This window comes from Rhopilema esculentum, chromosome 6 (genome assembly GCF_057945365.1).
Source record: "Rhopilema esculentum isolate cy_ngs chromosome 6, ASM5794536v1, whole genome shotgun sequence".
NCBI lineage: Eukaryota > Metazoa > Cnidaria > Scyphozoa > Rhizostomeae > Rhizostomatidae > Rhopilema > Rhopilema esculentum.
In genome coordinates this window covers 8,802,093-8,944,444 of record NC_142820.1, presented here as the reverse complement: position 1 = coordinate 8,944,444, position 142,352 = coordinate 8,802,093, and the positions used below count along the sequence as shown (strand labels likewise).

Below are 142,352 nucleotides of genomic sequence, written 5' to 3'. Positions count from 1 at the left end.
TTTTGACTTATTGTGTTGACAGTGTTAGGAGACAGATCTTGTGTCCATAAATAAAAGGATGGAGACCTGTGAACCAGTTCAGCATTAATCTGTCGCACGGTTGACACTGGAGCTAGTGAATCGACGGAGCTCTCTCCAAAATATACGAGAAAGAGAAATGTTTTCATTCACGATATCGTTTTACGTTATTCTAGCAACAATCAGTAATATTGGAGTTGAGGCACATTTTTGGGACCCATGCAAAGCTGGTGAGTTGGTTATATTTCTTCCCGTTTCACGTTTCAAGTTTTCAATTTGAACTCAAGTACAAATCTGTTCTCAGAAAGAAAGCGAGTAAGCAAAGCTTGGATTTTCTAATTGATTGAAGGATTTTAAGCTATGTGAGCCCTTTCTTTCGCGGACCTTCGTGGTTTCAGATTCAGGTTTTGAAATTTGACTTTGTTATCACCGTAGCCGTGAGTGAGTAGAAATAACCTCATTGAGTCAATAACCCATTTTGTACACAGCGGAAAGTAAATTTACAAAAACATGCCCGTCAAATGTTCATCAATTCTACTCGATTTTACGATAAATGTATGTTATCTAATCGGATTTTGTAAAGGGTTCGTTTTCCAGCAATTTAATCACTTATGCTTCGTATTGTCACGATTAAAATGATCCCTTTTATATAACCTTTCCAACGATTTTGAAACACGTGTTTGGGTCTTAAGAATCATTTTCCGTTTCTTGTCAGAAGATGGAAAGTTTATTTGTGCTTCCACTCCCAGTCCGGATATCTACCTATTTGCTTTAGTTTTTTCGCAAATTTTAGGTGGTTACCAGGGAGATGTTGCGTTATCTGACGAGGATTTAAAATACATCACATCAAGAAGGAGCAGGCGAGCAGTAACAAATGAGCTCGAACGGAAGTGGCCAAATGGGATTGTACCATACGAAATTTCGAAAAAGTTCAACGGTGAGTTACTAAAAGTTTTATCAGCCAAGTTATCTCACCAAGCTTTTGTCAATATATTTTCATAATACATGGAAACTTCCGGAATATTTGCAAAGGGGTAAGCGAAATTGTATTGTCGATGTTAAGGTAATAGATCATGTCTTGTTGACAAATAAAACTGGAAGGCAAACAGAGCGAATTCGAACAATCAACCTGCGGTTAGCAAACACATCTCGATAGTAGTGCAAATTAATCCGAAATTCGCACGATTATCATCATTTTAATGTTCTCGTTCATCACTGTCCTGAGCTATTTCGATACATTTTTACACCCTGCTTTGGTTGTTACCTCGTGCTGTGACAAGCGAACAGTTTTCTAGGCAGCACGCGACAGGAAACATTGATAAACCCACATGGACTGGTGTTATTTATTTGTTATTTGCGGTTATGTTCATCTAGGAGAGCGTAAAGAAAATTTCTTTCCTAATTGGGTGAGGATATAGATAATTTTGCCTAAAGTGACGTATTTTCCCCTAACTGTCAAGCAATTTCGTAATATTAAAACGGTTTTGCTTTTCATTGAGTTTCACCAGTCTAGCTAGCCTGAAAAACCATCCGTTTTCATTTTCGTAATAAGCATTCCTTACAATTAGACAATTTCTTGTTTTCTGTAGTCAAGTTTTCTGCAACATTGGGTTGACAGATTCTATCAAATCATAGTATGTCTGTTAATTAACACCATTATCAAATGTGCATATTCATGAAAATATTTGAAAGGACTCACGCAAAATGAATCTTATAAATTATACATATTGATCCCGTCAAAACATCTTTTGCTTATCGGTTTTAAATTGTTTCGAGGCGATATCTTTCGAAAAAATCTAACCTTATTGAACTCTAAACTTCACCAGCCTTGAGAAATCGGACAACAGAGAGAACAACAAGTCTCGGGCTAGCAATGTGTTAAAAATGGTTCCTTCTCGTTAACTTCTCGTTATAACTGTCTTATAACTTCAGATTTGAGAAACTGGATTCTGAGACAGAAAGGTGTGTTTTATTGTGGCCGTTCAAAAATACAGGGTCTCTAAACCTTAACTGCGAACTGGATGGTAAGTTCCGTCAAGAATGAATTGGTGTTTCCCCCGTCCAAATTAGGATATGGTGTCAGGGTTTCCAAGGGTTTACAACCAACGATCTACAGATAAACAATTTGTCAGTCACTGTTGTTGTTTCGCATTTGTCGTTAAATACTCTGGTAAAAATTGATTTTTTTTGCCTGGAGAGTCAGCCTAAATCATAATTTTAGGTCAGACAATTTTTTAGTCTCTCCTGGCTAAATTCTTGCAATCAATTTGCCAAAAGGTTCTTGAGTGTTATGTATCCATTGCTGCAAAGGATAAATTTTGCTTCAATAGTATCAACTTCCAAACGTCGATACGACGTTATCAGAATCAATAGACAGGGCCCACGCCACAGGGGGGGGGGGGAGTATGGACATGCCGCCCAACATTTTTGCGAGGCAAGTAGTTTTAAAGCTGCATTATAAGGAAAAGAAGCCTTGGCCCCCTACTTTTGCTAGCCTTGGTCTCCCCTTCCCCCACTATCAAATTTGTGGCGTGGGTCCTGGTAGAGAGAGGATTTTTTCCGAAAGGTGCAAAATTGAATGTTTTTTGTATTAGACGTGGCTTGTGATATTTTTGACATGTCATTCCTGTCATTGCTTCCAACGAGCTTAAATAAATGAACAAGCAAACAGGGAAAGGGGGAGTAATATAGAGCATTGAGTTATTCTCACAAAATAATATCGTAAAAATGTTACCGGGAGGTGCGACCGCACTCATGCAGCCCATATGCTTTTGCCACTGCAATATGAGCATACGGTACTGTAAACTGATCATTGAATCCGTACCCCAGCTATCATCAAAAGATACACAGTCGTGTAGCAGCAAGCCTTTTTAAATCAAGTCTCCTTTAGAGAGTTCTTGATGTGAGTTAGCCACAATATCAAATTTCCCAACTTTTCTTTTGTTCTCATATTTGTTCTCAAGAAGCTTCTCCATCGTTCTTGTAAGAACAGGAACAACGTTTGATGAGCTATATGGTTTTCATATGTTGGAAAGCTGAAATACACTCATTTTTCATAAGAAACTGGCTATAAGAAACAAGTGCTGGACAGTGAGAAAAAATTAAGAAACTTCAGTACTCGAAGCAAAAACATTAAGAAACTATTAAATTGCGATAAAATTGAGAACAACAAAATTTTGTAAAATCCAAGAACATGATTGGCCCTTTGGCCTAGAAATTAAGACACAAGGGATAAAAATATACTTCCCACATCTAATACAGCATCAGAACGGAAGCGAATCTTATGAGATGATACAAAAGGTCAAGAAACAATGAGTATTGGAATTTCTAGAACATTAAGAAACTGGAGTACTCAACATCGACCTTTGTTTCTTATAAAAAAATAAGTGTAGTCGGGGGAGATCACGGGTTCCTCCAGCAGTTCCTCCAGCCTTTAAAGCTATGTCGTAGTTTTAGATGACATATTTTCTAATAACTGTCACAGGACTCTTGTAGCTAAACCTATCAAGCCCCCTCGCACCAGTCCCATTTTTGATTGCTTGTGTTGCATCAAACAGATGTAAACCTTCAGTTGAAGAAGATATCTGTAACAAAGAATCTCTTTAAATATATTTTCCCAAAACCATAAATCTCTCTGTTACTCAAATTTGATGTTTGATGTTTGCATGGTGCTGCCCCCCTTCCCCTATCCCTTGGATCATTTTCAATTTTCGAGTCACACATTGATTATATTCTGACAAGCTGCTTCCGTTTGAAAACCTTTCTATTTTGTAAGGATTATGACAATTTTTATGGAATCGAAAATGGATAATTTCTCCACAGTTTGTATTGCGTTCATTGTCTTTTGATTCAAGGTCATTACAGGAAAAGTAGGTTCTTAAAAACTCTTCCGTTGAAATCGCTTTGCTATTTGTCTTTTTGTAGTCCAAAAGGCTGAATAGATGTTTTGTAGGTATTCGATAAATATTTGCCATTTTGTAAGATTATTGGTTCAAAACAAATTTCAAAATAAATGTAAAGTAGTCTTTTACCGTTAAAACTGCTGGCAAAATTGTGCATGGAAATATGTGGTAAAATAAAGCCCCCGAAAAGTATGATTAATTAAAATTCAGGGATCATATTTAACAGTTATTGAAGTTTGCATGCCATAATTGAAAAATAAACACATGAAAGCAACATCACAAGGTCTATTATGTTTGACATTGAATTGATCTTACATTGAAAAAGTTTTCATAAACACTAAACCTCAGAGAGAAACAATCCTTTCTATACAAAAATACAGCAAAGACGACTTATTTTTAGCTTAGCTGCACAAGATCCCGAAAGACTACTAATACGTCCCTATCAGATTATGTTAATTTGTGTTCAAAAACAAAAATTAACATTTAGCTAGCCACGAAATTGCGAAATATCAACTGACAAAATACTTTGACCTGGTGTGTAAAAACCTTAGCGAGATCAAAGCAATTTTGTGTCAAAGATTGAACCTCTACCTAGGCCTGAGGATTAAATAAAAGCAGCCTTTCTGACCGAAGGTGACCTCATTTGTTTTTTGTTGGGGGTAGGGTAGCCTTAATCCCAATCTTTTGACACAACGTTTGGCAAAACGTATCTTCTTTCGAAAGCCATTTTAGATTCGCTTCTTTTAGCAGAATTAGCCCGATTCTAGTAAACGTTTATTTGAATTATACTGCACAAAAATCAAGCTTGAAAATGCAAATAGTTTTCACTGGCAGTGTGCTTTGAATTCCCTTCTTATTTAGCAACATGGTATGGTGGTGCTTAGCTTGACCACCTACCTTCTGCCTTGCAGAAAATGAATGTATATTTCAGATTCTCTGTTTTCTATATAAAATCATTCAAACTAATCACCGACTCAAAAAGATTGATAAGAACTCTACAGCGCCTATTGCCAACAAAGAATTTTCCAACCAAACATGTGATTGCTTGTCCCTCTGAATTTGAATTGAGCCGCAAGCCTAATGATAAAAAACGTATTAATTTACGGTAGATTATGGCTTAAAACATCTTCGGAAATTTAAAGACAATGAACCATTTTGAATTATATCGACAAGTTTCTCGATATAGTCATTAAATTATTAGTGGTAATTATTCAGTAAATCAAATGAGGCGTTCGTTGCAGTGATGAGTTCAAGTGATTTTCTTTATCAGTTTATCGAAGTTAAAAGATTCTAAATTATTTTCCCAGCCAACTTGTTTGCGTCAAATCAGTCATTGCGATTAGAGCCATCAAGGCTATATGTTAACAGCACTGTTGTCGCTGATTGCCATTTCCAATATGGTCCTAAAATTTTAAGTACATACAAACCTACCTTGTTGATCAAGAAAATTTCATAAAGAAAAGTTTTTAAACTTTAAACTTATTTCAGCTTTTCCTAAATATATAAGATGGTCTCTCAAAGGGGCTGTCTTTTTTCCATCTCCAAGATAGCAAAAAAGCAGAGAAGTTCAGCATCATATACGTAGGAACTACTCATCTGATGCCAAACAAATAACATTACAAGTCGAATAAAGATCAACGGCACAAACGAATGCACTTGCATTTGCGGATCGAAATACCCTCTCAACTAGCATTTCAAAGCGCTTTAAGTGCAGAATTTGTTTAACAATTTCAAGTAGATTTCTGGTTAGTGCCATAACCTCTTGAACTTAACAAATAAAAAACAACTGATTTTACGGATAAATGGAGAGGAAAACACTGATAGTAAAGGCTTTGACATGATGTCTCGGTAAGATAGCTAACCCGCATCCAAGTAACCATAGCTTTAGAAGCCTTCATGACGTCACTATTTACCGATGTATCATCGTTATCCTTTACGGTAACCAAAATTCATATTAGTGGTAACTCTTAGGACATAATTTTCAAGTTACTACAGCATAACGACTGTTAAGTAAAGTGCATGTATATTAATTGTTACCAATTGATATTTAATAACCTCTGTATTTGCTGGCCGTAGGGAGGTCAACAGTTTTAAGTGAAGACGTACGGAAAAGGACAGCTACCGCGCAAACATGTTCAGGCTACAGGCTGTTCATTTTAGCTGTCAGGCATTGCTTTTTTGGGCCTGTGCTATAAAAAGAAAACTCATTGATGAAACTGGGTGTTTAATACGAGGGCACGTGCGTCTGAGTTTTGACAGTTGCTTGAAAGGCAGATATGTGAACATCGTTAGCTCTCTTTCTGTTGTGAATCAAAAAGTCAATCTCATTCAATGTTATGTGGAAATAAATGTTCTCCATTTTCAATATGACAGAAATACGTAAAAATGTTGTGATACGCCACTTGTGAATAATTTCTTAATAACATTATGATTGACCAGCTTTTTAAGTATCTGTACTGGTTTAAACGGAAATCCAGCGACAAGGCTTGCTGTCTCCATCTTTATATAGCCATCTTATCGTCATTTTCGGAGATCACCCGCGAAATTTCAGGGAAATTTGACAGAGGATGACGTACTTACAATGATAAAAACACTTATTAAGATGGTTCCACTCCTTTTTCAGCTTTTTTCTACGTTTCTGACCCTGCTCTCTTGTGCGACCTTGGACATTACAGAGAGCGATTCATAAGAATAGAGTTGAGATATTCACTCAATTATTTCACAATTATCATCCAACATTCATTCTTTTTACTTCTCCCACTGAAGTGTGTAGACAACGTTGTCTTCGTCTCAATGAATTCCTCTTAACCCACTAAGCTATAGATTGGTCGCTATCATCTAACTCTTGTCGACCCAAGCCATTGACGACATTCCAAGGGAAGGCTGCAAAGTCTGTTTACTTTTCTTATTGAATACTTCATTGTGGCTGTGTATTTTGGATCAATGTTCTTGGACAAGATTTTTAATCAACAACAGCCATTACAATACTTGTCTGAGATACTATCACAATTCCTCTTGAGCTTAAAAGGCCGTTACGGATTTTAGCTTCTACCATTATAAAATTAACTTATCCTGTAGCTTAGCCAGTTAGTAAACCAAACCTTGATATTAATTTAAATTGTAGACGTAAATCGTCTAGAATAATGCCTCAGTTAATACCTTGTCTGATATTAGCTTCGTGTGACGCCAAAATGAGTTGCCTCTATTTCTGCAAAATTCAGTATTTGCTCCCGAGTTGGCAGTTTACTTCTGTGGATCATTGGTGTACATTACGAGGCCTGTGTTGTATACGTATGTGATGACCTTTTATCAGAAGTTTGCAGTAACGCGAACACACTGATAAACATTGCAGGCAAACATCTGGTTAATTTTAAACATACAACACAAACAAAGCGCCACGGTAAACTGTCTACTTAAAATTGAACACGCAATTATATTTCATGCAATAAATAATACCCAAAGGTGCACATTGTTATATTGGAAACACATTAAAAGCTTTCTTCTAAGTAACGAGCCACAATTCTACAATGAAGTGATGCTTAGTTTACGTTATTACGAAAGAAGGTCTCCTTTTCGTTTGTTTTTAGCATTGCAAGGTACAATGCTCTAAAATTTTTATATATTTTATACTGCATCCCCCTATCCCCCTCCGAACAAGGAATTGTCTAGTTTCCATGCTGTTCGACCTGATAGTCATAAATAAGCATGATTAATAGTCATAAATTAGCATGATTAATTATTTCAAGTAAAGGGTTAGGGTTAGGGCTAGGGTTGGGTTAGGTTTGGGGTAAACTTATTACGTCAACAGGTCGAGCAGTATGGAAACTAGACAGCTCCTCCGAACAATTAGCAGCCTATTTCTTCTGCCTCGTTCTCGTGCATTTCGTCTCGTTTTAGGCTAAATAAAATGGTTTCGGAAATATGTAAATGTTTACAAAGAAAAGAGACTACGCTGAACATTAATGAATACCGGCAGATAAAAACCCTGATTTCACCCAGGTATTTATTAGTCTAGACAGCTATTGCTTCTGAAATCGGGCGCGAATGAAATCAGCTAAATTGGTAACCGCCATGCATTCTTATAAGGAAAGCGGAGGCTTTCATGTCATTGGGGTGATTTTTCTATTTATTACTGTAATGACTTGAAATAAGTAGACAGTTATCAGAATTTCTTGTTGCACACTGACGATTTTCAGTGCACTGACCCAGACAATAAACCACAAAATATTCAGCTTTTGTAAAGTTCCCACGGTTTAAATTCAGTTAACATAAAATGGTATTTAAAAAACCAAATCATTGAAAAAGGCGAATGAGTTGTTTGTTGTTCAAGCGATGCCTTTATTTGCTTTCACGATATTTTTCAGTTTGCAATGACCCTCGTTATTTTACCGCTGCTCAACTTGACATAAAAGAAAGATTAGCAAAAATGACATTGACGAAGTTGGCCAATGATGCTCAAGTGCTCTATTTTTGGTATTGTGAAAGGGCGGGGATTAAGGAGCAGAATAAGATTTACCGGTATTTGTAGCGCTGCCTCCCTTTTTCTTTTACGGAATATTCTGTGTGAAATTTTGTCTAGTTAGAGAGTTTTGGCGACTAGCTTAGGTATTTTGAATGTCTTTTTCTTCACGTTTCATGCTCGTGTTTCCAAACTTATAATCATAAACGTTTTTGAAACTCCCACATACTTTGTTACAGCATACCTGTCGATATCTACAGCGCTGATACTTTCTATGATCTCAAAAAGTCAGAGAATAAGTTCTGAACTACAAATTTTGGCATATAGAAACCCATTTTGCCGTTCAATAGTAAACGGCTGTTGCATTTCTAGGACTAAAGTTTGTAATCGATTTTCCAGTCTCACCTATATTCTTTTCGTATATGGTTGTTTACATAAACTTTCTGGAAAATTTTCTTTCAGGCAACTTTTTTGATTGTCTTTAACAAATCTTGTTGTTGATGACGACCAGTTGCAAGTTGTCGTCCCAACGTTAGGTGCTCGTTTGATTTGTTGCATAAGAGGCATTTTTAGACGGCACACAAGTCGAAGTTTCCCTCAGGGGCGCAACTACGGGGGGGGTCCTGGGGGTCCAGACCCCTGCCCTTTTTCTCAAAAGGGTAAAAGTGCCCTTTTTCCTGGAAAATTGCTTGAATATTTTAACTATTACGCTAAAATGGTTGGTCATACAGTAAATGACACACTACGGAGATGTAATGGACCTCGCAGGAATACAGATAAATGATTTAGTCGAACTTTCGCGCACTTGTTGGGTCGACTAGGAGGGCAAGACTTGGAGACAGAAACAAGCTGAAGGCAAGGCTCGTGGAACTGTTCAACCTCCTCCAATCTGTAGTGCGAAGCAAAGAATTCAATAATAATATTTTAAAGCGCAAAATGTCTTCGGATATGGAAGATGATGGGCTGCTATTCAAAAGTGAGCTGGCGCTGGGAAAAGGAGATGACAGCAGGGTCGCCGAGAGGGGGACAAAGGGGCAAATTGCCCTAGGGCCTCGAGGTCTAGGGAGCCTCACAAAGCAATGAATTCCGTTTTTAAATGGAATTTATTAAAAGTAACAAAATTACAATTAAAAAGTAAAACATCTTAAACGAATTAGTGAATTTAAGCTATTTGCAAGGGTATGGTGGCAAAATTTTTGCTCGCTTCGCTCGCAAGAGGCATTGTTTTTTCCATTTCCCCCCTCCTTCGGGCCTCCTAAACTTCATCACACCTCACCACAAAATAAACCGTACACCACAACTTTTCTCTATTGATCAGTTTCCCTTGTCTGGCGTACAATATTTACAGATTTACTAACTGCTCATATTTTCGGTGTACCTAAACAAATGCCCCGGTGGACCTTTAATGAAGTTTAATTAGTGCCCTTTTTGTGTCTTGGACCCCTGCCCTCTGAAATTTCTGGTTGCGCGCCTGTCCCTATTATACAGAGAAAACCAAGGATAAAAACAGCCGGTAGAATTTTGATGCATTCACACTCATAATAGGGAATTTAAGCATGATTGCAATAATTGCTAGCGAAGAGAGGCTAGAAACAAGCAACTACCAATAGGTGGTAATAGAAACTGCTGTTCAAGTTGTAATTTCAAATATGAAACAGTTATGTTTTACAAGTAAAGTAGTTTGTATATATGTCTTTAAGAGATTTTCTAGTTAATACGTCTTATAAAGCCGTTATTTTATTATCTCAAAGGTCTCTCCATAAACCAAGTACAGTAAGCTTGTAAGTTCCCTGCATACCTAACCGTACAGCGCTTTAAAGACAAGCGAGTTACAAATATTTGTCTATAGCCACTCCTCTTTTATCCTTAGTCAATAAGACCCATGTCAGCGCAGTTATAAATTCCTCTTAAGCAGCTTTAAAATGTGTTTGTATATATTGATATGCACTTTGTGATTCATTTTAATGCGCTATGCTTGGCTTTAGGTTTACAAAATGCGCTTCTCGCAAAAGGCTTAGAACTGATGTTATCACAAGTTCGTTTGTTATTGTGATTTATTTGGTATTATCTTGTCTATTCGAGACTTTTGCTACGATCGTATGATTTTTGATGGACAAGTATCTTTGTGCTACAATGAATCATTTCAAAGGCTTTGGTTTTCAGTCCGATAAAAACGTCATATATTGCGATAAACATTTTCTGTAGCTTAACATTGTAATGGGAAAGTTCTTTGCTTTTAGATTATGCGAGAAAGGTAACGAATTAGCCTTTTGTACTTTAAAAAATATGCTTTTGATGGCTATGTCGTGCTTCAGAACTTGAAATACAAATAACTGCTGTTTTGTGGTGATGTGTTGTAAAAGGCTTGTATTGATTTGAATCCGATTTGAATCGGGGGTTTAGGTAAATAATTCTGGAGCCTAAAGATAGTTCTTATTTCCTTCATAATTTATTCCATTATAATTCTGACGGGCCTGTCTTTCGGCCAAGGAGCCTCACGATTTGTATCAGAATTCTCCAGATGTCCTCCAAACTGTCTTTCGGTAATACTTTGTAATACTGATCCCAATTTATCACAGGAACAGTGTCTTTGCGCCTTCTTGTTAAGATTACTGAGATAAAAGACGCCCATTTCAGTAAAGTTGGTTAACAGAACGTCAGGAAATTTTAAGGCTAGCCATTGGTTTGCTATATCGAATTATTTCGTTTCTCAGTCATTTAAGTTTTCACACTTTTCCTTGTTACCCTGGAAAACATAGACTGTATTAAATACTGTCCGATATTCACTATGTCATATTTTATTGTCATCACCCAATCGTTCATCGTTTGATGAATACTTGGCATGCACATGCAATTGCACCGTTTTTCTTTGTAACCGTGGGATGTTAAAGCGGGTATAGAAACTTCAAGGATGTTAATTCATATATCACTTGAAAAACCTTGGGCTCCAGGTACGAAAGAAATGAAGTTTCTTATGCGCACGTATTCTTCAATTTTTAGGAATGCTTATTGATGTTTCAGTAAAACTCATTGTTTTCTAGTTCGGTCACTAGAAGCACCCAGCATCGTTTTTTCTTTATGTTTAAGTATTGAATGTGGAATATAATATAGGTTAAGAGTTGCCTTGTATCATTGAAACCCCATACGTGCTCATGTCATTGAACGAAGAAATATGTATTGAACGACAGACACCTCTGAAAATGTTAAATTGGCTTTTTACCGCATCATAAGACCAAGACTATGTTACAATGAGCCTAGCCACAGTTGCTCCCTCCGCGTTCTGTCTGTGTTTGACGGTTGCCATAAGTTGTTTGCCGAACAACTATTGGTTTTCCCGATTGAGGGAGGGGTTCTGATTTCCTTTTTACTTTCCCAATAATACCTTCTGAAACAAAGTGACGTCGTTATGTGGTCACATGTATCCGAGGACGCAACATCGTTACATTTCATTATCTTTTACATTTAGAAATTCCAATTTTGCAACTGAATGAATATTTGGTTTAACCTGACTGAATGGATGATGTTTGTTTGAAAAGGATGAAAATGTTTTTGTCTTTCTAAGTTAGAATCAAATATTTCACTTCTACTAGTGGTGGTTTCTACTCCGTTGTCTCGAATTTCAATTGGTCTCTTGATAACTAGTTTCTAGTTGTTAGGACCACCTTGGTTTGATGAATTCAAGAACATAGCCAGTATAGTGAAATGGGATCTTGAGCAACCGTATATATAGGGAAATTTGATTAGTGGATGAAAAATAACCAAAGGAAACATACCAACCCTTAATCTACATGCAAAACTTTAAAGAGTTCATTTACAAAGGAGAATTCAAGAATCGAAGAGGCTACAGACTGCCTTTCTTTGCTTATGCATTGTTAAATACTTTTTTAAGGCTGAAAAATATCTACGGGTTCTTAGTATAACAGATATCTTTATGAAGTTTTGCATGTTGACGATTCAGACATTTGCGATTCTAGTCTGCGTTTATATCCAAACAACTCAATTTATCAGAGAAGGTTTTAAAGTGAATTACTTGAATATTGGATATTTTGTTTTCTCCCCCCCCCCCCACCAAATTTCAAGTAATATACCCCCTTTAATAAGAATATTTTGGCCTAAAAGGGTCATGTGCACTTCAAATTTAGAGCAAAGAACTGTCTGACTCTTGAAAAGTAGGTTATTCTTTGCTACGATTTAATATATTTGAATTCAGTTTCTTTTCACCTTGCTAACTCTTAAAATTACATTGGATTCTCTGACCTGACATTGTAGTTTGAGTTAGACATTCAGACGTCATGCCAGAACAGTATTGTATCAGAAATTTTTTTAAGGGCCATCTTGGTTGATATATGATTAATTTAAACTTTGTAGACAGACCCTATATAATTTTGCTAATAAAATAAAGACTGATTTCAATAATATGCCGAAATAAAGACTAATTGATGTCTAGTCTTTTGGGTTCGCAGCTTAAGACCTCTTATTGAAAGTATAATGCTGGCAACTGTAAGTTTGGCTTGTTTAAAAAAGTAGTATTGATATAGCAATGAAAAGCTATGCTTCGATCTCCAAGATTTTCCAATGTGTGACGAAGCAGTTTTGGTAAAGAAAGTCAATTGCTATTTTAATGAACATTCTGTTAAGCCTACAAGGTGCATTTTCATTAAAGATGGTCACCAAAGGATTGTCATGTATAATTTCTGCACAAAAAGACTTCTTTATACGATTAGATGCTTGGTAAACTTAATCTAGTGAAGCAAATCTTGGGCAGTTCCACCTACGTTTGACACGTTAAGCCTGCCAAAAATTTAATCGAATGGTCGATATTTATAGCTGCTTTAATAAGTGCGTACTGGTGGGATCAATTCTTGTTTCATTTTGGATTTACATAGAGCAAGTTTGATTTGTATGTTCAATATTTAAGTACGTTGAGAATGTTTTGTACAGTCCTGGCTACTTAAATTAAACTGGCGATTGAAACACGCGACGATGCATTCTTTGGTTAGTTGAAAGGCCAAAATCTGGTTGCTTCGATTAACAATTGATGTTAGAAATTTGACTTTGATAGCATTCCCTCAGTTCTATGCTATTTCATTGGAGTAACCAACTTCTGGCTGTAAAGCTCCTCCCAAGGGTCTAAATGGGTTTTAACTATAAATGAACTGATTGTCGGTGTCCAAATATCTTCGATTTAGATTGAAGTCGTATTGCCACTTTGAAATTTCCACTTTATTTCACTCTAAAGAATGGTCTTAATTAAACTTCTTTCTTTTGAAATATATCGCATCCATAAAGCCTGTTCAAAAAATTACTGGCGAATTCAATATACATATCGGTTGTGTTTCTCCGTAACAACTTTTAAGGGGTGCCATCCAAAGTTGCCTTCCTGAACAATTAAGAGGACCCTGTAGAGAAACCCTCTCACCATGCCCGATATACTCGCATTTATGTTAAAGGCCCTCTGTTGTGTATATAAAATCATTCAAACCATTCACACAATAAATTGGACAGGTAGAAAGTTGTTCATTCATGAATACCGTATAAAAGGTTGCCACAAAAATGCGTCCAAAAAACTGTGGTAGCTTGTTAAGGAGGCCCTTAAAATCATTCTGAATTTTAACGAGAGCTGGGCCCCCAATTTCCACTCCACGGCACCTCTGGCTTTATCGCTCAGCCATACTATTTTCGCCTCAAAGATAGGCAGTTTTCTGCCAATTACTCACCTAATTGGCTTACTGATTTTTTAATTGATCATACACTTAAGAGAATATGAGATTTTATCAATGAAAAAACACTGTAATATTGATTTAGTTAGAAGAGAATGAGAGGATTACAAGCTTCAATAAACGCCATTTGAATTTGTTTTTACCAAACATATTTAACAGTAATCTTTTCTAAAACTCAAGGCATTTTAAGCAATATATACACGTAGTAGCCACTGTGATTTGGAAATATATGAACAATTTTTGAAAACAAGATTTCAGGTCCTTTGCCTGTAATACAGGGATATAGTTATATGATTTTGGTTAAAATCGAAAGAAAGAACAAGGGCTTTCTTCTCTAGAGACAACTCCATCTCTACTAATGAATAGGGCTCAGATGTCAATGAATCAGTCCATGGTTGTACGTAAATGGCTGCCTAAGACATGAATGGTTGTCAAAGATAACAAAGGGAAATTATACGAGAGGCAGTTTATATGAAGCAAGAATCAGAAAATTCCTACCAACTTGTCAGTTTGGTACAAGCGTCCGAAAAAGTCACCTTGCTCCATAAAAAGAAGTTGTAAGAATATGTCACTTTGCTCAATGAATTGAATAAGAGGGTATTTTTAGAAAGAGGGTTTATAACAAGACAGATAGAAACATAATGTGTTATTATAACTCAAAAATCATTCATCCATACTTGGTATTCATGCACATTGGAACATGATTAAATAAAGGTGACAATTATTTCGTTACACAAAAATTGGTAAATGTTGTAGCATGAACGGATAAATGGAAATGTTCACCCAAGTAATAAAATCGTTAACGAAACCTTATGATGATATAAAAAAATAGTTTTGTATAGTGACTTTTTATCAAGTTGACTTTCTACTATGTTACATGCATTCATATGAAAATTAAGGGGGAATGCCATTGACACCGTTAATTAGACCGCTGCTCTAAAAAGGCCATTCATTTGGCACGCCTCGTCCCCTGTTTTCATTTCTTTGTTTTACCAGAACCGAACATCAAGTTAATTCGTAATAGTCTATTTGAGTTCATTCAGAAAAAGCTTTCCACTCATTTTTTCGACTTTTTGTGGTCCAAATCTTGCTTATGCTAACAAATAGCCCTCCTTCTCGGCAGCCTAGCTCCACCCAAAAATTGAATGAGGTTTACCTTCAAAGTTATGCGACGACACTATTCTGCAGTGTGAAATTACTGGCCAGTATAACCTCATTAACGCATAAGCCATATACTCATAAGCATCTAATTTAGTACCTCGTCCACACTATCTTTGCCAGTTCCTTCTTTGGGCGTCAACAACTTTAATAGATCACATTAAAAAATACCTGCATGTTACAGTCATTGATTCTAATAGATTCAAGAGGGGCAAGTAAGTAGCAATCGTATTTAGGGGATCCACCCTTTCTTTCACTTTTAATTAACATGTAGTTTGAATTTACAAAGTTGGAAACACGCGAAGATTTATCAAAAGGAATAACTACCGTTGCTACTAATGTTTCGAAAGTGTGTGGCACAAGCCTAGCGTTACAAATGTTTGAACAGCACATTCACCATTATAAGCTCATTCACCATTAAGAGTATTTGAGCTCTTTCAGATCGTTCAATTTTATGACAATCGATTATACTTCTCCCTTATCCCATCCCATTTTCGTGACATCCTTATCCCATTTCTACTTTCAGCTCTTTGCTCAATCCCGTTCCTTTTGAATGCTAATTGTGCTTATTGCTATAATGAGAAGCAGCCAAATCATACTTCTGCTTTCTAAACAATAAAAATTTTCTACGAATCAAATTTCCTCTTTGTGGATCCTATCGCCACTTTTTCCCTTTCAAGTGTACCCTATTGCCTTTTGCCCTTTCGAGTATGCCCTATCACCATTTTTGTCCTTTGAAGTGTACTCTGTCGCCATTTTTTGTCCTTTCAAGTGTACTCTGTCGCCATCTTTGCCCTTTCAATTGTACTCCATCGCCACTTTGGCCCTTTCAAATATGCCCTATCGCCATATTTGCCCTTTACTTCTCTTTTATTTCTTCTACTTGTTTGATAATCTTTTTCTTAAGAGTTTACTTCATTTAAAAATATTTTGCATAATGAACTGTTTGGAAAGAGTTTGCACTAACTTTTTAGAAAAATCTAAACAATGAGCTAGAAGCTGACTGGGTTATTTTGCCAGGAGTCCTAAATTTTGGAAAAAATAAAAATCCTAAAGAATACACTGGATATTTTCTTCTGCAAAATTGCATGTAGTCATATATTGTGGTAGTATCTAGCCGAAGCCTGGCAGGCCAAACACAAGTTAAAACAGCATGATTCGTTTCCTGTCTGATCTCATTGATAAACTTTTCACCCATAGGAATAATAAAATTAAGCTTCGACCAAATTTTTTACCAAATTCTCACACTGTAGATTCTCACAACAAGAGAACGCATCCTCGTGTTCAGACCTAGGAGCCTGGGGGCGAGTGTCCCATTTCGACGTTAGCTTGAACGGCCTTGAGTTGACCACGGAAACTCAAAAACTGTTTAAAATTTAGTCAAAATATTAAAGTTTGTAATGTTTGATCGTGGAAAGGTCATCTTTTCCCTCAAGCCATTTACAAAGAATTGCAATTCGCACATTTTGGTCATAAAATGAATAAGCTTTTCTTGGAAATTTCTAACGTGTCGAAAAAATATAATGAGTTCGAAAACTCAAGTTAAGGAATATTAAGCTTGAAAATCTATAGCTTAGAATTTCTGAAATTTATTTTGACGTTTTATATTCTGAAGAGTAACAGAAGAAAATGTCAAGTAGGTCTTAAAATGTTTGCTGTTTAAAACCACAAAATATTCTTTATAATGAGATCCTCCGATTCAATGATACTTAAAGAACGGTAAAGGTCAATTTTGCAAGGTTCAGAGTAACTATAGAGCCAAAAACAGTCAGAAATCTGGTTAGTTTTGGGTCAAGTATTTTTCCTTATCTTAACTGATATGCAAGATAGAGGAACCACAGAAATCCATATTGGGGTCCTTATGCATATTTGGGTACGTTTTTTTCGAATTTCCATGGTTTGGTTGGCTACTCTCTGGAAAATGATAAAATAACTGAAAAACCATATAATAAGATCAGATGATAACTCATGTCATTGGAATGCGTCAGGTAACCTGTGACAAAAAAATTGTTTCATACACTCTTCATTGGAGAAATTATCGTGTCATCTAAACTGGGGAAAAACTTTTATGATTTCCCATAAAAACAATTTTTTTAATCACAAGAACACCCAAGAAAGGCTCTTATTAAGACTCTTATTAAGACAATTTGAGATCAAGTCTAGACTTTTATTAAGACAACTTTATGTCACAAATGCTACATCCAGACATGAAATATTAATACATAGAACTCAGAGCTTGAGATTTGGTCAAGGCTTTATAAAATGTAGATCCAAAGACTCAGCTGATACAGTGTAACTGAAACAGTTAACTGATATTCGAATGGTAACCTGTCTTAACTTCAACAAACTAGAACCTAGTTGCAAACATTAAATATTCATATGACCTCTGATGCTGATAACCTTAGTTTTGACGAGCTCCTACAACGATTGTATCTGAATGAAAATGCGTTATAATGACTGTTCAATGCAAACACCACAGCACAAGAAGCTAAAGGGGCACTTCTTCAGTGTGATGTACCTTCATGAACACCATTTTTATTTATCCAAATCTGTACTGGACCTCGTAGTTACAGTATAATTCTTACATAGTTAACGTAAAGTAAAGGCCAACTATGTGGGGCCTCGAGCCCCTTTCCTCAAAGTTTTTTCCTTGGCAGCGTTTTGATATAGCAAAAAAGCAGTATACTTTTTCCTTACAAAAAGCGGTAGATGAAAAATGTGTTTCAGTAAGAATGTTCTTTTTTGTGCGTTTACTTGTCACCAGTTAGGGTAATAGCAACATTTTGAGAATAGTACAAACCCCATTTTGGATCAAAGTAATAAACTTTCTTCGACCTAGTGTTCTTTGTTTGAAAACAATCATTGTTATTTTCTCCCTTTTTTCTATTTCCAAATGCTTTTAGAAGCTCATGAAGGGTAATTTTGTGGAGTTATGCACGAGTAGAAAATGTATTTCATAACAGCCTCTCAACAAAGGAGTTTAAACAACTACTCTTCACATCATTTTTAATTCATATCTTTAAAATCATGCTTAATTATGGTTCCAGAAAGTTTAATAAAAAGCTGGCAAATAGTCACATTTTGTTTTAGATTAGACTAGAAAGTGGTTTATCCGCAGACTAATCGTATCTACGATATCTATCGAACTAAAATTGTGAATAAAAAGAGGAATTTTTAAGGATGTTGACTTGACTAAATTCAAGTGATATCGGTAGCAGATTTAGCTGGTAATTAGTTGGAGCATTAAATGCTGGGGTTTTCTTGACGCCACGAGTAGCAAGACCCCATTTTCTAGTTATTTATTTGCTTCGCCAGCATATGACAGATATGATTTCTTAAACTTTAAGTATCATTGTTACCAGCTTTGTACTGACTTGTTTTAATTTTCTTAATTTGCCTTCCCTGATTGACATCATCATGCAAAAACTGTAGAAATATGCTCTAAAATGAATTGATAAATGATTTTTCTGGTGATAACTTTGGAGTTTAAAGATATCGTCGACTGCTAATGATTCTTGATGCAATATGAGAGATAAGGAAGGATTTGAATCTTTAGGAATGGTTCCACAAAAATTTGGTGCTTTGCAGTAAAGGAAATTTAAAATAAAACGACCCATGCTCTCCTTATTTATCGTTCCACCTTCTATTCACGTCAAAGTTTTAAAAGACGCAAACTCGCATTTTCCGCTGTCACCTTTTCACCTGGGTGTTTATTCATACGATTCCTGTCTTCGATATTCTATACAAGGTGGCTTAAACTTTAAATTTGCTAAGCCTCGTGTCTAATGTGAGTCTTAAATCATATCCATATCGCTACAATGTTTATATCCTAAGTTGCCAAAACAGACAGCCTCAAAAGGGCCTTAAGGAATGTATCTGATATTCAACAAAACCACTCATTTGACTGTGGTTCAAATGTATCAAATTTTAAATCACAGTGATAGGGCCAAGTCTCGAAGAGAAGTTGGTCCATAGGCCAGGAAGGCCTTTGGCCCATTTCATGAAACAAAACTCTATACAATCATCCTAAAATACTACGCATTTGATAGGTGGCAATTTTCGTAGTTGCCATTCAAATGGGCAGTCTAGATTTTTGTCCTTGAATCAAGGCTAGACATCAGCTTACTGTTTAAGTCTGCTTGACAAAATCGATCGAACTCTTTACAGTTTTTTAAGATCGCACATATTATAGTTGCATACCTACCCTTAATCTCAATTCTCGTAAGAACTTATGAACTTATGGCAGTAAGTTTGGAATGAAGGTGTCTTGTATTGTTATTACTGAGTTAAAGCGAAGAAAATAATTAAACGAGACTTGAGCCCAGAGCAGATATTTAACCAATCTGGGATATTGTAGATCATCCCCGTTAAGCAACTTATTGAAAACCATTTTTATTTATTTATTGCACGATTTTAGCTTTGCTTAAACAAGCTTGAAGCTCAAAAATTGTATATATGCTTGTAGCAGAGAACCCGATACTAGACTGCGCTGAACTTGCAAATTAAGAGAAAATGTCTCAGCCAGCAATGAAGGCTCTGCTATAAGTAGGTTTTCTTGTTTCAACATAACAACAGATAAAATGATGAAAGCCTTTAAGTTAAATACAGAACATCTTTTTTTAACATCGCTGGGAGATGTATGACCGATTCGGATATAGAAAAAATACATTGTTGGGCTGTTTTGTTCACAACAGATATTTCAAGCTTAAAGCAAGCAAAGTAGATTTTTTTTAGACAATTTTTAACCATGCCAGTCGATCTGTTTCAAAAATACAATAGTATCACCCGATATCGCCGCTAATTTTCCTGGATTTATGTCGATCGTTCCTTAAACCACTTCAAAGGAATCTCAATCGTGTTTGGTACGCAACCAGAAAGGTGCTTTGAATTCGATAAGCCACACTCATTTATGACTAGCGATTGAAAATTTAGAGGGTATTAAGGGTCCTCACTGGAGAGCGAGCTCTTAAACTTCTCGAAATTTCATACTTTGATATTGTTCTCCTCTTTCATTTAGCTGTGTAGTCAATAGTTTCTAGATCGCGCGCGGTAAAAAATCTGTTATTGACTTCTTGTGGACAGCATTATTACAACTACATTATGTAATGAGACAAAAATGCAATTAGCTTATATTCATCTTGTGTTCAGGCAAGAAGTCATTCATTTCGATTAACAATCCGAGTTACGCAGCTATGCCCAAGATATGACAGAAACTTGGTGTAAGCTGTTTGCTTTCACCATTTGCGTGAAGATAGCTCTCGAAATAGGGATCTTTGACAATTGGAGTGGCTTTTCTGGAGGTAGGGGTTAGGGGGTAGGGGTAGGAGGCAATTTATATTAGCTTAGAGTGTTCTATTGCTAGCACCTTCTTTTTGGCAATGACGTTTTTGTAAGAGTCAAGGTTTAAAATCTCATATAACAAGCTTCGTTAGAAGGATTTTACCGAGACGTGCTCGTTACTCCCCTCACTCTTTCATACTTGGACTGGCAGCTGGCAGCTTTTTTCCAAACTCTTGCGTCACGCAAATAACCACTCACAATCTTCACCAACAAGTATTTTTATTAAGCAGGTGTTGTGATTGTGTATGTTCAGTTGCTTTTGCCTCAGAATTGTTGGACGACTTTACTGATCAAGGGTCATGGTTTGTGAATGACAAAGATTTGATTAAACAGAGTCACTTGGCACAACCTCTGCAAACAATTCAAGGATGCATCGGTATTAAGTCTTTTCTTGCGGTGTTCAAATATTTTCGGATGTAAATCTGCTTCGTCAGCAGATTTTAATTTCTGACATTCTCGTTCATTTGAAAATTTCAATGAGAGTGTTCAAGCGTTCAGCAATTAAAAAACGCTTTAAATTCTCGTAAGTGCAAAATGAAACGGCCAGACATCTTAATAATAATTTTTCTAGAGACAGACTTCCCCCACCCATTCTACCTTACTAAATCTGGTTTCTTATTCGCCTCTCTAGGCCAAAACCCCTTACTTGCACCACTTCCTTTTGTCCTGTTTCAGATATGACCATCCCCATTAGGAAGCATTTGCAGCACTTCGCGTTAAGTCCCGTTAAGACCTCGTGGTATATCTCACCTTGGCCATTATGCAAAAAATGTACAGTTATGTTTCTGATTGTGGTCTTCACGTACTTTTCTTGAAATGAAGCTATTGGCGCTTCAGGTGCGACTTTCGACACTATTCAAGCAGTCTATTCTGTCATTATTTTGAGGGATTTCTGGTCTAGATGAGATTAAAAAACCACGCCCAGACCTATTTGACCTGTCGCATCGTATATCAAGAGGCAAATGTGGCATATTGTAACTTGACCATTCGAGTTGTGAAATGTAACTTCAACTGATTATCCATGACGTACTTTCTAGTAGAGCGATCTTGTATTTCGATACTTCTGTTTGCTAAGTTGTAACAGTGAGTTTTTTGTCAATTTTAGCACAGATATTTGTAACACCATTCTTGTTCACTATTTGATTTAATCCTAATGGGTTACCAATAATATCCGATCGTCCTTAAAGGCGGTGCCTATTAAAATGGCCCTTACATCTTGACAAGTCTGTTTTCATTTGGGAAGATGTGTCCCGATTTCTATTGTCTAGGGCCATTATTCTATTCACCAATGAGAATGCGCAGCATTTGCACATGCGCGTTAGGGCGAAGTGTTGTGGGCAAAGTTTACATCTCATGGCGCTTCACAGCATTTTATAAAACCTTTTCCATATCATAGTTGTATAATATGAAGCAGAGCTTCATTCTCCCTTTTCTTATGTCACCTTCTCCTAATTATTTCGTCATTTGATTCAAAACTAACTTATTCCCATAAAAGCCAAGTACTTTTCTACCACGTAAAACAGTATGCAGCGTGAAGATAGCGTCATCGATTTTAACTATGCATGCGTATAAGATGCGAAATTTTAAAAGCCATTGTAAAATTGCTGATTCGACTCTCTTTTGATCACTTATCCTGAAAATCTAACTCGAGATTATTCTAAGGCCTTTTGCCAACTTCCAACCTGCTCGTATTTATAAATATCAATTTTATGCCCCCATTAACCAGCTTCGGCTCCCAAAATGGCTATTATCTAAGAGGTATTGCCACTTTGTCAAGAAACCTCACCCGCTATCCAAGCTGTGCAATGGTGAACCCATAGAAATTAAGTACCAAATCACACCATGCCTTCTTTATCGTTGCATAGGTACTATGTCACTAGATGATGGTTTTTCAGAGAATTAAACATGGAATTTTAAAGATTAGCTTAAAGCGTTACCTTGAAGCTAAGAGACGTTAGCATTTACGGCTGGCGAAAGCGGTATTCAAGAAATGTCCGATGTCCTCAAAGGCACTTAAAAATAAAACCTTCAGAGACGTTTTTTAATGACACCCTTAACAGCTCCTTACAGCAAGATTGTTAAGGTCAGATATATTTGTTCATGTTCATCGTTATTCTGGAGGGAGATATAGTTTTGTGAACGTATAAGATAATTTGATAAGAGTAGGATCTTTGGCTGAATTCCATAACACAGAAAATGACTCGTTTTGAAATGTTGGTTTGTTGACGTCTGTTTTTTGAGAACGAGGCTTTCCGTAGCATTATAAGGTCATAAAATCTATTTGCATTGTTGCTTTAGAATGATAACTCAAATGTCGCTCTAAATAAGAATGTTGAAATAGCGTCTGCATAAGCTGTTCTTGCTTGATGTAAGTTTGTGTCTGCTTGTTTAGGAGATGCGATGGTGACCGTGTTTTTTGTGATGATTATGATAATGCAACCCTTTTGGCAAGATTTTGTTCAGGTTCGTTTCTTATGAGACCGGACATGTTTCATACCTGTGTCCCATCATCTCCTGTGTTCAGGTTCGTTTCTTATGAGACCGGACATGTTTCATACCTGTGTCCTCATCATCTCCTGTGTTCAGGTTCGTTTCTTATGAGACCGTACATGTTTCATACCTGTGTCCTCATCATCTCCTGTGTTCAGGTTCGTTTCTTTTGAGACCGGACATGTTTCATACCTGTGTCCTCATCATCTCCTGTGTTCAGGTTCGTTTCTTATGCGACTGGACATGTTTCATACCTGTGTCCTCATCATCTCCTGTGTTCAGGTTCGTTTCTTATGAGACCGGACATGTTTCATACCTGTGTCCTCATCATCTCCTGTGTTCAAGGTACTTCGCATTCTGCAAGAATCTGGTCAATTCTTGAGGCTTCACGGTTTTAGCCAAACTCGTGACCACATGCTCAGCTCCTAATTTAAAGGTAATAGTAGAAAGAGTCGAATACTTTGGAATAATTGGCAAGCTCTTTATGAATAATTTCCTGTCATCAATGAAACAGTCATTTATAAAAGGTGATAATTTACAGTATAGGTACTTTCTCGAGTGTCCTTCCTTAAGTAATACAATCATTTAAACTTGTCAGAAAACGAAATATCTTGAGGCATACTCCTTTAGAGACAGCCAATCAATTGAGTTCCACTGTTCAATGGACGTAAACATAGTGGTACGACTTCCTTTGTTACGAATAGACTTCTCATCTCAAAACGCAATCTCACGTGCCTTTCCTTATAGTAGTTTTTATCTGGAGAAAGTTCATTCTCTAAGAACCGCACTGTGTTAAGTCTGCACTATGTACTGACCACATTCATCTCCACTAGCTTTGCGCACTGGTAATTCGAAGTAATTTAATATAAAGCTCCTCAGACTGGTTTTTCCTCGAGACGGTTACATTTCTGAGCTTCCCTCTATTTGATAGACACTGCAAAAGCAAGCTTATCAGTTTCGAATCTTGCACAGCATACACTGTAGCATTGTCCAATTCAGTCTCGCGGACAAAAGATTACAATGTTATCAGATTTAAACAAGGGTACTTATGATGTTATAGATTTTTATGCTGTCTATTTATAGTTGATACGCCCTTTCACCTTCTGGTTATAGCTAGACAGCTGAAATTAGAATATTGCATAGATTCAAGGCGAATCAAAGGTTGTTTAAAGCATCGGCAAGAGTTTAAGGGCTATAAGAATCGGTATATGATGGTAGATAGCGTTACAATTTTCAGCCTCAATGGCTGTAGTAAAATTCTAAAATTCTCTATGATATAAAAGAAGAAGGCAATCTTCTGTCCAATGGAACCTATGTCCGCCGTAGCAAAACAAATGAGCCAGTACGCACTGCTTCTAAATAAATATATTCTTCTTGTTTTCCAGGGTATCAGAAAGCTATTATCGAATCTGCCATTCGCCACTGGGAAACAAACACATGTATTAGCTTCGTACCCAGACAATCTGAGAAGGAGTACACAGTATTTCAAAGTGATGGTGGCTGTGGGTAAGCGCTTTCATTTAAGAGCTTTGGCGTGTTGCTTAAATACAAGTTCTCCTTAGCTATTTATTTAAGGTTTATGGAGATAAATGTTGTTGGTATATTGCCAGTTGTGTGTAAAACTTGGCCGACGAAGTAGTGGGTTTAAAGCAAGTCGAGGAATCACTAGGATTTGGTAAATGCACCACTAATCATTTCGAAATATACTTGTTTTTGTTTGCATTCCCTATCCCCTTCCTCCATTCACTCAGGGCCTCCGACGAAGGGGGGTGTCCATTGCTCCCCCCCCCCCATTTTTTTGCAAAAGAATAGAACTTTTCAAAAAATCTTTTGTTAGAGGTGTTAAATTTTTCCTTGCCCCCCCCCCCCCACTTTCAAACCTGTGTCTGAGCCCATGTCACTTTGCACAAAACATGATCTATCTTATTCTGCTAAATTCTGGTAAAAAACTATTTGGTAGGGAAATTCTTTCCTTATGACTAAAAAATTGAGGAGAACAGTGCGAATTAATCCTATATAAAAAAGGTATATGATTCCGGTCTCATTTAAGGATTTCTAGCAATCTTAACAGAGTGCGGAGAGGCTGCGGCCTCAACTGCCTTTAGAGTTTCCCGGCTTGTTTGCCCGCTAGAAAAAGAGATCCTGATAAGGTACTGGGAGGGAAAGTACATCAACAAGAAGTGTATTCAATATCGTCCAGCTTCTCTAAGAGACTTTCATAACCTTCGAAAGGGCAGTGGGAATCAATGTTGAATAGAAGATTAGTTCTGAAATTGTTGCTAGGATCTGAAAGGGATCTTAAATAGTTTCTTTCATGTTCTAATGGCTTAAAGTATGGATTTCAATCATTTTCAAGAAGGAAACAGTGGATTGGCCTTTGATAGATGTCTGGGTGGAGTAACCGAAACAAGAGAACTAGTTATCGTGATCTCCTTTTGGATGTTTCTATAAACTAACTTATCAAAAGTAAATGGTAACTAAGTGTATTTGAATATTTCCATGTGAACTCATAACTTACTGACTTGCTGTCTTATGATATTCAAAGAATCTCTCTAAAGTGTCACCCCACTGAATAGATTATCGATATCTAATGAAGGCTGAAATTCCTAATGTGCTAACTGATACGCAGAATTGAAACTTAACCATATGAAAAACGATTCTTTGCAAAAAGCTGATACTAGTTTTAATCCATTGCCTGTCAAATTGTAAAGCCAGATACTAGATCAATTTCAGAGTAAGACCACCGAAAGCTCTCTACTTTTCAAATATCAGGTAAACATATCCCCTTGTCTATATTGCAAGGAATTTATGCTTAGGGCTATGATTTTAAATTTGATGCCTGTAGAAATTGTATCGTGACATTTTTCAGAGCAGTCATAGTTTTCTTGAATTTTCTTTAATCTCTTTTCTTTTTAACCTCAGATGAATTAGGCTCATGAAATTTTGAGTAATCTCCTAACTTCTAGTTCCTCTAATTTTGAATTGTTCCTCGGTCTTTTTTCCTTGACGCTTCTCAAAGTCATTTTAAAAGGCTTTAAGCATATCCATAATGAACCTCTCTTTCATATTTTCAAATCATATCACACTCTGTACTTTATTATACTACTACTTTATAAGGGCATGATGAGGGCAATCGCTTTTTTACAAGTGCATATCACCAAATGAAAGGCACCGCTTTCTTCAGATCGCAAATGCAGATGAAGTAATGAACGCTGTGGGCCATCAATTTATACTATTTAACGACTCTTCTTTTCTCATTATTCAGTCATATGTCGTGAATTTTAGTGAAATTAGAGTTGCAAGTTCTTCGAAGATGCTGGAAGTTCAAAATGTCTGAATGGACGTATACGCAAAATGATCAGTCATAAGAGTTTCGGATTGATGACGTAATAAAAAACAATTTTTATATTCAGGATACAGGAAATTTCGACCCCATATCCTGAAAGAACACCGCTAAATACCTCGCAAAATCAGCTGAATCTGTTGCAAATCCACTGAGATATTGCCACATAAGCACTGGCTCTATTCTCATCAAATCACTGTAATTTGGCCGTGGTTCTAAACATTTATAAACCAGGCTAAAACAACAGTAATCCTTTAGCAAATTTCGTGTATTTTACTGACCTTATCTCAGTCAACTGATTTTGCATTTTAAGATGTATTTCGTAACGTTCTTTCGGGATACAGAGTCAAAATTCTTGAATTCTAAAAATAGAAAATGACGTCACAATCCGCCACTCTTTTTAACTGCATTTTATCTTTTTGTAAAGCTATTTTGAAACAATTTAAATTTTGGTGCTTCCTCACAGATGCTGCTCGTATGTTGGTCGAATGGGTGACGGCGAGGGACAGGGGGTGAACCTCGCAGGAAACTGTATACGAAATGGCACCATAGCCCATGAAATCGGCCATCTAATTGGATTCTGGCACGAGCATACGCGCCCGGACCGCGACAGCTACGTGGAAATTGTGAAGGACAATGTTCTTACAGGTAAGGGCTTCTCATCCGTTCAATTAGTAACCAGCTCGAGCGGGTGCAGGTCCAACCTTTACAGTAAACATTGCTCACTGGTTCATTTTGAACCTTTCAAACTAACTTTGTTCACGTGGTTGTGGCTTTTGGATATAGTCTGTCGTATAGGCCCATTCTGTAGTATAATGTTTTTGTTTTGTCCTTTATGGTTTCGAGTTTCCCGTAGAAGCGATAATTTTTATATAATTCCATCAAGGGTCTGTAAGAATTGATTAATTTATCCGTTGTATCTATCTGGTTGTAGGCGAGCTTAAAAACTTCCGAAAGTTGACATTCGACGAAGTCAATTCGTTCAAGGTGCCATACGATTTCAACAGCATCATGCATTATTCAAAGACGACATTTTCAAGGACAGGATACGACATTACAATAAGACCACTTAAAGGATTGTATACCAAACCAATTGGCCAGCGTGTCAGACTGAGTGAAAAGGACATAAAGCAAGCGAATCTTCTGTATAACTGCCCGAGTAAGAAAAGCAGAATTCCTTTATTTTCTCGCATTTTCTTTCTGTAACTGTTATGTTTGGTAACACCGACAATATGCTCCTTCTCAGTGCCCTAATTATTTTGCTCCATCTAAATAAATATTTTCAAATTATCAGAATCGTGGGAAGGATTCTAAATTCTTCACGGAAAGAACTGAATCAAAAATGTATTACTTGAAAAGGTTTAGAGAATCGCCGCTGCCATGAAAAGATTGGTTATGTGTCATTTATAATTAGCTAATGGGGTTTAAGACAATTAAAATAATTACCCAATAGTTTCATTGCTTGAATAATTACCACCTTCAAAAATCATAGACCAAGCAGTAAGAGCAGTAAGTATCGTCGCTCAAGCGCGAATTATGTTGAAATATATTTATACATTTGATTTCCCGCCCATGTAGTTAATGTGTCTTTTCTAGCATGCGGAAGGACAATGGTAGAATCATCCGGCAATTTTTCCTTCTTGACAACGAATATGCGAAACCTTCAGCCCTTGACTTGCTTATGGAGAGTGCTTTGGACGACGGGCGAGAAGTTGACTTTAAGAATAAAGTCAATTGATTTTAAACATAACTGCAGGAAGGTGTATATGGAGATTAGGAATGGTACAAATGAGAAATCTCCACTTTATGGAAGATATTGCAGAGGAAAGAAACCACCAGAGACTATTACCCTTGCCAACTCCGGTTTATGGCTGAAGTTCCATTATGGATACAAGTACTTTACGACAAGCAGAATTGGGTTTACTGCAGAGTACACTGGTATGTGCTACCCTTTGTTACGTCACCAGACCTTCTAAATCAGTTTACCGAACCCAAGTTTTGTGCAATATTTCAATCACCTGCTAATTATTTTTTAGTTAATTGATAGAATAGAAAAAGATTTCCAATTAGTTTTATAGCCAGGTTTTTTTGAAGTGTTAAAGATAATCGCACGATAACAGATAGAGAGAGATGCGCTATGCGAAATGCAAAAGTAACCCTACATTTAGACTGTATCCAGAGGTCTAAGCGTTATCCGTATTCATTTTGTAGAATTTTCTGTATACCTTTCCTTGTTTTCATCGATTTGACATAAAACGCATTTGTGTTGTAGTAACTTGTAGTGGAGTGATTCAAGCCGAAAAAGGCGAGTTGATGTCACCTGGATATCCTGACAATTACCAGCCGAATAAGAAATGTGACTGGTTGATCGTTGTACCTAAGGTTGGTACTTTGATATTTTTTACATCATTACTTCGGTGTTAGGCTTTTATGAAATTTTGGTGACATCTTAAAAATATGCGTTTTTTAAATTTTTAGCATCGCCTAATATAGAGTTCGAATTTGAGACAGGCCAAATTTGAAAGTCTTTCCAATTAGCAAATGTGACATAATCGAGCCAATTTACTCTGTTTTTAAATCATACGTATAAGGTAATGACACTTACGATATTCATCATTCAAGAATATTAAGATAAATTTTTATCAGTATCCACTGAAGTCACTCAGTTTAAGTTTTCGCGTAGCTAATAATTTATCTGTATTCATCTGGTTATTCTCAACAGTTTGTGGTACAGGGTCCTTATTGATATCAGGGCCTAGACATGAATAGGTTTCCAATTTATAATTCTTTTATTATACTTGCCGTAACATCACTAGTGCACTTTGTAGTCTGGAAAAGTGGCCGTGCGTTTCCAAATGTTGGATCTTGAAAAGAGTGATGATTGCGAATACGATCATATTGAACTGAGTGATGGGATAACTGGGAAGAGACTAGAAAAGCTGTGTGGAAAGAAGGCTCCTAAGAATTATATCGTTTCCACTGGGAATAAGATGAAAGTGAAGTTTAACACAGATTCGGATGTACATCATCGTGGATTCGCATTAACCTTTGTTACTGGTTTGTCATAATTTTTCTTTGTGTTTTCCCTTTTTATTTGGCTATCTTTCTTGTTCTTTATCGTCTGAAGCCAGTTAAGATATTGAAATATCTTATGTTCTTTTAAACCTCTAAACCTTTAACTTCTCTTTAACAATTGCAAGTTTTGTCACCGTTTGATTGAGTCAGGTATTTATTATATCGTTTGCAATTTTCAACGAAACTAAACATTTTCTACATTTACAGTAACCAGAAAGCCACCTAAATAAGCATTGTAGAAATATTACCTAAGATTAAATAAGTTTTTATTCTGCTCTGAGCATAAAAGACAGAAAAAGTTTTCTATTTGACCAAAGCCATAACTGGATACTTTGTGTGAAAAAATCTCACAACGATTGACCACCGTTTTTTTTGGGGGGTGGGGGGAGTGGGGTAAAAAAGGTTAGTTTGAACGGAGACGTGCCATTTTGGTTAAAAATTTGGAGCCATCCTTCCGCACGTTTCTGAAAAAATGTGACCCATAATTCGGCAAACATGATGAAAACTGTACCCATTATTCGACAAAGCAAATAAAAATTTTAAAGCACATAAAAATCATCAAACAAATTTGGCATATCCTTTGCCCCAAAATCTCATCATTACATAAAGATTTCATACTTTTATTCCTAACTGGACATTCATTTTGTTAATGCTAAATCTCCCTCCTAATAATTTTGCAATATTTTCCCAAAATGATAGTTCCAAAACGCACATATTTAGTACAAACTAATGGCACGTCCCCGTACCTTCAAACATTTCAAAATACCCCCTCCCCCCCCTCCCCCCCGAGATCTTGTGACAGTTATAAGGCTGTCTCGTTTAAATTCTCAGATGCCTCCAGATAGTGCTTTTGTTGGCAACTAGAGTCAGTGGTTTTAAACTTCGTTGATTGCCTCAAGCACGCTTGTCTGTTCTCACAAACCCCCTAAAGATTATCCTTTTTTATGTCGCAGAAATCGACGAGTGCGCTTCTGGAGCTCACAATTGCTCGGAGATCTGCATAAACCGAATCGATGGCTATGAATGCCGTTGTCCAGGAGGTCAGGAGCTGCATTCAAATGGGCGTGATTGTGAAAGTAAGTACACATATTTTTAGGTATTCATCTTGCAGAATAGTACTTTTTACCATTTTTATCCATAATCGATACTGCGTACCTATAAAGAAATAACCATTGGAGTCCAAGAGAGAAAACGAACTCCATCTGTCTACACAATATGTCTGAGCAATAATACCATTTCTTATCGGCTATTTTGATACCAAGGAGCCGGGATCAAGACAAGGAAATAAACTATTGATAAACTTGACCAAGAATGTATGCCCCTTTCCCTCCTCTTTATTTATCAAAAGGTAATAAGCCGATCCAGCTAAAACATGCATCACAATTTCCTGTTGCCAGGGGCCTGTGGAAAGGTATACAAACAGAACGAAGTCGAAGGAACGATCCAGTCTCCGAGTTACCCAGAAAATTACCCGATCAACAGACACTGCAAATGGGAAATTCGTGCAAAAGATGGTTACAAAATATCTCTAACGATGATTGCATTTGACTTGGAAGAGAGTAAAGTATGCAGTTTTCATACCTTTTTTTATTTTTTGGCAAAGTCACAAACCATAAACAGTAGTTTACAAATACTTAAATTATGTTCAAGAAACAGTCTACAATTATTTGGTGGAAATTTTTATTCTATCCATTATGTTATCATCAGTGGTATTATATTCATGTTTTGTTGATCTTTTTTGTCAACAAGCCCGTTGACATAGTCGTATTAATTGTTATCTAACGTAGAAGACTTTGCTCTCTATCCTTATCAGCCTTTGCTCTTGTCAATCAAATTTGGTGTAATCCTGAACGTAATTTTCGTCTATCATAGTCAGGTTAAAAGGATTTATTTAACAACGAGATGCTACCTCTGTCTTAATTTCAACTTTTTTAGCTTCCAACGTATGATAACTGCCTAGATGACACTACGATTCATCAGTTAAATTATATATTTTTTTCATCTACGCTGGTTACAGCTCGTCTATCACTTCTTTCTGCAAGTTTAAGGTTGATGTTCTACAAACCGATTTAGTTGTCTTATATTGAATGTAAGAGAAAATACGTTTTTCTAAAGATTTTCTATTCCTCTCTTGTTCAACTAAGGTTTGCAATCCAAGTTACGATTATGTTGGGATTGACACAGGAAGCTCTTCTGAAAAGTTTTGCGGAGCGATGGAAACACCCAGAACGTTTGAATCACAATCTAATCGAATGAAAATTGAGTTTAATTCAGACAATACAGTTTCTGGTAAAGGATTCAAGGCCACTTTTATGCACAGTAAGTTAAAACCAAAGTATACTGTTTCCACCGTCTGTCGTACTTAATTTGAAGGGCTTGCTCGTTATGTTTACTCGTAACCTTTGCATGACCAAAGCTTTTTACTCGTTAAACTGGGAGTAACTGGAATGTACGGTGAATGAAGAAAACAAACAGAATAAACAAAGTGAAAGAAATAGTCTGCTTGGAATGTATAAGAAAGAACACTGAGAGGGAATAAATGGACACGATTGAGTTTATAAAACCTTAGCATCTAAATTAATCCATCTTTAGCAAAATACTATGAAAAGTACCAAGATCTGTTGTGCTATGTAAGTCTTGTCAACTGATCTGTGGAGAAATCTGCTTGAAATATGTACCAATTTGTTTCTGACTGTTAGTTTTTTTTTCGCAGTTCGCGACCACTGTGCAAAAAACAATGGGAACTGTGACCATATTTGTGCAAATGCTTTAGAAAAACCAATTTGTAGCTGCAATTATGGATACGTTTTGGACACAGACAAAAGACGTTGCATCGCAGGTAAAGAGAAATACCTACAGCAAAAGCATTTATCTACTACTTTAAAACAGTGATAATTTTCCGGAAATTCTCAACTCCTGTAGCAATTAAGGTGGAATTTTCCATTCCCAAAGCATAGTGAAAAAATTGCTTTCTGGATTTCTCCCTGTCAATAAAAAATTGATTTGCTTTTGCAGGTGCTTGTTCTACCAAGATAAACAGTACAACAGGTATAGGATCAGTTTCGTCTCCAAATTATCCGAGAAGCTATCAATCGGAAGAAAAATGCAAGTGGGACGTGATGACCTTGCCAGGCCAAAGATTCAATATCAGTTTCGATGTACGCATCTTTTGTATGTCTGTTATTTAAATAGGGTACTGAAATTCAACGTCATCAAAAGTCTATTTTTATAATTTTTTTTGGCAACATAACCTGCAAGGACACCATGGAGTACCTCTAATTGTCTAGTTAGTCTAATCCATTGCAAATTGACTTGATTATAAGAAATGAGAGATCTCAGGTTTGCTAAAAGATTTAGCTCTCGCGGGTTATGCGTTCTAAATTAAAAAGTTTTAGGAAGAGATTTTCATGACGTCATAACATTGGAATTCTACTCATCAATAAAATAGAGTAACCCACTCAAAATGTGGAATGCCTGCTTTTTCAGTAATCACCTTGTTGTTGTTTCTCGTTCTATATGAAAAATTTAGACAAGTTAGATTTTTATAGCTCCTTTGAGATTTTGCTTATTTGTAAGCAATTTGGTTCCCCGAGTCATCATTGCTGTACAACTGGTTGGTTTCTGTCAAAACTGGCAACTTGAAGTTGATTGCTTACAGTGATCATGGTCTTAGTGTTTTAGCGCCAAATTTTCCTTCATACCCACTGCTATGCAAAAAAAATTGCAAGTGCTCTTTGAAACCTTTGCATATTTGTTTCAACTGTAGAGAATTCTCTTTCGATTCTCTTTACGTTTATACTGGTGGATTATTGATTTGTCGATAACTTTATCGCTTTAGCTAAAATTATCGCTAATTTCTATATAATTTTAGCCACATGAATTCATGTCATAGTCAGGTGCAACATTTTAAACAATCGAAGATAGATGTATGATCAATTTAGGTAGATTTATAAAAGATCAAGTACTAATTTTTCTTACCTTGAACGATCCAAAGTGTTAATATTTACTAATCGATTAGCGTATTTATATTTATTTCGTTTACTCGTATATTTATAAACTTATTTGTAGTTTATCAATTTATCGACGTAAAACTTCAGAATATTCCCCTTCTCTGGATTTTATTTTATGTGCTTTTGAGCATACAGGATAGATTTTGTTAGTTTATAGCTTTCTTTTAATAGATTTGGCTTGCTTCTTAAATTTATAAATGTAATTCTCTGCCTTCAACAGGATATCATTTGTAACGAGCGCCTTTCAAGTAAACTGATGGTAAAGTGGTTGGTTGGGAAAAAGACACATCAAGAGTCAATTTGCGAACATAGTGGAAGAAAAAATGTCAATTTTCAGACCGAAGGAAATATGTTCAGTGTTGAATTCAAGCTTGGAAAAAATGATATGGGAGGATTTAAGCTTTCTTACACTTCATGTAAGTAAATTGGTCGAGTTTTAGCCAAGTTATTGTATTCACCAAATAGAATGATATTGGCTCTGTGATTTTCAGGTCAGCCAAACATAAACAATATTTTGATTAAGATATCTCAACTTTTGTAAACAGTAAGAATTCATTTTCTTTCTTGGCCTCTCCAACTATCTGAATGTGTTTTGTTCACTAATTGAGCAAGGATAAGAAACCAATCAAAATTGCTTTTCTTCCTTTTGTGTTCCTTTTGGTGTAAATTGTACTTCCCTTTTGGTCATTACTCGACATCCATACTTTCAGGAGTTTTGAAGAAAAGTACTTTAAGAATGCTGTATTTTTCATGCTTTTTTAAATTTTTCTGTTCCAACGGCTATATGGAAATAAAAAGTGTAAAACAAAATAAAAAAGGTTGAGTAAAAATAGTTTGTCTAGCTATGTAATGTATTTTAGCAATGAATTTTAGCAATGTATTTGATACTGCACTTGATAGTGCACTTGATACTGCAACTGATACTAAAACTGATGCTAAAACTGCTTCTAAATCTGATATTTCTCAAAATGTGCCGATACTGACATTGATACTGCACTTGATACAGCAACTGATACTGCACTTGATACTAAAACTGATACTAGGACTGATATTAAAACTGAAACTGATGCTATAACTGAAACTAATACTTAAACTGGTACTAAAGCTGAAATTGCCACTAAAACTGATTCTAAAATGGAACTTGATACTGATACTAAAACTGAAACTAAACCACAATTTAAAATAAAACTGAAACTAAAACTGAAATATTGTGAAAGTCAATATGCTGGTTTGAGTTGAATAAGGCTTGAATAGTAAACGAAGCTTAAAAAATTAGTTGTTCGACCATTAGTAAAGTATAGCCACGGCAATTTCACCTTTCAAACCATTTTGGTTGTAGTGTAATATAATCTAAAGTTGCATAAAACAGATTGTTCGGGAGGGAGGGTGGGGATGCAATAGACTATGTGCAAAAAGTTAGTGAAGTTACCAAGAGGCGTCAAGTTGAGCTTGTTGAAAAGAAATGGCCAAATTATCGGTCAAATAGACTTCTTATTATCAACGTAACATTGACGAAAAAAACAAATTGCCATCCCTCTTGAAAGTAATAAACATTACAAGTAAATTGTAAATAATAATATGAGAAATTGTGAACCCTAGAAAGACAACTGTATTGTTATTCTTTTAGTCTGTGGTGGAACTTTCCGTGCTACAAGGAAGGTACAGAGTTTTTTCTCCCACATCAAGTATGGCTCTCAGAATTACCCACCACAACAAGACTGTATCTGGCGGATTTCTGCACGAGGCAGAAGGCGGAAAGTTGAGCTTCGATTGAAAAAGTTCCAACTCGAGGACAGTCCCTGCAATTTTGACTTTGTAAAAATATACGATGGAAAAGATCTGGATGAGCAGAATTTGCTCGGTACCGAATGCGGTCATAAGCTTCACAAATCCGAATACAGATCGAGTGGACGGGTATTAACCGTGCATTTCAAGTCGGACACAAGTGTAAGTGGTTCAGGATTTGAAGCAGAATATGTTAAACCGCGCCGCCTGACGAAGAGGCACCACATCAGGCTCTACGATCCTTTCAAAGATGCAATGTACCTTTCAAGATCGAGGGATTTGTATTTTTAGTTACAGGCAAACAAAGAAGAAGCCGCGCTTTACCCGCGGTAAATATCAACGCACAAAGTGCCCCGCAGAAAATTGTGTTGTAAACGCAGAATAGGACATGGTGTAAACATGGTGTGGTGGGAACTCCTAGTGAGTGGGAGCAATTTATACCTCAAGAATATGTAGTTTTTCCGAATATGTCAGCCTTATTAAAGAAAATTGCTGAATGCTCAGTTAAAAAGAGGCGACGTAGATGATCCAGAGAGCATTTGTTTCAACCAATTATAATGTAAGGTGGAATTTCAAGAAATGGATATCAAATCTTTACTCCGCAGTGAAACATTTGGTTTGGATGCCTTTCATCGTTCGTTCTTGGTTGTGAGGTTAATGTGACATCACAAGCTAATTTCATCAAACCACTGCTAAGTCATTTATAAGCGAAATTTCGTCAAGATGTGTAAGAAATATATCGTCCACACTGCAATGAGCTTTATAGCTAAAATTTTTCTTCATGACTGCAACTTTCTTATGGCTGGAGCTGCCTTGAATGAATAACTTCAAAAGCTGGGAACATTACTGAAATGATGTAGAGAAATTCTGCTACAGATTTTATTCCCGTTTATTCTTTTTAATTGGTAACTGAAGTTTACTCTCCATTGTTATTTAATTCAAACGAACAGTACCATTATGATATGCTATAGTTAATTAAATGAGCTTCAAAATACAGTAGTTCAACAGTTTAGATATAGACATTTCCATTTTTCCAAAGTAGGAGAACAAAGATGATAATAATTTTGTAATCTGGATAAGAATTCGAAAATCGCTCTTCCTGCAACTTTTAACAGCCATTTTCGCATACATACTAAGGTATTTATAGTTTATTAATACTTAAACATTCCGTATATACTTTAAATTTATAGATAGAATTTCGTGTTATTTAAATTCCGCTGAATTATCAATTAAATATACAATTTGAACTTGCTGTAAAGATCTTTCTTCTTCTCTTAAGGTTACATTTACTAATATTTGCCATCTTAAAAGTTTCAGTGCTTTTTTCCGCGTTGGATTTGTGCCCAATTTCTTCGACGAGTGAATATCAAATTAAACTATAATATTGTCACGATGAACCTTTTTCACGGAAACCTGATGAAATGATTCTATGGAAAATCAAAAGAGTTTCGCCACATGTTCACTTGAAGCAGTTTTAATACGGTCACGTGAGATGTAGCTTGATTCCCATTGGTTCCTGCAACTTTTACGAATGTTTTGTTTGGAGACTTGGGTAGGGAAAAGCAGCAAAATATTTTCAAAGTAATGGAATTATTTGCTGGGGCCCCCGCAATCACTTCGCTGTTTGCCACTCTGTTAAAATCTAGTAGCCATTAGTTTTATTTTTAAAACCTTACTTTTAAATACTTATGTTTTTAAAACCACATATTGTCTAACGTCACTCAAAGAATTTTCCATGAACGGTTTTTAAGATGATTGACTAGAATCAAAGAACTATAGACTTACGCATTAAATTGCTGCGTCAATACGGGCTTTCTCGTTCCTTTCCAATTTAAGAAATAGGTTTATTTACTACTTTTTGGTATAAATGTAGTGCGATTCCTTGGGAATGTTTCTTGGGAACGTTTCATTAGGAATCCCACTTTCAATATTTTACCAAATAATAAATCTATAAAATTGTGAGTCTTTTGCTTAAAGATAACATTGGTACAACGTGTTACTTTTCGTGTTGCTAGGAACCTTCGAGCCCTAGAGGTTTAAGGAATCCGCCAAAAGCTATCGCCTTGAATACATTTTGTAAGACAGATTCTCTGCAATGTAGCAGTAAATATCTGTAATAAGAGATGACGGTCAGGGTCATTTGAACCAACCATTTTAGTAATCAAATAAGCTTATTTTTATAGGATGGCGGCCATGTTATTATAAAAAGGCGACGCTAGTTCATAGTTTAAAGGAAATAGTAATAGCTTAGACTGGGGGTTAATCGCCCTATAGTAAGTATGCTAAAACGCCTTTATTGCATTTTTAACTGATCTAATTATTTCGGAACCCTGTCACAAGCAATATGTTGATTAATTTTCTGCAATGCTAGATTTCTGTAAAAACTTATCTCCGTAAGCAGAAAAGGCAGATATTTATTTCAAAGAAACTTTCACCTTTAAAGCCCGTTAAAGGTTTTTTGTGTTTCAACATTCAAGAAATCTAGTTGTAAATCTCGCTGTTCCTATGTTAGATATTTGGCTGTTGTTGTCCCTGAGGCTTCTTTGATGCAGTCGGATCAGAGTTTATGACTGCAACTATTATCTTCAAATGTTGTTGGTTTAACGGTTAAGCCTTGTAAGCAGTTTGCCTGTAATTCAATAGCAATGTAATATTTGGGGGAAGTAGTTAATCTTATTGTTTATATTATTTCATTTGCAAATTTTGGCGATTGTTTGACGTATGATATCTTGTACCTATATTGTATATAAATATTAAATGAACTATAAGAAACTTGTTTCTTCTTAGTGTTTATTCTTCATTGCATTTTAGGCTTGGTTTTTTCGGATTGGCTGCTTCAGAAAAAGCAATCGGAAAATGAGGCATTTAATAAGAAAAGAATTTCAAAGGAAATCAATCCAAAATGGATCGAGATAAACCTAGTTTGAAATTTATCAAGTCAGTATGATTTGGCCACACTTGTTGGGCCCCATCCATGCATTAAAGGAGCATGCACTGTTACCTTGAATTATTAGAACTGCTCGTGCTCTTGAATTGCATATGTGCTTTAATTACTTTGGATGGACTCGATCAGATTTTTGCTTTGCGATTTCAGCATCAACTAATTACTTTCAGAGAGGCTTAATAAATACTATATCCGTGCCCCACTTATATTATTTTTCATTGGAGCGAGTATTTTGGGGCACTACACTTAAGTTCCCTTAGGGGTATAATCTCGGGGATTGGGGCGAGCCACCCCTTTGCTGTTAAGCCAGGATGCATACTTTTTCTATTGATGTATCTGTGAAATTTGGTAAGTGGTCAGTCTTGTGTCAATGGCGATAAGCTTTTTTCAATAGCTTGTTCATTTGTTAACTTGCTATTTTATATTCTGCTCTCTTCCATCAACCCATATTTCTATCAATTAATCCTCTGATTATAGGCTGTCTTTTTCTCCAACGTCGAGAGACAGCTCTGGCCCAGGGGTAATTAAAAAAAATGGATCCCCTTAAGAAAATTTCCCGGGCCCCGGACCTTTTGCCCCTGGCCAACTAGAACAGCCAGACTACCTGCTTATCGCAATAAGCATGATTGCGAAGTTGACCAAAGGGTTCTTCATCACGCTTCGTTGGTTCCGAACAAGGCACACCTGTTGCCGTTCACGATTTTCCAGCTATATTTACAAATCCTTAGCAAACTTTGTGACCAAAAGCGTAAATAAAGAAAGTGTTGGTAAGTCTGCATAATTGTATTGACTTTTTCTAGTTCTTGTGAATCTTTTGTAATATCTTTATTCAAGAGCCAGATAGAGAAAATTTGCAACTATTTTTCAAGACTATTTAAAATTTTCTTCTCCAACGTTCTTCAGCGACAAACTTATTTCCTTAAGAATTTTTTAAGAGCAGCGAGATTAATTTTATTTCTCTTCCAGACTGCATAACTTGAGAACCGTGTTATAGTCGGATAAAATATTTTCAAATTTTGATGCAAGATTCGCTGCCCTCTGAAGATCTCGTAGGCCATTTTGCTATAAAGCTTTTCAAACACAGTGCTTCACTGTCTAGTATCACAAACAAAAGGATTCTTTTTGGTTTGCAACATATGATTTACAAACGTGTGTTTTTTACTAATTTATCGTGCATTTTGTTATAGGCTTGCCCGGGGATATGTGAGGTTTCGTTTATTCAAAAATGAAAATCTTCAAACAGAACTGTATTTTAATACATAACGCAAAACGTTAAGAAATCTTGAGGTCACAGTCCTTTGTAGTAGAATTTTCATGATCATGGTAAAAGAGAATGCCTAGCCTAGCCAGCAATTGGGATTACCCCAATTGCTGAGAGAACATCATGTTATGGTCTGCTTTGATTTTGAAGTGTCCTCCCTCCTCTCTTGTATGTTTTTGCTTAAATATGCTGTACTCTTAACAGAAGCTGGAAGAGAAAATTATCAATCGGGTTCAGTTTTTGATTTTAACAGCTTCTTGCAGTTTAATCTAATATGCCTCATTTCTTTTTCTTAGATCCGAAATCATGGATCAATCGCGCATCTTGTTTTCATTATTTACATGTTGCTTTCTTGGCGCATCCTTGTCATCTCCAATTACAGATCCCTTACCAGCAGAACCATGTAAGTACCTGTAAGTACTATAATGGCTCCTTAAATGCCAAGCAACTCTCTTAGCACCATAATGGCTCCTTAAATAAAAAAGCAACTCCCTTAGCAAACGTCACTCTTCTTTTTGATACAACAATTTCAGCCTTTCTATCTCCCTCCTACGGAGCGGCTGTTAGAAAAAGACAGCTATGCATCTAAATTCCATTTCTAATGCCTAAAAACTACACGTTATAAATGAACGCAAATATTTACTTTTAAGCCGCGATCAAGACGAAAGATGTTTCATGTCCTCAAGGAAAACCTTTTCAATGGTCAAAGGCGGATCCAGCAGGGAAGGATATTGCAGTTGAATACAAATGCGGAGACAAAGGTCAGACCTCCAGTTATTTCTGGCAAGCTTCTTACAGTTCTTCATATTAAGGCCATTCATTAATGTGATGTAAGTAAGAGGAGGAAATTTGAGAAGGAAATTTATAAGTTTCCTTTGAATTTTACGAAAATCCGAGATTTGAAAATTTTATATGAATTGTCACAGAAAGCAGTTCATATGAGGAGCAGGAAAGTTTATGATGCTACCTTTAAGTGGCTGGTTGGCCAAAGTAGAGCCAAGGGCGAGTTTGGCTGCTTCAAGCTACCTCGGTTTTTATATGATGTTTGGCTGCTTATATCAACATGCTTGAAAATTAAATAGCTTCTCTGCTTTTCTTCTTTATCCTGTAGAACCTTTTTGTCTGACAATCTTTAGATATCGTAATGACAACCATTCAAATTTAGATATTTATCTAGAGTGGATGTTTAATTTGGTCTCTATCTTGAGGGTTTTGTACATTTAGGCATTTCACTAGTATACGACGTAGCAAAAATTTCTTCTAAAAATACTGTCTATAAGCTAAGAGAGTCGAAAGAAAGAAATAAATTGAGCTTTGAGCTGAACTGTTACATCAGCAAATGCATACGAGGATACAAATCGTTCATTTTTCTGTTTATAAAAGGTGATTTAAAGAAACTGACACTTGCATGCGACAAAGGATTCAAAGCGACATATCGAAAGGATCTTATTCCAAACAATATGGACCATGTCCTTTTGGAAGAAACCGCTAAGAGGGCCAGCATTGCTGAAAATCCGGAGCCAAATTTTGGTCTTTTTGCATCTGGGAAGAGCCTTGACGTTCTGGACAAGGCAAATCTTGTTTATGCATGTATCAAGGTTTAGCAGAATCAAATTGCTGGATATCTGCTTTGAACGGTGATGAGTTTTGGTACAAAAGTCACAATTCACCATGTTAACAAGTATATAGCAAATTTGACGTGGATTATTTAACATATCACGATAACGTGTAAATCGTTTTTGTACTATTGCATTCTCATAGAATATTTCATTTTATAGATCTCTATAATTAGACTTTTTAAACGCCATCTTTTTACTTGTGATTGTTTTCTGTCAACAGCCTTCTACTTAACAAGTTGTCTTTCTATGTTTTACAGCTTATTTCAACGCACAGAGATTTATCAGCAACTGAAAATCTTTTCTTATCACTCCGAAATGATCATGAAATGATTCAAGTATCCATCTATATCTCTATAACAAGGACATCCTCAATTACTCGGGACTGCCAGTGGCGGCTCCAGCCTGGGATAAGTGGGGGGGGGGAAAAGGTGTGTCAGGGACAACGCCCATTTGGACCACGCACTTTCCCCCTGTTTGAAACTTTTTCTTCCGGAGGAAACACCTGTTGTTTCCCAAGAAATGTCATTTACATGTGACGATCTAGATAACGTACATACCCCCCCTCGCCCCCTGAAGTTCTCATCATGTTTGCAAGAATCTCAAGGACCAACTTGTCCCCCCTCCCTTCCCCCTCCCCCCGTGGCTCCACCACTGGGGACTGCTATTGCCTTCAACCTCATTAAGTGGAATCCATAATAATTGTAACATACGCAAACGACTGTTTTTAAGATTGTCAACAAGCATTTGTAGCTATAGTATTGCGCTGATGGTTACAAGTGGCGTTATACAACTGACGTCAGTACGGGTATTTTCTCACCTATGGAATTTCACAGATACCAATTCAGTTTGAAAATGGATGTTCTTTATCTCGAATATGGCGTTGAAGATCGCTGTCAGATCAGATTTCTCTTTCGTTTTTTTTACTCTACCCATGGGCAGGGTGTCTCTTTTAACCAGCAGGAACAAAGGCCTCTGTATAACCTTCCTTCGTGATGTTTGTGTCTTTCATTTTTTTCCAAGAGAATAGTTCAATTTGTTACCTATTGCTACTGTTGAGCGTTGGATTAAAAAGTTAAATGAATAAAATGATCCTTTATTGAGAAAATTCGTAGTAAGATTTTAAACTCGGTATGTTGCCCAACACACCGGTATCTTTCGACACCTTTTAGATACTTTATAAAACATTCGTAATACTTTTTGTTGCCGTCTCGTTATAAATCACTCCACTTTGAGTTGAATTATCAAAATGCAATGACACTTTTTCAGATCGTGATACCTCTGCTTGACCCTCTCTTGGTAACCTTGTAGGTTGCAAGTAACTTTTATTTTTCACTGTAAATAGCATATAAAAACAGACGGTGCATCAGTTGGACCAAAATTTATCATGTCATCAAGCAAGATCGATCTCAGATGTGGTCTTTCATTAAGAAAACACGATGGCTAGTGAACGAAATGTACTCTGTTTTCGTTGAAGCAGTGAAAAATGTTGAAAAAATATTATCAAGAAATCATGTTCAATACATTTTCTTAATAAGTACTATCAAACTAGCAAGTTAATATGGGGACAAGTCATGCACATTTCGTGTTTTTATTCTAAACATTTTAGAACCCTGTTATGCCTGCAAAGCTTCAATGTATGTGCAAAAGTGCTCAAACCCTTTTGGGAAGGGCTTTAAATTCTATTTTACCGTACATATAAAAAAGAAAGCAATCTCGATATTGCCCATTTGACATCCAACTGGCTGAGGTCACGTGCTCGCAATTAGATTTTCGAGTACCTGACTGCCTGTGGTAGGTGCATCACAGACAGAAATTCCGGATTTCTCTCACTCTCTTCATCGTTTGTTGATCAATATTCCAGCTCAAACGTTGTTCAATATTTCACACTACCAAGTCATAGGAAGTTCTTACCTGTGCATGCAAAGCACAGGGTGATGAAGCCAGAATTCCAATGTCTGACTAGAAGTGTGGGACGGAAAACATCTTTGGTACAAATCGAAAGCCAGAAAACGGTGAGATAATGTATTCAAGTGTTTAATGAAAGTGTGTGCTATTTGTAGAGTATCATATGTTATGTTTAGATCTCTAGACTTATAACAATGAGTTCTCGAACATCAATTTCAGTTCATTTGGAAATAAAGAAATATTCAAACTTGCCTTTTTGCTTATTACTCGACCATCAAAATGATATAGATTATAAGTTACACATAAAAGGAACAGAGTCATCTCAGGAGTACATTCCGTTGTTTTAAAATGCCTGCGAGGTTTTCAAGAGGGACAGAGAAATGTGGCCAAGGAGTTCCATCTCCTCCAATGTCTCTCTACCATCAATTTTGGAAATTATCTGCTTTAACAGTGTATTTTAGTCAGTTTTTGATACTTTTAGTAGGTTTCGCCCATCTCTGTAGTTTGACTGTATTGCAAACCAGAATTTTGACGTAATTCATAGAATATAATTTTCTATTAGTTCATTAAAAAGATTTTTAAAGCTCAAGAAAGAATATCAGAGATGAATGAAATATATTGATCGCTTTAAAGCAATACAACCAAAGCTGCAGTTCTTTCTAAATTTATAAAAAATAAGAATGGTCTTGCATAGGAATATACAAAAGGAATGAAAATACTTTATTGTAATCGAAAGCTAGAAACTAAGATTTGGTAAATTTCTATTTTTTTTTATTAATGAATCACGTCCTCTCTATTCAGATAGCTAATCAGGGTTTGAAGCAACTGTAAACATATGAATAAACTACTATATAAGCTAAACATTTAAGTGTAATACTAATATTCCCATAATCAACAAGACGATTGCAGTTTTAGCTCAGAATTCTTAATCATTAGCAACTCAGCCAAGAGGAATTATCCAAAAATGTGTATGTTTTGCCTATTTTGTTTTCTTTTCGTGCAGTATATACGAAGTATTCAACATGGGCTGGCTGTGACTCAGAAATTTCCTAACTGCACTCGTCCTCAATGTTATTTGAGAAATTATGTATCTATAGCAAGCCCCAAAAAAGAAAAGGCCTGTATCTGTTGGTGTTGGAATAACACCATTTTTATCTCTATTTGGCAGTATGAAATTGTATTTGGGTCTGATTTTTATTCAGAATGAAAATCTCGCATACCTTATCAAATTAGCGAGCAGCTATTATATTTCAGAAATAAATTTTTCTTAGTTCAGGATAGTTTATCGCTTAATCTCTCCTTGAACGCACTTATATGCAAGTGGGCGGGGATTTTCTGGTGTTGATGTAGATGCTATTTTTTCCTTGGCTTAAACAAACGACTCTATATTAGAGCCATCTTGCATCATTTGGTAAGAGTTTAATTAGACTAACCGTGTCTGACAGTGTAATGTTAGGTGATTTATCGAAATCATAACTTTCACACATAAGTGGTATGTTTAAAAAAGGGTATCTCTTTATAAATAGGTATATTTTTACCTTCAATGGTGTTACAACGAGAAAAGCATTTGTCCATTGGCATGAGATGCAGTGCGATTGATTTGACTCAGAATGGGTTATTGCCAAAGGCAAGAGACGAGAATTAAAAAGATAGTATGAAGAGGGACTTTGTCTTAAGTTTTCCTTTTCCAGTTCTAGAAAGTGACAGTGTCCTGCATTAGAAGATGGTTTCTGCCATAAAAATATTTCCGTGCTTCATTGTTTTCCTGATTCTTCTTACGGAAAGTTCAGAGATCCCCAAATGGTAAGGGCTTAGATTTATTTACGAATAAAATTTTTCATGAACTTATAATTCTGTCATTTCTTTTGTGTGACCAGATGAAAAATGTTGGATACAGCATAGTATAAATATCTAAAGTCTATTAAGAAGATCATTTTTTCTTCTGATGAAAAAAGTTATCTAGTTACTTATTTGAATCTAATTGATTCAATTTGAATCCAAACTAGTTTAGCTAACAATCTAAAGACTGTTAGGATAAAGAGGCACATTTGCTTTAAATTCTTTCTAATAGTTAATTGACCACTGATTCTGGACCAATAAAATATTTAATTCGTCATTATTCAGGAAACATCTCTTGTTTGGGCTTTTACACAGAAGATTTTCACTGTAAAAGCCAATTTAAACAAATCTAGACTTTTCATAATTACATTTGCTTTAAATCTGTAATTCCAAATTTTTAGGGTCTTGAAACGTCTCTCAAAAAATAAACAGGCAAGTACTCTATACTTGATGATTTCTGTAGTCTAACTTTCTTACTCAGTTTTAAAAGCCTCTTCTCGTGACGTATTCTTCATTCACTTTGGTTTTCAAATCATTAGTACGGAACATGAAATGTGTTAGATTTAACTTATTAAATCTGTTTAACCTAACTCTTTCAGTTAATTTGAAAAAAAACAACGAAAATGTCAACTCTTTCCAAAACAAGAAAAAAAATTTTCACATCTCTTTTTTTAGATTTGCGCAAATTGAAGCTTAAACAAATAACTTAAGTGGAAAAATTTTCGTTGTAAAAAACTCTCGGACAAAGATTTGTACAAAGTTAAGTGTTGTCTGAATTTTGTCACGTCGAAAATTGTTGAATAAACTGCGCACAGGCAATGTTTATTTACTGTAGTAACAGATATCAAGTGATCTTTGAATCTGCATTTCAATTTCAAACAAAACCTTTGAAAACACTTATTTATCCAAGCTAATAGAAATATGTTTGCTTTTTCGCCAGTTAGAGCAGCAACTTTTCCAGCTCGCAGAAAATGGCATGAAAAAGGGCCTAAGTGAATGCAGAAGACGTTTTCGTTGGGAAAGGTGGAATTGCAGTTTCTCGAAGAAAATTACGTCAAAGATTTTAAAAAGAAAGTTTCTACCAGAAGGTTTGGCATCTGGAGTATTTTAGCCCTTCAATTTTACTCTCTCGTTTTTTTAGCTGATGTTGAATTTAGATTGCAAATGAGCATATTCATTTTTGTGGTTTTAAAATAAAACAATTGCAAAATTCTAAACTCTGCAAATGACAAAAGTCCCATCTTTTATAAAAATCATCGTTTTAATTCATAGAAATATTGAGCAAAAAAGTATTTTTTGCTCACTTTGAATTAAATTTTAAATGTCAGCTGTTGTGTCGAATTGATAATTTTCTCGGAAAACTTCTAGCTGTATATTGGTAAAAGATGAGCAGAAAATGACAAGATTTTACTAAAAGTAATTCTCACAGATATATTTTTTGCATCATGCATTTTTTGCTGAGAACTATCGCCAAAAGAGAAAGATTAATGTGGAGTTATATCCCGTTACTTAAATACTAGTAACTAGATCTGGACCCCCTAGCAAGGAATCCCCTAGCCAACCTAGCTAGGAATATGTAAGCAATGATTGGAGTTATAGACGACTCTTCTTGAGTACCTTTTTGTCGATTTTCAACTTCTTTCTTCAGTACTTTCTTCACCATGCTATAAATTGTATTTTAGTTACCAAAGAAATTGCTTACATGAATGCGATTACTTCGGCATCCGTTGCTCTAAGATTAGCTACTGCATGCCATAAAGGGGAGCTCTCTCTCTGCTGCACAGCGCCATTACGAAAAGCATTCAAGCGGAAAATAACGGATAAAAAAGAGGCCGAAGACGAACATACCCGTTTCGGATTGTGGATAACTGAGTATTTTACAGATTTCAAGATCAAGCCTAAAAAATATATGATGGACAAAGCTGTTGCGATCCGCCATAACAACAAAATTGGACGAAATGTAAGCATCTAAAAATTAATTCTCTTAGTATAGTGTCTTAACAACTGAAATAGGCCTATGTCATCATACATTTGAAATATTTTGAAACTTGGATCGAAGATTCAAAAAACTTATAAAAATAAATTCTGCAATATACTAGATTTATCAAACGACCATGTCGCACGAAAATAATGAACAAACTAACATGTTTGGTAAGCAGTTTGTTTCAGATTGTCAAAGGGTCTGAAAAAATGGCAATGAGAAATCTCAAGAAGTGTGCAGGGGCGGCACCAGTTTCTGCAGAGTGAAGGGGAATGGGCGTGAACAATGAGACCACGCCCTTTTGCTTCACATCAGAGCTTCATATCAAGTTTATTTTTCTTAGGCAAGTTTAAAAAAATATGAGCTGCTCTTTTGGAATAAATTTTTTCGTTAAATTTTAGAAAAATTATTTGGACCATGTTTTGATGAAAGTTTGGGGCTAAATACCCTGATACCACTCTTGGGCGCCAACACTGGCAATTCTCTCTTGGTACACAAGCAAACCAAAAACTGAACTCTAGAGTTTCTCTAAGCATCCCATCCCATAGAGGAATCATTTGATATTTTTCTTCCATTTTTCGCAGGTGGTTAAACATATGGCGAAAAGGTTTTGCAGATGTCATGGCACATCCGGGATGTGCTCATTGAAGACGTGCGCCGGACACCTTCCAACTCTTAAACAGGTTGGAACCACTATTAGATACCTTTACAAACTTGCTTACAGAGGGAAAGTGGTCAAAAACTTTATGCTTAGGCCAACGGTATCGAGGAATGCTGTTGATTTGACAGATGTACTTGTGTATCTATCGGAGTCCCCGGACTACTGCAAAGTGAATCAAAGCCATGGCTCTCAAGGTACCATTGGTCGCGCTTGCAGAATTCCAGTTAGAGACAGCACTCGTGGATCAAAAGGACACTGCAATGAACTCTGCTACAGCTGCGGCTTTACGATAAGATACGAAGTTAGGCCTAAAAAAGTGCGGTGTAACTGCAAATTCCGTTGGTGTTGCGAAGTGCGTTGTGAAACTTGCCGCTATGACGAAGATGTGTTAGTTTGTCATGTACCTAAAAAAGGAAGATAATGTCTCTGAAATCCATTGGCTTAAGTGGATGGAAAATCCCACTGCATGCACAGCAATAATCATATGCTATTACAGCTTCAAGAGACGTGCATGTGGAATGGCATCATTAAAATTCTGCGTCATATTTAGTCATATTTTTCAATTAAATTTGATGGTTTACCCATAAACCGAACCGTTGCCAAGATATTTCCGGTAAAACCAAAGAATCTTAGCCTTTGCCTGCCTTTTCTATAGTGGTCAGTCAAATCTCTTTAAACATCGTAGTCGACTTTGAGTCACGTGTATATCCTTTCTCGTTAACTTTATATCTATTTGTTTGTTGCTTCTGGCATGTAAATATCAAGAAGAGAATTAAGTTCATACTGTACGATAAGACAAAGAATCGAACAATCGCACTTAAATTAAAAAAAGTAAAACAATTGCTGCATGTTTTCTTTATCCAAACACCAATTCGGAAACTCTTAAATCTTCTCTTGAAAATTCCACAGTTTGGAAATAAATTCAGTTTTTCTTAAACATAAAAGAGGCGACGGAAATCGAGGTTCCAGTTAGCCAGCGTGACTTGCATGATAAAGAAGAAGCCTCTAGTAGAATAAAAACCTTCCCACAGTGCACATAGATTATTTTACATAGACTTGGGTAAATAATCAGATTCTTTCATTTTGTTTATACAGTACGTGAGCTAACAGGTTCATAAAAGTTTTCAAAGATTTCTTAAATGCTAAGTGTTAAAGAGCTACTTTTTAGAACACAAGAGCGTAACATAAGAATACATAAAATATCCCGCCTATTTAGTCACAAGAAGTTCTTTTTACTACTATATATATAAGTTCAACTAGAAATAGATGCAAAAGAGCCATGTCCTTTCCATGTTTGATAAAATCATTTTTGATCAGTTGCTTAAAGTTGTAAAATTGGTTTAGCTGGAGACTGCACTCTGGAGATTGGGGCCTTTTTTGTTGCTATTAAATTTTACGGTTGTTCGTTTTCTACTGATGTAGTATGGAAATCCAAATAATCTTGACTATAGTTAGACTTTAGATTGGGACTTTCCATGGCTGCAGGAGAAGTACCTTGGCGTATGATGTAACCACAAGAAACATTTGCTCTGAGTTGCAATAAGGTTAAGTTTGGGTTTCTGTGGCTTCTTATTAGAATCGGAAACGCCTCTTAATTTAATTATAGTTTGAAAAGTGATGAAGCGATAGAATCATTGCATTGGTTAACCATATTGTGGCCCTGATACATCGAAACTCCTTAATATGGCACATCAGAGACTGTTTACGTATCTCATTAACCACATATTCCATTCATAAGTTCAGCAAAAACGAAACATTTTGCTACTTAGAAGCAATGAATCCGGTCAGTTTCAATGACTCTAAAGTTCAAACGTGAATATCTAATAGGAAATAGCAATTAAGATGTTGTATATATGTACCAAACTACTGAACGTGACATAATTGATAAAGTTTTAGCAGGAAGCGTTGGTTTGTAAAATAGATACTTTAAATTTTTCAACAGAAATTCATTCTTGCTCAGATCAAAATAGTATACAAGTTCAACTACTTTATGTCTACGTCATTGTATAATAGTTGGTAAGATCATCATTTGTAATAAGTGATTTTAAATTTGTTATACTGAAACTTGATATTTCTCGTTGATTATAGAGATCCACCAATTCTCTCAGTACAGTACAGTGGCAAGTCAAACTGGTAGATTATTTCTTCTTTAGTCTATATATAAGCTGTTCCATTGGATTCTACAGCTAGCTGCAGCTTCCTTGTTTTACTGCCAGAAACTCAAATTTAGCAAACTAATAATAAAATCGTGCTGTCAAAATTTTATCTGGAAGAAACTTACTGACAGGTCCCTTTTGATAAGTGTTTTATTTTCCTGCAAACATTTCCCATTAAAAAGGAGAGGTTATGTGGGATCATGAATATACTGTGCCAAGCTTTTGACAAAATTAAATGCAGGAAAGGCCAAGCTTCCTTCACATTACCTATCATAAAATAATATAAAATTGTCAATACGAAGAAAATATAGCAAAGTTAACGATCCTTAAACAATTAAACTGGACTTATACACTGTTAAATGCAAATCAAATACAGATAATGAACGCCAACTCGTTGATAAATGAAAGAAGTGTATTGAGGAACATAATGAAAATTTCTGTTTTAACCCTCTGTCATAAAGTGCTTAATGCTGTATAAGCACAACTATGCACATTTTGGTGTAGAGAACAAGACAGTTTCTGGATGCAACTCCATGTTTTACGCTTAACGTAATCATCATTTGCCTGGAAACTTTGACAGAAAGAGAGCCTAGGTAGCTAGCTCAATAAGTTGGAAAATATTGAACTGAGATAATCAGCAAAAGAGCTTGATATGATATATTTATACTCCAAAGTGTTAAAATATAAAGATGGCTTAAGCTCTTTTTATAAAAAAGTTTTCTTGGTATAATATGTGTTTTTTCAAAAGATAAAGCCTCCTGTCTTTAGTCAAAAAGCTTATGGTAATGAAAATCTGCAAGAATTGATTGCATGCTATTGATGAAGTTAACCGATAGATATGTGTCAAATGTGCCTATTTTCATGTAGAAAAAAAACAATTAAGCAAAAAGATTTAATCAAACTTTTCTCTCATTGTTCAGCTCTAATCCAACACAGGGCAGCTAGGAATATGCATAATTTTTCTAGAGCTAATTTTTCTGATAATTTTGGTTTTTTTCAAGGATTTAGCCTGACAGGTTAAAAAGGTGTTGTTAAGATAAAATTAGCTTCTTAAGGTGCAAAATTTCTAAATCTAGTATATACCATAAGTTGGGAATTTTGATCGAGTCAAATTTCTTTTTCAGTCTGTGACCATCCTCGAAAAAGGCGTAAAAAAGCTCAGCAAAATTTTCAAACTTATAAACATTTTGGAGATAAACAAAAACATTAACTTTCTCGTATGTTGTGATTTCAAAACAATTTTTCTATATCTATATAGTAATTATGCTTTAGTCATATCTAAGTCTTTTTAGGAACTTTCTCATTTATTCTTGTGATAAACTTTTGACCTTCGAAAATTTAGATTTTTGTAAGCCTATTGGGCCTAGATATGGAAGAAAATTTGCTTCTTCAAGCTTTCTTGTGTTCTGTGATTTCGGAATAAGTTTTGGAGAAAAATTACTTCTTCAAACCTCATTTTTACCAATTCTGTAGCAAGTTTCTGGGATTGCATGCACTTTTTATTGCACGCACTTGATTCTAAAACCTTTTCCGTTCATTTTTGCAATTAAAATATGACCTTTCAAAAATTGTGATTTTTCCAAGTCTTCAGGCATAAATTTTTAAGAAACTGTTTCATCGAATTTTCTTGCTTATTCTTGTGATTTTTAAAACAGGTTTTCACGAGTGTAAGCATAGTTTAATCATGTTTACGTCCTTCGTAATCCTTTTTCAATTATTATGGCAATAACGTCTTAACCTTCGAAAGCTGCGGCTTTTAAGTCTATCAGCTTGCATCTTGGAGAAGAAATGCATATTCAAATTCTCTTGTATTTTGTGATTTCACAGACAGGTTTCTGGGATTGTAAGCAAATTTTAATAGTACATAATTAAATTAATTTTTTCAATAAAAACTTGGCCTTCCAAAATCTGTGACTTTAATCAGGCCTATAAGCTTAGGTTTGGGAGAAAAATTGCACAAATTTCCTGTTTTTTAAATCATAAGCTTACATTATTGAGAAAAAGTACTACATCAGCTTTCTTCTATCCTGTGATTTTACGATAATTTTTCCTGAATTGTATTTGCATCCTCTAGGAGCTTTTTCATTCTTTTGCGATAAACTTTTGACCTTCGAAAATTTAGGTTTTTCTAAGCCCATAGATAGGGCTTGGATTTTCGAAAATTTGCTAATTCATATTTCCTTATGTTCTGCTATTTCACAACAAGTTTCTGGGATTCAAAGCACTTTTTATCATATTTGCATCCTTCCAATGCTTTTGCTTTTTCATTAGTTTTCGCATTTTCATTCAGTAATTCAAAATTTTGCCTCTTGAAACTTTTATTCTCCAATATTTTGGGCTTATAATTTGGTGAAAAGTTTGAATTTCGTTTTTCGCTGAGTTTTTATTTTCTCATTCATTAGTAACTAGCATTTATTTTATAGGTTATTAAAGTTAATTCAACGTTTTCTGCAATTTGACAGTGTAGTACCATTTATTCGTGCAAATACCGATTGGTTTTGTTCTCGTTTTTCACAAAAATTTGACCGTTGAAAGCTATGATTCTCTCAAGTCTATTGGCATAGCATTTTAGCAGATAAATTTTGGAGAAAGACCCATTTTTCGTTGAAAACAGCGCCAACTGTATGTATATCTATTGATTTTGAGACTGAAAAATCAAAATTTTCTAGAAAACAAATTTCCTTTTCTGAAAATGCTTTATATATTCGATAGTATGCAGAGAGCGAAACAACTTGCATTGAACATCAGGCTTCGTGCTTTGGCATTGAAAAATAATTCTAGTTCAAAACGTCAAATAAGCCTCTTTTGGAACAATATGTAGTTAATTAAAGCAATATAACGTCACATAATCGATATCACTGTAAAACATAAATCATTTTAAAGGATGAAGCATTCTAACCTGTAATATTGGTGAATGGATGTGTCGTATCTATGCAAAGAAAATGTTGCAAAAACAAGGAATGCGGGGAGACCAGTCCGAGCAGAAGGATGCTTCTAGGCTGAAAAAGCTTTTAAAGAACTTGGATCCTGAACACAAGCATCTGGAAGATATTCAAGCAAAAAGAGTTGGATATGCTATTAAAATTTTGAATGACAATGTGAAGTTGGTCAGTGTAATAGCAGCTTTGTGCGATGAATTTAAGGTAGCTTTACAGCTCTATCTTATCTAGCATGATACATATTATATACCAAAGAAATAACCTTTATTATCATAATATTTTAAGCATAATGGAGAAAATTGCAACGTTTTTTGCTGAATAGAGCTATATACTAAAGAACTAACAAAGAAAAATGATTGTTAAACCATACAGTTTAGTAAAGATAGAGACAGTGATGTCGCCAGCTCGAAAAAACTGGGCTGGACTTTTTTAGTAATCTTTATCTTTTTTGAAGTTTTTGGACAAGCAACTTTCTCAAGTAGAATTTTTCGTAACGGTGGCTTTTTGCCAATGCGGCAATCGTAATCGATCTGATCAGCGATGAAGCATTTCAATTATTCTAGCGCAGGTATCTGGCATACATTTTCCTGAAAAATGAAAAGATTTCTAAAGAAAAGTATTTGTTTCGGAAATGTTTTTTTCATATATTTATCTTTTTTAATTTTGAAGGATAAACGTTCTATTGAGACTTCGCAGACACTAGAGAATGAAATATCAAAACATACCAGTGTTTCAAAGATTGCTGCGGGGAATCTTTTTGAAATTTCTGCTTATCTTCGTGGGAACGTGAGAATGGAAGAACAGTTCAAAATTTCATTGAGAAATGCTTTTGCAGCTTTGAAAAAAGAGCCAAAGATAGAGCCAGAAGGTGAGCAGACGAAAGTTTGAAAAAAGATATTCCAACTGGAAATCTCTTCTAAAACACATTTCCGGTTCTGCTTAGTAAATGACTTCATAAAAATACCAACAGAGGACAGGTAAACTTTCCCTAAAGCTTGCATTGCAAGTTCTTTATGCTATCTGTTCTCCTGTCTCTCTGGACTTAACGATTTAAAGAGAGAATGGCTGTTATAAAATCAAAAATTATCATGCCCAATCATCAAACTTTATATTGGTTGGTTGCTGGTATTATCCTTAAATTTGCTACCTTTCTCTCTAACAGATTGTCTATCTATGTCTATGTCTTTGAAAGGGTTTTGCATTTATTGCTTGAAGGAGTGGGGATTTTAGTGCCAAACACCAAAATCCGCTTAAAGTGCCAAACACCAAAATTTGACAATTGAAATTTACCAGAAACTTAACATACATACACAAGATCTTGAACAAAATTATTTGGTCTTGAAAACTAACTAGTAGTACGATATTGCAACCTCAGGCATAAAAAGATTCAATTTGACTTCTTCCAATAATTTTTTAAGAAAGCATTGTGATTTATTGCCCAATCTAGGCGTTGCATCAGCAAGTGCCCAGGCTTTGATCACAACCCTTGACGACCTTTGGGGAATAGCAAGAGATCGGCTACTCACGTGTCCAAAAGAGGAAAACAGGAAACTGGACTATCTCAGAACAGTTCTTGGCAGATCAAGGAGGTCACATGACTTGATAATTAATCTAGAGAAGCAGTTACAAGAAAGCATCGAAGAAAAGAATGCCAGTGTAAATATTTAAAGATTTTAATCTTATGACCATTAATGGTCCTCAATACATTTTCAAAAGTTTCCAACTTCTGTAAAGATATCAGTTATCCATTATAAGTTTTATATAGCCTTTTTCTACTAATGAATTTAATAAGAAATTATCTTATAATTGGGTCCATCATTTGCCCATCATCATTTCGACACTACATAAGATTTATTCGCTTTATCAATTTGATGATTCGACAAAATCGATGCTACCTTGATTTCCACAACCTTTTCTAACTCAATCTCTTGACCAAACTTGCACTTTCCTTGAAAAGATGTCGCTATGGTGGGGCGTAGAGGGTTGTGACATCCCCTTGAAAATTCCGTTGCAAAAACAAGTAACTTTTTGCCATGTAAGGGGTGCTCTGTCAAAATTTTCAGACTTATCAGAAAATAAAAGATGGCCTAAGCACTTTATAGGCAAATGAGCTGAGCAACACCCACCCCCCGCTGCAGGCAAAATATAACGAAAAAAATATAACGAAATATCTCCATCCCCTAAACAGTAAGAAACTGGTATTTCTATTGTTTTTAGAAGACGCAGATTGTCATTTGAATTTTGCTTTATGATATAATGTTGTTTTATTGTACCACTAAAGTTATGTACACCCAAACTTTGAATCCATTGTGATACATTTATTCACTCAAGCAATGTTTTTTGCAGATTTCATCCCTTGATCTGTCAATAAAAGCTTTAGTGTTAGACCTTGAGACAGCAAATCAAGATGCACGGAATGAACACGACCGGATTTCTTCTGACACTGCAAAACAGATCTCATCTGAGGGCAAAGTTCACGACAAAAATGCGTTTTGTTTATTAGAGCAGCTTCACTCACTTCAAAACAATTTACGAAAAAACAAAAATGAACATTTCAAGGAGGAAACCTATCTTCGCAAGGTGAGGTTAACTCAAATAAGTACTTCAATTATCCATATTGACGAAGCTAGCTATATTTTAAGGCCATGTTTGGCTTATTAGATGCTAAAGGAAAAACCTTGAGAATACTACTTTCAGATGATTTTTTATATAATTTATCTACCCAATAATTGTAGATTTAAGTAGAGAAGCTTCGCATTTCAATCTATTCAATTTTTGATAGCTTGGATGGAACAAACAAATTTTCTAAAAATTTTGATAGCTTAGAACTAAAATATTATTGCAAGATGAAACTTTGTTTATCACAGAAAAGCTATAAACTTCGAACAGAGTTGCACAACTGGATATCAAAGTACGACCAGGATCTTGAATGGCGCCAGGCAAGCTTATTTTTACGAATATTTATACAAAGCAATTCAATACTGTTTGTAGAAATAATTGTTGGTCCATAAGAATGACAGTCATCATTTGAATGACATTGCTTCTATGCAGCAGCTAACCTGCATGAAGGTAATATCCCCCAAAGAGTAAAGACGTCAGTGAAAACAGATATTGTCCATATTCAACCTTCCTTTAGGCCATAGTACCGATAGATGAACATCTATACCTACAAAATATCGAAAAATGCTTGCAAGTTCTCAATGGAGTATGCCCCAACTCAAGTAGATGTTGTTTGTCATATAAGAATAACTTTGAATAATTTGTAGCCTATTATAAATCTACTGAGTTTTGGAATTAGAAAGTATTAGAAATTGATACTTAGAGAGCATCGAACAAAAAGTGCACATTGGCAACAAAAACTGCTTCCTGTCCAATTAAGTTTCTTTGAAAACCACAACACTTGATCCTAGGACATAACTAAACTTTTCGAAAAAATGTAACTTGCTATAGAAAGAGAGAGAGAGAGAGAGAGAGAGAGAGAGAGAGAGAGAGAGAGAGAGAGAGAGAGAGAGAGAGAGAGAGAGAGAGAGAGAGAGAGAGAGAGAGAGAGAGAGAGAGAGAGAGAGAGAGAGAGAGAGAGAGAGAGAGACAGAGAGACAGAGAGACAGAGAGACAGAGAGACAGAGAGACAGAGAGACAGAGAGACAGAGAGACAGAGAGAGAGAGAGAGAGAGAGAGAGAGAGAGAGAGAGAGAGAGAGAGAGAGTTCAGAAAAAGGTAATTTTCCCTGTTAGGATAAGTTGATTCAAAGCGTTATTTGTTGAGACACTTTCCTGGAAAGCTGCGTTAAGATTTGAGAAAAATATTTTTCATCTATTTCGAAATAGGACGAAATAGAAGAATTACTCGAGCTTCAGGCTTTGAATCAATCAGATTTGAAAATTTTGGAAGAGCAGTTCTCGAAACTGGAGATAGAATATAAAAAGATTGTCGAGGAGCGACGAATAAAAGAAGAAAAAACACAAAAAAGATTGGAAGATCTGGCGATAAAAGTTGGAGCCTCGTTGAAAATTCAAGCATTTTGGAGAGGGTATTTGGTAAGAAGGGTGCTCAGGGGAAGATATACTCATGGAGGAAAAAGAGGAAAGGATAAAAAGAAGAAATCAAAAAAGTAAAAATGGCATATTTCTCAGATAGGGGAAAGCAAAGCTGCCTCATGTTTTACAAAACACCAGGTTATTTGTAAAGATATGATACACAATAGAGATATATATAGATAAATTTAATATCAATTTGATTAGCAAACAATCTTGTATCTTGGTGTTTATAAAAACTGCAAATCAAAAGTATGTAAACTAGAAATTAGTTAAGTTTCTGTCTTAGACCTTTATCATTATTGAAATCAGAAATGGTTTCATAAAGTACAAGACAAGGTGTAGCATTTCTGAATAAACAGAAAACATGATTTTTATGGAGAATTTTGCAGCCCATAGATTTGGGTAGAAAATGTTTTTCATGCAGTAAATTGATACCTCTGATTCAATTCAAAATGATAATTCAAAAAGTCTTCACGTGATTACATGCTTGAATTGCTGAATTTAACATCATCATCTTCTATTGTAAATCCACCCTTTATTAAAGAACAATACACGAGGGACCGTTAGGACTTTTTAGGCCTATTTCTTCCTCAAGGATAAAAGTTTTTTGAGTTTGAAAGTTTAAAAGAACTTTATTTAAAGTTCAGTGAATTCTATTTTAGAATATATTATATATGAGCTTTAATTTATCCTAAAGATTATCCAAAGTAACAATATTGTCACGAATCTTTTATTTTCACATAAAAATTGCAAGGCAAGGTATTTACACGTATGCTTTCCATGTCAATGTACTATCGCACAACAGTAATAAAAAAACTGTGTTGAATATACCTTCAATGTTAAATATACCTTCAAAATTTTCATTAGAAAGAAATATATAAAACAGATAAAGAAAAGTTATAGAAAATATTCTTTTAGAGAGCTATAGAAAATATCCCTATAAAATGTGAAAATCACGGAATCTGACAACAAAATTTTCATTAAGAAATCCCTTTTGTAATATAGATAAAAAATAATAATATAATCAAAAATAGTAACATGACTTTGCAATCTTTTTTTGAAAGAAAAATCAAACAGAAGGGTACAGCTTTTAAGTTCAAAAATAATGATTATGACATGATTTAATTATCATTATATAATTACTAAGTTCATGTTTACAAGCTAAATCACAAGTTTCGACGAACGAATTTTATGGAGACATTAATTTATCTATCATTTATCAACATTACAATCAACTGCCTGGGGCTTAGAAGATTTGTTTACAAATAGATAAGAAAGCAGACATTTTTACAATTAGAGTCTGTCTTTTCATAGACTAAGTTTTCAAGTAAGCTTATATGATAAACTATTGCGCCACTGTATTCAATTTACTTAAAGATTGCCAGAAAACGTAGCAATTTTTTACTTGCGTATTAAAAGAGTTCTCGTAAGAGGGGGTATTCTTTAAAGGTTGTTTACACAAAGCACTGGAGACATGCCACATTGCTGGATGAATTCTTAGTTTGCAAGCAAAGTTTCCCCACTTATTTTGAAGCCTAGAGCCGTTTATGAACTCAGAGCCATTTATTTAATAAACTGTATTTTGATGGCATTTTAAGTACTTTTATAGCAAATAGTCAATATTGGTTATCATAAACATGTTGTTTGTCTTGATAAATCTATGAGAATGAATCCAAATATTTAGCTAAGTGTATAAATTTTCATAGATTTTGGTGATGTAATGATTTCATAAGGAATTGTACAACCATTTAAGAATTTCAAAAAACCGAAGTTAGTATGCTATACATATTTTTACTTTTTAACAATTTTGTTTTGGAGATTACATGGAATTTGACACAATCAATGTTTTATCATAATCATGCTCTTTCGTTTAAAATCGGAATGAGTAGAGAATTATTTCTATTTACTATTCAGATAAAAAAGAAGGAAGTAAAATGACTAATATCATTAAACTGTGTTCCTTTTTTCTATGTCTGTTTTGTCGCTTACCCAAATGAAGCATTTCGTTTTTGGGTTCATTGGAGAGCCTGATTTGCATTTGAAAGCCTTTGAGAATTCCCTTGAATTTGACAAGGTCCCGACAACCCTACGAAACAATAATAGTACATGATGATATCATGATAACCACTTCCAACAAAATAACCGAAAAATACTATTTTGAAAGAAAGAAAATTTCCTGGCTTTATTATTTAATTTCTAGCAAATACATTCCTTTTACTAGATTTTACTAGATTTACTAGATTGCTACATTCATTTTCTTGTAGATTTTTTTGGTTGGGGGGGGGGGGGGATATTCCAAATAAAATGAAAAAAAAATCAACAAAGGAGTTATAATACCCTGTGCGGTTGACAAGACCAAACATGAAATTAGAAGGAAATTTTTTATCTATTCTATCTGGGTAAAAATTCCTTGACAAAAAGTTATCCAGGGAGGCTAAGTACAACTTTCAGTGTTTGGATAGTTTAAGTTTGTTTGAATAGTTCGTCATTTTGATGCAATGACGTATTGTTAATGGGAATGCAATTTTAAGCGTAGTGTCTACATCAATGGGATATTAAGATATGGAAGTAAGCAGTTTTTTTAAATATTCCACAATGTGCTTTAGCCACGTGGAGGCACACAAAATTATAAAACTTACCTAAATTCCTCTTCGGTGTGACGGTCATTAAGCGTGGCTAGATACTGCTCGTCAGGTCTACTGTTGCTGCAGTACGCCTAGTTTAAAGACAAACATGCTTTTATTAGATATATAGACGTCTTTGTATATATATTTAGTCTTTAGTAGAGGTAAATTTACTCTAAAGTAGAGACGGTGGGCTCTGACGTATTCACGACTGTAGCCTTGCGTTGTGTAATTGAACAAACATCTTCGATTAAAAGCAAATGACAGTGAACAATTTTGATCATTGTCAGTTACAATTTAATTTTCTTGCCTGCCTGGTGATTTTCCATCGCTTGGATACTATTACTGACTTTGAATATTGACATGGTGCTTCTCTTGTAATATGTACCAGCATTATGTGCTGATATTACTTGTACAGCCAACGCTATATATCATATCTTTTGAATCACCATGTGAATGAACACCATAAAAAACTTTATAATAAATTTTCGTTTTCACCAGAAAGTTGAGAGAGAAAGACTCCCTAGCTATGGGGCTAGGTGCAAAGTTTAATGGTTTTCAAAGAAAATCTCTACTTAAATGAACTTAAAGCATAATCTAAGTTTATGTCATGGTTTGGTGTGATTATACCTGTTAGGTCACTTATCGACCATGCAGTAAATACTTAGTCTATTTTCCCTTCAAGAGAGAAAAAATCACCAGTATGTATAGGAGTTTTTGTACAGGCGGATGAAATGAGGAGCCTCCCCGAGTAAGGGGCATATAATCAATGGGGAGGTACAATTTGATATTGGTAAATTATGAATATCAAGTTAAACCTCTCACTTTTCATTACTAATTGGTTACCAACCTGTGCAAATGAGATATAGAAGAGTTGGTCGTTGGTGAAGCCAAGGTTTGGGAGAATGAAATCTTGGCGAGTCTCCCGCAGCCAGTTATGGTAAGCCTAAGGATGCAAATTTTTGTGAAAATTCTTCAATGCTCTGTCAGTCCACAATAAAGAAGAAAAAGCAATCGAAAATAAGTTAAAATGCACTAGGAATGTAGAATACTTTAAACTCAAGGCAAGAAACAATAATTTCGAAATCAATTGATATTTTATACGGGCGCCGTGGTTAGGATCACAGACAAGGCGAAGCAACATATCATAAAGCATAGAAAGCACAAATCGAAGATTGCATACTAGCCAGTAAACAAAACATGTAACAATGAAATTAAATGAATGATAATTTTTGTGTAGCTTACTCTTAGAGACGTTTTAAATCCTCCGTTGTCAGCAATATTTTCTCCTAAGGTTAGCTTACCATTTACCTAAAAATAAAAAAAATGTCTGCTTAGAAACATATTCACAATATCATTCAAAACACAAATTTATTAAAAATTAAGGTAAATGTAAAACAATTTTTAAAAGGAGAATACAATACCTGAAAAAGACACTGATTGGGTAACCTCAACAGTCATGTGCTCGCGTTTCTGATTGGCCTATTTCGATCCACAATTGGGTATATATATTTCCTAGCGTAATGTTTTGATCTATTTTCTGACGTTTTGTACTCCGAAGAGTGTCAGACGAAAAGCTTAAGTATGTTCTAAAATGTTTGCTTTTTTCAAAACCATTTTTAAATTTTGTACCACAAAAAGAGTGTTTGAATAAAGAAAGTAGCACCTGGTACAAAAATCTATTTGATCATAAAAATATTTATTATACTTCATACGTAAACATCAAACCGACACCGTCTGTTGGTAAGTTCCATTTTTTGTTAAAAATAGATTCAACGCATTATTCAAAAAGAAGGACAAGCTTACCGGGTATTTTCCTCTAACTTTGTACTTTGAGTATTGTTTCTGCATGCATTTAGATCGAGTTTTGAAATTCTTCAATGACTTGGATGTCCACCATTGCTTTCTCAGTTCACCATGTTTGTTAAATTTTCGTCCTAAAAAATTATAGAAACCCTCTTACTGATTACATCTCAGACATTAGGACTCTGTCGAAAGTAATACTATCAAAACAATACTCGATACAAGCTTCAGTCCTACCTAGATACACCACCTTGAGGATTAAACCATTCTGTTCTGTTTCATTTCATTAATGCAATACGACTTTATAGACTGCATGGTAACTAAACTTTCTGAATGATATTTTCATAGTTAATCGTCGAATAAAAACTCGACAATACAACAAGACCATTTAGCTATAACCAGCATCATTGGCTTTATACCTGTCGTAATGAATAAGCCCAGAATTACTTTACCATTTTTGCGACATTTACTTGCCAAATTATCAACTTCTGAAACCGTTTTTTTTTCGTAAAAACACTACCGAAAAATCTTGTTCAAATCCATCCGATTTAGAATTCGAATAAAATATTAATCTGCAAATATACTTGAAAGTTAAGATAACTTTAAGAATCATTTACCTGTGTTGTCAAAGCCATGACTAAGCTCGTGGCCTAAGATTGATCCAATAGCTCCATACGTCATGGCCCTGTTAGCAAAATTTACAATCTTATCGACTTTTTAATCAGTACTCGCTAGCTATCTAATTTGCAAAAAGTTGAGTTAAAACAACCCCGTTGCATCTAAATATTGTTATATATATAATCATAAAAATTAATGACTTGGTTTAAAAGTTTGGTAATAAAATATCGTGATATAGCTGGAAAGACAGATTATATCTAAATCAACATTGTTGGTAATCCATTGTTTCCCTGCTTTATGAAGTTTGTCATTTTCTCTAGATTTGACAGTTCACTTTAATGGGGACGATGTGTTAACCCAATTTTGTAACAACAGAAGCAGAAAGTAAAAAGTAGAACTTACATTGAAATTTCTTCACCATGATAGAACGGAGGTTGTAAAATGCCAGATGGAATAACTGAAATTAAAGAATTGACAATATCAGTGACAGGTTTTACAATCTTTATTTGAAAATCTCAATTCCATTCAAATATCAAGTTAAATATATCTTCACATCAGATATGCTTTCAAAAACGTTTTACAGACAGCACAAATTTATATATAACTTGGCTGTTTTATGCTATAGGGATCTTAGATCTTAGAAGAAACCGTCCCTATATTTTGTACGTGCCCTAAAGAAAACGTTTTCTTGATGTAACTTAAAAAAATTGTCCATTTTTAAAAGCCCCCTTGCTAACACACCTCTTACTAGAAAGGGGTATGTATTGGAAAATTGAGAGTAAATTAGGACACACTTAAAGAGTTTACTTACTTTCAATTTTTGTTATTTGCATTAATTTTCTAATTAATTAAGAAAACCTTAACTAAAATCAATCGCGTTTTTAATAAAATTATCCTTTTCTATTAAACGCCCCTACAAGCATAAGGGTTTTTAAGCACCCTTGGCGTTTAGGAGCAATACAGTAGCATTCGGAAGAAATTGTGACATCAGACTTCACTCTTCTCATAACAGCATTGGTTGGACTATATTTAAGCTTAGAAACTTCTTCAGAAGTTTAGATACGGCTTACCAAACAAAGAAAATCTGTATTACTGTTTTGTTGCCAACTCTATCTTTTTCAGGGAGAAAATGAACGAGAACCGGTCAGCCATCTTAAAGATATTTTCACATTAACCTATCATAGTCCCGAGCAGTGAATAGTCCCGAATTGCTGAAAAAACCTTAAATAAAAAACTTAACACGACTAAATCATCATCAATTGTTCCTAATCATGAAGGCCACTTGATCCTTTTCATGGGAACATTCAAAGCCAGCTTACATATTATACTAGCTTATATATTACCGAAAAGCTAACTTACTCATTCCATTTTCATTAAAGCTGTACATTGCATTGACAGTTTGAGGATCCATGGGCCATCTACATATGAATAAAATTAGATTAGCATACACAACCTGAAAAATAGCATAGATTTATATCTGTTAAGGGATAGGAAGACCTATATTGACTGTTTGTTCCATTTACCAGTTCAAATAAACTCTAAAAATGAAACAATATTTAACTTTCTTATAAGAAACACAGGTAAGATCTAAATGGACGACATGTTTTGACAAACAAGCTTCGATGTCTTCCCCATCTACTGATTCAATGAATGTTTATGGACTTAAGAAAATATGGCATTAAAATTATCTTTAATGAGAACATAAATCAGGAATACTAAATGTATTTGCTCAAACTAAAATAAAAATGCATTATATACACGAAAGATCAGTAAAGGTAGTTAATGCAAATCGAGCTAAAAAGTAAACTCACTCATCCTTGTCAACTTTCTTCCGCAATTTATTCAACATCCTGTTGTGGGCAAATTTTATCATTTGCATCCTATTCTCAAAAAGATCGTCTGACACAATTTTTAGCTACCAAGAGAAAAGGAATTCAATTAGTTTATAGATTAGAGTCTGTTTGTTTCAAAATTTAGATGTTACATTATGATGTTAGTTCCTGCCTATCCAGAAAAGGTTTTGAAATACAGCCTCACCTAAGCTATCATAAATTAGCCCATAAATTTTGCTAGTTTTGATGAAAATAATGTCTTATAAGACGGGTTCTAGATAACTAGTTTCGATTAAAGCAAGATCACGAGGCATGGCTACGTTGTAGATAATGGCATAAATTTATCATGTTTTAACCCTAACCAATCATAACGACCCAAAGTGTTAACAAACATTTATTTCAGAAAAAGCGCGAATGAATCCCAAATTCCTCCTGAAAGTAGATTTTGGTTTGATCAATGGATTCTTTACTAAAACGTCTCCATGTTCGTGTAAATGATAAAATAATTGAAGCACCAGTTAACAAGAGAAAAGCAGTAAACTTTACCTTGTGATACTTCTTCTCAAATCTGGTTTGATTGTTGATGTATTTTGGGTAGCCAACTTGATCTCTCATAGCATCAGCCTGAAATGTACAAAAACACCTTTCGTCAATAAACAAGTTAAATTAGTTGTCAGACACAATGTATTACTAGTGGTGAGTATTTTTGAAGCACTGGGGTACGTGTTCAGTTAGCTCTTTTACATCACACACAGCCTTAATTGCTAGCAAAAAGTAGAAAGGTTCAATAGACCAAAATCAAACCAGACAAAAACGAGGTCGGATCGATGGGTGGCCTAGTTCTATCAGCAGGCAGCTCGATCGCCATGGATGTCTTATCATCACCAGGGGTGAGAACTTCTTGTAAAACAAAGGGGTGTTCTTCACACAAATTTATATGATACAAGTAAATTGGTCAAAATGAAATTTTGATGAAGGAGGGCTGCTACAAATTTTTTATAGAAGTGTCAAACTAAACAGCAGTGGTTCGTAAAAATACTTAAAACTAAACATCAAAATACCTTTTCTTCAACGGCCTGTTTTGTCTTATCATCCATCCAATCCAAGGTTTTCACGTTGTCTTTGAAAGCAGATCGTATCTTCTTGATCATATCTTCGGCCTATGTCGGGATAAATTCGCCATAAAAGAACCTTAAACTTTTCACGTCTAGCAACGAGTTTTCAAAATCAATGTTATTTCACTTATTTATGTTAATTCTTAGCTGTACAATATCATAAGCAATTCATGGACTTTTCAGCCATGTTTAACAAATAAAGAAATGTTTCCAGCCACTTTTTAGATACGCATATGCCTTTTTTATCCTTATGAAACACATTTTTAGCAAGAAACATTTTTAGCAATCAATAAATGCTTTTTTATACTTTGATATCCAATCAACCATGGCTTCTACTCGTCTTCTAGAACTAAAAAGTATAGACTATAGCTTCTTCTTAGCTGCCGATCCTAGAAGTTTCTATAACCTTATGAGCACATACCACGTATTTATACTTCTTGTTGGGGCGCTGTTTGATATAAAGTGCACCAAGTATTTCTCCTAAGTACTCGTTTGTGTATGAGACACAAGTCTTCCATCGTTTACGTAGACCTTTCGAACCCAGTATCTTCTCTTTATAATGCATCCTGGCCTTCAAAAATTTCTTCGACAAATAAGGAACTTCGTCTTGTATAATACTCCAGACAATATAGTTAGCAAGCACTCTGCAAAATGAAAAGAACACATAGATCGTGATTACACTGTTTTTATAAGAACACTCTTTATAAGGATAGCGAGACTCGATTTGCCAAAGAAAAGAAAAACGAAATAACATGCCCAACCTCACATGAAAAGTTAGAGGAGAAAACAATGTTCTTTTCTCAATTTTTAACAAAACAGAGCATATTTTATCAGCAAATGAACTGCACTCTTTTATATAAGGAAAACTTATAAAGAAAAGGCTTTTATATAAAGAAAAACCAACGTTTAAGTAAGAACATTAATAAGAACACCAGAGCCTCAATTTTTCAAAACATACGAACATCAAGCCTTGGCAAAAATTATCTGGTTCTTAAAAAAAAGTTCATCCTACTTAATCCACGTATAATTATCAAGTAATCAGGATAAAATGAGCGGGTTTAGGGACTTTTGGAGATCTATTGCTCCATTTTTCAATCCCTCTTGTTTTAGTCGGAAGTTTTCCTGCGATAACTTTTGACACTATTCTAACTTCACTTGCCATCAACCCCCTTTATTAAAGGCATGAGTCATGATAAATAGACTGGGAATCCGCTGAGTCGTGATTTCCATTACTGCGATGCTATTGGTTGACCTTGAACTGGTCACATGAACTCACCTCGTACTGATTAACATAACAGTTTCCATCTTCCATCAATAGCAAGTTGTCAACAACGGATGCCAATATCACATGAAACAGCAGCGATCACGCCGAAACCAAATAACCCCCTATAGAGAAAGCCTATTTACCATGACTCAATGCCTTTAACTGCCACCGTTTATTGAATTTCTGCTTTAGCTATGACCCCCGGTATATTTTAATTCCCATTATTTCCGTTGTCCATTGTCCAGGGGTACAAAATAAACATAAATCTTGTGGCCTTTGTTAAAATTGACTTTTCAAATTGCTGCATATGCAAACAAATTGCATAGATCAAATCCAAGGGGAATCAGCATATTTGGTGGGCAGGAACCAAACAAGAATTTTAATGTTAGCAGAGTTGTCATAGTGACAGGCAACCCAGATTAGCTACTGTTCAGTGATCGTGCGTAGCTACACGGTACCAGCTATGCAAGCAAAATGTATTTTGCATACTTCCTGAAAAAGCCAAAATTATATTGATAAACTGTAACCAGTGGGTTAATTACACTTTTGCACGGTGCAACGGAGGAGAATATTTAGCTTACCTTTTAGGTGTCTTTCTCACAATACCCATCATTGCTTTTAAATATTTTAGCGTTGGGACTATAATTTTCTCGTCCGGTTGAATCTTTGTTCGATTTTCAAAGATTTGATTGATATATGCGACCCATGGAAACTAAGGAAAAATCAAGTAAATAATTAAAAGGTTAAAAATTGTAACAGTAAAAGGAACTGATTATGGACTGAAAATCAAGGCCAAACGACTGTATTTGGTTGGGACAGCGATAGATATGCATTTCCTGTTATTTAGATTTTTGCTAACACATCAAAGCCACAACTGTCCATGGCCAATCCTTTTTATCTGAAATTGTTAGTAATATATTTGTGCCAAATATATATCACAAAATATTGACACATTTGGATGTTAGTTTGTTTGTTATTGTTTTGACCAATTCTTTTGGGAAAATTCTTTTTTTCCCTTGTTACAAGTGGTTCATCTTACTTACATCGGGGACCTCTTTGGCAAGTTGTGCAACTGTCATGCTATGAAACCAAGTGTCGGTTTTATCATCATCCCGGACGCTTATCTATGAAAAAAGAACAAAAAGGTTAATAACTACATGTAAATTCTGAAAATAGTTCCTAGGATCAACATATTGTCTTAAAGTGTGAAAAAGGAGATGTCTCATTGATAACTCAATTGGGAAAAACAAACGTACTCGTTAAGTCAAAAAATTTTGATTGATAAACAAATAAACCCTCAGTCGGGTAAAAGGCGAGAAAAACTACTGTGAAAACATTAAAATCATCCCAAGCAGACTTTATAATTGAATTTGTTGGAAGAGCGCATTTAAAATGCATCTATAAACTCATGCATTTTCACTTGCAATCAAAATATTGAAAAGGATATTTCACGACATTGCATAGAGTGTGATATAACGTATAACCTCACTCAACTTTAGCTATGGGCTTTAAATTTCAAGCTGTACAGAGGTGTGCATATACTTGACCATTAAAGATTCTCGCGCAACCGGCATGCTTTACGATTATATTTTTAAAACTGGCCTAATATTTTACTACATGAAAATACCAAATACTGTCCATTTCTCATCGCGTAATAAACAGCGGCAGCAAAGCATGCTGGTTGCACGTGAGCCTTTAACTGATAATCAGTTTTACCTTAATGGATAAGACTTACCTTAGCAAGTTCCTTTTCAAAAAGAACAGTTTCATTGGCTTGTTGCTTGACGTCATCACTGGCACCAAGAAGCTTGGCAACATCAATGAGGTACTCTTCGTAAGCTCGTATAGTCTAGTTCAATGAAAAGGGAAAGTATTTGAATTACTGTTTGGATCAGTCCACTTATAACTTAAAGAACTACTCAACTTCGTTGTGCATATGTACAGGGCAACGTTTTGGCTGGATTCCTTATGATTTCTCTAATATTTTAGAAAGAAATCAAATGGAGCTTATTAAAGCATAGGATGAAATCATAAAAATCGTCATTTAAGCACTTGAACATTACATAACATCTGGCTTTCAGGAGCTTCTTCGAAAGAATATTCTTTGAAAAAAATGCGAAGATCCACAAAGAATCAACCCGCTGACTTAACTTTGCTGAGAAAATTATAATTGTGAGTGGTAGAAAAGGTCTGGTTTCAATCATCAAAAAAAGGTTTTACAAATACAAAAGGCCTTCATGGCAATGCATTACCTTTGGCTTATCAAAGTAAATTTCTCTTGGAAGACTTGGACCTGCCTGGTCAACCTAAGAAAAAACAGAGTTTAAAGTTACGAGTTCGAATTGAAATGCTCTATTGGTAAACAGAAACACTTTGGGACATAGCAGTTTATAGAATATGAATGTTAACAACATTTGGTCTATCAAACAGTAATATGTAAAACTTTTTTTACACACAGGGAGGCAGTATGTTCTATTAGATATTCGATCGACAGAAAATTGTAAAGTAATCAAAACTAAAATTAAACAAACGGATTTTACTTGCTTTTACTTTCTAATATTGGATACTTGTAGACATCACGATTTTTCTTATATTTGTTATTGTTACAAGTTGATGTTGATTAGCTGTTTATTAGCTATTATTTTGTAAACCAACATTAAATAAGTGAATAATGAAGTTATCTTACATAACTTTTCTTACAGATTTGACAAAGAAAAGTTGCCAAACAGTAAAGGTAACCAGATTGATTTTATTAAGAGAAAAAGCAATGAAACAAGATTGTATTAATAAAGCAGGCCAAGTTTGAGAGTATTATAGAAACAAAATTTTTGATTGGCTCTCGGCTTGAGCTCCAGCCCAAAGGAAGTTAAATTTATAGTTGTTTCAGTAATGTTGAAAGAGATTTTTCAATTTTGTTAAGGACATTTACAAAAGGCTGACATGTTGGCCTTTGAGCGGATAGGAATTTCAAAAATATCATTTTACAGTATAGAAACTGTAACACAAAGTTATTGCCTTCTTCATTGGCTATTGCCTTCTTCATTAGCGTTGACTAGATGACTATAATATAGATCGAGATAAACGCCATTGGAGTCAATATTGAACAGTTTTTCCTTTTAGTAACCTCTTTATCTAAATCATGTCGTTTTTATGCCCTATAGTTACCCTGAGACGGACCAAAATATATCACTTTCATGAATTTTTATATACATGCTGCATGGTTTAAGATGTCTACAATCTTCTTGATATTTGAATCCTAGCTATGCTGTACAGAAATCGAGACCAATGAAAGCCAGCGAAAACATTGCAGGTTTTTCGTTTTTCATGAGCAATCACTGACCCGTGTCCATTCATGCGCATTGTAATGCGGTTCGTTTCCAATGAGCTGATGGCTTTTGAGATATTCTCTTGAGATCCAAAAATCAAGAAAAATCATAAACTCAACACCGATATTCAAAACATCGGATATCAAGTAAACCTTAAATATTTTCGATTTAGTCCTTTCAGATTAAAGAATTTATACAAGTGCAAATTTATACTTCTTTGTTTAACAAAAGATCTAGTATCGTCTTTTTCAAACTTGAACAAAAACATTTTCTCATATTGTATCGACTTTTATCATAATCATTTTATCTACATTCAGCTAAGTACCATGTCAATGGTAAATTTATTTGATGCCTGATCGACTATTCCTTTGAAAGCCAAAACCATAAAAAGCCGTATCATAAACCGAAAATATCGAAGAATTTTGTCACGCAATAAACGTGAAATCGTTGTTGCCAAACTTATTCAGAGAGGGGGGTTAGATGGAAATTTTTTTGAGTTGAATTGACGTTGGTTTGAATAGAGGTTGACATCTTGCTAAAGTCGATCTTCAGCAATCAAATGGAAATCTAATCTTCACTTCGTTTGCAAACCAAAAATGGAGTCCTTATTGATAATGTTAACACATCTTATTATGCTAGACGCTCTCGTGCCTTTGCTGCCAAAAGATGAGTTACCCAAGATGCAATTATGAATTTTCTTACTGCAGTATACTTCATTCCAGCATTTTAGCCACGATTTGCTAAATCCAGCGATCATTCATTCTAAATCAATTCATTCTTTAAATCAAAACGGTATCTAACGGAAACGGGTAAGTTCGGTTAAAAAATGTAGTTTATTCTTGTCCTGTTCGCTTCAAAAGATATTGCAGAAAACCGGGCGAGTTTAGATTACAAAGATACCTGCAAAAGTCCTCCCTTTAAGAGCATAAAGAATTTCGTTATTCAGCGATTTGAGTTGCTGTTGTAAACGATGTTCCTTTCAGCAATGAAGAGAGAAAATTTTATCTAGAATTTAGCAAAACGAGAGCAAAAATTGTTCTATGGCTTAGGAAGAAAACAACTTCTTCATTTGATGTTAAACTTCAGTTATCTTTGATACTTTGTTCATGATAAAAAAATGTTGTGTACGCTCAATCGATCAATGTTTAAACTGATTTGATTGTTTCTGATTGTCGCACGAGAATAACAACACATTGGCATTATCGTAATTTGGCGACTCTCCAGATTGAACATATCAATCATCATGCGGAAAATCAAGACAACTAAGTTAAAAGAATAGCTCCAAAAGCACTTAGTTTGAGTGCTAGAAAAGTGGCGATTTCAGAAAACTTAAGCCCAGTCAAGACACTATCAAGACATAGATATAAAATATTGAATATCAATGTATATTGGAAAAGTTGTGTAGAAAATATTTGATAGGAGTATCCACAGTACAGTATTTCTGTCAATTCTTACTTTAGTTTCTAGAAAATCGCACTGCTGATTTTGCTCGATGTACTTGAAGGGTATCCATATGACCAAATTACTCAAGGCGGTAAAATAGCATCAACATCGATGGTTTTAGTAATTAGAATTGAGGGTATAATGTCTTTATCCTTACCTCGATTATATGTTTTTCATTGTGAACAGGATCATCACTAACATGAATGGAGAAAAGGGGTCCGCCAGATGAAGTAAATTCTTGATGAACTTTTAACAGGATATCCAGCAGTTCCCATTCGTTTTCATTCCAGTCATTGTTTTTTGTCATAGGCCAAGATCCTAGATATTCGATTAACTTTTTCATTGGCTTGTCTCCTTTTTTGTTTATCCCTTTCATATTCATGCATGATTGATAGAATTTTTTGACCTTTTTCAGCACTTTTGCATCATCGGTGCTATCTGTTTCCAAAATCTTGCGCAAGATCTTCTCGATTTGTTGGTTAAGTTTGGAAAAGGTGGAGAATGTAGAGCTTGTTTTGGGAATCGGATTTTTCTTAATCCAGCCACCGCATGCGTAACTAAAAAAGTTCACGCAGGGATCGACCGTCTCATCCATGCAACTTTTTACATAGCTAGAAACATTTTTGCAGCTTTCCGTTTTGCAGACAACCTGTTTATAGCTCTCACCACTGGATAATGATCGTCTGGTTTCGAGGGATCGAACGGCTCCGCCAGTGGTAATCAGATCGTCGAAACTGCTTTCTCTAGAGTCCGAATGGAACACGTAAAATATTCCAGCTACGAGCATTAAAGCAAGGATCCCAGTTACGACGAATGACAAGGCACCGACGCATCGTCGCCGAGATGGCTGCTTCTCATCATTAAGTGCACATGATGAAGATTTGGTGAATCGTTCTAACTCAGACTCCATGACTGCTACATAGAAAGTGCAACAGTGCTTATAGGAAGTAAAGAGGCTTTGCTAAAACATTGTAGGCCATATAAAATGCTTACAGTGCTAAGTGCAGTGTGAAACACAATACGATCCTGGTTATGTCATGCTCATAAGCAGAGTTACATTAATTATTCATGGGCGATATGCTTGGCAGCCCCAGGTTCTTAACCAACAGATTCTTCTCTCTTTTGATTAGCAACGATAAACCTGCATACCAAACAGCATTTTTACTCGATACTGGTGAGCATCTACTTTTTCTCTACAAAGTCGAACTGCAGACATTATACGACACCAGTCAATATTCAGCGAGGAATGATGCATCAAGCCCATATATCAAAATTCAATAATCCTAAGATTCATCATTTCGAATTCAAAAGCGATGGGAGAAATTTGAAGATCCTATGTCTTTAAAGCGCATTAGATAACTGTAGAAAACTTATTTAATTTACAATTCGCTCAGTTTCTTGATTCAATAAGAAAACGAAGGCTTCCCGTTGTAAATTATTCCTCTGGCTACATAAGTAATTCTTCATGTCAGTTATATTGTAAAATGTCCTATCTAATTTTTTAGTTTTTTATATGTTGGTTAAACAAAAATCGACATATGTAAACTTTATGAAAATGTCTTTGCTACGGCTAAAAAAGCAAGACACTCTAAAGCTTTTATTGTCTTGGAATAAAGGTACATGAGGTTTTCTCGTCAAACTGGCCTCCGCGATTTTGCTTTTTCTCAGTTTAATTTGTTTCTTATTCGGGATCATTAAAAAAAGCGCTTGTCAAAAGAAATCACTCTATATCACCTAGGGGCAATCGAAGTCATTTCGTTGTTTGGAAATACGATATCCAATGTTGCGTTCAAACGTTTCATTTTGTCCTGATTCGTATAGCCTTTGCAAAAATTCTTTTAGGGAAAGTGACCCAATTCAATGGAGGACCGTTTATGCGACAACCTAGCTTCCATTTACGACTTGGATTACTGGAACAACTAATCTAACCCAAGACTCGAAGGAATTTTTAGAATGATCAAAGGATTAATACTCTGGAAATCATGCCATTGAAAGCGGACCAGTGGGACCTGATGGCAGGATGCTGGATAGATTAGTTCCAATTTCAAATCTGGCCGCTAAGATGTTTCTTAGATTTATAACTTACATCGTGAAAAAGGCGGTCACTTATGCAGAACTGAGGAAAATAGTAAAGGGGTGATATTATCTTGCTCTAAGCGCCAATCGAGTGACAAAGAAATGACGTCATGAAAATATGTGTGACGTCATAATTAAGGCTGAGTGTAATCCCTGGGAAATTTTGAGAGATTGCGAAATCAGTCAAAAAGAAAAATTTTACTCACGAAATAGGCTTTGCCTACATCATCTAAAACAAAAGGTTAAATATTGTGAAGGCAAAAACAAAACAAGAAAAGGTGTTGATACTATTATAAAGAGTTGTGTAGCATGTGGTGACAAAAACATTACAATGTAAAGATAAAGATTACAGAACATAACATAGAAAGTAACGCGAGAATCACAGATAATAGTTTGTCAGAAGCATCGCTACATGTCGCCTTTTTACGAGGCTTGTACTCCGGGCATTTTGCATTGTCTGACATGCAGCTTAACAACTCATCTGCTTGCTTCCTGCCAAATGTGTACGCTCCGTGTGCGTAACCAAAGTTATCAGAATCTGTTGCAGCTTCGCCGCCGAACCATAACCTTTTGTTCACTGGAGCTTTCAGATCCTCGTAAGTGTATTTGTCAGAGCCAATCACTGGAGAGGAATATGAACCGAAGGTTGTGTTGTCTAATGACCAGCGGCTGACAAATATGCCTGAAACAGTTCAAGATAAAATAGTGACATTTTAATGTCGGCTTTGAAGAAAAGAAAATTGCGAGTGACTTTGTTCCATGTCCAGAAAACCCAGCGTACATGGGCCTACCACTGGGGCCTACAAGGGCGACTGTGCTAGCCTGCGCGCAGACTCGATTGGTTTTCCCAGAGATGAATTTAATTGAATGATAAATTTAGAGTTTGTCTCCCAGTAGAGTCTGTGAATCAGCGACAGCAACTGTGTCCGCTGATGTCAGCATTTTGAAACGATCGTCCATGCGTGACGCATTGCGACAGACGCAAGCAAGTTTTGGTAAGGAAAAGTTTGGACGTGCAGTTATTGTTTTCATCGCCGTTATTTGTATTGACAGTGGTTTTCAATGGGTTTTTTAATGTTAGCAGTTGAACGAAAGATGTATTTTTTGTCAAGACAAATCCATATGGAAAATTATTTCCTTGGTGAACTGCCATGCATGGCGGCATAAAAGAAGGCCTACTGATCGTTATCGAAAATTCCGTCAAATGTTTAGCTCTCAAAAGTAAGTGTACTTGATTGTAAATACTTAATGTAATGAATGTAAGTTTTAAATCTAAGATGGCAATTTTAACTTCATTTGTCTTTGCTTTATGAACTGAATGCTACAAATTATGAAGTGTCTACCCTTGGCGAGGGTGAAGTCGCATCGTGAGTTTCCCTTGGCTTGCAAATGCAAGATGTATCATTTAGATATGCATTGATTCATTAGAAATTTCATGACAATAAATTTCCTTCAACCTTTGTTGTAGGTTGACGTGAATCTCAAATTTGAAGGACTTCCTCCGAGACTTTGCATGCAGCTCCCTGCACTACAGGTTTGAAAAATCTCGTAAATGATACTGTGAACAGAAATCAACTGAATATTGAAGTTGTTTAAAGAGACTCTAACGTTCCCTTAAAGTTGTTGCTATTCATTTAATTGTTTATATCTATTCAATTTTAAACAATACATCTTTAAATTGTATTCATTTAATTTCTTGCTGAATCATAGTGGCTTGATTTTGGCAAGTTGTTTGTATTTTTGCCTTTCGAAAAATTGATCGAAATGTAAATTAAAAAAGACAATCTTTCAAGGGGCTTATGATAAACAAGAGGGTAACGAATATTGATCTAAATTTTCTAAACTTGGCTGGAAATCGAGAGGAGAATGATATGGCTGTGAGCTGTTGGGGCAATGTCTTGGCAATCCTAAGAAAAAACTTGAAAGAGACTTGATCACAATTGATCATCCTTGATCACAATAGAATGAAGCAATTCCAAGGCGGCAGGAAGCTTGACTAAAGCATCTTTGGACATTTTCCTCGCTCCAGGCTCCAACTGCGACTAATCTTCCTCCTGCAGGCTTTTCTTTTGCCATTTTTATTTCACAATAACAATGGGAAAAGTTTCTACCAATCAGGAATGGTTCCAAGAAACTGGGAACCGCACGTGACCTCGGACACGGTTTTTGTCGCTGATATGCAGACTCTACTGGGAGAGAAACATTGAATTTTCCAATCAACTAAATTTCCAATCAACCAGATTCATCTCTGGGAAAACCATTCGAGTCTGCGCGCAGGCTACGACTATGCTAGCAAAATGGTTCATTGCTTGATTCTCTGGTGCACACTTTTTTCAAGAAAAAACAGTTTATAAGAACATCAAGGCTTGATTTGCCAAAAAAGGAACAGCCTAAAAAAAGCACAGCCAGTGTCGAAAAACTCCAGAAAACAACAGTATGCTTTCTAACATTTTCTGTTTGAAAACAAGAGTTGTTCACTTGTGCTATTATAAAAAAGCCAAGTGATCTTAGAATAATTTATAGAATGTAAATGTAGAAAAATGTTTGTTGAAATAAAAACAACATTAAGGAAACCCGAGCCACAAAATATTCAAAAATTAAGAACATCGGAGTCCCAGCAAAATTTCTTGGTTTTTACATAATAAGTGTAGTTAAATTAGTGCATAGCCTAAGTATACAAACTGTTTATGATCCCGAGCTGAATTAATCTACGAAAAATTACGTTATTCCTGCCATCAAGAAAAGTGTAGGCCATCAAACCTGTTGCTGTAGTTGCACTGGGGTAGACTTGTCTCAGTACGGCCATAACTTCGTCTTTCACTTGGGCATCTGTCAACTTCTCAACCCGGACACTTTCTCTGTCGGTTACTGTGGCAATCAACATTTTCTCACCAGGAAAAAGTCCAGACCTGTCCAAGTTATGAAAATGGACGTAGTGGCCTCTTTTCTCGCTTGCAACCAAAATGTACCTTTAAAGACAATATTTAGTTTTAACCTGGAAATTTGCTTGGCCGTCAAAGATTGACTTTCTAAAATAAAGGAATCTTAGATACAAACAATCTTTTGGTGGTACAAAACTTGTAAATGGCTTTGAAAAAAGCAAACATTTAGTAAACTAAAGCTTTTCGTCTGACACTCTTCAGAGTTTAAAACGTCAGAACATAGATCGAAAACTCTACGCTAGGAAATATATATACCCAGTTGTGGATCGAAATAGGCCAATCAGAAAACACGAGCACATGACTGTATAGGTTGACCAATCAGTGCCGCTTGCCTATTGAGACTAAAAGCTTTAGTTTACTAAATGTTTGCTTTTCTCAAAATCTTAGATACCTTCAACCTTTGTGACATTGAAAGGATGTAAGGAGGCATTTTTTGAATTTTTCAGTGAAATAACATTGAAATAAACCATGATTATGCATTGGAAGCTACATGCGATTGTTTGCAAAAGAAAAATACAGTAACTATGGCCAAAGAACATTACTATGTATTTGACGGGCAATCTTGAAAATTCTTAAATTGAAATGACAAGCAAAATACATGTTTGTTTGCGGAACCAATGAACAAGAATTGAACATATAAAATTATCCTAAATTTTTACTTACTTTCATTCAGGAAAATCATAAGACCTACCTGTTATCATCCCAGAACTTGGTTGGGAATTTCAAAAAAATTTTCGTGTAGTAACCCATCGGTAACATATATGCAGCCTTTGTTTTCCAATGCGGCAAAGGAGGGCTGAACTCTACCATAGAGCTCACGAGAACCCCAGTGCTAAACGTGACGTACGCATAGTCTGCTTCGTACGTATCTCCGTTTGTTGCAAGGACAGTGACTTTATTTGCATCATAAGTTATCTTTTTAACCCGGGTATTCAGTTTAACTTTGCTTGTAAAATTCTTCGCAGTTTCCCGCAGTAAGTAAGCGAGCCCCCGCGTGTCAACGACGATTTCATCACTCCCTTCTCCAGTAAAACCGACGGATTGGGCACTAAGTATCCAGGGAGGTGATTCATTTTCAAAATCACTAAAGTAGTAGTCGATCGTCTTCTCTGCTGGGGTTTCTGGTCGCCAACCTACAAGCTCTAATGCTGTCTTCAAAGGTATGTCAAATTCTCCTGCAGCTGACATCTTTTCGATCACTGTGTACATCTGAAAATGATATTTGTAAGGACTATGTGCATCACATGAATAAAAAGCTTTATGCAATAGAAAACAACATCTCTCGCCAAGGAAATTTTCAATGCTCATAGAACTTGCGCGAATTGGGTCAAATCGGAACCTAGACCAAAATGAATTACTTTGATGAAAAGAAAAAATCGTGTACAATAAAGGGGGTTTATAATAAAGAGGGCGTAAGAAAAAGGGGGTGTAAAATAATGTTTCCATGTTGATGTATTCTGCGTGGAATAAGATAGACCGCAAGGCGCGGGACCGTTAGTAAGTATTCCAAAAAGGTGCACTCTCTAAGAATGGGGGCATCCTCGAGATGGGCCTGTTCTGCGGGCAGCTTATAAAAAGACTTGAAAATTTTATTTTACTTTTCAATTCTGTCGCCTTTTAGTTCTCAGTTTTAAAATAGAAATGTTTTGATAACGTCCAATCAGAAAAATCATAAAAATAAGTGCGCTTTTTAAAAAGCGTTTTCTGTGAATTTACAGTTTTTTCGGAGAGTCCACTCAAGCAATGCTAAGAGCATCAAATGTACATATAACGTACTTCCTCAGTTTTTGTTCTCAATTTCTTGTATAAAGCCATAGCTCCAGGAACAATGTTGCCTTTTAAATCCCTGTTAAAATAAAGAGGTTTAAAGAATACGTTTTGAAGCTTCTAAGAAAAGTTTGAACTAAAATTAAGATTAGAAATTCTCACGGTTATGCTAGTCACAACTATATATTTAGATATTCTATTAAATATAACCTCCAGGAACCTGGAAGAGCCTGAAGGGTTTGCGGCTGTTCATTGTCGAAAACAAGAAACCAAGTAAAACGCACGATTCTTCTTGGCACGTTTTACACCCATACACAGGGCCATCACTAGACTTGGTGAATTTTCAAACTTGTCGACAAAAAGGATGGCTCACCCTCTTGTTCAATAGAGCTAGTAACGGCCCTGCAAGTACCTTGTTTTGGCTGCTGGTCGTTTGCCTGTTGAAGGGCTAATAGCGTCTGTCAAATGAGGCAGTAGCGAAACAGAGGCTCATGGAGTAAGTCTACTGACTGCCGCTCTTCTGAGATGTTTTTCTGAAGGGCGTATGTCGCTTTAGCAGTTGCCTATTACAACAAAAACATTTGGATTTGAGCCAATTGTTTCGTGACTTTTCAATTCTGATTCATGAATTTTTACTGCCGAGAAAATTCAACCTTGATCCCGTATTTGTACTAAACAACAAAATGATTGTATTGCATTAGCCAATCAGGTTCACGACACATCTACTTTAAAACAGACTTTTGTCTCCTTTTCTAAAAAATTTACAAACAAACGCTTGATCATGGCACCTCCTTCCCGCCCTAAATTTCATGTCTGGCAAACTGCATTTATTTTTCTGTAATGTGCTGCTCTTCGACTTACTCCAAATCATTATTCATACTCGTTTTCTGCTAATAATTATGTTTCTGAGCACAAATCACGTCTTTTTCTTCTCTTCTCGAAACTCTAGGCCGTTCCCTTCTCATCAAAACATTATATGACGTAAGAATTTGTCGGCGCCTTTGAAAAAAGTGATGAACTCGATTAATTCTTGCTGCTTCGTACAACTTCAAGCAACTTGTAAGGTCGTTTACATGATCACATTCTGTGATCACATAAAATATGTGATGCAAATGTGACCTGAATATGATACACGATCACTTTTCAGCATGTTGGTCCAATATCGGAAAAAGTGATGGTAAAAAGTGATCGTGTAAACGCCCCCAACACGTAATCGAGTATGCTGATCACGAAAATCACCATAAAATTTTCGAAAAACAAAAACTTTCGTAATTACAGCTGTTTCGAGGTCGATTTTTGCTTCAATTTCTGTCACAAAGGATTGGGTCGAGTTTAACAGGAAGTGACGTAAAGTTGTTGTGTTAGTGAAAATTTAGATTGCTAACTAACAAGAAATTATACGGCGGAGTTTTACTTGCGAGTTTATGAACATGTCTCACGCAGGGCCGTCGCTAGCGGGGGGTGGGGGGGGTGCGGGGGGTGCAGCACCCCTAGGAAATTCTTGTCGGCAAATTTTCTAAAAGTAGAGTTTTGTCGGGTTTTACTTTCGAAGTTCTCAATGCGATAGCTTTAGCAAAAAGTTTGGGTAAGATGAAGATTAGACCGAAAAAGTATCATCCAAAAACCCTCATCAATTCAAAATAGGTACAGATGGCGCTATGGGTGTCACGGAGGGGCAAATGTCCACCACTCCCTGTCGGCAGCCGGAGTCTAGAATCTAATGTCCAATATCCAGGGCGACCTAATTTCTACCTAAAGTTTGGGGACAAAGTTTATTGAAAAACTCTGAACGCTGATCATGGAGGTACTGGAAGCCACTGTAAGCAGGGCTGCCGAGGGGGGCAAGGTGGCAAAGTGCCTCAGGGCCTTGAGGTTGATGGGGCCTCAAGTAGTAACGAACTCCATTTTAAGAATGAAGTCAATAAAATGTAGAAGAAGTATGCCGAAAAATAGTTGAAAGTTTTAAACGATTGCAAGTAAGGAGTGCAAGAAATATTCTGAAATGCATTTTAAGACAATCTAAAGGGCGTGGTCGCAAAAAATTTCTGCTCGCTCCGCTCGCAGGGGCCACGTCTTTTCGGTTTCCTTAAAGGCCTTCGAAACCTCTTGGCGGTCCTATTAGTAAGATCTACTCATGCAAACTAAGTACCCACAGTCACTCGAAAATTGTAGCGATCATTGACTAACGAGAACATACTCTTTCATAAACAAAATCAATTCCGTCAAAATACCACACCCCCAAATTGAAATACCTTAGGCCACGCCCTATTTTGTCGGCAAATTTTTGACTGGCACACCCTTAGTGAAAGTGATTAGCGACGGCCCTGGTCTCACGGCAAATATTCAAGCTCGAGGGCGTCAGCTTTTGAGGAAAGTGAAGGGGAATAGCTTTTAGGTGCTGCTGATGGGCTATTTTCGCCTTGCAAGAATGAACCAGTCTTTTTTCTGCGGATAATTCAGACGAGGAACCAGTCGAAGCTGGCATGGCTCGAAGCTTTCATGACCGGGCAGAGGACGAAGATGGAATACAAAAATCCCAACTGCGTGATCGATGGCGAGGAATTATTACTTTGAGTCAATGGTAAGTGAAATAAGTTGTCATTGTGTTTGTTAGTGTTATAAATTCAGTATTCCCTTTACATCTCTTCTGTTTTTAGGCCACCATTCCCTGATCATAGCGGCCTGGCCTATTGCGTTGTATTGGCGAATGAAGAAGAAGTTATACAAATACTGTCTAGTTGTTATACTGTAGAAGTTATACTGTCTAGAAATACCAATTCTGTTTGGCACCTTCAATTCTTAGAATTAGTAAATTTAATATTTTATTTTCATTAAATCTGGCAGAAATGAGTATACCATATACATATAATATATATATATGTAATGTAATGATCCTGCCGATTCTAAAGAATGTAAGAGAATCTCAAATCAACCATTATATTAAGTCATACAATGTTTTTGTTCAATAGGTATCTCTGTGCAATGGCATACAGTCTTGGTGTCTGTCAGAGACAAACGTAGATACTTCAATTCCAGAACTTCTGAGAGATTCAAAACCTTGTTGATGCCAAAGCAACTCCATCTGTGCAGAGCTTCCGTTAACGCTGCTTGCCTGTGAAGAACGAGGAACACAAATTTCAATGTTTACATTAAACAACGAACATGATCCAAGATTAATTTTTTGGTCTTGACGAAGGCTGTCCAGGTCAAAGACCACTATTTCTGTTATACAGAAACGACTGAGTCCGTGATTTAATTGAAAGTTTTTATATCATGTTTTGTTACTTGATGACTTCTGTTTATTGTTAATCGATTCTCACTTGCATTTTGAATCTTTATCCCATAGAATATAATTTCCCTGCTTCTTAAATATTTCTTGAGTTGCCAACCCCCTGCTTTTTTAGCTTCCAAAACCTTTTTCGCTTTTGTATAAAATATTGAAGTAGTTTACATTTGTTTAAATGGTTTAAAAAAATAACTGCAAAATTGAATATCTTGGTTATTCTTATGTATTAAAAACGGTGATATGGACCCGACGTTGCTAAAACGAGGAACAAGCGGAACAACCCAGTAACAAGCGGAACAACCCAGTAACAACCCAGTAACAAGCGGAACAACCCAGTAACAACCCAGTAACAAGCGGAACAACCCAGTAAAAACCCAGTAACAAGCGGAACAACCCAGGAACAAGAAGAACAACCTAGAAACAAGCGGAAATGTGAATTAATTGTTTAGTAAATAACACATGGGGGCGTTTATAATCCAACTCTCTGAAGTTCGTGTGGGCTAGAACTATCAAGAGGCCGTCAATCATGTCTTCGTCTGTTTTGGAGGCTTTGTGATTTTGCCAACGGACAGAGAGAATCTATCGACCCCGGATCGGAACGAAAAATAAATAGTAAAGCATGCCTAAAGGGGTATGGGGAATGCTCCCCCAGAAATTTTTGAAAATGGTGGCTACTCTGGTGGCTATTTTGGTTGCTAAAATAGCTATGCTGGGTAAACTGCTCTGGCGGCAATGGCTAAGATAGAGGGAATCAGAGGGGGCAACAAAACCCTGCAGAGCTAGACCGAGGGGCAATTCATAGACAGGACATATAGCCTGACAATCTGAAATTCAAGCTAATGTTTGCTTTCTCAACGGATTCTGGTAGTAGGGAGTTCAGGCTTTCATAATATGCCAGGTGACTTTTTTGAAAATGCCTGGATGTCACGTGACTGATGACGTCATTAAACGGTAAAAAGTCAGACAAAATCATCGTTAGCTCCGCACTGAAGGGTTATTTTTTATCGCAACTTACATATTTTGACTCGTCTCATTGCAAGCTTTCAAATGATATATATTTAAGCAAGATTTGCCGACATAAGTATTTTCATTATGATGTCATAACAAATTTTGCATGACGTCATCAAATATTTTATTGTCATAAAATGATACGTTAGCATAATTTTGTTTTAATATGGCGCTGGCTGTCAGCAAAAGCTTTTCTTCCATATGTTTTTCAATCAAAATAATTAGTATTTAGTTCATTTAAATTGAATTTATGCCAACCGCAATAGCCAAAGTTTAAATAAAGAAGTCGTTACTATCTGACGAGTGAGTCACTTCTTCCCCCGAAGTTGCAAAGTCTTGCTCCCACTTTGAACCGGACAATGATTTCTCTGCATCCGCATTTGAATGTTACACTAAATCGAAAGAATGTCTTGGCAATATAGGCTATCCAAGATGTCCCACCGATGTGCTGAAGGTGCATGACTTTTTTCAATAAGGCTATCTTCTGCTGCGAAATAAGGCCATCTCATAAATAAAATACTTCATCTGGCATTTTTCTGATGGTGGATTTATATATGGATTTGGCTCCTTGCACATAAAATTAAGAAGAACAGCTTTATCTCCTTGTCACAGTACACCTTCAGGAGTTGCAAGACTAGAGTTATGGTTTTGATGGGATATGAAAATGCCTTTTCGATAGAGGCAGCCTTGCCAATCACGAAAGCTTAGTGGTCTTCGTTCATTATTGAGACTGCTTTCGCTCTTTTTGTGAATCTTTGTGCCCCAGAATGCAGCTTAAGTTTCTGACTATACTTTCGTTGCCAGCAACAACCTACAATTCGAGCAAAATAGCTCATTTCTTCGAGATATTTCTTCCATGTTAGCGCTAGTGTCATCAGTCCGTGAGAACATTTTGTAAAAACGCCACCAGAAAACGCCAGATGGAGATTAGACGAGACGGCCTGAGTTCGTAGCATCAAACCCAAGGAAACATTCAGTGTTTGGTTCAAGAACATTCATGGATGTGCTAATCCTCCTTATGAGGCTAAAGCAATGAAAGTGGAAACAAAGTCAACGTTAAATATTTAGAAACAGCACACGAGCAAGCAAACGGAAAAAGAGAGTCAGCAAGGCAAGTGCATATAAAAAATGGAGAGGAAAAGATACTCCAAAGTAAGAAGAGTATTTTTACATTGATGAGAAAAAGAGAATCTTATGAGACTTGCTCCCGAATTCTTTCGAAGCGCTGAGGGTCACAGGCCCCTGACAATTCAATTTATCGTAGCTTAAGGAGGAGAAGCATCGGAGACTTCAAAAAGCAAGTAGAAGTCCCTCCAAGATGTAACCACAAAAAGATACTGATTTATGTGTGCTGCTTGTTCATGCAACACAGAAGTACAAACCCACAAATTAGTGGTTTATGTGCATAAATAACAAACAAATCGTCAAGATTTGAAGCATCGCTGAAACTTTTGGTTCCAAAATTTGCTGTATTTTATCACAGATTAATTGAATTGTGGGCTGAGACAACTGCATATAAGCACAACATTGATAAGGTTACTGTGAAAAAAGCTAACGAGGAACCAGAAACAAGTCATCATTAAAAGTCTCTCCGAAGGAGTTATCGCAAAAGCAAAGACATTCGCGAAACAGCAGAATATAGTGGAACAACATATAAAAGCTATTTAGGGACAAATATATTTATCAAATCTGAAAAAATCATCTGCAGCAGTTCCAGCAGATCCATAATCACTCAATCAGAAAAGAATTAAATTGTATCAACTTAACAAGGTTATTTTGGCTACACTGTTTAGGTGCAACTACTAGAAGACATGTCCCAAAAGCCTGATGTTGAAATTTGGACGACATACTCGACCGTTTAAAGTCTAAATGGTTCACAGGAAAGCAGCTTCCTCATCTCCGAGAGCTTCCTTTACATCACAAGAATATGAAGGTGACGCAGGAGATGAATTTACCCATGAAGAAAATCATACACTTTCATACTCAGCGCTAAAGACCTATAGTGCGAAGACATCTTGGACAGCCTATAATAGTGCGAAGATATTTTCCGACTTAGCAACAGTCAAATGCAGATGCAGAGGAATCATTGTCCGGTTCAGAGTGGGAGCAAGACTTTGCGACTTCGGAGTAAGAAATGACTCACTCGTCAGATAGTGACTACTACCTGTTTCGAACTTTGGCTATTGCAGTGGGCACAAATTCAATTTAAATGAACTAAATACTAATTATTTTGATTGAAAAACATATGGAAGAAAAGCTTTTGCTGACAGCCAGTTTCATATTAAAACAAAATTATGCTAACATATCATTTTATGACAATAAAATATTTGATGACGTCATGCAAAATTTGTTATAACGTCATAATGAAAATGCTTGCAATGAGACGAGTCAAAATATGTAAGTTGCGTTAAAAAATAACCCTTCAGTGAGGAGCTAACGATGATTTTGTCTGACTTTTTACCGTTAAATGACGTCATCAGTCACGTGACATCCAGGCATTTTCCAAAAAGTCACCTGGCAGATTATGAAAGCCTGAACTCCCTACTACCAGAATCCGTTGAGAAAGTAAACATTAGCTTGAATGTCAGATTGTCAAGCTATATGTCCTGTCTATCACTCTTGAAAATTGCGTACAAGATTTTACCAAAAAAAAGATTTCTAGGGATTTTCAGATAAAACAATAGGATTTTCAAAGAAGGTGTACAAGATTTTCTTGGAGTGATTTGCCCCTCGAGCTAGACTCCTATTTTGTCAGGAAAACCTCTGGTCTTCTAGAAATTTTCTATGTTTATCTACTTGCTATGTTTTATAGGAAAGAATTTAAAGCTAAATAAAAATAAGAATATCTGAATATGTCAAAATATTTATTTATTTCAGTTCTGATGTCGCTATATTTTGTGTATTTAGATATGATTGTATTTATCATTTTTACTGAGGCGGAAAGTTAACCTCTTCTTTAATCTAAATTATAAGTTGTAAGAGGTTGCCCATTGTATTCCTTCCCATGCAGTACATTGTTATAAAGGAAACATACTACAGTAAGACAATTATTGGTGGGGCTTCAGATACCCCCCCCCCTCAGCCCCCCGGCTCCGACGGGCCTGAAAAATGTGATTGCAACAGGGCTACATGTACAGATTTACACTATGGCATGCACATCTATTTGCAACAGTGTGTCTGTTGTGATCGAATTTAGTTTTTATATTTATATTTTTTCATAAATTGTAACAAAATACAACGACATCAGAACTGAAATAAATATTTTGACATATACCCCTTTAGGCATGCTTTACTATTTATTTTTCGTTCCGATCCGGGGTCGATAGATTCTCTCTGTCCGTTGGCAAAATCACAAAGCCTCCGAAACAGACGAAGACATGATTGACGGCCTCTTGATAGTTCTAGCCCACACGAACTTCAGAGAGTTGGATTATAAACGCCCCCATGTGTTATTTACTAAACAATTAATTCACATTTCCGCTTGTTTCTGGGTTGTTCTTCTTGTTCCTGGGTTGTTCCGCTTGTTACTGGGTTGTTCCGCTTGTTCCTCGTTTTAGCAACGTCGGATATGGACCCCACATAGAGAGACAAGGAGTCCCTTTTTCCATAAAGCGAGTGCCCCCGGTGTTGTCGGGTCATTACCAATAACATATCTCAGCTGTTACACAATAGAACGTTGTTAGGCAGTTATAAAAAAACAATAGGAAACTTATTACTCACCATGCTTTTTTCATTCTTGCTTCGTTCTTTGTCTTGTTTTGGTTTGCGAACTGAGGGTAGAGCATCACGTCGAAAAAATGTTTTGGTATTTTTTCGGTGTCAAAACCAGGAGGAGAAGGAAATGTACGGGAAAAATCAGTCGGAAAAAGGTGCTCTTGAATAAGATGATGGTTCGATATCTTTACGCTGCATTTTTAATAAGTAATACCAAGCGGCGAACTTCTGTTGGGGCAGGTTTTCCAGGATGGCAGTCAAGCACAACGGTATCTTCCTCAAGGGGGTATTCGTTCCATAAAGTCATGCACAACACTTTATTTCAATTTTTATCAATTTTATAATGAACCAAAAAGTTTTTCTAAATTACTTTCCGACCTTTGATGGCATTGCTTGAGTTATATAAATAAAACTTATTACAATTATGGAGGAAAAAATATTTAGGGGGACACAACAGTAGTGCCCACACATAGTGAAACCATACAGAAGCCTTGTTCTATTCAACGGATACACAACCACTTTACGTCACAGGGGAAGGTTCGACCGCGTTTTTGTTGTGACACACATTGGGTGTTGGAAAACCCCGTTTTTTGGGGAAAGTAAGTCGCAAATGAAAAAACTAAGTTCACCATCGTTACCAGCGATGTTTCTTTGATGATTTAAGCGAATAAAAATGTTCGTGTCATATGCACTTTAAGCAGTTAGATTGCTAGCTTCAGACCTCATTTACCAACAAAGTGAGCGAAAAAGCACTCACGCATGGCTAAAAGTCCTCGTTTTTGTGATAAAACGTTTTCCAAAATTGCTGTTTACAGTAGCTCAGCCTCAGCTTGTTCTCAATTTGTTCTTAACTTTAGACCAATCTTGAGGCTTGTGTTCTTATAAAATTTTTCTTTTAAAAAAAGAATGCAACTGCAAGTTCTAATTGAGACAGCCAACGCCAGAAGGTAGAAAGAGGCTTATCGTTATCATTTGATCTTGATTAAATCTCTTTAGATGATTTTTATGCTATTAGATAGCATACCTATTTCCGAGGGGGACTGGGCCCTCCAAACTTTCAATAGGAGAGGCTCAAGCCCAAGAGCCCCCAATCCCCCCCTCCCCCCTAAATCTGCGCCTGCTTGAAAAATCCTCGCCATGCTTGTTACACAGGGGTGTGATGTGATAGACACATGCAGAATGAAGTGTCCTTACCTAACGATAAAATCAGTATAGTTGTCAGCAGTTGCTGCTAGTCCAAACTTCTGTTTGAGAAGATAGAGCGAATTGCTTTTACTGATTCCATGAATCCAGCCAGCTCCCTCTTGTATGGTCAGATTTCCAAATTTAGTATCCTTCAATCTGCCGCCTATGTAACTCTGGGCCTCCAAAATTAGAAATTCCTTCTCCCCTTTATCGAATAACCGTTTTGCAAAACCAATACCTGCTGCACCGCCACCAAGAATCAACACCTTTGTATTCATTTTCGCTGCCGATATCCATGACGAATAACTGACGAGCAAAATCACGGCAACTCTCCATGCTACTTCCATCTTCGAAATTCGTGTTACGATCAATGCTAGGGCTAGGGTTGACAAAGGATTGCAAATCGAAGCACACACACAGTTGACGGGGGTGTACGTTTATCAAAAACAATACCTTTACCGAATTAGCGTCAAAGTTTACTTGTTGGGGAGATGAGTTAGGGTAAGTGAGTTAGGGTGGCCCCCCGTGAAAGGAGTAGGTGCACATGCGTACTTTGCATTTCACATCAGATAGGCAAAGGAGGGAACAAAAAATAAACAACGTAGTACAGCATTGTTCTAGCATGTTTAATGCGCGTGCAGGTTTAATTACTCCTCGTAGCTAATTGGTTCGGACAAACCACTTACGCTTTTGTTCTAAACAATGGAGCCGCGATCTCGTCTCCCCAACAATTACGCGTTATGAAAACGAGGCGAAACGTGACAAACTGTTGCTTGCTGCTCGCTTGGTAGGCAAACCAAAAGTGTGAGTCTAAACAACAGCGGTAGAAGGATTTCGTTATTAAACAAGTGTTTTTTCAAACGTAACATATTACACATTACAAGCAAGTTTCCTTTGTAATGTATAAAGATAAAGGTTTGTCGACAAACCGGGGCGGATTCAGGGTGTCGCACAGGTCGCACGGAAGACCGTCAGATTTTCAGAATTTAGTTTTAGTCTTCAGTCATTGAAATAAGGCAACCATGTTTACCACAATCTTTTATTTTCCGTAAACAGTATGATTATTAAGCATGTCGCCCGTGCCGCACAAATATGCAGGGCTCTTTGTTATGCACATATTTTACCAAATCTCACCAATCAAAATTCAAGTTTTCACATATTTGTGCGGCACGAAAAGTCTGTAAACACACACACAACTGCTGGCAAGGGAAGAAAGTGGACGAGGTACACCTCTGAATTTCAAGATATTTTGTCTCAACTGAGTGTTTGGATTTGCGGGAAAATTTGGAAAACCTTTTAAAAGGGAAAAATATTTGACTGAACAATTTGAACGTTTCAGGGCCCCAGTCCCGTCGCCACCCTCAAAACTACTACAAGGCCTGCAAACCTCCTTGGTGAGGCAACTTCCGCTCCTAAAGATAAGATAAGGGCGTCCATTAAGGCGTTTCATGAATCAAAGTGTATCAGTCTTGCTTAGCGGGACAAATCGCAGTTAGAAAATTGACGCTTACAAGACATGAAAATAATTTTCTAGACCAAAAATCAAGATGACTTTCTTGAAAAAAGGTGAAATTATTCCTTTTATTTATAGTGGTTGCAATAATCGACATTGTGAGCTTTAGGGTTTTTGCCTTCGAAATTAAACATAGTTGCTTTGGTTATTCTGTATCCGCCCCTGATGGAACTTTTTTATCACAACCGCAAAGCAACGATATTCGGCTTAACAGGTCAAGAGATTTTCAGGCCCAATTAAAAGTTCTGATAAAGAAGTTATGGAAACCTTCGTTTACATGGGATTTTTTCCATTTTCAAAACAAAAATAATGTTATTTGCGAAAATCATTTTAAACCAGAGGAAGTACTCAAAGCATTTGGCACTAGCAGTGGCAGAAAGAGGTTAGTTCGAAACGCGGAACCATCAGTTTTTCATTGAAAAAATACTTCTGGACTACCGAAAAAGCGACAGTCGCCAAAGAAACGCTGCGTTCTGAACGAGCCTTGTACTGCTTCCAGTGAAGAGGAAACAAACACTCTTACAGTTGACATAGAAGAGCACGATAAATTGGAAAACCATAAAAGAAATAATTACAAATTCAGCACAAAACCATCTAGGATATGTCAAGAAAGTTGGACCAAACAGAAGAATACACGACCAAATCATTCAAGAAATGTCAGAGAAGCAAAAACAACTTCGACTAAATCTGTCTCAATGTAATAACATCACTATGTACAAGGCACTGAAAAAAGAACGAAACAAAATCCTTCATGAAATCAAGCATAGACTCGAGCAAAATAAGGAGCAAGAACTGAAACTGAAAGTTAGTCAGCTCGATCATATAGAAGACGCTTCTAAAATGTATAAATCAGTTAAAATTTTGCAGCAAAAGTCCTTTATAAATCCTTATGTTTACGACGAGAACAAAAATGTATAACAAAGCCATCTGAAATCTACAAAGTAGTTAGAGGTCATTTCGAGAAACATTTCAACGACGATGATGTTAGTAGTATAAATCCATTCGACGGTCAGCCAAGAAAACTGAACAAAGAAATATCACTAGAAGAAGTTACAGCCGGCATTAATAAACTGAACAACAACAAAACTCCAGGAATTGACAATATATCTGCCGAAATGGTAAAGTATGGCCCTTTGGCCCTGTCCAAAGCCTTCAAAAATACCCTGAATGAAGCCTTTGAAAAAGAAATAGAACTAGGATTGGGCGACGGCATACTTGTGTCCTTGCAGAAGCCTGGAAAAACCAAAGGCCCTATCACCAACCTACGACTAGTGATATTACTCCCAATACTGAGAAAGATCTTGTCAAACATAGTTCTACATCGCATCCAGCCTAAGGTAGAACGATTCTTATCAGATTCACAAGCAGCATATCGACCGAGTCGCAGTACTTCAGATATAGTGTGGGCATACAAATGGATCAGTGCAAAGACACAAAAATCACAAATTAGAGTTTACATCACTAGCATAGATATGAGTAGCACTTTTGATACAATCCGACGTGAACAGCTTGTTGATATTGTAAAGAAATTCCTCGACGAAGATGAAGTGAGAATGATTCAGTTGTTATTAAGCAATAGAACTCTAGATGTAAGAATAAACAACGCCGAGACAGAGCCCTTCAGTAGCAATATGGGCTCAACACAAGGTGACGCGCTCAGCGGTGTACTGTTTAACATTTATTTTGAAGAATCACTCCGAAAAGTAAGGAATTTTAGACATGAGATTAACAGTAAAGATGATGAAGAAAATGGTAACTGGTCTCCAACATTTCTACCTCAGGAAGCTATATACGCAGACGACGCTGATTTCCTCACAACTAGTGAATTGGAGAAGAATATCATCACAGAAAAGATTGGAGAAATTCTGCTTAGAGATAATTTGAAAGTAAACAACAGCAAAACAGAGCAAACAGAAATTTTTCGAGGAGACAGAAACACAGAGCGATGGAGGACAGTTAAAAAGCTTGGCTCTCTGTTAAGTGATACGGAAGATATAAAAAGAAGAAAACAGTTGTCGATAGCATCCATGAATAGATTAAATCACATCTGGATCAGAAAAGACCACGTCAGCGAAAAACTTCGCCTCAAGCTTTACAGAACACTTGTAAAACCAGTTCTGATGTATAACAGCTCTACTTGGGGACTGACACAAAAAGATACGAAAGGTCTAGATGCTTTTCACAGACAGCAACTGAGACAGCTAATAGGAAAAAAAGTATCCTAACAAGATCTCCAATCTGAACTTGTACAAAAGATGCGAAGAAGGACCAATTTCAATTGACATCCTCAAGGGTAGATGGCGGCTGTTTGGTCACAAATTACGTTTGTTCGACGATACACCGGCTGTGAAGGCAATGAGATTTTACTTTGAGGGATCGGAGAGGGGATTCAGAGGCAGATCTAGAGAAACTCTCGTGACAACCTTAAATAAAGATATCACCAGAGCAAGAGCAATGGAAAGGTCTTTTCCACTACCGAACATAAAGAACAATGGAGATTTTGAAAAGATACGATCCACAGCAAAGGACCGCAAAGAATGGAGAAGATTATCAGAAGTAGTGTGCAGAGCTGCAGAAGCAGAAACAACATGAAACCTTCATGTCGGGACTGCGCAACTACAATTATATATATAGAAGAATATATATAGAAGAGCAAAATGAAGAAGCATTACTTGGAATGGAAGTTGACATGCCGATACCGGAAACTAATACCTTTGAGGAAGAAAATGCCCTATTAAAAGAGGAAAATCATTTGCTAAAGAGTGAGCTAGAATTTTTGTAATAAAAAAGCTTTGGTAAAACCTGGGGAAAATTGTGAAAACATAGTTTTATGATGAAAGACAAAGGAAATCACAAGATATTTTTCAAAGACAAACAGAAAGAAAAATCACACAACATATAAAAGTTCAGTTGGTATTGCACCTTCAGGCAGGGGCGTCGCGACCGGGGGGTGTAGAATTTCAGGTAAAACCCGCGCGGTGGAAGAAACGCTTTAGGTATTTTAGAGCCCTTAATGTCATAAAATCAATAAAGGATCGAGCCAAGGTAGTTGCTCCGTTGGCTAAATATGATATTCCTTGATATGAATGAAGGAAAATAAACTAATAATTTGAAGATTTGAAGATTTCTTGTTGGCACTAAATCGAAAAATCCAGGCCCTCTTTAGGTAAAACTGTGTCTTGTGTCCATTTCCCCTAAAGTTTCTCGGTAGAAGTGTCAACTGCAATTCACTATGAGCTCTAGATTTCAGTGCTGCTTGTTACCTAGCTTCAGAAGTAACTGACAACATGGTATTTCTCAAGACCACGGCAAAATTATACCAGTTGTTTCCATCTGTTGCTCAATTTGTTTGCAAAAAAAATTTCAATAGGATTAGAAGGATTGCTTTAATGAAATGTGCTTGAAAGAATGCATTTTCCAGGGAACTAGAAGCATCAAAATTTGAAAATTTCCTCATCTGAAGTTGCAACCTCATCTGGTACTTTCTCCAAACCTTTTAAGGAGTAGTCTGCCAACTCTAAAAGAAGTGCCACTACATGATTGCAGTAACCACTCTTTCTAGCTGGACAGCTACAAGAAGCATTTTCAACACGACCAGTCCTTTTATTTAAAGGAACATTGACATCTCGCATTTCTTTTTTCATTCTAGCCTTACATTTACACTGGACTTTAAAAGTATTTTACACTGACTGGGTGAAAACTGTGTCTGACTTTAAATATCTTTCTTCTTTGAACTTCTTGCCTCGCAACATTGTCTTGGCGATAGGTCCTGGAATCAATAAAGACAACACAAAATACTAGACAACTTAAGGATTTGATCGAAACTTGGTTCCTTGAAAACAAGTGCGCATGCTCGTTTTGCAGTAAATGAACTGTATTGAGCAATCCTTGAAATTGCTTCATGTTAGTCTTAATTAGTGTATCTTCACTATTGTAAAAACTAACATTAAATAATCTACAATACAATACAAAGACATGGGCAAACATACACAATGTTTTTCAAATTGAAGCATCTTGGTTTTGGAAACAAACTTTTTATAAAAGCTCGTTTATGGCAAATCTAGCTGCACTTTTAGCCTCAAAGCTTCAAAAAATCAAAGAGCTGCTTGCATATGATAGAAATGCCCATTCAAAGATCTCCATCTTAGCAAAGTTGACCGAAGAACTCTCCAAGAAGTGTTTTTGTTCAGGGATGGCGCTGGCGCCACGTTGGAGGTTGGGGGCGGCTGAAGCTTCCTCACCTTATCAGAGATAAAAATTTTCACCGTCTCTTTCATTATTTTTAAAAGCAGTGTATGAAGTAAAAAGAGAACAAACAATTTATTTGCTGCTTGATTATTTGATCTTTTTACTCACTTATTTAGGTATATTTCTATTATTTCTCTATTATTTGCATCGATTCAGTAGATAACTTTCTGTATCTTTGCATTGTCTGCATTTTTGGATGTGTAAACATGGCCTAATGAAAATATTCGAGACAGAGAAGATGCACATTTCTGTTCAAGAAGTCGAATGCTCTCAATCATTACAACAGCTTCTTGTTTTTTGCATCGTTGTACACTCTGAACAAACCAAAGGTGACCCTTTCTTTTTTGCCAACGTCTGTAACTAGAGTTTTAGCATGATTCCTTATCTTCCAAATTTTTTCTTTAAAATCAATGATCAATGTTTTACTGAGAATCGTTGAATTGTCAATTCTAAGCAATTGAGTAAAGTAATTTGTTGAGCTTTAGTCTGGTAGATGCATTTTTAGCTACGAGAACGCTTAATTTCAAAAATTTTCTTTCGCGACGGACCCAGTCCTCCTATGTCACTAAACTTAATTCTTAGTCCCCCCTCCCCAGGTTCAATTTTGTGGCGCCATATCTGCGGCACAGATCCAGAAAAATTGTGTCAGGAGGAAAGAATAGGGGTCCGGGGGTGTGACCCCCGAGAAAGTTTATGTGGCCGCGACCTTGATTTTTGCAGAGATCGCACCTTTTGAAGATGGTTACGCCCTGCCTATCTTTTTCATTTCACCAACATTTTTTCGAAATCCTAAAGTCTTTTAACATTTTTAACATTTTGTATGATTTTTCCAAACTCCTGCACATGTAAGGACCCCCCCTCGCTTATTAAAAGCAACTAATAAATTGCTAATAGTTATTAATAATTATAAATAGTTATCATTGACCTTGAAAGTTGACCGCAAAAAATGATTTTATCATTTTTCCTCCAAGCGATCATCACTTATAAATCCACTGTGACCGGTGTTCTTCCGTGAATTTTGTATCTTTATCCCATAGCAGAATTCGTGGTATTTGAGTCATTCTCTGCCCCTCTCGTTTATTCAAGCACCCGCTTATTTTATCGTTTTTGAAATTTTGATTCCACACCCCCTCTTCTTCTGACCCTTCCGTAATCAAGGCACAGGCCAACTTATATAAAAACCAGAAATTCAAGGAGGGGCCTGGGCCCACCTGTATCGAAGCGTAAATTGGCGAATCTTTGTCAAACCTGTATGTAAATCAAGGAATGCTTTTTCCACTTGGACAAACAGCAGGGGCATTTCATTTAAAAGCGTAATTATCTCTGACCGTGTTCATTCTCCATCTACACAAAGATCGTCTCCTTGCATACTGGACAATTGTCGAAACCAATTCAAAGATAACAACAAATTAAGCCGAATGTTGAACTCAGGAAAACATCACCGAAGCTCCTATGACATACCAAAGCCACACCCACTTTAAATTGTTTTTTGAGGAAGGTTTGCCTTCTGGGATGTTTTTGTCTGGAGGAAGTTTAAAAAATTTTTTTAGACTCTGATGTTGAAATTCCTATTCACCCATTCTCCTGATTTCTATTCGATCAATAATCGTGAGGCATCGTATCGTGCAGGTTTTAGTAGTTTTCAGATTCAAGATAGAATTTTTCATTTTACAAAAAACTTAATACCAACTATAAACAAATCAGACAATTTTTATACCATAAATATATACAGCACTTAAAACAAAAACAATTTTCGAGATATTTGTCCCTTATGGTTTATTTTTACTTTTTAAGTCAATAACACATAATTTTGACTTTTTGGACAACGTCATTGTACCATGCGCTAATACAAAATACTTTAAGTAAACATAAGTTTGAAATTATCAGCATTCTAAGAGGGGGATAACCTCTTTTTTTGTACAAATCTTGTTTACATTTTAGTACATTTTGACCATTCACTTATGATCGGGCATGCAAGGAAATGATCGGGCAGAACAATCTTTCCTTTAATTCATTAACTACACAAGCATATAAAAGAAGTTCTCTTATGCTTCTTTACTTTTGTTATATACTCCGTTTGCAGAGGCTGCAGATACAGCTATGTGCAATCAACTGTTTTCTCTACACCTTCCCGCTCCATTAACAATGGCATCTATATCTCCTTAATCTTCTTCTAACTTGTCAATTACACCAGTACATATTATTCCAACAAAGATGTGAAGTATCAAAATTTAAATTAAAGTCAAGATGTGAATGGAATCATTTATCCCCTACATGCGAAAGAATCCTTTGAGGATCCTATATTAAGGCAAACTTCTGCCATTATCATTTGCCTTATTTTTCTATGTGCTGGCAAACACCTGTCAAAATATATCCGATCATTTTCGGAAAGCCTACTTCTTATTAGTCTTCATCGGCCCATTCAAAATTGCAACTGTAAGATCTTCTGATCATTTAAGGTAAATTTAGATAAGGGTAGGGCGATTAACATATTTCTTTATAAATTTTTTTCGACCACTATTAGTATTTAGAAATTAAAGGTTATTTCTATCACTGCAAAGACAGTTTATAAAAATTTAGTTTACTTGGCATTTTGGTTACAAAAAATAACAACATTCTATATTGAATACGATTTATCAAAACCTTTGCTATACAACCAAGCTTTGCTTCATAAGCAATGTCTTTGCAAATAAGAAGCATTTCGAGGAATGCTTTTACCACACTTCACATTTCTTTCCTGGATTCATTGGGGGGCGCGGGGACTTGCTGGAGCATTTGAAAGCTTCGCTGAATTCTTCGAAATTTGATAATGTTCCAATAACCCTGAAATGGTATGACAATAGAGGAGCTCTATTTTTGATACAAGATTTAGTCAGAAGTTGTCAGAGAGCATGTTGATACGCAACAAAACGCTCCCTGTAATTAATTGTACTGCATCGAATCATGAACTCTTTCAATTTAAGAGTTGGGAGAGTGCAACACTTCCACAATACAACGTAACTCAGGAAATTCACCTCTAAAATTGACATTTTAGTGTGTGAACCAGAAGGGAATGGCCATTCTGACTGAAAAGTCGGAAAATGCATTGCGTTTGCCCCACTGCTCAAACTGTTCAATGCATTTACAACTGGGCAGCACCCTTTTGGTGCTAATTTTCTTCTGCCAGCTTTGGCCTACTGGAATAACATACATGGTTCGACTGTTCTGACAATGGCTGAGTCTTTTTGCAAGTTAAGTAAGAACATTGCGAATCCTTTGTCTATCGGTTAAACAAATCATCGACCATAATTAATTGAACTGAACAAAAGAAGTACCTGAATTTTGATGGAGAATGAATTTCACTGAGTGTAGCAATGTATTCAGTTTTCTTTCTCACGTTAGCACAATACTCCTTGAAAATGAAAAAAATGTAATAACAAAGCGCTTAGAATTTGCCAACAAAGGTGTGGGGGGTTATGGTATCAACAGTTAAATAGGACATTTTCCAGCGACAAGAAATATCTTTGGAGTCACATATCACGGTGGCAAAGGCCCGGATTCCAGAAATAAAGACGGATGTTCTGTTGTCATTCAATACGATTGCAGGCAATAGCCGAGTCAGTAATACAGAGCACTGCTATTATTCACGTTTTATCGTAGATCGCAAAGCTGATGCAATATTATTGCGCTTTGGATGGGGATGACAGGCATTTTTCAATGTCTTGCTGGCTCTTTTAATACAAGGTTTGATCAAAACAGGCAAACTCTTGGCATAGAGAAAAATTACCGTAAAAGACATTTACAAAAGAATCAGGTAATGCCTCTTTGACAAATTAACTTCAAAAATTTCCGGCTGGCATTTCAAGAAGTTTTACTTACCTGAGCGTATCCAATGAAAAATAATTGCTTATTTGAGTAGCTTAAGTTAGGAAGAACAGGCTCTGGTCCTCCATTAAGCTTTAGCCAGTCCATATAGGCCTTAAAAATAAATCAATATATAAATTTATTTATATATAGTAGAAGATAGGCTAAAAATGAGGCATGTTCTCTGTTACTCCGAGTTTCGTGCTTGCTACTATACCAAATTGCTCTGTGCTTCTGCACATCGAGCACTGTTAAGTCAGAATATGGAAAGGAAACGGGAATATATATTTATTTATATATATATAAATATATATATGAATAATGTACATAAGTAAGCTATAGTTTTTTCGAATATGACTCGTTAGGAAGTTCATGACTACATCGTTCTGTTAAAGCAAAAAGAGAAAATATCTGAAAAAAGAAACACACGCCATAATTTGAAGTAACGTTTATAACGATAGATATTGATTGATTATAAAGTTTGTTATACCTAGCAGTCTTTACATTCTTTTTTCAAAGCTGAGGCCCGAGGAACAGCAAGGAGTGCAAGGGGAGAGGATGGGAGGACATTTTGGAAATTTTGTCAATAAGCTTTGTAACAGAAAGCTTCAGCTCAGCTGGAGCGAATTGTTTAACCTGTTATGAATTTCAAGAAAAAGTTGTGATGATGTTATTCTTTGTAAATGGTTTTGTAAGAAGTAAACAATTAACAACATATTGGCTAAAATCTTTTTCGCCTGACACTCTTCAGAGCATAAAACGACAGAATAAGAGTCCGAAAGAACACGATGAAAAATATATACCCAGTTGGGGATCGAAATAGGCCAATCAGAAAAACGCTAGCACACGACCGGCAGAGTTGTCCAATCAGTGCTGTAAAGATAGCAAATTCAATTGCAAATAAACAGAGCTTATGCTTACATCATATGCCAGCTTAGTTCCTCCGTTATCAGCAATGTTTTCTCCCAGAGTAAGTTTCCCACTAATCTAAGATGAAATGACAAGTGTAAATAATTCTTTATGGTGCATGTGGGAAAATCATCTATAGAAAATTCTATCAATGTCTTAGTAAATTGCGGTTGCACGGCCTATTAAGCCCGCTATCTGAACAAGATTGACGTTTAGCTATCGGCATCAACGTAGCACTCATGATGCTAGTGGCGGGAAACGGTAGCGATGCACCTGCTGCTGGAATGCTTTAAATGCTCCATTGTAAAAGGATCATCAGAACAAAATGACCGCATTATACCGAAAACTTGTCCGTATGGTCAACGATAGAATCCAGATACCCTAGGTAACATTGACTACCAAAAGAACCTAGCATGATGACCACATTATACTGAAAACTTGTCTGTATGGTCAACGATAGAATCCAGATACCTTAGGTTAAATTGACTACCAAAAGAACCTATGGTTGAAAATTGACTACGAAAATTTATCAGTATGGTCAACGTTAGAATCCAGATACCTTAGGTAAAATTGACTACCAAAAGAACCTAGCATGATGCCCACATTATACCGAAAACTTGTCAGTATGGTCAACGATAGAATCCAGATACCTTAGGTAAAATTGACTACGAAAACTTGTCCGTATGGTCAACGATAGAATCCAGATACCTTAGGTTAAATTGACTACCAAAAGAACCTAGCATGATGCCAAAATTATACCGAAAACTTGTTTGTATTGTCAACGATAGAATCCAGATACCTTAGGTAAAATTGACTACCAAAAGAACCTATGGTTGAAAATTGACTACGAAAATTTGTCAGTATGGTCAGAGACCTTACCGGGTATTTATCTTGAACTTTATACCGCGAGTACTGTCGTTGGATGCAGGTAGCTCTTTTGTGAAATTCTTTCAAAGCACTTTTTGACCACCATTCTTTGACGATGTCGCCATTTTTGTCAAATTTTCTCCCTAAGAAGAAAACGATAATCCAACCTCTCATATCCTTAAACCAATCTATAAATCTAGAGCTACAATTTTTGATTATTTTTTGATGATAACTAGATGAAAATTACGACTTCTTTCATAAAAATACACTATACGAATCATATTTAACCAAGAAATGCAAAGAAAATTAAAATGAATTTATTTATGTACCTTTTCGCTAATTTGAGTGTGTTGAAGATTTGGTCAGATGCGGAAAATAGGGCTGAAGAATAATTCCAAGAAACGTGGCTAGGCTATCGAAATTAAAAGCTATTATAGTAACAAAAATATAGCTACCTGTATTATCGAAACCATGAGTCAATTCGTGCCCAATTATCGAGCCAATTGCACCATAACTCAGTGATCTAAAAAGAGGGAGAACAAGACAAATATACAAACCAAAACATGATTTTAACTTCAAAGGCAAGTCAATATTAAGAATGTAAGACAAATATTGTACATTTTCTGATCTAGATATTTCTTCTCTTGACGCATTGCAAAATTTCTTCTGAATAACACCAGAGAGCTCTTAAAATAAAAAAGGGGTGATATCAACGATAAGGTTAAAGATTTTTAAAAACGTCAAAAGCTTCGCAATTTGAGAGATCTGGCAAGTTCTACAAGTCTGAATGATCTGAAAAAACCATCTATGAAATACCACTGGGAAAAAGAAAATTATGCTCTTTCTCAGTTTCATAACATCAAATTAATGAGTTGGAAATTTTATTACTGAAAATGGACAAAAGCCTTTTTTATAGGATAAGATTTAGGTAAGAAAAAGACCATTAAAGAAGAACTGGCGGTAGATATCGGAGATAAAGATCCGATTTAATTATGATTGCATTTTACCTTGGTACATCTCCTTCGTAGTAGAATGGTGCTTGGAGAATGCCAGCAGGTATAACTAAAAATTTTATAAGCAGGGGAAAAGTTTAAAACAGCTATGAAAAATGAATACTGCTTTGTATATACAAGTTGTGCATTGATGCAAGATTTGGTTACATAAATTCCTTTCACAACCTTAGCAGGAAATATTTAAGGTTGACGAGATGCAGAAAATTTAAAGTTACAACATAATGTTCTGTTATTTACAAGCAATTTCTGGTAATACAAAATTTGAAGCGGCTATGAGGAAAATCTCTTTGAGGATTTTCGTCTGATATTCTTCAGGGAAAAATCTCTTAACCTAATGTCGAAATTCCAAAGCTTAACGACATAAACACATATTTCCAAAAGGTTTTAATTGAGAGAAAAATTAAAGAATAACAAAGCTTGCATCGATTTTTCACAAAATTCACCATAACAGAAACCAGCCTGTTGTTGCTGATGCAGAAGCTTTGGAACACCCAAATGCTTCACATTCCTTGCACACATCTATTTGCATCCTGATTTATACTAAAACTAAGTTCCTTGGCAAAAATTACGTCCTACTTCCCAATTACGAAGTGAATTAACATATTAATTACCTATCTCATTCTCGTAGAATTGATACATTGCATTGATAGTCTGGGGGAACATGGGCCATCTGGAAAAAAAATTATGCAGTCTAAGCAAAAAGGGGTTATTTACATAACAGCAACCATGCGTGTGAAAGAATGTGAGATAGCAAAGCTTGAAGCGGCTTCCCTTACAGCGGGCCTGCTAAACATTGTTGCTAAAAATGTATCAAATAATGAACACATGTGGTATGTAGAGTGCAGTGTTCCATTCGTCTGAGAAAACCCTTCACTAAATGTTGCAGAGGTCTTTAAACATCTCGAAAATATATGTAAATAAAATAGGCCATTGGTACCACAAATGGAATGATAGCATAAAAAAGTAGAAACATCGTATGCTGAGATCGTTATCTTCCAACACTTCACGGAAGATAAAGATCGGATATTGACGAAAGGTCAGCAGAAATTGATATTTTTTATGATAAATTAATTCGTGGGATGATAACTCAGTGATAAGCAACAGGCAAAGAATTTATGGCTTGCGGTAAAGATTTAGGAATATATTCCTAGCTCAAAGGTTGTCTTTTAGAACATAGGGTCGCCATATCCACAGCTTTATCGAGGATAAAGATCTGGTTACAGTTTGGTTTCCCGGGGTTGCAAAGCTACTAGGAAGGAGTAAACGGGCTATGGACGACGCAGAGGAAAGGCTATTAACGGATTCCTCCGCAGCATACTCCGTTGCTTGTATTCCCCTGTCTTAAGACAGATTGTCATTTAAGCTCAGGTATCGCAGCAAAGGAGAGAGTTGAATCTTGTGCATGCTCAGAAGTACGTTTATTCAGTCGCAGGACCAGAGCGAGTCGAGGAAAAACCAGGCTTTTGTGGTATTTAGGGCCAGGAAGGCACTGCCCGTTAAAGCTTAACTGTCCAGCGTTCAAAACTATGTCCTGAGTACCTGTAGGCCCGCTTTGTTTAAATAAAGTTTGAAAAAGCTTTTTTCTAATCTACAATCTCGGACAAAATTGTTGAGACAAAATGCAAATTCTGCAATTTTCTAATTTATGTCGCCCCTATAAATTCGAATCCCCCTCTTTCTCCCCGAATCAATGTTGGATTTGTAGTTCTATCATTTCTCCTCTAAAATCATGCAGTCAACATTGAAATGGGGGAGGGGGAGTTATTTTTGAAAGGAAAGTGTAAAAAAAAAGCTTTCGTTGAAAAGTCTCAACCATTTTTGTCCGATTGTAGGTTACTTACTTGGACTTATCAACTGGCTTACGCAGCTTTCCAAACAGCCGGGTCCTGATCCACTTGTCAACGTTCAAATTATTCACGAAAAAGTCATCACCAATGTCCAGCTGAATACATTACAAGAAAGAGAGCATTGCTTATAAAACGTAATTAATGCTTTTCTATAATTACAAAGACAGAACACGCTTGATATCTATTCAAGTACTTAACAGAATAAAACGAATGCAATGCTTTCCTAGGGGAGTCACTCGAAGGTTTTAGATACGGGGAGGTCCATCCGCAATTATCGAAATTCACTTACAAGCATCAAAAACAAATTTTATAGACCCAGAATTATCAGCAAAAAGTGTCGATAAGACCCGAACATATCAAAATACAAAATCTTGCTTAACGCTCATAAAAGACCACTAGTAATAGTAATTCAGACTGTTTCCTAAAGTTTAAAAACATATGCTCTTTTGTTTCTGTTTTTGACATTGTTATGTGTTATTCTGTCCCATAAGTATCAAAGAAGTATATTATTATCAGAAGGAAAATTCTAGGTCATTATTATCAGATCGATATAAAATTTTCAAGTGTCCCCCCTGGGTATGTTTAATGAATAAAAATAAACACTTTGATGAGTAAAATTGTTGCAGATTTAGAAAAATGTTTGAAAGTTGGCATTTTGGAAAAAAATTCCCTGTTACCAATAGAAAGGAGAACATGCTACGTATCGTGTACGGTAATTAACCATGTTTGTGTACTTAAGAAGCATTTCATCTGCGTATAATGATACGATAAACACATTACGAGAAAATGACGATAAATTTCTCCTCGCCAGTTACAAAAATAGTTAACTGAAATGCAACCATAAAATTCAGATTAAGCAATGTTTGCAAAGCTCATGCGACTTTTGATCTTAACGAATTTACCTTCTTAAATCTTTTGTTAAGCTCATCAGGTTGAAGAATATATGTAGCGTAACCCACTTTGGCCACCAGTGCGTCAGTCTAAAAAACCAGATTCAAAACTTCAAAACGGATAAGAAGACGATCCACATCAATACAAAGAGCTGGGTAAAAATCTTGCCGTAAAAGTCAAACAATTTTCCATTGCAAAAGAATGAAAAATATCAGTCGTTGCCATGGCAAAACATGGATGGCCAAATTGCTTTCTGCAAAATGACAATGGACATCTTGATTTTCAAGCAAAAAGAATAAGGAAAACATCACCAAATTTGCAAAGGTTGATAAACATAACAAAATAACCAAACACATGGTTTTAAATTTGTTAAATCTCATATGCAACTCTACATTTTATTTGCACCTCTCGCCAAGATGACAGGAAATTAATTGCGATGATGTCTTCGCCAAGATGAAATTAATTGCAAATGCAATTTGAAAAGAAATAGAAAACAAGCAAAGAAAATGGGTAGATGTGTAATGACAGGAGTTGATTGCGAAAGTTTCACCTTATCAAGAATTCCCTTCCTGGTCTTTCCATCAATCCAATCATGTTTCTTTATTCTCTCCTCAAACGCTTTGATTATTTCTTTTATCATTTCTTGGGTCTACACAAGATAATTTATTCATTACCAATGACAATCGATGACAATCGTATTCCATGAAAATGTGAGTAAGAAATTAATGTTTTCCATTATGTACCAAAGTATCCTTTCAATTCATTGAATAGCATAATGACTGAGAAGATTAAGATGAGACAAATCATTTAAAACCTGCACTGCCTTATGAACGGTAAAATACTTTATTTTACTTTCCTTATATGTCATACCTCTAGGGTTAGTGTAGACCAAATAGTTGTATGCTGATGCACAAAAAAGATCTAGAAATAGCTAGTCCACTGATTCAAATCAACTGAGTATTGAGATTTACCAGCATGTTTTAACTGCTCGCTCCTGTTATCAGGCTACAAAACTACAAAGCTAAGTGAAGTAGTTTTACCTTTTCCCTTGTTGACTCTTTAAAGTAGTTCTGGACGTAGAGGGTTCCTATTGGGACACCCATGTTGTCATTGGTGACACCTGCACAGGTGCGCCATCTTGGGTCGTTATCTTTAACTCCGGTCATTTTCTCGTTGAAAGCAGCTCTTGCTTTTCTGAAGTCTTTTGATAGAAAACTGACTTTATCACGAAGCATCTGCCAAACAATGTATTTTGAAAGAATCCTACGAAAAACCTTCTGTTGTCAGGAATTATCGACTATCTCATGAAGAAGTGTAACAACACTTTTTAAGCAAAACTACGACGTTGAAAATCCTTGGAAAAACATTTAGTTAATGTCATCTATCCGCCAGAAAAGGGGTACTTCAGCAACCATAGAGATATCATTCTATAGTTGACTATCATACAGCCAAGATGTTGATAATAGCATTTTGGGAAAATATAAGTAAAAATACATAGTTCATTGTCTTAATTATTTTTTCCTAATCTGAACTTTGTTATATACAAATAGATTGATGCACCACTGATTTCAACTTATTAGTGATTGCAGTTAAAGGTCTCGAGCAAGCAATTCTAACTGAATGCTTTGAAAATTTCGAAAGGCCCATTTTCGAATTTGATCAAATTGTTGAGGCATTAAAAATGAAACGGTTTGTGAATTTTTGCATATTGATATTTCCATGTATAAAAATTATATTGGATAAGACCTGTGTGCGTGGAAAAGCAGAGAATTGAGTAAAATCGACTTAACTTTTGCTCTACCGTCTTACAAAGTGATAAATTTATGATTGTAATTGCTTAGAAACATTAAAAAACAGGGGGTTTATATTACTTTGCTGAAAAATAAACAGGGAGGAATAAAAAAGCAAGGGTACAGCATATGATTTGCCGTATCAATATTTGCCTAAACAAGTGAACGAGAAATAGTACGATTATATTTTAGGTCTATTCTAATACAGCTTAGCGCTTTGCGCAGTGGACTAGACCAGGGTGATAACACGAAAACTGCAAGAAATTTTAGAGCTCAAAGGGACATGAGTCAGTGATATAAGTGGATGTAAAAAAAATTCTGTAACTGTGTCAGTTCCTTGAAAAACAATTGCACATTTCATGAAAAGGAACGTGACAAATTCCTAACGCTGCCTTATTAATAATGGTAAACATTTGCTACCCTATTGCCCCTTAAAGTTCAAAGCACCCCCTGCCAATGAAACTTCTCATCATAAAAATGCAATGTAACACCAATTACCGCTTTGGCTTGCGTTTCATTTTGTCAGCAACTTGATAGAGATAGACAGGTGATGTAGCAAGAATAACCTCGGCTTTGTTTATTTTTGTCTCACTGTTGAAAATATGCTTCAGGTGGGAATACCAAGGAAACTGAAATGAAATATATATGTAACTTATAACTATAAACTTGTAGTTGTTTTCTTTAGTAGCGACTTCTAACGTGTTTTTCGAAGTTCAAAGAAAGTATGGTTTTCTTGCCGAAGAAAAGGTGGATGTATTTATCCATCGAAATTCTAATCGTTCTGGCTGTTCGCAAGGTCTGCAAGTCAAAGCAACCATCAAAACTCTGTCTCTGATTGACTGAAGGGCATAAATGAGAACAAATACACAGCTCTGAATGGCTACACAAAATCAATCAGCCTGTCATGGGTAAAAAGTATATGCAAATTGAGTCGATTGAAAGCATGAATACCAGAGCAGCAGCCTGACAGACTAAGCGTTCCAGCCTCTTTAAATGTACGAGCGTAACTGAATTCTTCGAAGTCATCCGTATGAAAACTATTTCTTGTGGCAATCAAAAGTTCCAAAGGATTACAGTATCACAATGTTAAAGTGACGAATGATACTTATAGGAAAAGAATTCTACCCGAGAACGAATGATATGAAATTAAGAATAAAAATGAATTTACTTACATGTGGAACAATAAACGACAAAAGTTTAACATCTATCCTTCTGAAAGTGCCTGCTTGCTTGGCTTCTGCTGGAGTCGTAATCTAAGATGTTAAGATTCACTTCTTAGTTGTTAAAAAGACGTTTTTATCAAAGAGAGCATTTATTCTTCGAATATGTTCCATAATCAAAATTCAACAGCAAGGCATTGTCAACATTTGAGCGTGGATTAAATTTTTCTTATGGGATTTAAAGATGTCTCATTTGAATGTTATAATCTTCATATAAAACTTTAACGAAAGACAAGCTGAATGCAACTCCCATTGAGTTATCAATAACATCAGCAGATAGGCATGGAAAGGAAATTTCAACAATTTTGAGCATTGGAGAAAATCCTCCCAGAGCTGAAATTATATTTGCATGGAAAGCGATTAATATTGAGTCAGTTTTCCAGTATCAACGGTGAATTTGCCTTAACTTAATAATAGAAATACATTTCAAAATGTAGCTAACACAGCTTTCTTCAGGCAGGAACTCTTTCCTAAATGAAACTCTTTCAAGTCGATAAACTTCTATCAGGAGTTCCTTGTAAGAAAATTATCAAACATTTTGCATAACACGCTTTGACAGCTTTCGTGGTCCTGGTCTTTGATAGCTATGCGCTTTACCAATCCAGGAATACACTTGTCATGCAACTTAAACGCCACGCTACTTCTTACGGATTACTTCTAAATGGATGAAGAATTTAGGCCAAAGCCATAAATCCAAACCTTGGCCAACACTGTTTCAAAATCGATGATTTCCTGGACCTCATCTGTGACATTTGCACAGTTGTACCCAAGCAGCTTGACAATTTTCACCATGTAATCTTTATAGTCATCGACTATCTGAAAGGAAATAAAACATGCAATGAAAAATGATTGACAAAATTGCATATATCGATATTTTTGGTTTGTATCAGAGAACACATTGGGTTTGTATGATCTAAATTTGCATCGTAGTAAAACAGAATTTACCACAGGATAGAGATCTACAGTGTCATCCGATTGGGGAATACAATTTAACAAGTCTCCGCTGTCAAGTTAACATGCTAGAAATCTATAACTTCACACCTAAAAGCATCATTTTTGGAGCAATGCTCTTTCTATAAAAGCCACAAACTCAAACTCAAAAAGATTGACATTCCTCGCACATCACACTAATATGAAAAATGTCTTTAATCTTTTTCTAGAAACCAAGTGAGTGGCCGTCCAAATATTATCCGCAATGAGTTTTCTAAGAACTCAATCAAAAACTAGTTGAAATTTACTGTATGCAGACATGCAATACCTCTCTATGTTTGACATATATCTCTCGTTGAAGGCTTAGTCCGGATTGGTCAATCTATAGAACAAAAACAAGGCCAATTATTACGCAAGGTACTGTGGTTTAGTTTCTATATAAACATAATATTAGCGACAGGTATCGTCAGAACAAAGTAGATACAACGTACTTAGCGTAGTCTGTGTTCCAGTCCCCTAACTTGAAATTATACCGCAAATTCTAAATAAGAATGCTAGAGCACAGGCTAATTTAACCAGGCTTTAAAAATGTAATTCGGAGTAAATGCTGACACTTAAGAAGACAAAAACAGATTTACAAGCTTCTATCATTCACTTACACCACTACATTTTATGATTTCAATTGAATTTTCAGTTTACCGATCGATGTTTTACTTGACATAGCATACAATGTAATCATAGAATATAAAGTGTGAATGAAATTCTAACCAAAAGCAGTGATAAGGTTTAAATCCATAACCACCTGCAGAAATATTGGCATACCAACAATGAAGCGTAGGGGCGTACACAACATCTAACTGAAAGGGGGGGGGGGTGCTATATCTGTGAAAATTAATTCGAAAAGTTAAACAGCGGAGATTAATTGTGCACCATCCGTATAAAATTGCCGCCCACTCTATCACCCCCCCCCCCCTCCCCACTCCCTAGCTGTAGTAGGAATGTCGTTTATTATCATACATAATTATTATGCTAACCTCGCTTTCGTTTGTATATAACACTTAGCCTATCGTATAGTAATTCAGTCAGTGATTAACCTCAACACGAGTCGCTCGCTTTTTGTCTTCACTCTCAATTCGTTGACTACTCGAAGTGACAAGGGTTTTAGAGAAAGTCTAACCCCTGTTACATAGCTTGATGACATTTGTCAAAATTATGAAGGTCCTAAGACCTTGTGATTTCACATCAACTAAGATGTGCAGTATGTCCCAAACTCGCAAAACCACAAGCAGATCGAGACAAAATCGTCAGTAAAGGATAAGAAAATTAAGAAAAAAAGTCTTCAGGACAATTTTATGGCTGTGCCCTCGAGGTTTTTTTAAAAAAGAACTCTATTTGGGTGCTTCATAGAATTTTCAGGAAAATTAACTCCAAGGCAGAATTCAAGATGACTACAGAACAGGCTGGTTCTACGCTTTTTACTTAAACCTACTTAAACTCATAAATGATGGAAATATTTTAGGTGGTAGATCATTTCCTTACGATTTGATAAAAAGATTTTACGATGACTAGTGTCAGATAAAAACCCTTAGTATGTTTTAGACTGTTTGCCTTTTCAAAGCTATTTTTGAGATACATTTTTCTAAGCAAAAGATACAAGTAAGCTTCTTCTAGACAAAAACTGCCTCGAACTCCCTTTAAATGCTTAGAATATCATTTACTTACCTTTATCAAATGTTTTGTTGAATTCAAATGATCATTTGTTACTTCAACTGTGAAAAATGGTGGGGCTGGGTAGAAACGGCTTTGCACCTTTTTAAGCACATCATAAACATCCCATTTATCCTCATCCCATTCCTTGTTTCCGCACATACTCCACCCGCCAATACTCTCAAGAAAATCAAGTGCAGGCTTAGGACCTTTCTTCTCGATCTTCTCTTTGTCCATGCATGAATAATAAAATTTTCTTGCCTTGGTGAGAGCGTCACTCTCCCCAGGCTGGCTTGGCTGAGTCAGAAGCAAGTGAGTGGCATTTTCTATCTTCTTCGTAAGTTTTGTAAAAGCCGTGATTTCATTCTCACTTTCGGGAATCTCGTTTCTGCCCTTCCATCCACCACATGCGAATTCGTAGAAATCCTGGCAGGGATTCACCGTCTCATTCATAGATGATTTTACGTACTTTGCAACCGTTTTGCACTCTGGTGATTCACATAATGCGGTACTTGTATCTTTCCCGATTCCCTCTGCATAATTCTTCTCTTTCTCCACATCCCCCTCCTGCTTCATTCCCCTATTTTCCTTGGCAACCTTTTTGGCATTGGCTACGATGCTCTCATAAAACGCCAGCGCTTTATTCACCCCTCCATCAATAGAATCTATATTTGTGTGAGAACCAGCTCCATTTATGGTACTACTATCTACATTGTTCTGCTTTGCAATTTGTTCGTTATTAGTCGTCACTGCATTGCTTTGCGCTGCCACATTCTGCACTGCGTTACCCTGCACTGCGTTCTTAGACAAATCTTTATTACCCGAGACACCTAAAGGCTCTAGCTTCTGGCTAACTGTATCTCCAGGCCTGTTTGCCGTACGATAGTTTGCAAAAGCATAAGAAATTGAATTGTCATGCTTGTCTGCTAGAGATTTCTTTGACGGATTAGAGTCCTCTTTCTCGTCAACGATTGTCTCATGACTGTCCGGCTTTAGTAGAGTTGGATCCACATCTGTGATGGCTTTTGCCCGAAAAACGACTACCGTTGATATAATAAATACATACAGCCATAGTCTTGCAGCGGGTGGAGCCATGTTTCTCTTTAGGCTCCTATAGAGTATTGATGCAAAGAATCAGGCATAACGAGTCTCGTCGTACCATGCCGGCATGAAGCCTGGGAAAGACGCTTGTTACGCTTCGGTGATCTTGTGGTCATTCCTAATCTGGAACACAAACAACAAAATTTTGCGAACAATAGGCCTACAGGTGGAAGCCTTGTTAATTGGATCTTAAAAGTTGATCTTTACCCTCCTTCAATGCAGTATTATGCACAGGTGCTACCTAAAAGCCGCAACAAATTCAATCTTAGGAAGACTAAGGCCCTGGCAGGGTCAAAGGCGCTATGGTTGGCGTGGCTTGAAAGATAGTTAGGCATAATATACAAGTCGGTAGACGAAACTGGTTGTTCGCACTCCAAATATGGAATCACATGCTAACACGATGCAAACAAAATCAGCTCACGTTCACATAGGCAAATCGCAGTGTATAAGGTTTCATCAACTTTGATTTTAAAAACGGCTTATCCAAAAGCCATTACACAAAGATATAGTAATGGCTTTTAAAAACGGAGAAGTACCCGGCAACTTATCTGTATTGAAAAACAGTCACAGTTGCAGAATGCATATAAATATATACATATCTATATATATATATCCTTCTTTAAGATACCAAGCGACGTCTACTCAAACCATACGTGCCTAATTTATGCAAGTTCAACTGCAACTACTAAATTGTAGGCAATTGTAAAAGAAGACTACCTAAAGCTTATTTTCATCAAAAGATTTTTTTTCGGTACTACCCGAACCTTGATGCTTCTCGCTAACATAATTCACAACAAAAGATACTGGAATTGAATCGATTATTCCAAAGGCAATCACAGAGCCAACGGTTTTGCAACTTCTTTGTGCAGGCATAAAAATTGACCACACGACTTAGTATATGTCGATTACCTTCAGTAGCTGCTCATAAGGCTAAGTGATTTATATCAGTCAAGATACCAATTTGAGTTTTAAGTATCAAGTTGATTAATCAGGAAATCACCATCTAGTAATTTGAAAATGTTCGTCATTTGCAAACATGTTAGAACGCAAGCAAATGGCATTCGACAACGCTGAATAGGTATTCATATTCAGTCTACAGACTGCCTAGTTCACTGTCTGTACCCACAATGGCTACATGCTGGTGATCACTAAACTGATGACGCTGCTCTCTACAGTATAAGATAAAAGACATTAGAAAATAACAGACGGACTTTTGACAAAACGATTTATTTTGCAATGTAGTTTGACTTTATGCTACTACGGGTGAAATCTGTCAAAACCAAATTCATTCATATAGTTTGCAATTACGTCACAGAAAACAATTTCATGAACGATACGTAGAAAATTTTAATATATGACTGCATGAATTACACTGAAAGAAGTGAGTCTTTGGGGTCCAATTTCTATGCAACACTGCTACTTAACCGATTCTAGACTGAATTACTTCTAGATATGGCAACCGCTGAAAATATGATGCAGGGAAGCATATGTTTTTTCCACTATCCTCATTGACTATCAGATAACAATACTTGCCTAAAAAAATATTGCGTAAACTAACACCAAAAACTTTACTCTTTGGAAGTAACAGGTTTACAGTAACTGTGCTTTAGGGTAATCAAAGTTTCCCTTTGCTGCATAAAATCTTTTCTTATAACATAACTTTTACTTAAATATAACAAGCTGACAAAAACTAAGGCATTTTCTATTACTATATTTTCAAAAGGGAATATGGATAGATGGCAAACCTACGATAATTCCTACGAAGAGGCAACAATTTACAGTCTAAGCTCGAATAAAGGACTTATTTTTACCAGATCTCTTGCGTTCAGAGACTATGGTTGGCAGCTCTTGGGGACAACTCTCTTTTAAAATCGGGACAATAAGTTGGGACTTCGAAGCAAAAATTTAATGAAGCAGTAAACTAAAACACTACGATGAATTCTCTCGAAAATCTCGCTCTAAGCGATTGGTGAAACTGCAATGAAAGGCAGCTCTTTTTTTCTTCCATTGGTATGCTACTACTTTACCAAAACAGTGGAACTTTTATTTAATTCTTAGCCTCTTGGATCCGCAACGTACAATTTTATTCCCAGGAGCTAAAATATAGCTACCTAATTTAGAAGATTTCTTATTTCTTTATGTATATGGCATAAAAAGTCGACATAGCTCAATTGTTGTGCATGGAACCCTTTATCTTCAACCAGGTAGTGCTTTAGCCAGGGCTCTAGCTTATCACGCTGTCGAACGATACTCAGCTGGAAAGAGAAATAAGTGCACGTTAGAACCTTCAAAACAAAATTTCCATTGATATATGTAAACGACTCTACTGCTAAGCTTCAGTTCAAAACATTGTATAAACACATTTTTTCTAAGTATAAACACATTGTATAAACACATACCTTCATAAGAACTGTTAATAATTGCTCAAAATTATTCAAAAAAAAATTAAATGAAGCTATACGGTTTTTGAGCTATCTAAAGTTTTTATCAGAGATTGAACTCCATCCATTGAATTTTATAATATTAATTTAAAACAGCAATGATTTTCATAAATAATTGCTCGACTCTTGACGAAATTTTAGTTTCATGCAAATACTGGTATACTATAAATACTTGTGTTTTTATATGGAATGTTGTCAGTTAAGAATGATTTAAGAATATGTTTGGTCTCAATATCGATAATAGTTAAGAATATCGAAGCATAGAACATCGAGACCCAATTCGTACACATTTGGGCACTGGAATGTGGTGTGTTGATAAAAAGCATCAGCTAGCAACTTTCTTAGGCCTGCATGGAACACAATGGACGACGAACGTGAGTTTTCTACTTACCTTAAGGAATCTCTGTCTTTCTGACTGTATCTGGGTAATAACTGCCCGCACACGTTTTGAAAGTGGAGTGTCTAGCACTGGCAATTGTGTCTAAGATTAAACAATATATCGCTACAAAAACAGAAACGAGAAACGAGAAAAATAACCGCGAAAAGCTGAACGAGAAAAATAAATAACTTGGGTCATTTTTGTTCACGATAGAACACGACGAAAATGATGGAAGAATGCCTTGCTATAAATTGCTTTACAAACAGTGTTTTCCAATCAACATGAAGATGGAAGTCCATTTTTATATCCAATTACGGAAAAGCATCTTGCTACAGAAAATAACTTGTTTTACAGGCAATACTTTACAAACAATATTATTCATTAACTTTTATATTTAATTTCATTCTTGCACCCTTAAAAGTTTTAAACTGGAGAAAATGTTTGTTTAGTAAATGCAGTTGGCTTACCATTTCAATATCAACTTGGCCGATTGTGTTTGCATTGAACAATGACTGGAGTATGTCTGAGCTAGCTTGTAAACCAACCCAAATAAACATCGAAATACCATTTTCTGTCAAAAAAATGCATTGGAAGTTACAAAACAGCTGGTTACACAAAACAGCAACAGAAAAATCTTTTTTGAAAAACAGTCAAAGTTCCAAGATTTTTTCTTTGCTACAACTTCTTATTATCAATCTTTTTAAACATGTTAGGTATAAAGCTTAATCATGAAATTTTTATTGACATGAAACAATACAAAACCTTCTCGCAACATACGCTTCGAACACTTTTTGACTTTTTGAGTACTTGAACCTTCTTGCAAAAATTTCATCCTTGAATAATTTCATAAAGAAATTACCCCCACAGCATATGATAATACCTGTTTCCTTTTGCATGCCAAATTCTTTATAACATAGGATTTTCAATAAAATCATTTAAGGTGCTGGTCAAATACAATCAATTAGAGTTATGTTATTTACCTAGAAGATAGACTCCGCTGTCTTCCATTCGCTCAATTGAGCATCGAAGTATGTCTGGAACAAGCTCTGCATCGTGGTCCAGATCAATATTATGCTGAGACAAAACAAATACACGTGATGAGGAAAAAGATTCAAACTGTGGAGTTTTCATTACCAAAGTTGTATAAGACTACTACTTAAATATGGGTCATTAGAAATTTAAGTAAGTCAAGGAAGGTTTGAAAAAACTGAATACCAAATGAATATTATGCCAAATTTGTTGGATCAAATGCCAATGTCTGCCGAACAAAACTGTCAATTCATAATGTTGCCGCACGCTCAAACTGTTAGCTGTGATGAAACAGCAACGTACAAGACTGAAGGCTCCTCTAAGACATTATCCCTAGCACTTAAGAATTCCATCAATAAGTGCACCTTGAATAACTGATGTAGGGACCGGGAGACACGGGAGGGGGGCATGTGCTCCCTACTTTTCCGAAGCTGAGGAAAAGTTCCAATTTTGGGCTTACGAGGGTGCCCTTGTTTGTCTACAAGTCCCCTGATCTTTTTAAAGGCTTCCTACATCTATGGCTTTAGTAATTCTCAAAAAAATTAAGGCCTTTCCAGCAAATATTTTGAGTAATCTAGAATATACCAAATAGATAGAGCGTAAAAAGTAGTTACGAAAGTCTTGTTGTAGCAAAATGAACAGCAAAAAAATTAAACTGAACCTAAGCATAAAAAACAGTCCAAATTTTCAAATTCAACAAAAAGGAGACATAATCACTGAATGTTTTGGAGTTCCCTCCTTTTGTGCAATAGGGGTCAAACTTACCAGTGGATAGAGACGGGGGTACAAATAAAGAACAGATGCCTCCAGGTTCATAGACAAAGCAGCTTGCATCAAAAATGCTCTATCATCTGAACTCATTTCGGAACCTGAAAGTGATAAGATGAGTCAATCTAAATGAACAAGTATGATATAGCTACCGTTACCCCTTTCGGGAGCATAATGGCATGTATGCTTAAAGAGGTGGAAAACAGGAGAATAAGAAAAACTGCGAATTCAACTTGCATTGGCTATGATTATTTGGATTCAACTCAATCTTTCTATAGCAATCTTCAGATTTTGATAAAATCGAAATAACCAATGGAAATATGCTGTTTAATGATGAATTTCGTGACTTCTAGGCAAACACTAAATGAGACACATAAACAGCACAGAAGTTACATCAATCAATGATGAAAAGTGCATTCATGTGCAAACGAAGAATCAAATTCATGACGAAATCAATTGATTAATATAAGAGAGTTTCACAAACCTCCAGCAAGAACATCTGACTTGATCAAGCTGTTTAAGTAAAGCGGAAGTAGTTTCATGCATTCTGGCAAAATCAGTTGGCCGGATGTAGATGGAGTTGCACAATGTTGTCTGTAGCATGACAGCATGTGGGCACATCTCTGAATAACAGTATCTTTGATGGTTTGTGGGTTGGAGTTCAGTATTTGCCTTAGAGCTAGGGAAAATCCATTGCATATTAAAGTCACTAGGTTAAGGCTAATATGCAATTAACATGCAAACACAAATGAAATAAATACTTAATACACGACGAAAACGTGAAAGTTACGTAGCAAATTTGTCATAGAAAGGGAAACTTTAAACATTATATAACCCTACCACCTGCTGAGAAAAGAACCATACATTTTAGGTAGGTACCTAAATTCTTATTTGCAATATCACCTCACCATTGCTCAGTTTCATATCTTGGTTCAAATTATTCTGTTTGACTTATGACTTATAACACAGTACCAGCTAAGCTGTTCTTGTTTATGCGGTCCCGGGTTCAATTAAAATACTCTAGTTTACTGTCAAACGGCTTCTTTAACAGGAATACACTTGCATAATCAAGGGGAAGAGACTGGGGCCTAGTGTTGAGAGAGAGGCTAAAAGGAAGAGCGAGGCTGAGTAAGGTTTCTACAATACTAAAATCAACCTTGACTACTCACAATGTTTGATGAGGAAATTCATCAATGCATCCAATTCACAGCAGCGGTAAAGATCAGATAACTGCGAGCAGCAATTGAATGCAAGATTGTGTATCCTCAACCTTCTCTGTCCAGAAACACTTGTATACAGCAAAGCACACTGCATAAACGCGACACCGTCTTCGGGTATCTTGTCATCGTGTTTGATTTCTATGGCAATTGCCTATTCAAGAAAAAGGAACGACTTAGCATAACATAAATGTTTTATAGAAATTTTATCGAACAACAATTCAATGCATTTTCAACCTTGCGAAATACCTTACACTTTTGTCAAAAAATAATGAAACAAATAATTGACGAATAGTGCAATAATACCGCAAAAAGGCCATTGTCTTACTGGGTTATGATTGTCCCAAGGTAAAATAATTTAGCTTATACAAAGAAAACTGAATTAAACCCATTTTTATACAAGCCCTACCAAAGTTGAGCTAACAAGATGTCAGTTTGAATCATACAGAGTAACCGTTGACAATCTCTGTGTTTTTGTTAATGTTTATGCGGCCAGTACTTAAGTGCAAAATGGGCAGGTGTATATATTTCTTCAGTACTTTTTGCTCGTTTCTAGCATATAAGTGAGAAGCCTGAGGCTAAATATAGCTCAAAAAGATAGTTTATACAAAAGTTGTCAACGAGTTAAAGGCAACTTCTGAAAGACGCTCAAAAAGCACATTCATTATAGAATAAACAAACCTTCTCAGAGTCAATGGCGCCGAGTTCAACATCGGTTGTGTTATTCATAACAAAACTGCCATAGAAATCGACTGGTCGTAGGCCTAAAATGAACATTGAAAAAATAAGCAATCAACGCCTCTCCTTGTAGACAAACTGAAACTCTAAAAACATTCTACACTATTAACGAAAGAATAAATCATTCAGTAATGAGAAAAACCAAAATCTATGGCTAGCATGCCAGTCTTTTGGCTACTTAACATCGAAAACCTATAATAAGAAAGTAATTTAGCGGCGAAATAAATGAAGACTATGAAATCCCCTACTTACAATTTATTCATGATAATTTTGGTATTAAGAAATAATCGAAACCATAGAAAATTATACAGCTCTTTATAGTGAGATAACATTGATAAGCTCCAACAATTAGTATTTTTATCAAGATGGGGTTTTTCACAAAGATGTTTAGATTTTTCATTGAATAATAATTGAGGCCTCTTCGCAATTTCCACAAACAAACTATAGCAAGAAAAAAAAAGGCCTTCGCAACTTCCTTTTAAAGTTATAAAATTTCTATCGAGCCACTTACCCGTACTACAACGCAGCCTCATAATTGCATCAAATCCTATATCTCTTTCTAAGTTCTTTTTCAGATCCTCAATAAATTGCTTTCCGTGTGTTGCATCCTACAATTAGTAAGAATTATTACAAACTAAAACACATCAATGCAGAAACTGGCAGTCAAAAGACTGCAAAATTTCTAATTTCGGTATTCATTGCTTACTTTTAACAGTATGGCGAAACACAAATGAATAGGAAATATCAGTTCATCTCACTCAACACAGCAGCATAGTATCATTCCCAAAATCCATATAACCACGACAAAAGGTTAGATTAACTAGACACCCGAACTGAAGATTACTATTAGCTTGTCGGTTACATGGTGATAAAGACCTATAAAATGACAACTATAGTAACAAAACAGGAATTCTATAGCGCCAAATATCCCCCGGGCCAATAGTAACGGCATTACTAGATAACTTGCATTAGAAACCGAAATTTAGAAAATAATCGACACAAGATAAAGTAAAAAATTACTTTATACTTTAAAATAGCCACGCTTAAATCCAATAGTTTTATTTAAAAGAGACTTTAATTGAAAAGGCTTTATATCCTGGAAGAGACAAGATACCTATTTAACATTTTACGTACCTTGAAATACGAATATCGATATATTTGTCCACCAGTTTGAGTTGCCAACAAACCAATTGTAGCAACATCAACATAGGAATTTGGGAAGAGGAAGAGGTCGACTGACACTCCATTAGAAACGCAGTCCTTTGCTAGGTTGGTGTAAAATTGACTCTGGGGTGCAAGTATGGTCTGAAGGGTGAAGAAATAAAAATATTGAGCATTAAAAACGTAATAAAAATGAATTTAAACTTTCCCTTGAAGGCACTTAAGCAGTCGTCAGATTTCGGTCATCAATTATAATTCCAAATGATCTATTGCTAAACATGCATATGTCTGTTTTAACCGACTCGGTGCCTTTTATACATTAGAACGATTTTCGTGCAATAAAATCAAATGATCTTACAGTGAAGAGTTCGCAATCACTTAATGTGAGCTGACATCGTTGTTGCCGCAGCATGTGTTTTAGTGCATTGAAACTTCACAAAAAAATTCGAAATTTTTACATCGATGAGTTGTACCTTTTCTTTATCAGTTCCAAGAAGTTTTCGGTCCTCTCTGTTTCTCAGTTTTCCAGGTGCCTCCATGATAGGTAGTGATGTGTGGAAAATGAAAACTTTTCCTGATATGTTGGCAGCCTGTTGAAAAAGGCGAAAGTCAAAATAAATTCATTCCTCAGTTCTTTGATACGCATAGCCATTGTATTTGTTCAGCATTAGAGCTTTAAACCGATACTGGGTATACAGCCATAAAATTTAGAAGCTTGAAAGATCAAGTGATATACCTTGAGGGCCTCCATTCCTGCTTGGACAACCGGTCCTAATATGACGTCAGTCTCCCGAGTTTCACTGAACAAGTCCGGTATCATATCCAGTAAGCTGGAGAAGAATAAATATGGGAATAGAAATAGTAAAAAAGGAAAGAAAAAGGGTTTTTATAGTCAAAGAGTAGAGGAATGTACGACATGGATATGAATAAAAACTTTGGGAACTCATTAGTAACAAAGAAGACACACAAAAAACTGGCTAATAACGAAATGGTCTTTAATTGCCAGAAGGTAATTACGCGTATCAAAATAAACTGACAGTACAAAGAGGTTGATATATGGAAAAATTAAACAAATGTGAACAAATTATTCGCGAAAGCGTTTGAATGAAATTTAATGCCTGAAATATAACCAAAAATTCAAGGGTAATGAAAGCTAGCAATATTTGTCCATAGAAACATTTACGTTCATCTCAAAGTATTTAAATTTCTTTGAATAAAAGAAATCTATTTGATGGAACATTAGATAGCTTCGTTTGTTAGAACAGAATTAGATAGGTCTGCTAAGTAGCAACTCGGCGCTTTACTTCACGCTTAGTGCAATCGCCATGCAACTATGTTATCACCTTAACATATAAGTGCAGTTATTAGGCAACCATATTCTGTTAGGTTTTAAACAACTTTGGAAGGGACTTAAAATTTATTAGCTATTTGTTTTGCATTGGTCGTACAGATCTGGATAAGCATATTCTACAAATACCAGCGCAAGTCATAATGAAACGCTGATTTAAACTACTGCTTCACTTACCTATCAACGATAACTTTTGCCTTTTTTACGTCGACTAAGAATCCATCAACAAGTGGGACAAATACGTCATTGATATCAGAGACTACCATCATTTGTGGTTGGGCCAGGTTGTCCTAAAGACAAGGCAAAAGATTTTACGCAACGATACTGAGAAGCAGCTAACAAGCGGCATGGAAGATATATGACGTCACTCAGCTACAATTAACCTTATATAAGTGATTAAAGACAAACTGCAAAAAAAGCAAACATTTTTAAGTGAGCTAGTATTATTGAAGACCAAAGCCATTTAATAGAACACCTATCACGTATGGATTGATTTATCAAGTTTACTTATCAATTTTTACTTATAGGAACAAACTTAAATACAGCAATACATATGCATGTCGAGATGCATTTCTAGATACCAACGCAGAGGTACTAAATACCAGGTATATAAAGTTATGTCATACGAACATGCAAATGAGTTCTTATTCTCCCCTCATTACAAGATGATTCTATAAAAATGAGGCAGCTAAAAACTTGCAACTTTTTTGTGTCTGGATAACAACGGTGTTGGCAACTTTCTTAAATCCTTGGAACAGACATCCATAGCCTACATGAAATTTGAAACTAAGGAAATAACTAAATAAAATAGCAAGAAAATATAGAAGGATAGAGAAATAACAATTGATGACAAACCTTGACATTGTAAAAATGCAGACTACTACTGTATGTTACAAAGCCAACTTTGATGAGACTCTCTTCCATGCCAGTCTCTTTTGGGAGGTTATCCAATATGGTATGAAGTTCTTTCGTCAGTCTCTTGACCATTCCACACTGGATGCTTTGATATGACACGTCAATCATAAAGATAAAAGCAGGAGGCGAGGGAAATTTCTCATCCTGTGAAAAGAAACAGCAAGATGTTTAGGAAAACAATTAAAAACAATATTCTAAGAATAGTCTATAGATAGTTTATAATTTAATAACTATATTGGCAATGAAACTAAAAATGGAATGTAATGGTCAGAATAAGTTTTTAGAAAGACCAAATAGTGTAAGACCTAGATAACTAAAAAATCAAGGAATGAATAAATATTTAAGGGAACAAAGAATGAGTACGATATGAAATATGAATAAAGGAATTAATAAGTAAGAGACATGAAGTAACAGTAAATAATCTCAGTGTAAAAATTTTGCTTAAAACAGCACACGAGAGGATGGTACTTGTGGCAAAATATATTCACATTTAATATATAAAGAAAAATTGCTAAATACCTTGCAATAATCTGTTGTTGCAACGAATTCGTAGGAGCCAAAGCAAAGTTCTGCTCTTTCGTAGACATCTACTCGTCTTCCTTGGTGATCCAAATGACAGAAATATTCTTGAGGAACTGTAACAAGAAGTTAAGTTTAAGAGAAACTTGATCTTAATACCAAGATAAATTGTCAATTTCGACGTTGTTTACCTAAATGCGGCAGGTTTGCTCCGGTTATAGAAACGTAAGATGCATCGGATCCAACTAAGGAAAAAACGGTCTAGGAAACAAGACAGTAGATGTGTCGAGAGAAACAAACTCCGAAGGAGGCCTCTTAAAAATGTGCAGAGAAGACAGATAGGATTAATGCAACAGTTTTATTACACAAAAGTCATTTCAAATCTTTTCGACGTACTTCACTTAGTTTTTACAAACCTTCGGATGAATGGCTGCAGATGTTACAGACAAATCTTCTGCCACCATCAATAAATTGCATAAAAGGATTCATGTAGGCCTTGCACCGGTTGCATCTGACGGGGCCACTGGGCCCATTGTCAACAAGGTAGAGTTTGTTCTAGAAAGTAATAAGCGCCGTTACAAGCAAAGGTTACGAAAAACTTGCGTATGCCTGCATTGGTGCGAATGTTCTTAAATCAATGTTGCCAAGAATGAACAATGTTTACGTGCACTAAAAGCATAAAGGTGAATCTATACAACAATTTATCAAAGGTATTTCTTTTCAAGATGTAGTCAGAAAAACCCTTGCACAAATTATGGAATCTTTAAAATGGGCTCTACAGCCAAATTGTCAACCATTCTTAAAACCTTTATCTAATGGAATTGACCGTCAATTTGCTTTTACCAATTTTGCATTGCATACAGGTAATAAAAACATATTCTTATTCATCGTTTTCCTTTCTTCCTCAGCCTATCTAAAACTTCATGCCATGCCATTAATTGTGGAATTTTGCAAAAATAGATTTTATCATACTACACACAGCATAAACTATCTACCAATCAATGAATATTGACACAATTTTTGGCTGGAGAAGGCTCGATTCTGAGTGAAAGTCTCCTAATGGCAAGATAAAGTGTAAAAAAAGAACAAATTGTAAAAATCCTTATATACCTCGTCTTCGGGTAGCTTTGCAAAAGGTGTGGAAATTATGGCTAAAGGTATCTGGCTCTCTTTTAACATGTCTTGGTTGCAAGGGACATTGTACATTGTTGACCTCATGAAGCGTGGACTGCAGTTTCCTGAAATTTCACAAATTTAATACCAATAAGAGAACCGTTTACATTAACATAATTCAAAATAAAAATAAACACAAAGAGTAAATGTTGTGCAAACAAGAGCAGAATAATTTTCCTGCAAACGAATTTAAAATAAATGCAGGGAAAACGATTAACAGAAACAGTACAGCTAAATTTTGAATACAAAAGCAAATGTACCATCATCCTGGACTTTACATTTTGTTGACACGAGGGGTGGCAACTTTCCACGCATGCTAGTTTGAAATAACCCTTTTTGCCACGTATCTTGGTCATCACTCATAACTTGGATCTGAAGGAAAAAGATCTGACTTTAACAATTCTGACATTAAAACGTATTTTCGTATATACTATTAAATAAATTTTGATCATATGACGGGTTAAGAGGCATAAAATGCAAAATACTGTTTATCTTTAAGAACCAAAATAAATATTAATTAGAATGGGATTATATTATCTACAATAAAGGAACATACTGGATTGGGCATCTGATCTGGATCTATTCTCTTCGGAGGCTGTTGCATAGGTGAACTTATTGGCCCAGCCCCATGTCCAGGCTGCCCTGGTACACCTGGCATACCACCTGGGCCAGATGGTGGCCGTTGCATCGGGCCTGCACCAGGAACTGGTGCAGAAAACTGTGAGCTAGGATACATTCGTTGTGAAGTGGCAGGTGGTTGGCCTCCTATCATTGGACCTGCAAAATGAAGTGGTAGTCTAAGCTTATAGCCATTTAAAAACTGCAAGTTAGCATTCTAAAATAAAGCTTTCCTCTCAAAACCTTTTCCATAGCAAGTAGTATCTTGTGGCTGCATCTGAAAGAGGTACCTACAATCCTGGCCGAAAATGATGAGATACTTGCAAAAAAGGAAGCTACTTACAAATCACCCGCCCCCCTTCCCTTCAAATCAATGTTAAGATTGGATTGGTATCTGATGTAGCAATCCCCACTTATTCCGTAACCATCTTAACCAACATTGACCCCGGGGGAAAGGGGGTTTAGGTCACCAGCGCATATAATATGAAGATACGCGAATTCCTTTTTTGTTCAAATGTCTCAGCTATTTTTGGCCAGGATTGTAAGTAAGACACATTTGATAACTTTTACTTTGTAACAAAGGTTAATTTTATGAGCAACAATAGTTTGTTATAAAATTTCCTTTTGAGAGCTATCCTTGATTTCAAAGAGGCACTAGCGCAAATCTTCCATCCCAAGACTTCAAAGATAATTTATGAGCCACGGGTTGGCGGCTCATTGTACCCGAAAAATCTTTCATTTGTCTGTACTTGCTGTAGAAGAAAAGTTTCGAGACTTTGAAAATTGGGATACATATTTTTGATATCCTACTTCTTTTCTTGTCTGTTGCGAGAAACAAAAGGTTTGAAGTCATCTGGCAGTTCTTTTTCGGGGTTTGTTGCCTCAGCTGATTCAATCGGTGGCTGTTGCTTTTTTTTCTTTTGCTTGTAAAGGTAGATGGAGGATGGGATGGACCGTTTTAGTAGAGGTGGAAGGAAAATAAATGTATTCGGTGTTTCTCGTCGGTATAACGGGCAAATCTTGTTGCTATGTTATGACACACTCGCACACACTCGCACCATTTCTCACACCATGGCTTTCACCAAAATCATACCCCCATATTTCTGCCTTGTCTCGTTTGACACAAAAATTTTGTCCCCACTAAGTACAAAATATCTACATAGACCTACCTCCATGCATGCGGGAAATCACTTAATGATTACAATTTTTTGCATTAGTGCCTCTTTAAATGCTAAGAATAACTTAACAATCCAAATTTAACTACTGATTTTCAGAGCAAAAAAGTATTCTTAGCCTGCTATACTAATTTTCATAAATTGAACAACTTAAAGAGGTTCACTTTCAAAATGAAGCTAGTTTTTACTCAGCTCATTACACATTGAAAAGTGATAAAAGCTTGTCAATAATTAGATATGGTACACTACCTTGTCCTTGAAATTGTTGTCCTGGTTGGTATGGCCCTGGAGCTTGTCCCCTTCCAGAGTCAACAGTTGGTGGCTGACTTGAAACTGGAGGTCCAGACAGACTACTTGAGGACAACATTGGATTTTGTTCATTTTGGCTTGAAAAGGGTTGCCTCATCATATTTGTTGGACCAGGTGGACCACTAAACTGGCTTGTCTATAGAAAATATCAAGAATTTACTTTGAAAGAGATGAATGAACAGGACAAACTGTGCCAATTAGCTCTTTGTGGAAATTGTGTTTATTTTCTGTCAAACATGAATTATATAAAAAAATCAATCAAATTATGACAACCTTAATGACAAGAACAAATATGTTAACAGAATAAACAATTATTCATCAAATCAGCCAGCATTTGGGACACCTCTATATACAAGAAAGGAACAGGCCCAAATAGACAAGAAATTTTGAAACAAGGGGGGTGATATGTAGGTATTTGGGAAATATTCACATAAAGAGCCTTGGAAATATTGATGAAACAAGCCAAAGAAGATACAAAAAAATACAATCAAACCTTAGGGGCAACGTATGACTCAAAAGCCACAGCTTAGTGTAGACAGGGTTTTGAATTAATCGAGGGACTTATGCCTGGTCTAAAATTTGAGGATGGCTTAAGAAAATGGTTGGATTGTTTGTCAATAAATAACAAAGTTACAGGATTGTTGAAAATGATTGTTAAGAAATTTCAAGTTCTGACATTGCAGTTGAACTGTTTTGAAGATGTCACAAGGAGGTTGAGTTAAGAAGAAGAGGGGTCTTCAAAAATGAAAAAAATAAGGGGAAGGCATTCATATCTAAGAGTAACTTGGATATCAGTTTGACTTAGCAAATGTTTCAGTTATTAGAGGGTTAGAGTTATTGAGAGTTTACTGTGTACTTTCAGTAATATACAAAAACAAACAAAATTGCACTTTAAACCTGCTTCTTTCCAGGAAACTTCTTTAAACTCTTGATTTGACACATTAAAAGGCAGTTTTCAGAATTCCATAATCATTACATACCCTTCAGTCTACACTTTGAGTAAAGCAGTTTTCAACAAGCAGGTTTTCATGTATTAAAATTTTTTTTTGCTCAGTTCAACTGACTCTATTAGTGTTATGTCACCTTGAAACAACACTTAACCAGAGCCAAGGGTTAAATATCAACATGATACTAAACTATGACAAATCATACCATTGGATAGGATGTGGGAGGCTGTTGACCTGGCATCCCTGGATGATTTCCACCCATATTTCCAGGTGGTCTTGAGAATTGTCCTAAAGGAAGACCAGATGGAGGACCAGAAGATGGACCAGATGATGGGCCAGATGATGGGCCAGAGAGAGGGCCAGGTGGTCTAGATGGTGGGCCAGATGGCTGCCTAGGCAGTGGCCCTGAATGTGGTCCAGGGGCTGTTCCTGGTGGACCTGCCATCCTTGGTCTCATAAAATTACCAGCTGAATTAGGAATTGGTCCTGCTGTACTAAATCCAGGAGCAAAGTTTTGTGGCATGCCACCTTTTTGAGCATCAAATGGGGCTGGCTGACTGGCAGGTGGTGTCTATGAAAAAAAATTGTGGACATCTCAACTTGATATCAGTGAAAACTGAATCTACAACAATTGGTAGTCCTACCCAGGTCATAAAGAACACTAAAGAATAAAGTGAAAAATTCAAATGATTCACACTATGTCTTCAAAATCTCTCTGTTAAGTTCCAAGTAACAAGAAGTCTTCTCTTTCCCTGATGCATTTTCAATTAAAAATAATAAACATTCATCAAATATATACTTACTTGGCTGACAGGAAATCTTGCTTGATTTATCTGCATATTAGCCATTTGTTTGTTCATCTAAATTAATCATAAAAGATGAATAAAAAAATGATACAACCAAAATATATTGAAAATAAATAACTAACAAACCCTTGCTCTGCTCATTATCTTGCATAACAAAATAATTTCAACAAATATTTTAAAGCATTCTAGAGCATACCAAATCAATTCCTAAGTTTTAGAAATAAACATATTCACAACCAAACCTATCGTAATTTTTTTCATTTTATTTTAGCTTTCCTATTTTTGTTTAAACATAACCATTATAATCAAGATTAAGTTGAGATTAAAACCACTATAACATATATTCTCATTGAATAGATAATAGATCATTGAGTTTTTGTTACATAACCTATTTGATATAAGAATGTAAGTACAATGGGTTGTGAAAAACTTCTGCAAATGTGTTCAGTTGTTTATGCTAAACAATTCAATTTACCTGTTATATTTTCTCAAATACTTCTGCAATTCAATTGGTTTTTATTCTTAAAACTAGTTTTCTAGTTAGGCAAAATCAAATGCTAGCTGGTTGGGACAATTACAGAAGCCCAATACCAATATCAAAACCCAAATTTTCCAAATAATTAAAAAGCTTCTGACATTTTGCATATAAAAGAGAAAATTGACAACATAATTAGCTCTATAAAGAACTTGGTTACAGGAAAATACCTGGCAAAACAAAAGCTCATTAGCATATTATGATACCATACTGAAACTTGAAAAATGTACAAACTTCATTAGCAAACCATTAGCAAACCATAAATGTTTGGTGTACTCCTCAAACCCTGTATGAACATTTTTGAATTGAGAATAATGTTATTCAATCTATTTTACTATTTTGCTATATATTTTGTTTTCATGCAAGCATCAGCAATATCAAATCTTTGCATATAATGATACCACTGACCGAAAAAAAATCTGGACACTGTCACAAATAATTAATGTCGTTCAATTATTTGGCATTTACTACATCTCTGGGAATTTACTACATCATCAAACTGTTATCATCCGATCTAAATCTAGGAGTCCTGAATATTACATTATTATGGGGGCTTACACAATCAAACAAATCAAAGATGTATAGTTTTTTTCTGTGAGCAATCACTGTTTTTACTGCATGTCTTATAACTGCTACAGAATGTTGTAGCATCATTTTGATTCATCATGGTTGTATAAATCTCTTAAAATAATGTTACCTGATTCATCGGTTGTTGGGGTGGCCCAGTGCCCATATTCATCCCTGGATTTAATGAAGCTGGCGGAGTAACGTTGCCATTTTGAGTACTAAACATTGGAACTTGTTGCATCGCTGAAGGCCCAGTAGAACTCTTTGGTGGTACCATTGCCATACCAGGCCTCATTCCTTGTGCTTGGGGAGGTCCTCCTTGATAACCGTAATTCTGTCCTTGACCCTGAGGCTGAGGCAGCCATGGCTGTCCTGGATTAGGCCCTCCTTGTTGCTGATTTATGTTCATAATCCGTTTTCAAATAAAGTTTAAAGGTTAATATTTTCCAAGATTTGGCAATTTGTCCAATAACAAGTATATGAAAAAATATAAAATCTTGTTTAGTGTAGCTGCTTAACAAAAATTTTCTCCACAACTAACACGTCAAACAGTCCACCATCTTGGATTTGACAACGGAAGTGTTTTCCACATATTGCCCCTGTGTCTTCTGCCACGTCGTTGGAAGTGAGAGTTCCCGGATGAGACAACACATTTTGCTTCGAAGTTGGTCAAAAGATCAATTCAGCTGTTGATTTTTAAGTCATTTGAGAATTGCTATCTTATTGGTCACTTGTTACGAAGCTCTGCTCTCAAGTTACCTTCGAACCCCGAAAATATGGTAAAATTAAATATTTTGGGGAGAGAGGGGTCAAATTATGGAATCTTCATGTTATTAAACCTATGGCACCAGAGCCTAAGAAATTAGGAAGGGAAAATAATTAAATGTTTCCATTTATCCTAAAGTTAGGAAAAATGGAAACACTTATGTCAAAAATTCGACTTTTATCGAAAATATTTTCAGTTATCTAATCTCCAAAGCCATTGCAAATTTCCAAAAACTCAGATTGTACGAAGAAAAGATATGTTCAAAAGATTATCACCTCAAACTTCTTGTAAAAATACGAGATGTTTGAAAACATCAGGAACTGAAGAATCTAAAAATGAATAGTGACAGCCTAAAAGATTCTTCACAGAGATCGAGTTAACAACACGAAACATCTTCTTTTGAGGTGACATTAGATTCAGGTAATGTTTTCCTAAGCCCAAAGCATTACAACTCCATAGTCAAACAAAATGTTGTTATCACTTTCCAACTCTTTTTAATCCTTCCAAAATTTTGGTTATTTGACAAATCAAGTGATGTCTTGAACTTTCCTTTAGAACTGGAGAGGGTCCATAACTAATAATTGTATAAAAGACCTGAAAAGTAACTTGAAAAAAGATAATAGCTTTGAAGCAGAAGCACTAGTGCTGCCAAAGCTACTGCTGCAAAATTACAAAAAAATCGAAAGTAAACTGCATTGGTTTGAAAGCTATGTACTTGTTCAGTTGAATACACTCTGCTACTTAGCTTTTTGAAATACTCTTGCGCAAAAACTTCATATCTAGCTTTATTAGAATCATATTTTAAGTAAAATTTCATTGCGGTATATTGGATAAGAATCTTTAATTTTCAGCTTTCACCCTTTGTTCGAGGCTTTTTTCATCTTATATCAAAATTTGAGATCAGTCATGACTTGGAGTAGATCAACTTTGAGATTGACTTACTCCCAAAACGCAAGGAAAACTGTCTGTAAATTTTACAGTAAGAATAGCCTTTTTTAGCTGTATTCTTTTATATAGAGAAGTAAATTAGTTAGACTTAAGCCTATCATGAAAACGAAATGGAATTTGAAATCATATATGCATGGCATGAAAATTATCGGCGACTGTTTATATTGCCAAAATTTCTTATGCTTTGAATCTTACTAAAAGGCCCTAAAACAGCCAAAAAACCTTAATTTTTCATATCAAAACATCTGATATTTGAAACAACTGTTCTCGTCATTATTGATGTGTCAACTGTCAACCAAACCAGCCAAAAGTTGTCAATGTTTACATATCATTTTTGTTTTAATCTACCTGCATTCGAGTGAGACCTGCTAGAATATTTTAAGCATAAAATTTTCAGCCAGGTTAAAGAGCAAAGGTAGAAATAATAGGTCATGTCTTTATAGGTGACATCTTTAAAGCACGTGTAGGATTATTTTTAAAATAACGAATTTTTAAAACATTCGTAAAAAAGGCTACGCATAACCAGCCTGTCTATTTTCCTAATGGTAGGCTGAATTGGCTCCGTTGTTCCCACAGTCAAACTTGTCTTAAATCTTAAACTTCTAAGCAGCTGTTAGTTGAAATTGTTCATCGTTAGTAAAGCCAAAAGTTAATCATCGAAACTAAGGTAAGTTTTTCGTTGAATGTGGTGCTTAGATGCGTTCCTTTTTTAACGATCTCCTTGGTCTTTATACACTGTAAGACATTAATCGGCAAATCTATCGTATTTTGACGCTTAAGCCTTTTCCCATTAAATTGGGGTGAGTTTCCTTGAGTTTAGTTGAGATGAGTTTGATTGGATTGGGTGGGCTCGGGTCAGGTAATGTTAGGTTTACTTGAATGCGGTTGAATAAAAGCTCTCAAAAATTAGATCCAACATTCACGTTTTTAAAAAGAGTGATCTTTATTCATGGTAAAATTGTAACCAAATTCTAGAGTAAAATTCTAGAATGATAACCGAGCATTGATTTTTATGTAAAATTGCAACAAAGGGCAGAGTCAAGGGTATAAATACAAACAATTATACATATTTATTTACATACATGTGAAGAAAATATGATACAAGTCTTACAATCTGCTCAATTAAGAAAGTAGCTTTCGTTAAAAGTAGGATGACCCTGTCTCTCGAAGCACCTTGAAAACTTGATAAATATCGACATGCTTCCATACTCCAAAAGTTTGGTTCTTATTGAAGGTGTTATCATACTGCAGTTGCTCAAGTGTAGAGTTGACAGGGCCTTTAAACGTAGAAAGCTTAACAGGCCTTCATTTGTTAGAACTCGACTATGACTGAAAAAGAATGCGAAATAATCAGTCTCCAGCACAAAGACGCGAAATGTCTCATCTGGTTCGAACATAGAGAATATGTTAGGATAGGATAAACATAGGCCTTGGAGCTGTTGCAGTTTATACAACAATTTGGGGATTGTACAAAATATATATGCATATAAATTTTAAAGCTTACTTTATTAGCAACATTCTTTACATTTTCAAGGTTAAAGTACCCAGTTCAAAAAGTCTTTTTTCTAGAAAAACAAATAAATAACGTATTTCTGTATCGTTATCTAGCGTGATACACGTCTCCCTCTTGATTCTTCCTATAAAGTAAGCCTAGGGGATGAACTCTAGACCAAGTCATTCTAAACCCTGTATGCCATATTTCGCAGGCTTCGCAAGTCTGCAGCCGGATTTCTACATTCTTTTTTTATAAGAACCAGTAAATTTAAGTTCAGGCTGACTGTTCTTAATTTTTCGAAAATCTGAGGCTAGATTGTTCTTAATTTGGTTTTAAATTAAGAGGGTGTAAGCAGTGCTATTGCTAGCTTTTTCGCTCTAAGAAGGTGTTCAGGCCTCATTTGCCAACAAAATGAGTGAGACAGCCTTAATTTGCTGACAAATTTGAATATCCACCGAAAAAGCACCCACACATCGGTAAAAATCCTCGATTTTGAGAAAAAACGTTGTTCAAAATTGCATTTGCAGAAGCTCAGCCTCAGCTTGTTCTTAATTTGATCTTAACTTTTGACCAGTTTTGAGGCTCGTGTTCTTATAAAATTGTTCTTAAACAAAAAAGAGTGTACCACAAAAACCTTGAGAGGACGAACACAAAAAGCACAATTAATGGCTACTTTGCTACTTGAGAACCCTATGTAGACCATGAAGAAAGCCCAAGCCTACACTTAATGAATGGTCAGGCATACGTAGATAGAGATGCGGGTAAATGTTCCAGATCCTTCTATATAGCAAGTGCCGAGGCATGAGGGTGTAAAATCAATCTGCACCTGTCATCCTTTTTTTGCCTTTTCTATTGTTCTGCATTATTTCTTATCAAAGCTGTAAATGCAGGACATGGCTCCCTCCTGTCAATGTATATTGCTACTTACTCAAGACGAAGATGCTTTAGATAACTCAGGTCTGACATTGCAAGCGTTAACAGTAGGCTGTCATCTATAGCAAATCCATCCGATCCAGAGGAAAGCTCCAAGCGTTCCAAGTACTTTAATTTACTAAGCATATTTTTCATTCCAGCACTTGAAATATTTCTGCACAGCGAGAGGACAACTTTGGTTAGCTTTGAAGTCTCCCAGTCTACTTGACCGAGATTGTGGTCTGTTACACCATTCATTTTGAAGTGCAGCTCTTCCAAATCTGTGCACTCTTTGATGAGAGTATCCAAACCATCACCTTGCAGAACAGAAAACCGACAGCCATGTTACAAGTCTTATAATAAAAAGACGTGAAATACAACATGAAACAAGGATGATTTAAAAAGCAGATGTGGTAAATACGCTTCTGTCATTGTTGTCCTATCGGAACAAAAGATTGTTTAAGTTCTTATGACCTTTTTTGGAAAAAAGGTCTTTAAGCAGAATTTTACACAAATGCACCAAATGCAACCATGGTATAGCTAAGCCGATGTCTTGTTAAAGGCCTCTTCGACAAAGTTAAAGAAAATCTCGACACACTTCTTTGTGAAAGATGATCGATTGGCCTTCTTTTAAAAAGTCAAAGCGAACTAATTTTGGATGGACAGCAGTGCTATCTAAATAGGAGTTGTCTAGTTATCATAGTGCTCAACCTGATGACGTAATTAGTTCACCCTAAACCCAACCCTAACCTTAAACCTAACCCTTTACTTGAAATAATTAATCATGCTAATTTATGACTAATAATCATGCTTATTTATGACTATCAGGTCGAGCAGTGTGGAAACTAGACAATTCTATCTAAATAGTCAAATATTTAATCCAAGGAAACAACCTCTTTCTGACACCAGAAGAGGAGCTATTTTTACACGAAATCTCGGGTCCCGCTACGAAAAAAAGCTTTTACTATAGCTGGTCTTCATCGTACACTTAGGCATACCTCTACAACTTATGTTAGTCTTAATTTGTACCATAATTGTATCGCTTTCTTTTCAGACGATCTCTCACAGTTGAAATCTACCATAAAAGACAAAAATATATCTTCAACCTTTCTGTTTCAATCAACTCTGACTTTGCCGGCAAACTTATGACTTTGTAAACGAACTGACAGAAAATCGTGGCAAAACGAATACATCTGATCACTATTGATGATAATACAATACAAATATGTCTTATGATTTTGCAACAAGAAATCTTTCTGATAGAAAAGGTTGAACGGGTGCTTACCTTCCCATTCCAGCGCATGCATAATGGCCAATGACTGCAAACTTTTGCTTTGCCTCGCGATTGCTTTAATGTGATCCCCAGTGAGTTGCAGGCCGTTGTTTACAAAGAAAACTCGTAACTCAGGCAGGAACTGTAACATTTCATCAAGATCAAACAATTGATCTGAGAAATGGTTGGTAATCTTGAACTTTTTTACCGTTAGAAGAGCTGGAACAATGAGCTTTAAAACTGCACTTTCGCCCGTTACGGAGGCAAGTGAAAGTTCTTGAAGTCCTGTTGGAAAAGGTTTGTCAGTGGGTATACTTTTAAACTTTCCAACAAATTTACAACCGTCAAGGTTCAGTGATTTAAGGGTGCTGCATTTTGCGAGTTCTTGTAATATAGTTTGCGTTATTTTGAATCCTTTCAACGATAGTTCACGAATTTTACCAAAAAACAAATTTCTTATTATTCTAACCAATGTCGACTCGGTGACTGTTTTTCGATATGGCTGCATATCGACTCTGGCCCACAAACTCATATCAAATGCTAGTTGTCTCCATCTTTGGCACGTCCTCGATGCCGCCAAGAGATTTTTCAACGACAAAAATCCGAGAATCTTGATAATTACACCATCAGGAATTACATCCAGAAAACTGTATTCAGATTCATCACCGAAGTTACATCCTTGAGTAGAGTATTTTGCAGGAATGGCGAAATCGTTGACTACATCTTCGCGACTTAGAATTGCAAATGGAAGAGGATTTTGTCTATATCCCATCAAATTTTGCAACCTAACAAATGGATTATTGTCCAATGCATCAAAAGAATAACTCTCATCAGAATCGTCATAAAATTCATCATCCTCATAGGGTACGTTGTAAAGCCTCTCGTTCATGTACTTCTTGATATTTTTCATTCCTTTCTCTCGCTCAGCGAGAAAAGCCCTAATTTTCTCGAATGCTGCCTCCGAATGCCCTCTTTTTTTGTCACTTTCCGACGAACTCTCCATTTCCGGGATGGTACAACAGATAAAGCGGTTCAAATTACGGCCTTCGTTCCCTCAGCAAATAATTCCAAATAGAAATCGAGTAAATACTTTAAGTAAATACAAACTATGGCATGCAGCAATCAAAATCCGGTGCTTTTAAAAACAGACAAACTAGCAACATGCGGCACTTTTCATAAGAGTTTGCTCCTCTATTCATACGAAATGGTGCACTAAATAAACAAATAATACGATTTGAAATATGTTGAAACTTTTATATACTCTGATGAAACGATTTCGAAAAAAGATGTCGAAATTCGACCTTAAATAGCAGAAAGTGGATAAGAAAAATAGAATGCAACGTTCTATTGGAAAAATGCAATTATCCTAATTTTACATTACGCTGTAGTAACTGCTCAAATCATCTTTTACCATAAACACAATCATTGTCACAAAGGTACTTCAGGAATTTAAATAAAAATGCGCCATCTTAAGATCTTTATAGAGTTGAAAGATTGTCAATAAATACCAAATATGGGGAAACTACATAAAAAATGTTAAGATCAAATACGTCCAAGAAAGGTCGCGAATGGATCAAATTTTCTGTATTAAAAAATACATAGAATTAAAAAATGACTGCAATATATCGAGCTGAAGATACACAAATTCGGATAATACCGAAGGCATGTTATCACCTCTAAATCTATTGGGAGAGACATGGTTTCTCGCAAGGTAAGCCACATTTAAAGTAATCATGCCCATATGTTAAACGAGATTAGCCAAAGTAGGCAAGTACAATCCTACTATAGTCCTACGTGTAGAATAATCCTACTTCCACGACGTTATGCAATTCATTAGGAGTATTTAGAGGAAGAGATTTTGCCAAGTTCACATTTTGCATTCTTTACCCTATTCCTATTTGTGTGTTACAACAGGCACGAATCTATCCAGGAAAAATCTGTGAAATTTCATTTGATAGCAAATTTACTTGATCAATAACCATAAGAGCAAAATCTAATAAGAAAGAATGCAACGAATAACATTTCGTTAGACGAAAACAGCTGGAAGACAAAGTGGCAGTTCGTGGAAAACAACTGCATAAATTGGCTAGACCAGATAACGAAGAATTAATTATTTAAGGTGAATTAATTACTGTAAACTTGATTTGTTCAGTATTAAGTTTACGCAGTTTAACTTTAATTTAATAGTTGTATTTCGTTGCAAATTCGATTACTTTATCTTTTGATGACTGTTTATATGGCACGAGAAAAACATTTCAAATTAAACTAATAAATCACTGAACGGAGATTCCTTTGTTGTTGTTTTCAGTTTATTTTGCATCAATGGCACAACAACAAAAGCATTCATAAGTTTACATCCAGGAAAATTTTACAAAATTATGAAAGCTTGATTTATAAAAAGGAGCTGTTGGATATTAGGAGCTGGTATGAAAATCTAAATAATCATGGAATATTGACTCTACATGTTTATCAATTTCATAAAATTGTATTTTTTCTACATTTTGAGCAACTACAAACTGTCGAATAATTTGCAAGGTCATTTGATAAAAAAGGTTTAAGGTTTGGAAAAAGAGGTATGCAGCGATTTCATCCGAGCTTGCTTTTTCATATTTGCTAAACGGCTATTCTCTTGCAATTTCAGTTTATCAGAAGCTTAGGTGGGAAATCTGCTTGAAGAAGTAAAATACACACCAAAAGCTTTGCAATTATGCCGTCTGTTTCCATACACAAATTCAGCCATCCACATAAAAATCACGATGTATACTTGTAGGTATTCTAGGTCAGTTTGACAGGAACTTAACCTTTATTTCAAAGCAAAAGAACTAAATATAATAAAGTAACTATACTGTAAACACTTATATCCAGAACGTTTATATTAGATGATAATTTTGTGTTATGGTGACATGGGTTCTCTTAATCATTAGAGAAAAGTATTGGAGCATATTAAAATATTGGATCCTACATACGTTGTAGGAGCATATTAAACAAAAAGTTGAATGAAAATAAACTTTGCTTTTACTAAGAGAATCTCTTTTTTTTCACTTAAAATCGAATTATTTTTTTAAAAACGAAGATACGTCCTCTTTTTATGTTGCTAGCTCTCTTGTTTTAAATCATTCCTTTGATTCCATCCTTACAAGTCCAAAAAAGCGTTCTCCCCCCCTGTTCCAAAATCAAAATCTGCGTTAAGCAACAATCATAGGTATAAATGCAAAAGGATTCTTTGTGGTAACGGGAAGAGCATAGAAAAATGAACCCTCCTTAATCTAATCTAAGATTAAATTAGAAAAATCTAATCCAATCAGTCGAATTGATTAGAAAGCAGGAGAACAAAGCTGATAACGCACTGATTTCGTATATATGATTATTCAGGTATGATGCAAATGTGAAGGATGCGACAGAATAGAAATATTTTCTCCCTATACTGACAGAAAAATAATGGCAACAAGTATTATGCATATTCTATTCACACCTGGAAGTATTCCCTACACAGGAGGGTGGGTTGAAAACCAACTCATGCCAGTTGAGATTTAACATTATCTAATTTTACAACAAGAGGCTAATTATGTAAGTTCTACAAACTAAAATGTCACCTTAATGATGTTTCGTATGCAGACTAACCGGAGGCAAACCCAGTAAGAACTTCATGATCATCTTTAAGCCAATTGGACACCAGCACCGATGCTGGGTGGTAATACAAGTACCAAACTGCAAGACTACCTAAGATCAATTTACGACAACAAGTCTTCAGTCTTTCTTTCCTCGTTTCGTACCGGGCGGATTTTGCAGCTGAAACTGCGATGTTGTGGATGACCCGGGTTTAGCAAATAAAGAACCCGTCAAGGAAGAACCAAGGGAAGACCCAATTAATGAGGAACCGGTGCCTAGGGATAGTGAAGTTCCAGCACCTCGACTTGATAACCCGGAGAACGATAGACTCCTGCTCATTCCAGTGGTGGAGATACCAGAGCTCTTAGCTAGCGACGATTGACCTATCTTATTGATTCCAAACGATCCGCCAACAACTGTACTTTGGCCACCTAAAACGACAGACAAAAGTCGCTACTAGAACACGAATAGAAAATTGTCCACAAAAACCCTCTTTGATATCATTTTCCACACCATTTTAAGAAACTAATAATAAGTAACATAATACTTTTTTGCTAAAACAAAATATGTTCTAACGTCTTATACTCTGAAGGATATCAGACAAAAAGCTTTAGTATGCTTCAAAATGTTTTCTTTTTTTCAAAGCCATTAGTAATTTGTATATAACCAAAAATGTTTGATAGAAAAACTGTAATCTAGATTTGAGAGAATTTGATTGGATTGTAAGAATTTTACTGGAATTGAAAATCGACTATACACTTTGGCTTTGAAGAAAAGTAATTTTAGCAAGATTATGACAGCTTTACGTAGCTCATCAAACCTCGCAAACTGATTCTAAACAGAGGTATACAGAAACTTTAAAGGTTCTTTGGGCTAAAATGATTTTCGTGCGGGAGGCCTTCAGGCACCAGATGTAATCTCGCATTATGATCTCTAATGACCGTCTGATTCTAACCAATTTGTATGGTAATCAAAATAGATAAAACGCATTCCAGATAGTTACAAAGTCTGATTTAATAAAAAAATCCCAACAAAGCAAAGTAAACTTGATTACCAGTTGTTGTCTGGTTCAAAGCGGCTGCCATAGCTACAGCAGATGGCCCAGCTAGTCCTGCAAATGGCGATGGTCCACTTCCTTTTTGTCCATCTTATAAAAACGATAAAAATATAAGATAGAAATTTTTTCAATGGCAAAATAATGATGACTGGGAGTTTTGAAAAAAAATCAATTAGCGATAAGAAAATTCCAATCTGTAGCGTTAAGTTGCTGTAGGACTATTCACGAAAGTCAAAACTATTTCAAATCTTTGACAAATCTTGACATTAATTTGACATTAATAATAAAAGATTAAATAACCTAGTGACAAATGATACAAATGTTTTGCAGCATGGGCTACGTTGTTTCTAAGAAAAATGCCAGGCAAACGCTATAAAGGAACTTCTAATGCACAGCAAAACAGAATATGAGAAGAGAGGCTGGCTGAAATACCTGAGCTGACAAAAATATTAATTTCTGCCGGCGGTATGGAGTCTTAAACACAAATTGGTAACTTGAATGTTACATTCTTACCATCTCTGCTACCATTGCGGTATTTGTATCCGAAGATATCTGTGTTGTCGTTCAAAACCACCCTTCTGTATTGCAGATACTTGCTCTTCAGTGACTATGGGGGAGGGACATATCAAGATTACCAGTGTGTCCTGCATTACAAAAACGCACTTGCACTACCAGAAATAAAAAATGTCCAGCTTCTAATAGAAGTTGGTAACAGAGCAGCCGTTTGAACAGAGTAACAGAGTCATCTGCATAGAGCCATTCTCTCTTAATGCATAGTTTAATTTCTCAAGAAGTTCAGGTAAGATCAAATCTACCTTAAAACTACGGAATAGCTACACTGATGCAAAATTAGATGTAAAAATTTATAAGGGCCTGGAGCATGGACATGGGTGATAGAACAAATGATGGTGCCATCCTTGTCCTTAGGATGAGTGTTACAATTTTGAAAGGAACAAAGTTGTGAAATGAAAAAGACTTTAAAAGGCAGGAAGAATATACCACCTTGACAGTTAAAAAAACAAAAAGTAAGAAATAATTTGAGGTATTAACTGTACCTGGACAGCCTCGTGTATTCCTTGTAGTTGAGCTGCCAAACCAACAAATGTATCATTCAGTTGTCTCAAAACACTGAGAAGATCTGAAAAATTGATTTAATTTATCCATTTATTATCCGGTAAGCGGATAAAAATTGATTAGATTTGAAAAAAGTTAGGTTGATGATAAACATAATTTGAAGATAAATTTATAAACAGAAAAATTGTCCCAATAATTTGTGAAACTTTTATCTGTAGTTAAAAACATTTTAATTCAAAAACTGAGGTAACGCTACATTACTAAAGTAAGGAAACATAAGAAACCAAAGACATTCATGAATCTGGGCTAGAAGAAAGTTAAGTAATATTTGGTGATTGAAGATAGCAAAATAGGATCACTGCTTTACGACTTTCACACAAGGAGAGGCACCATAAATACTTGGTCACAATGTGCTAGGAGAGGTTTAGATTTTCAAAACTTTCTAACATTGCCGTATATGGTTAAGGGTCTAAAAGGCAAAACTGTCTTTTTGCAGTTTGTTGCAGGATAAAAGCTGGGTAATAATGCAAGTAAAGGCTTTGAAACTGAGATGCCCTAAGTGTCAATCTGCTCAGAAAGTCATCATCAGATTTAAAAATACAGCACTGAGCTAAAATAGAGTTGATAAAAATACTAAATACAAGTAACAGCTTCATGAAGAATGACCTTGTGGATTAAAGTTCTGGACTGGAGTAGTGGCTGATAAATATGTTTCAAGTTCATCTAACTGCTGTCTGTATAATTTGACTCTGGTTTCAAAAGAGAACACAAGTGAACAGAAGTATTCTATTGGGGCAGAATAGTCATGCTGGAAACTTGCAGGAATCTCATGAAGCCTTCTTGCAAGCGAAGCATTGTTCAATTCCTAGAAAGAAGAAAGAGTTATCTGGGAATATTGACAAAGAAATGATACAAAATAAAAAAAGTCAAAAGGCTTTCAAAATATTGGCTGTGAAATAATAAATATATGTAAAGTAACTGAAGATAAAGCAATGAAGACTGACAAGCCTTATAATGGACAGAAGTAATGTATCATTCATAAACATAGGACATAAACTAAAAGCATGAAATAATCACAGTTATTGTCTTTGGGATTGTAGCTCTAAAAAGACGGTTATACTCATTGTCTCTTCTAACAGTGTATTTTTGGAATATTTCAAATTGTAAATTGAAAAGCACAGTCATAATTGCTATACCTGATTAAAATCCAAAGAAACATAATTAAATATATATATAATGATGTTTATAAACAAAAAATTAGATTGATTAGAAATTATAATCCATAATTATATCTGTAAACTATGAATATAACTACAAAGTTGATATAATCAGTTACTTTTGCATGAAAAGGTGTAAAAATTGGCATAGCTTTTAGGATGAATATCAAAAAAAGTTACATTGGTTATTACAAAAGAATTTATCAAAATGGAAAATTTTCTGCTTTTGTTTGTTTGACTATGGAACAAAACTTACCTGTGTGACATCTCCCTTAAGGCCCTCTATGCCAACTGCATCCCGTTGCATCCCATTAGAAACTTCAGCAAGTGACTAGAATTGGCAAAGTAGAAGAGCAAAACTTAAGTTTAAAGGTTGTTCAAAAATTTATCAACCAAAATAACACACAACCAAAAAAATATTGAAATTTCATGATATAAATGAAAACCTGTTATTGGTTAAATAGACTTTTGAATCCAAAGAGGAAAACAACAAATTTAACATTTGACAAATGACAAATTTAGCAATTACCTGATGAAAAACAAGATAGAACATTTCCATGATAAAACAAACAAAACTTTACATGATTCTTTTCATACCTGCTTTAATGCAGCTATTTCTTCAGTAGCCTTTAAAATCAGCTTTGCAGAATATCTTGCAATTTCATCTTTTTTGGCCCTTTGGTCCTTGATGTGTTTGCTACAGAAAAGAAAGTACTTCCTTAATATGGTGGAAATAAATTGAAAATTTTACAAAGTGTTGGATATATTAGTTATATACAAAGACTAATTATGACATCTTAAGCTCTTTTTACCACAAAAAAGATATATATATATATATCGAACAAAAGTAAGACATAGATGCTAGTAAAAAAATGAGATGAGATGAATATTATATATATAATGCTTTTATCACAGTTCAACAAATACTGACAAAAACAAAAACTCAATTTTGCTAAAGCGTTAGCAATTAAATCAATAAAAAATCCAAGGAAATTCAATAGCTAATACACTTTTACTTGAAGTTAATGCTGTGACTTATTTCTGGTCCCTTAAAACTATGAAAATACTATACAATACCACTACAGCAATCTAACCAACTCACCTTACTTCTTGATAAACCTGCATCAAAGGTTGTGCAACTTGTTCATCCTTTGGATTCTCTGGAGCCTTTTCTCTAGTAAAAAAACATACAGTGTCATATAAACTAGGTTAAATGCAATTTAAGTAGGTGAAGAATCAACTAAATATTATCATCCTTTTAGTATGGCCATACTCTCATGCAACTTTAAACTTTGCCATGGTCATACTCCTATGCAACTTTCTATACTCTGTACACTTGAATTCAGACAAGGGAATGGACAGAAATTTTTGATTCTGACAATCACTGGGGAAAACTGCTGTTGCAAATCTGCCTTTCATGTCTTATCTGGATATACAAAAAATTGCAGAGCAGCAATATGCATGTGCTACTGCCTTACTTCTCCTTAGTATATGTATCTACATAATTCTTGGCTACAACTCACTTATGTTCAAAAATGCTAAAGGGGATGTTTTTTTTCACTGAGGGTGGTAGGGAAGTCTTCCAGCGTGCACTTAAGATCATAAGCATCAAAGAAATGTGCTGAAACTTGTCTGGAAAGTTTTTCCTGCTTCACAAGTGCATTTAAGGCAATTTTGGCATGAATAAGTTGTCTTAAACTGTTATAGTTAACATTTCTCAAATAGTCTGCATAGTTAAAATTTCTCGGTAAATAGACAAATTGATCATGCAGCTGAGCTACTTGATGCTCATTCCACTTAAAACATATCCCAAAGAACTTAGTGCACTTTATGCCTGCACCTGAAGGAATTGCAAAAAATTCTCTGCACCACACTTTCATTACAGAACTTATTGCACACCTGAGATCACATCAAAAAGTGTCAAATATTCCAGTCTGGCTCCTTGAGCATTGGTGACATGAGATGGTGAGATGAGGTGACTTGATAAACTTTGGAACATTCTTTCTCTATTCATCCGTGTCGCTAACTCTGTTGCAATTTCACGATCCAAATCGAAAACACACATCATTGACTCTTATTAATAACATTTTTGGCAAATTTTCCTGGAAAGGTTATTCACAATATCCTCATTGGAGTTTCGTTGTGAAACATCTGGTAATATGTTTGATTTATTTTTATTAAAATATGTTATTTTAACACATTTCATTAAATTAGTTTTATTTGTTTTTATGGGGGGGGGCTCTCTCTCAATTAGTTAACCTATTTAGAGAGCTCCTCCTTAATCAATCAGTCTTAAATACAAATCATGTAAAGTTCTTTTCTAGTCTTCTGTAAGTTTAATTTGTTTTGTGTGGTATTATGTATTGTAAATATTTCGTTGGAGTGTTATCTTGTAGAATTGTATTTAGGATTGAGTGATAAATAAATGAAACTGAAACTGAGAACTGAAACTGAGATGCTTGTTTGTTTTTACATTGCTCATTTACTTGTAGCTTACTATATACAATATCATATGTAAAAAGCAAACTAAACCAAATCGATAAGTAACTACACAAATAAATGAATAAAATACATAAATGTACATAAATAAATATTATTACAGTGTAACAGTTAAATGAATTGAATATATAAAAGCTAAAATTTAAGACACACCAATTTTTTCAGTCTGGAATGAATATATAAAAGCTAAAATTTAAGACATACCAATTTTTTCAGTCTGGAATGAATATATAAAAGCTAAAATTTAAGACACACCAGATTGCAAAGCTTGGGTATGCATAAAGATAAATGATTTGTGACAGAAAATAATTCTCCTCACAGAAAATACTTTGCAAACTGGAAGACACATACTGGCCTTTGTTACATTTATACAGTTTGGGCAAATCCACTTTTTTATCATACGTTTGAAAGTATTTCAATTTTCCTTGGATTTTATATCATTTGATAGCTCATTCCAAATTTGAGGTCCTAATGACTATAGGCTATCAGAACCAAATGTTACTTGGTTTGGCCTATAATGAACTACATGTTTGGCCATTGGGCTATTCCATTTGATATCTGTACATGGGGATGGAAGTAAAATTCCAGGGGGGTCTGGCACGAAGGATATTCCAGGGGGTTGAAATAACAAATATATGAAGTTTTTCAAGGGGTATTAAAAAATGTATGATGTTTTCTCAAATGGGTTAAGAAATTCATTAAAAAGAATGACATGAATTTTCCGGGGGGTTGAAAGAATCAAAATCAGAGTGGTCATGATTTTCAAATTCACTTTCCGGGGGATATATGATTAACAGAAATTTTACTTCCATCCCCCTGTATGGAGTAAAAATGGAATAGCCCATTGGTTTGGCCTATAATGAACTATAGAAAGATCTTTCCAAAGTAAAAGATAATTTGAAAACATCCATAAAATTCCTTACCCTACATTAGATGTAGTTTTACCGGCGGTCGTTTGCAAACCTAATGCCGAGCTTGTATTTCCAAAAAGCGATCCAGTTCCTGACGACAACTGAAATGGTGCTGCTGGAATAGATGAGGCAACAGTCATTTTCGCGCCAAACAGTCCTCCGCCGAGAGTAGAGCTGGTACTCGCTGCATTAAGACCAGTGGAAAGAAAACCCAATCCAGTTGGCTGTGTAGACTGTGTCGTGCTTGCTGTAGCAGAAAATGCACTAACAGAAGCTGCAGGTTTAGTACCAAATCCTCCAAAACCCAAACTGGTTTGTCCAGTAGAAGATAACGCAGGAGTTTGGGAAGCTCCGAATGTGAAGCCTACTGAGCTGGTAGTGGTAGGCTTTATACCACCAAATGAAAACCCAATTGAAGATGGCTGTGAGGTAATATTTGTTCCGAATGCCGGTGTGCCTGACGATGCGGCTCCAAAAAGACCAGAGCCCCCAAAGGTTCCTGATGCAGCAGCCATTTTGTCTTCCTTATGGTTAACTTGAAAAAGAGGTAACCTCTCTTGAATGACATGACAGCAACTCCCTGGGCTCTCAATGGCACAGCCCCCAATGACACCCTAACTTGAGTCAGTGTGAGTATAGGGGTAGGGTTTGAGAAAAGCTTTCAGCAAAGGCCTTCAGACTTTAAAACTTTTTGTATAATTTTTAAATTCTTTACACAGGAACAAAATTCTTTTCAGTGTACGTAACTTACTATCGACCCTGCGAGAAAATAAAGCAATTACAGTAATGGTCGTAATGTGGTGTGGTAATTAAAATAAGGTATGAAAATAGCAGCCCTTACGAAATACCAACTCTTGCAACTTTCAATATACAATCTTAAGTTCAAATAGAGATATTGATAAGGATACAAATGCAAAATATTGATTTGATTAAACTAACAAGCCTCCTCAAGTATATTTAATCGTCTTCTTTTAGCTTAAATTTGAGACAGACTGGATAAACGGGGCTAATGTCTAAATCTAGTTTATTTCATGTGTCAGATCCATAACGGGTAAAAAATATGTGCATAAGACTGACACTCTTTCAAATAGTGTCCATTTAATTGAAGCTATATTGCTGTATTAATAAATCTGGTTTTTCATGGCCCCTAAAGCTACATTGCTTTATGCAAAATGATCATAAAAAGCATTGTCTTGATTAAGCATTGGATATTTCATTTGCACCTATAAGTTTAGAAAGCTGGATGTGGTCATACCCTGTAGTCCCCCATTTTTTGAAAAGCTAGTATTTATAGAAAACTTTCTTTATGAAAACCTTTAATAAATACAGATTATAAAACTTGCTATTGAAACATGGGGGAACGCTGATATCTTATTAGAGAAAGATTCTGTTAAAGATGAATTTTCTCCTCTTTTAAGTAAT

General features: G+C 35.8%; 11 protein-coding genes and 1 long non-coding RNA gene across 12 annotated transcripts in view; 6 read left to right on the top strand and 6 right to left on the bottom strand.

Annotated features, from left to right (window-relative positions):
- LOC135686546 (bone morphogenetic protein 1) overlaps positions 1-38,072 on the top strand; it is a 38,443-nt gene extending 371 nt beyond the window's left edge. The window contains exons 1-15 of the mRNA XM_065202800.2: positions 1-248; positions 812-955; positions 24,473-24,593; positions 26,897-27,078; positions 27,365-27,589; positions 28,027-28,368; positions 28,703-28,812; positions 29,259-29,487; positions 30,459-30,581; positions 30,903-31,069; positions 31,650-31,824; positions 32,219-32,344; positions 32,521-32,663; positions 33,736-33,931; positions 35,143-38,072. The exon at positions 1-248 is cut by the window's left edge and continues 371 nt beyond it. Coding sequence (XP_065058872.1) covers positions 158-248; positions 812-955; positions 24,473-24,593; positions 26,897-27,078; positions 27,365-27,589; positions 28,027-28,368; positions 28,703-28,812; positions 29,259-29,487; positions 30,459-30,581; positions 30,903-31,069; positions 31,650-31,824; positions 32,219-32,344; positions 32,521-32,663; positions 33,736-33,931; positions 35,143-35,591 — 2,823 coding nt within the window. The 5' untranslated portion in view covers positions 1-157 and the 3' untranslated portion in view covers positions 35,592-38,072. The remainder of the gene's footprint in view (positions 249-811; positions 956-24,472; positions 24,594-26,896; positions 27,079-27,364; positions 27,590-28,026; positions 28,369-28,702; positions 28,813-29,258; positions 29,488-30,458; positions 30,582-30,902; positions 31,070-31,649; positions 31,825-32,218; positions 32,345-32,520; positions 32,664-33,735; positions 33,932-35,142) is intronic.
- Positions 38,073-38,856: 784 nt separating this feature from the next.
- On the top strand, positions 38,857-41,335 carry LOC135686555 (uncharacterized). Its single transcript, XM_065202809.2, has 4 exons — positions 38,857-39,011; positions 39,802-39,908; positions 40,156-40,266; positions 40,889-41,335. Exons 2-4 carry the CDS (start codon positions 39,812-39,814, stop codon positions 41,107-41,109), a joined length of 429 nt encoding a protein of 142 aa, XP_065058881.1. The 5' UTR covers positions 38,857-39,011; positions 39,802-39,811; the 3' UTR covers positions 41,110-41,335.
- Positions 41,336-45,612: 4,277 nt separating this feature from the next.
- LOC135686554 (protein Wnt-2b) lies at positions 45,613-50,310 on the top strand. Its single transcript, XM_065202808.2, has 3 exons — positions 45,613-45,956; positions 46,551-46,828; positions 47,434-50,310. The coding sequence occupies exons 1-3, from the start codon at positions 45,845-45,847 to the stop codon at positions 47,929-47,931; spliced, it is 888 nt and encodes a 295-aa protein (XP_065058880.2). The 5' UTR covers positions 45,613-45,844; the 3' UTR covers positions 47,932-50,310.
- Positions 50,311-52,626: 2,316 nt separating this feature from the next.
- Positions 52,627-57,114, top strand: LOC135686282 (dynein regulatory complex subunit 10). The gene is made up of 6 exons (XM_065202484.2): positions 52,627-52,809; positions 53,275-53,473; positions 54,053-54,261; positions 54,952-55,185; positions 55,473-55,544; positions 56,433-57,114. Exons 1-6 carry the CDS (start codon positions 52,627-52,629, stop codon positions 56,718-56,720), a joined length of 1,185 nt encoding a protein of 394 aa, XP_065058556.2. The 3' UTR covers positions 56,721-57,114.
- A 616-nt stretch (positions 57,115-57,730) lies between these two features.
- On the bottom strand, positions 57,731-71,577 carry LOC135686548 (endothelin-converting enzyme homolog). The gene is made up of 17 exons (XM_065202803.2): positions 70,825-71,577; positions 68,151-68,204; positions 67,634-67,747; positions 66,942-67,022; positions 66,480-66,610; positions 65,056-65,278; positions 64,581-64,679; positions 64,066-64,143; positions 63,499-63,602; positions 63,047-63,105; positions 62,090-62,144; positions 61,687-61,754; positions 61,073-61,203; positions 60,512-60,577; positions 60,117-60,212; positions 59,282-59,358; positions 57,731-58,728 (listed from the first exon to the last, which is right to left on the bottom strand). Exons 1-17 carry the CDS (start codon positions 71,575-71,577, stop codon positions 58,590-58,592), a joined length of 2,328 nt encoding a protein of 775 aa, XP_065058875.2. The 3' UTR covers positions 57,731-58,589.
- A 168-nt stretch (positions 71,578-71,745) lies between these two features.
- Positions 71,746-80,560, top strand: LOC135686556 (uncharacterized). Its single transcript, XR_016143839.1, has 4 exons — positions 71,746-71,841; positions 72,510-73,964; positions 74,212-80,033; positions 80,422-80,560. It is a non-coding gene; the product is annotated as an uncharacterized LOC135686556 (long non-coding RNA).
- LOC135686551 (uncharacterized) lies at positions 73,018-87,048 on the bottom strand. Its single transcript, XM_065202806.2, has 5 exons — positions 86,655-87,048; positions 77,462-77,531; positions 76,377-76,894; positions 75,504-75,712; positions 73,018-73,425 (listed from the first exon to the last, which is right to left on the bottom strand). The coding sequence occupies exons 1-5, from the start codon at positions 86,990-86,992 to the stop codon at positions 73,070-73,072; spliced, it is 1,491 nt and encodes a 496-aa protein (XP_065058878.2). The 5' UTR covers positions 86,993-87,048; the 3' UTR covers positions 73,018-73,069.
- Positions 87,049-89,273: 2,225 nt separating this feature from the next.
- Positions 89,274-90,383, top strand: LOC148960121 (uncharacterized). Its single transcript, XM_089108894.1, has one exon. The coding sequence runs from the start codon at positions 89,274-89,276 to the stop codon at positions 90,381-90,383; it is 1,110 nt and encodes a 369-aa protein (XP_088965020.1).
- Positions 90,384-95,093: 4,710 nt separating this feature from the next.
- LOC135686547 (endothelin-converting enzyme homolog) lies at positions 95,094-109,593 on the bottom strand. The gene is made up of 17 exons (XM_065202802.2): positions 107,439-109,593; positions 106,045-106,098; positions 105,486-105,602; positions 104,739-104,819; positions 104,065-104,195; positions 102,817-103,039; positions 102,327-102,425; positions 101,788-101,865; positions 100,880-100,980; positions 99,650-99,708; positions 99,033-99,087; positions 98,481-98,548; positions 98,038-98,168; positions 97,171-97,236; positions 96,265-96,363; positions 95,721-95,797; positions 95,094-95,229 (listed from the first exon to the last, which is right to left on the bottom strand). The coding sequence occupies exons 1-17, from the start codon at positions 108,516-108,518 to the stop codon at positions 95,121-95,123; spliced, it is 2,628 nt and encodes an 875-aa protein (XP_065058874.2). The 5' UTR covers positions 108,519-109,593; the 3' UTR covers positions 95,094-95,120.
- A 142-nt stretch (positions 109,594-109,735) lies between these two features.
- Positions 109,736-125,764, bottom strand: LOC135686545 (protein transport protein Sec24C). The gene is made up of 23 exons (XM_065202798.2): positions 125,300-125,764; positions 124,065-124,121; positions 123,467-123,832; positions 122,255-122,450; positions 120,769-120,989; positions 120,473-120,584; positions 120,150-120,277; positions 119,456-119,594; positions 119,040-119,155; positions 118,461-118,664; positions 117,783-117,895; positions 116,994-117,087; positions 116,731-116,847; positions 116,231-116,401; positions 115,608-115,704; positions 115,040-115,122; positions 114,311-114,512; positions 113,626-113,820; positions 113,139-113,242; positions 112,325-112,418; positions 111,812-111,915; positions 111,357-111,446; positions 109,736-110,779 (listed from the first exon to the last, which is right to left on the bottom strand). The coding sequence occupies exons 1-23, from the start codon at positions 125,576-125,578 to the stop codon at positions 110,636-110,638; spliced, it is 3,426 nt and encodes a 1,141-aa protein (XP_065058870.2). The 5' UTR covers positions 125,579-125,764; the 3' UTR covers positions 109,736-110,635.
- A 1,275-nt stretch (positions 125,765-127,039) lies between these two features.
- Positions 127,040-133,455, bottom strand: LOC135686550 (F-box and leucine-rich repeat protein 13). The gene is made up of 3 exons (XM_065202805.2): positions 130,576-133,455; positions 129,307-129,607; positions 127,040-128,212 (listed from the first exon to the last, which is right to left on the bottom strand). Exons 1-3 carry the CDS (start codon positions 131,564-131,566, stop codon positions 128,002-128,004), a joined length of 1,503 nt encoding a protein of 500 aa, XP_065058877.2. The 5' UTR covers positions 131,567-133,455; the 3' UTR covers positions 127,040-128,001.
- A 747-nt stretch (positions 133,456-134,202) lies between these two features.
- Positions 134,203-141,800, bottom strand: LOC135686549 (nucleoporin p58/p45). Its single transcript, XM_065202804.2, has 9 exons — positions 140,943-141,800; positions 138,623-138,694; positions 138,118-138,217; positions 137,777-137,851; positions 136,970-137,168; positions 136,285-136,367; positions 135,743-135,836; positions 135,227-135,319; positions 134,203-134,603 (listed from the first exon to the last, which is right to left on the bottom strand). Exons 1-9 carry the CDS (start codon positions 141,443-141,445, stop codon positions 134,311-134,313), a joined length of 1,512 nt encoding a protein of 503 aa, XP_065058876.2. The 5' UTR covers positions 141,446-141,800; the 3' UTR covers positions 134,203-134,310.
- Between the last annotated feature and the right edge of the window lie 552 nt (positions 141,801-142,352).

What these genes read in the sequence shown, in the direction of transcription:
- LOC135686555 (XM_065202809.2), top strand. Translation starts at nt 39,812, where the DNA reads ATGGATCAATCGCGCATCTTGTTTTCATTATTTACATGTTGCTTTCTT. An exon ending in TCCCTTACCAGCAGAACCAT is followed by an intron (nt 39,909 to 40,155) that starts GTAAGTACCTGT and finishes TTTACTTTTAAG; the next exon opens with CCGCGATCAAGACGAAAGAT. An exon ending in ATACAAATGCGGAGACAAAG is followed by an intron (nt 40,267 to 40,888) that starts GTCAGACCTCCA and finishes TGTTTATAAAAG; the next exon opens with GTGATTTAAAGAAACTGACA.
- LOC135686554 (XM_065202808.2), top strand. Translation starts at nt 45,845, where the DNA reads ATGAAAAAGGGCCTAAGTGAATGCAGAAGACGTTTTCGTTGGGAAAGG. An exon ending in AAGAAAGTTTCTACCAGAAG is followed by an intron (nt 45,957 to 46,550) that starts GTTTGGCATCTG and finishes ATTGTATTTTAG; the next exon opens with TTACCAAAGAAATTGCTTAC. An exon ending in ACAACAAAATTGGACGAAAT is followed by an intron (nt 46,829 to 47,433) that starts GTAAGCATCTAA and finishes CATTTTTCGCAG; the next exon opens with GTGGTTAAACATATGGCGAA.
- LOC135686282 (XM_065202484.2), top strand. Translation starts at nt 52,627, where the DNA reads ATGCGGGGAGACCAGTCCGAGCAGAAGGATGCTTCTAGGCTGAAAAAG. An exon ending in CTTTGTGCGATGAATTTAAG is followed by an intron (nt 52,810 to 53,274) that starts GTAGCTTTACAG and finishes TTAATTTTGAAG; the next exon opens with GATAAACGTTCTATTGAGAC. An exon ending in GCCAAAGATAGAGCCAGAAG is followed by an intron (nt 53,474 to 54,052) that starts GTGAGCAGACGA and finishes TGCCCAATCTAG; the next exon opens with GCGTTGCATCAGCAAGTGCC.
- LOC135686548 (XM_065202803.2), bottom strand. Translation starts at nt 71,577, where the DNA reads ATGGAGTCTGAGTTAGAACGATTCACCAAATCTTCATCATGTGCACTT. An exon ending in ATGAAAAACATATAATCGAG is followed by an intron (nt 68,205 to 70,824) that starts GTAAGGATAAAG and finishes GTTTTTTCTTAG; the next exon opens with GTTGACCAGGCAGGTCCAAG. An exon ending in ACAAGAAGTATAAATACGTG is followed by an intron (nt 64,680 to 65,055) that starts GTATGTGCTCAT and finishes ATCCCGACATAG; the next exon opens with GCCGAAGATATGATCAAGAA.
- LOC135686551 (XM_065202806.2), bottom strand. Translation starts at nt 86,992, where the DNA reads ATGGAAGTAGCATGGAGAGTTGCCGTGATTTTGCTCGTCAGTTATTCG. An exon ending in TGAGAACAAAAACTGAGGAA is followed by an intron (nt 76,895 to 77,461) that starts GTACGTTATATG and finishes TATCATTTTCAG; the next exon opens with ATGTACACAGTGATCGAAAA. An exon ending in CAGTGCAACTACAGCAACAG is followed by an intron (nt 73,426 to 75,503) that starts GTTTGATGGCCT and finishes GAACTGTTTCAG; the next exon opens with GCATATTTGTCAGCCGCTGG.
- LOC148960121 (XM_089108894.1), top strand. Translation starts at nt 89,274, where the DNA reads ATGGTAAAGTATGGCCCTTTGGCCCTGTCCAAAGCCTTCAAAAATACC.
- LOC135686547 (XM_065202802.2), bottom strand. Translation starts at nt 108,518, where the DNA reads ATGGCTCCACCCGCTGCAAGACTATGGCTGTATGTATTTATTATATCA. An exon ending in TACGAAGGAGATGTACCAAG is followed by an intron (nt 98,549 to 99,032) that starts GTAAAATGCAAT and finishes CCCTCTTTTTAG; the next exon opens with ATCACTGAGTTATGGTGCAA. An exon ending in GAACTAAGCTGGCATATGAT is followed by an intron (nt 96,364 to 97,170) that starts GTAAGCATAAGC and finishes TTTATTTTTAAG; the next exon opens with GCCTATATGGACTGGCTAAA.
- LOC135686545 (XM_065202798.2), bottom strand. Translation starts at nt 125,578, where the DNA reads ATGAACATAAATCAGCAACAAGGAGGGCCTAATCCAGGACAGCCATGG. An exon ending in CAAGATTTCCTGTCAGCCAA is followed by an intron (nt 123,833 to 124,064) that starts GTAAGTATATAT and finishes TTTTTTTCATAG; the next exon opens with ACACCACCTGCCAGTCAGCC. An exon ending in AAAGACAGAGATTCCTTAAG is followed by an intron (nt 110,780 to 111,356) that starts GTAAGTAGAAAA and finishes TTCTCTTTCCAG; the next exon opens with CTGAGTATCGTTCGACAGCG.
- LOC135686550 (XM_065202805.2), bottom strand. Translation starts at nt 131,566, where the DNA reads ATGGAGAGTTCGTCGGAAAGTGACAAAAAAAGAGGGCATTCGGAGGCA. An exon ending in GCATGCGCTGGAATGGGAAG is followed by an intron (nt 129,608 to 130,575) that starts GTAAGCACCCGT and finishes CTGTTCTGCAAG; the next exon opens with GTGATGGTTTGGATACTCTC. An exon ending in CTAAAGCATCTTCGTCTTGA is followed by an intron (nt 128,213 to 129,306) that starts GTAAGTAGCAAT and finishes ATTCTTTTTCAG; the next exon opens with TCATAGTCGAGTTCTAACAA.
- LOC135686549 (XM_065202804.2), bottom strand. Translation starts at nt 141,445, where the DNA reads ATGGCTGCTGCATCAGGAACCTTTGGGGGCTCTGGTCTTTTTGGAGCC. An exon ending in AAAACTACATCTAATGTAGG is followed by an intron (nt 138,695 to 140,942) that starts GTAAGGAATTTT and finishes TTTTTTTACTAG; the next exon opens with AGAAAAGGCTCCAGAGAATC. An exon ending in CCGCAATGGTAGCAGAGATG is followed by an intron (nt 135,320 to 135,742) that starts GTAAGAATGTAA and finishes CGTTTTTATAAG; the next exon opens with ATGGACAAAAAGGAAGTGGA.